Source organism: Rhinoderma darwinii, chromosome 13 (genome assembly GCF_050947455.1).
Source record: "Rhinoderma darwinii isolate aRhiDar2 chromosome 13, aRhiDar2.hap1, whole genome shotgun sequence".
Classification (NCBI taxonomy): domain Eukaryota; kingdom Metazoa; phylum Chordata; class Amphibia; order Anura; family Rhinodermatidae; genus Rhinoderma; species Rhinoderma darwinii.
This window is the reverse complement of record NC_134699.1, coordinates 40,308,588-40,421,467: the sequence shown is the minus strand read 5'-3', so window position 1 is coordinate 40,421,467 and position 112,880 is coordinate 40,308,588. Positions and strand designations below refer to the sequence as shown.

Below are 112,880 nucleotides of genomic sequence, written 5' to 3'. Positions count from 1 at the left end.
AGTCTAATCAGGAGATACAGAGGGCACATACTACCATTTTTGGTGACAGAGCGATGTGCGATTTGAAAGACAGAACGAAATTGAAAGGTTATCCTGAGGCTGCAGACTTGAGACTGGGAGAACTGTGGAGCTATTAACGGCTATTGATTATTCTGGTAAGAGGGTTGAGTAAGATGGGGAAAATATAATGAATTTAGTTTTAGGAAGCAGGAGGATAGACCGGTTATAACTCTGGAGAGCAGAGAGGTGACATCTGGACTTGAGTGCTAAATTTGTGTGTCGCTGGCATAGAAGCCGTACTGAAAGCCATGGGATTATATGAGCTGTCGCAAGCCAAAGGTGTAGATGGGGAAGAGCGAGGGCCCCATGAAAGAGCCTTGCAGGACTCCAACAAAAAGAAGTAGCACAGACTAATGTCTTGAGAGTAACAGTTAAAAGATCATTCGTCACTTTGGTTAGGGCCATTTCAGTAGAGTCGCAAATGAGAAGATTTTGTATCGTAAAGTGAAGACGTGGTAGAGAGTGTTAGAAGAGAGTCAGAGTGTACGAATAACAAGAGATTAAAGAATCCTACAAGGGGGGGGTGCAGTTGAAGAGAAAAGGGTTAATATTGTTAGTAGGGTTGCACGATGCATGGAAACTTCGATACGGTTTCGATACCGTGCACCCTGAAACGGTTCAATACCGTTAATTCACGTATTTCGATACTAAGCTGTGCGGCCGCCAACTAAGTATAGTAACACATGAATGTAGTCAGAGCGGGGCTGCGGTTCTGTAATGCAGCCATTGCCCCGCTCCCGAGTCCTGACAAATGTGCGCACGTTCAGCATGATGTGATGCGTCCAGCGCTTGTTCAGATACAAAAGGTCTGGTAGTAATCATACCTGGGGTGACTAGTGCAAGTACATCAACAAATGGGTTTAAGGTCAACTGGTTGATTTAATAGCTTAAGAATCTATTCACACTGTGTGGTTTTGCGTCATTTTTTTTATCGTGCGGCCGAAAACCGCACCTGTGCATTTTTTACAGCGATTTTCAAAATTGCGGCAAATCACGATAATGCATTTTTTATGCTGTTTTTCGAAAAAACCGCACCATGTGAATACACCTGAAGGGGGGAATGACTGATGTGCATAAGGCCAGGAAAGACTGATCTGCATTTTTCCTTCAATAATTGAAGTTATTTTAAAACAGCATTTTGTATTTTTAGTTTGGTTACTTTACAGTTTAATATTAAAAGTAGTTTGATCTGAAATATTCAAGCGTGACAAATATTTGGAAATTAGAAAGGGGGCCAAAAGATTTTCCATGGCATTGTATGTGCGTTCATGAGTAATAATACTTTCTGCCCATTATACAAGTCAGGGGGCATGTGCTCCGTGTGCAATTAGGAGGGAAGGTGGGGGGACGCCAACGCTCTGGCTGGGTATTTGCTCCTAGAGGGAGATTCTGATGTCCCTGTCTATATATGGACAGGGACATCAGGGGCTCCTCCTGGAAGAATCACTGGCCAGAGCATTGCCGACACTTCGGCCGGGGATTCCGGTCCTGGAGAAGCACCGGACGTCACTATCCCTATATGGACAGTGACGTCAGGGGCTCCTCCAGGAGTGGAATCACTGGCCAGAAGGTCGCAAACGCTCTGGCTGGGAATTCCACAAATAGAGGGAACCCTAATGGCGCTATCTATCGTTATACATTCTGTTTTAGTCAGGCACACGGACCTCTATTTATTTTCTGGTTAACTACCTTAAATAACTATATTGCTTGAAAAACACACAAAGTTGTTTTATGCTAGTTACATTAAAAAAAAAGTGAAAAAAAAAAAGTTACAACTCATTGATTGGTAGAGAAAGCAACCATGGCGAGGGGGAAGGAAATCTCGTGAAAGACATTCGGGGGCAAACGAAATCTTAGCCCTGGGTGCAGGAGAACCTAGCAACACCTCTGTATAAGTTGGGGGGGGGGGGTGTGTTTGTGTGTGTCCACTTTTATCTTCTCATTTTTTCCTGTCCAAGAGGTGCTGTCATGGGTGAGGGGTAAAATACAGGATACATAATGTGCTGCGCCCAAAAAAACAGAACATTTCAGTAGGAGTGACATCTCATTTTATCTTTAAAACAGACACAACTTTGCTATTGCGGTTTCACACTGGACATGCCCTAAAGTTCCTCACAAACTAAATGTTGTGTGTCACCTTATCAGCTGGACACACTTGCGCATTAGTCTCTTTTCACAAACGGATGAAGATCCAATTCCTTTAGGTTTTTATAATCTGCCCTCCGCTATATCCTGTTTCCCAGCTGCTTAGTGCATTAAATTTAAAAAAGACAAAAGATTTTCCAGGCACAGACCCAAAGCACATCTAATGGCCTAACAAGGAAGGCAAATGCCTGAGAACAAAGTCGTAGAAAGATATTATGGGATGTGATGAACATTATATATTGTACCAAAGATTAGTATCTGAATGACAATTCTCATGCTAAGAAGAGGTTATACAAAATATGCTTTATTTATTTTGGGACTGGCCAATATGAATCTCTACCATATATACATATCTGCTAGTACTTTTAGATACTACACCTGCCGACAAGGGGAGATGAGGTTACTTGATTACCCCATGCCATCTGAGTAAACGCAGGTCGGAATTTTTGAAAAAGAGAAAAAAGTGGTGGATATACAGTACTGTGCAAAAGTTTTAGGCAGTTGTGTAAAAATGCTGCAAAGTAAGAATGCTTTCAAAACTAGAAGTGTTAAGGTTTGTTTTTTTATCAATTAACAAAATGCAAAATGAATAAAACAGAAGAGAAATCTAAATCAAATCAATATTTGGTGTGACCACCCTTTGCCTTCGAAACAGCATTCCACGAAAACGTATACAATCTTATACATAGTGCAGGACCTAAAAGAGCAGTGCATAGTGATTTTTACATTTTGCCTGGAATATCCTTTTAAGATAAAACAAAAACCAAGACTACCAGCAGATGCAAAAACACCCTAAATACAGTCTTTGTACAAACCTTGGTCTCTGAGGAAATACCTTGTAAGGCCCTGTTTACATCACAGTTTTTGGCAACACCAGGTGAATAATTTGATATGCAAGTTAAAAACATAATAAAAATCTACGGTATATGTTTTTGTACCTTTCTTGGCCCCCGCAGAGATAGGCAAGTAATAGGGTGACATCTTTATTTATTTCTAAGTAAGGAATTAAAAATATGTATATATATATATATATATATATATATATATATATATATATATATATATATATATATATATATATATACACACACACACACACATATATATATTCTGACGCAAAAGGATGTCAAATATATTCCAAAGGATACCCCTTTGGCATACGTTTGACAAATTATGGTCTATAGATACGTCTAGGCATACGTTTTAATACTTTACATATTCGGAAATATACGCTCAGCGTATGCCAGAAACGTGATGTGAACATGGCCTAACCAAAACATTTATTTTTAGTACATAATTTTCATTAAACCTTGAGAATAAGGCAAAATAAAGGCTTCAAAAATGGCTGTGATATATCAGGTAAAATGACAGTAAGAACATAGAAGATGTTACTGCTAAATATATGCAAGTATAATTATCACATTTTTAAAAATATCTTAAGTTGGCCATAGATATCAGATTGCAACAGGATGTACCTGATAGACGACCCTTTGAAAGCTGTTGTCCAAGGATCCATGTAGATTTTCATATCCAATCCATGCCTGACATGCTGCAAGGAGTGCTACTCCATCTGTGACATACTTGAATTCATTGTGCATGGTTTCCCCAGATGAGAAGGCACAGATGAATTTGACAAAAATTCATATTACCCGCTCACTTAACCGAGAAGCAGGAGATCCTGTACTACAAAACGCATCTAAAAGGCGGGATTCACACGCGGCAGATTTTGTCGCAGAAATTTCTGAAAAGGAAAATCCGTCCCATTTATCTAAATGAAACTAATAGAATTCCATGTGCTCGCCGAAGAATGATACTGCACATATTTCTGCAACAAAATAGGTCACGTGTGAATACAGCCTAATAGTCTATTGATGTATGCAGCCACCTGGCTGACCACTTATTTTTATCTTATAGGAGAGACAAACCCTTTTTATAAATTTTGGAACCGTCAGAGACCTAAAATTGAAGCTCATGTCCCCAATGCCAAATCTGTAACAGGGTCCCCCCACCTACCTAGGGCCATATAAAATACCGGGGTCTTTGGGCCCAGATGTCAGAACTACCTGTTCCACTCCCATAGCTATGCCCCCAAAACCTGTGAAAAAGGCAGCGCTTATATATTGGGCAATTGGTCTGTAAATACAATAGGGTACATTTATTAAAAACAGTACAAAAGGGAGAATTGTGGGGTTAGGTTACCCTTCACAACCAACATTTTCTAACAAACCCAAAAATAATAGCATCTGATATTAAAAAAAATTAATTATTATTATGGTCAACACCAATTTATTTATTTTCACTGGACAGATTAAATATTGATCAGTGTGGTAGTATTAGGGTCGGTTCACACGGAGTTTTGAGACACGTTTTTTGACGCGGAAACCTCGTCGAACACGTGCCAAAAAAACGTCCGAAAATGCCTCCCATTGATTTCAAAGAAGCGACATGCCCTATCTTCGGGCGTCTACGTCTCTGACCCCCCAATGACATCAATGGGAGGCAGAGAAAGCGTATTTCGCAGAGTTAATTTCCTGCGGCGAATAGTCACGGGCCAAAAACACCGCAAAAATCGATGTGCAGGCAGAGCAAAATCTGCCTCAAAATTCCAAACTGAATTTTGAGGCAGATTTTTTGCCTGCAAAAAACTCAGTGTGAACCCAGCCTTAAAGTGAATCTTTATCATCATATAGTTTTCAGGTCCAAAATACTGAGATGATTAAAATCTTTATTCAAGATCTTTTGGTCTATTCGATGTGGAGTCACACACAGACACATACGCACAGGCTTTCTCAAGGCCCTTAAAATAGAACATACTGGCTGTCTGTAGCTGCCACTGGAGGGGACTTATTGTATATTGCATTACTGAGTTCAATGTATATACATTGGGAGGGATTATTTATGCGGTTTAACCCCTTATTGACCGCCTATTTTAGGCCTTAAAGGGACTCTGTCCCCAGTTTATCAATTCCCTACCTCCTAACTAATCTAATAGGCGCTTTGCCTTTGATAACTACAGTGTGATGTGTTTTGAAAACCGTTTATTATTTCCAAAGTTATGAGCATTTTTCTAAATCTGCTAATGTGGCTCTAATAGCCAAATGGGAGGTGCCTCTTTCTTTTCACTCTGGGCGGTGTAATGTTTACTGTATGACGCTGTCCAATCAGCATACAGCTTCTCCCCCTTCCCTGCCCAGCAACACAGTGTGATCATATAGTATACAGCTTCCATTACCGACTGTGTATTCAACTGGTGATATCTCCGGTTGTGTCACAGCTAGAACTGCGATCTGGTGTCATTTGGAAGATTAGAATCTTCTTTTTCATGACACCAGAACCGCTGTTCTGGGTGGTCCACAGCCGGAGATACGGCTATTTGAAGTGATCCCCCTTCCCTCCATCTCAGTCTCTCACACTGTGTGAAGCAGCTTCATGCTGATAGGACAGAATCGCTCCTGTAGACTCCCAGTTGTCGAAAAGGCTCATTTACATATTTAGAAAAAAAAGCTCATAACTTAATATAATAAACGTTTTGGGACACCATTTTCACCAGTATTATTATCAGTGTGACGGCGCCTATCAGATTAGCTAGGAGATAGGGCATTACTAAACTAGTGACAGATCCTCTTTAATGACAAGCAATTTTTTTGGATTTTCCAACGTCGCATTCAAGGAGCCTTTTGATTTATTTTTTTTACTTTTTTATCCTTCCGTCGACATAGCCGTATGAGGACTTGTTTTTTACGGGATGAGTTGTAGAAAAAAAAAAAAAAGAACAAACTGCCCCTGGCACTGTCTAATAGGCATATAGCCATAGCAACCCATCGGCAGCCCGCAATGGCATTTACGAGTCACCGATGGGTGACAGAGGGAGTCCCCACCCTGTGTAAACCACTTAGATGCCGTGATGGCTATTGGGGTTAAACAGTCTAAGGGATTAAACGTTTGTGACCCAAGTAAACTTCGATCGCAACCGTTAGAGCAGGAGCTTGGCTGTTATTGGACAGCCAAGCACCCGCTCCTGCCTGCAAAGGACACCTGTGCAGGACTTGGGTTAGGCCGCTGCCTTTTCACGGTAGCCTAATCGAAGGCCCTAAGTGGCCTGCAAAGGACACCTGTGCAGGACTTGGGCTAGGCCGCTGCCTTTTCACGGTAGCCTAATCGAAGGCCCTAAGTGACCTCTGTGAAAAGGCATATTGGTGGTCACTAACAGGTTAAACAGCATGCAGTAAACTCCTTAGCTCCCTCTAGTGGTGGCCCAAAGCAGTCAGCATGTTATCTTTTAAATCTAGTTCTATGCAGGGGATATGGAGCTCAGTATAAAAAAACAGAGCTCCGACCACCATAAAGATATATTAGGAGATTCAACGCACAAATTTGAACCTATTTTGTTAAAAAAAAAAAAAAAAAAAAATTGTATTCAAGGGCGAACATTCACTTTAAGCAGGCCATACACAATGTGTTTTGGTGCCCAATATGGTAATCCGTTTGAGAATGACACCACTTATGGGGACATCAAGCACTTCTGACTGTCAGAAGGACTCTATAGCACACACAGATTTAGTGATCATGTGATCGTTTCCCATAGCCACACCTCTTGTTCCTGCCATACCCAGTTGCGGCACAGTGGCATGTTTGGGAACAGGAAGCTTTCTAACGAACTATAGGTGTTGGTAAGACCCCCCCCCATCCTCCTTTTCCATGAATGGCCAACTAAATTCCCTCATGTATGTATCACGTTGCCCAGATTAGATTGGTATTGAGGCACCAATGAATAGTGTTAATCTTGCACTCTGGGTGATAAAGTGGATATTTTGTTCTTCTATATGTATATGATCTGTATTTTTCCGTGGACTCCATATAGCACCATCAGATCGAGATCCAATATATAAGCCCCTAACATGGCATATAAATAAATGTTTGAGGTTTATTCATAGATTCAACACCATTAAGTGAGATTTCCTCCACATTGTAGTTTGCTCTCATATTCCAGTGCATGGTGTGATATATTCCACACTAACCTCGAGTGGCTTAAAAAATTATACGTCCCACGTTACCCACCACTATACACTTCATCAGAAGACATCTTTGTAAAAATATTATCTTGTTCAAGTAAAAAGTCCATATATTTCTCAAAATCTGACAAACCAGTCATTATAAAAGATAGAATGATGCAGCCAGTGTGCAGTAATTTCTAAAAACTTGTGTGAATATTGTGTTTGCATCTAGAAACAAGTTGGATGAAGATTGACTACACTTCTCCACAATCTCATAATATTCATATGAAGTGCCAAAGTCCAAGACATGCACCGAAATACTTTACATGGATGGAACAAGGTTAAGATAAAATTTTGCTCTCTGGCTAAGAAAATTGTGGTTCAAAATTGGACTTTTTGAACCTGAAAGTCATTATATTAACCATGTAAGTCCGGCATACAACATGGAGCAGCTCTCTAGTTTAAGTACCCACTAAAGACCACCCAATATCTTGGCACACCAGATGAACAGGAGTATGATCTGAGAGTGTGGTTGACTGAAGTGAAACCCAAATATCCAAGTGTTGCCCTGTGAAAGGGTTGCCTAGTCTTATATAAATAGTGTTTAATAATTTTATAATGAGAATTTTGCAACTTTTTAATATACTTTGTGTTTCAATTTCTTCCCAATATCTCTGTTTGTTGTCAGCAATTGGAAACATTCTTGTGTATCCTTCAAAGGCTACGAAAAAACAAGAAAAAAAAAAGAAAAAAAAGAACACCCCTGACAATTCTATTTAGATAACGGAGAGTGTGTTACAATGTATTAGTCTTACTACACTCTAAACTTTGGCCCCTAACGGAGCCTCTAACTCAGGTGTGAACCAGCCCTTAGTCAAGAGGGACTCAATGTTCTGATTGTAAGCAATAATGTTTGATTTTGCATTCTACGTGTTCATTTAAGAGATAAGTCACTTCCAACGACTTGTGTCGCACCAGAACAAAGGATCAGGTATGGTGTAATCCAGCATGCCCGATCTCCTCCTCCAACATCCGCCATCAGCTTAACAGTCGGGAGGGTCCCATACTCATTAGGCTGTTAGCGGATCCCACTGAAATCGGTAGGATCCACCAACATTTACCTAATGTGTATTGGCAGCTTAAAGAGGATCTGTTTAGGGATGTCTGTTTTAGTAAATACTTGTATTCCCAAAGGAATAACAATTCTGGACCATATCTGCTTAGGACTCTGCATTGTGCCATTCCTGTTATTCCTCCTAGAAATGTATGAATAAATTAACAACTTGGTGTTAGTATTTCCCGCGTCAAAGGGGCGTGTCCCTACACTGTCCAATCAGTGCTGACAGAGCGAGTGAACACCCACAAGTGGTAACACCCAGTTGTTAATTAATTCATAAATTCCAAGGAGAAATACCGTAAGGGCAGAAACGATGCTCAAGAATTGTGATTTCATGGCGTATACAATTATTTCCTGAAACAGACACGTCAGCGGAGACGACGGGTCCTCTTTAAGACGCGCAACAATTTACATAAGACTGGACAACCCTTTAGCTTCCTTAACAGATTAACGATGACCCACAATGGTAAATTTGCACAAAACCTTTCCACACAATTATTAGGACACAATAGTTTCTGAAATTACACACACTATATTGTGTATTCCTCCTGTCCAGCAGCAAATTACAGAATCACTAACCATGCTGCCTCTGAACACAAATAATTCCCCAATGTTTTCAATGGACACGAAAGATAAAGCTGCCAGAGAAAGCTGATAAAGAAGCCTAATCTGTGCACACGCTCCGTAAACAAGTCTTTCTATTTAAAAAAAAAATCACAGGGGAAGATGATGAACCCCCAGCAACTGTCTTCTTGGCTCTGTCCATCATCAGCAGACACTACATAGGAATCAGGAACATGAGGGGACTAGGCTGCCTTTGCGAATAAACTGCTATCTTGGTGTCTGATGTTAACTCATTACATCTTGCACACGAAGGATAAAGTTCCAGTCTCTCTGAACTATGGTGCTCTCCACGCCTTCTCCTATGCTGGTGACTACTGAAGACGTAAGTGGACAAAGGAGTGTCCCAAATAGGCGTTTCGCCTAATCGGTGGAGAAGAGATCGCCAGCGGAAGGAAGAGGTGCGAGCCCCCCTGTGACATTGGGAAGTAGCGAGAGGTCAGGCAGACTCTGTATGTGGGACTTCAGCTCCTTCCGTACCTGCGTTACACGGGCCAGCTTCAGCTTGTATTCCTGCAGAAACATGAAACCAGAGAGAATGATCAAAGCTGTGGAAAAAAAATAATAATAAAAAATGAACTTTCCTGACTTGGTTAGGTACAAATTCACGTTTCTTTAATTTGCTATGGCTTTTAAACAGATCAAATTTCAATTAGGCTGCAACGGTTCCCTTGGTATTTAGAAAATGCCATCTTAGAATGTTCTGGCATAGTGTTAGCATATACCATAACAAGATTGGTGGGGATCTGACCGCTGCAAACAGTTTATACATTGAACACAGTAATAAAACCGTATGCAGCAAGCACTAGAGTTGGGAGGCAGCAGTTATCAAGGCATTTATTATTTAAAGGGTTTTTCCATTCTTTAAAAAAGGTGTGAAGATGGTTTAGGAGGTAAGATTTGTCTGTTACTAATGTACTATCTGCAGCCGAGATATGTCTGTAAGCTAGTCTCCCGTGTAGAAACATTACCTCCCTTCTGGTGTTTATCCCCCACTTGTGTGATGTTCCGTGAACGGAACACGTAATCTCTCCTCTCACCCCTCCCTGTAGTACGGGACATCACAGGTGTATTATCTCCACTGCTCCCTGCTCTCCCCTGACTCTGGAGGGATGGTGTTTCACATGCGGACCACATATAGCGCAGGCTACAACAGAGTTTTGACAGCACTGCCTTACACCTTGTAACAGAGCGGCATGCAAGCAGCTGCAAATATAGGCAGTCTCTGAAAGGAATCATGGGAACTATAGTTCTTTACATGGTAATCTTGTCCACAGCAAGCCCTAGCAAAATGAAAACAACAGTGCTGAAAGGAGCGGCGCAACAAAATGAAAACAACAACTGCTTCGGAGCCATTCCGGAATCATCTGCTGAGAATTCAGACACGTATAGATGCTTTTCTGTGGTTTTTATAAGCTGGGGGAAAAAAAGGTTTAAAAGCATACCAAATTATCACTGACGTGCAAAAGATCCAGCCGTTTGCTCAACTAAAGATGGATCCTTTCAGGTCTCACTCATGACCGGTACCCAGAAACAGAAAACCCCTTTCTTTAGAACATGCACATAAAGAAAACGCCCCATAATCACTCAAATTGTGATCTAAAGGCCAAAACTTTCCAAGTGTGAACATGTAGTCATGAAGTATCCTCATTTAATCCCCCTTAACCTTTAGCAGATAACTAAGCCACTCATCTGAACTTCAAATAACCTTCAAGAACGTCCCAAAACGAAATATCTGACTGAGAATTTTTATTTTTTTAACCAGCAAATATACAAAGTTTCCAATGCTGATCAAATGGGGAGAATTCTTGAGGTCTAGATATTTTTATGGCAGCGGAAGAGAAATTATAATGACAGTACTCGATTACAGGTGAAATGCTGATGGATGAAACGCAGATGGAACGCCTCAGGTCTGCTATGCCTGTGTGGCTGCCAATAAACCAAGGCATGAGCTACGGTAGCACAATGTGTGCCTGGCCGGGCTACAGATGGAAGGAGTTTAATCAGAGTTCATCGTACATGAACAGATCTGATGACATAATATATAGAATGTAATATAAAATGAATATAAAGAGAAGAGGGAGAGGTGGAATGTGGACAGTAACGAATACTGGAAGGTGAGATAGGAACGTTTCCTTTCTATATCTGAAGAACATGAAAACTCCCAAAATGAAAGGACAGTGGAGAAAATGTATCAAAACTAGTAAAAAGAAAAGTAGAGTAGTTACCCATGGCAACGAATAGGGTTGCTTCTTACAATTTTCAAAAGGCCTCTAGAAATAAAAAAGGGTTGAATCTTATAGGTTGCTACAGACAACTAATCCACTTTTACTTTGGACCAGTTTTGATAAATTCACCCAAATGTTTCTGTACATGCGTCCTTGAAACTTGGACCTTACTACTATATCATTAAAGCAAACATGTATTGCATCGGACCAAACAGCTTCCAAAAACCTCCTCCAAAACCTTCCATTATCTGGTGATTACTGGAACATAATTTTTTCCAGATACTCTCATTATTGGAAAGTTACGATATATGAATAATTGTGGTATCTTGTGAAATACTCGAACCCTTAAACAGTAGTCAGCGAAGGGTTAATGGGACTCCTTAGAATACACTGGGTGCTCTGTGATGTCTGGTTTATTAGTCAGACCCGCACAAACAAACCTCAAGCCTCCCTCCACATTCCCACCACTTGTCATCTCATCAAATGTGGTAGTGGTCTGCTGGGAACAGAATATACAGACTCCGCTGAGCCGTGTGTCCCCGGGGAAGGGCAATGATCCAGAACTCCTCACATACTCGTGTTCTTCACAGCCATTCAGCTCCATGTAAACAAACCTATTGCTGGTATTATTAATTGGTATTGGTACTATTATTAAAGGTAAATGCTACAACTGAAGTGTTTAATCCTCTGCTGGTTGGCTTTGTTTTACGAGGGGGCGATGACCGCTACGGCATATACATTTACAAATAGATACCGTCAACTCCTAACAAACTCCACTGACTTATAATGGGGTCCTTCCATTTCTGTGCGGCTTCTGGTATTTTTGATGGCAAGTAAAATTCTGCAGACCGCGCTATTCTTGCGGTAGCAGTAGTACACGGATTACATAGAGAACCGCGGAGCTGGTCACATGACTAGGAGTCGTGTTGTCATGAAGAAAGGCTGTGCCACTAGACTTCCGGTCTCCTAATCAACGCGACGGGGGACCAGAATGTATATTAGCGAGTGTACGCACATACTGCTAATAATTTTCGGTCCCACATAACCCTTTAGGGAGATAATTCACCTGGAAAAGTAGTGCACACAGGTGCGTCCTTACCTCCAGCTTCTTTTCCTTGTTAGTCAGAGCCTCTTTTTGGCTCTGTGTGTATTCCATTAGCATCCGCGCCAGCTGCCTTCGATCATCTAGTTCTGCCGCCAACCGTCCATTATACTCTGCCAGCAGGAGACAGGCCTCATCTACTGTCTTAGAAAGACGCTCTGCTGCCTCTTTATCTGAAAAATACAGAACAATTTACCGGGACGTTTGTAATCTTTGGGTTACAATACAAGAAAATCTGGAGACGACATCACTGTATCCGTGGTCTGGTGCTGGCACCGTGGTCTGGTGCGCCTACATCATAAAAGTCAGACATCTGCATAAAATATTTGATGAATCATTTTGAAAGCCACTTGCTGTCGTCAAGCATGCTCAGAAAGATCCGGGGTTGCATACGGATGGTCATACCTGTGATCTTCTCCAGTAAGGACACATCCTGAACTTCCTGTGGAAGGGACGCAATTTTCTGCCTAACCGTGGCATCTCCTGAAGCGGCATTCTCCAGATCCTGCAGTGCTTTAATGAGATCATCAGTCTACGAGAGACAAAAAATGCGCGCTGGATGAAAGATATGAAAAGGAAGGCTAGGTATCTAGGCTTCCAAACGACTTATTAAAAAAAAAACACAACTATAATAAATTGCATGTTAAATCTGGCTAAAATTTACTGCCTGAAACAGAGCGTCTAATGAGGTCTATGCTTACTAGGCTGAAAGCCGTGATGTATTATTGAAGCAGTAAAACTATTTTATCTCTGGCAAAACTTGCATTTTATCTTCCTATGGATCATTTACATTTGCAAGTAATTTCTCCAACACTTCCATCAACACATTTTAGATGAGACGAGAAACCTTACACTGCAAACGCATCATCTGTTTGACACAAATTCCTCTGTCAGAAGTTATAATTGGCGCCTGGAAAAATTTACTGGAATTAGAGCGTTGTGTGAACTACGAAACATGTACATATGTATTTCTGTGTAAATGGGGCAGGGTGCTTGAGATATTAAACCATCTGTGGTAAACCCATGGCCTGGATCTACGGTTTAAAGAGCAAGGCTTTCAATTATTTCAAAAAAATTGGATACGTAAGAAAGAAGACAAGAACCCAGATTTCTCAGACAAATCACAACTATAATTTTATTTAGAAAAAAAAAAAAGCTTTCAAAAAGTACATTGGAATTTGTGGTGAAGGTATGACTAAGCATTGTAGGGTCAGTTAGGGGAACAGATCTATTGAGGGGCTTGATAACACGAGAGCTACTTGAAAACTTTGGATTTACTCAAGTGAACACAAAAAATTCTAGACCAACATGAAATTCAACATTTAAATTGGTCTGGACTATTTTTTGTGAGTTCCCAACCATTGGGATTTCCAGACCAATTTGTGTTAACAAGGAATTTTGATGGGAAATATTAAGAAGCTCAAGAACATACTTGAGGGAACTAAACATTTTTACCGTGATATTCTATTCCCACACGCACTACCGGGTTAGGGAAGATTTCTAAAGCGGATATAGCCAAGTATAAAGCAGGTCGCACACAGCCAGACCATTAAAGAGGCTCTGTCACCAGATTTTGCAACCCCTATCTGCTATTGCAGCAGATCGGCGCTGCAATGTAGATTACAGTAACGTTTTTATTTTTAAAAAACGAGCATTTTTGGCCAAGTTGTGACCATTTTCGTATTTATGCAAATGAGGCTGGCAAAAGTACAACTGGGCGTGTTGAAAAGTAAAAGTACAACTGGGCGTGTATTATGTGCGTACATCGGGGCGTGTTTACTACTTTTACTAGCTGGGCTTTCTGATGAGAAGTATCATCCACTTCTCTTCAGAACGCCCAGCTTCTGGCAGTGCAGATCTGTGACGTCACTCACAGGTCCTGCATCGTGTCGGCACCAGAGGCTACAGTTGATTCTGCAGCAGCATCAGCGTTTGCAGGTAAGTAGCTACATCGACTTACCTGCAAACGCCGATGCTGCTGCAGAATCATCTGTAGCCTCTGGTGCCGACACGATGCAGGACCTGTGAGTGACGTCACAGCGTGATCTCTGGAGAACACGGCTGTGTCTGCACTGCCAGAAGCTGGGCGTTGTGAAGAGAAGTGGATGACACTTCTATACACAACGCCCAGCTAGTAAAAGTAGTAAACACGCCCCGATGTACGCACATAATACACGCCCAGTTGTACTTTTCAACACGCCCAGTTGTACTTTTGCAAGCCTCATTTGCATAAATACGAAAATGGTCATAACTTGGCCAAAAATGCTCGTTTTTTAAAAATAAAAACGTTACTGTAATCTACATTGCAGCGCCTATCTGCTGCAATAGCAGATAGGGGCTGCAAAATCTGGTGACAGAGCCTCTTGCACCAAAAAAAGGGGAAGATGTCAAGATTAAATGAGATCCAGCCACCGGCGCCAAGAAGGTGGATGACATTTGACGTCACAGCTCATCTGTGGTGATCTTCTAACCACATGGTCAGGCAAGCCGCTTTAAAAAAAAAAAAAAAAAAAGGTTTGCTTGATGACAAGTGATCCAAATCTCATGAACTGTACTCAATATCAATGGACACTCTAAAATACTAGGCCAGCTGCTTCATATTCGCTGCCCCATAAACAACCTCCTTAGTGAAGAGTCTTGGAAACAGTTAAATGAAAAAAACGCGATTTGTTTGAGTGGTGAATTCATACACTAGGGGAGAGTAAGAAAATAGCCACTAACATAACCAAATGGAATTCTTCACAGGTCGAAAAAGGCTTTAAGTGGGACTGGTTGTCAAAGGTGAATTAAAGCAAAAGAAATCCACAACGTATCAAATAAGCGACCAGATAAACGGCTTTAGATCAAGTGTCTACCAATAAAAGTTGTAGCTACATCACATTAAAAGGCCCGGTCATCCTAGTCTTCTGTTAAGAATGGGAATAAACGACACAACATAATAGTAAAAACAACGTAGTGGAGTTAATAAAAGAAAGGAGACTTGTAAGCCACTACCGCAGTGTCTACAGGGTCAGTACCGAACGGAGAACAGGACCCGGCTGCTTTGTGTTCCATGCAGCATGCACTCATTTTTATTTCATTGTTTGACAGGTAATTAATCTTACTTTATTAGTCCCAATATACTCCACAAATCATCATCAGCTCAGGCATTCGGATGTCTATGTCTGACATGGAGCTGCAAATCCTGAACAAACCCACCATCCTATGTGTCTAAGGATCCCGGAGACCTCATTGAGATGGGAGTCTTAAACCATTGAATTTTAGAGACTGTCACTCTATAGCGGTAAGGTCTTCAACAGTCTAAAAACGTCTGCCTCCACTATGCACACACGCACCATGTGAAATACATTACATTTTATGTTCACTTTTAGCTTCCCTACCAAATTCTTCTATCGGTGCTTCCAAAAGCCGAGTGCTGACATTTGTAGATACAACCAATGTACGGCCTATCGCTCCATGCTGTTGCTGCTTTTTTGCATGATCGTTAAAAGTGCTTCATCCAATAAAAGCACTGCAGTCTATGTTATTTATTCCCAGTATTATTCCGCTGCATCAACTGAATGTCTCTGATGTCGTTCCAGCATAGTCCTAGTTTATGATTGTAGCCATTAGAAGTCTTCACTCTTACAAAGTTCTATTCACTCCATTCCCGCTCCATAAACTCCATCTGTTATTTCCCACTAAAGCGCTACATTCTCGCTCTGGAGTAACACACTCCTGCCTCCTGATCTTCTGTGGGCTGTTTTCCTTCTATTTTTGCACCCCCTGACTTTCTCTAAATAATAGGTCTTCATTTTTCCTTCCACGGGTCCAGTAACTGAAAGAGTTCATCCTTCTCCACTTTATCTTTAGACTCATTGGTGCACAGCAAGAACAGTAAAAATAAAATGGAGACATTGCCCATAGAACAAAATACACTGGCTGATTCCATTTTCATGGCTGGTATCGGATTGCTAAGAGTTAAGGCCTAATGCACACGATCGTAGCAATGTGCACGGCCGTGATTTTCAGGTCGGCCAGCCACGGAGTGTCAGCCACGAGCCGCCCGCAAATTGCGGGCTGGGCACATGGCTGCGGCCATTATTTTCAATGAGGTCCGGTCCGGGCTCCAGGGCCATGCACGGACCGTGGAAACCAGTCATTTGCATGGCCCCATAGGAATGAATGGGGTCGCAATTCTCCCGTGGATTTTCGGGGGAATTGCGGCCGCAAAAGCACGTTCGTGTGCATGGGGCCTTACAGTACTACTGCATTATAGTTGGCAAATCTTATGTCATTGCTTGCTTTTCCTACAGAAAGCATGGCAGGATGCCCATTAAAATGGTGTGTGCAATCTTCCATATTAAAAAGCAACACTTGGGCTCCACCCTTATATTAGCCCAGCGAGCACTATTCGGGTATATAAAAAAAATGGTATCTCAACGGACCAAACAAGTGTGGTGAACTGAAGGAAACTTTTTTACTATTATAGTTATCACTTCCTGATAACATGTAGGGCAGGGGCTTGTGCACACTTTACCATAAGCAGAATACAAGCTGCTAAACAGCCTATATTCTGCTCATAGAAATGTAGGTAAAGAGTGGGGATTTCCATGCAATTGCACAGCTGTCAGATTGCCACGGACTATAAAAGTTATGATGATCATAATACATAATTATTTTTTTATTATTGATATCCCGTTACCTATATAACGCAGTGCAGAGATGGTCACCATTCTCATTAGTCCGGTTCCCAATTTGGACAATCTATATTCCTATCTCAGACACACATTTTTTGTAGGAAGCCAGCCAATCAGTATGGAATATAAACCGACACAAACACAGGGAGAACATGTGGATGTTGCTCATCTCTGGATTCGGATCCAGGACCTCAGTGCTGCAAGGCAATAGTGCTAACCACTGAGCCACCATGGCAATCCCATACACTTTAAACTTTGCAACATAAAAGTCAACCGCTATCCTCCCTCCTTACTCCAGTTACACTGCCCGAAACCTTTTCTCCTAACCCTCACCTTCCATCTCCCCACGGCTCCCGGTTTCTTCCTTTATACAAAATAATTTCCTGCATGCTGAAAATGATCACTGCATGACAAGCTATGCGCTTAATCCAAAAGGTTTATCTGGGAGCTGCATGAAGAGACAGGACAGGCTTTGACGCAGGAGTGATGGAGTACAGCCGTCCGACCTACACCGACACGCTGCTTTATCTCATTATGAACCAAAATCTAACATGACAGCCTGTCTGCGTGGCCGGCGAGCACTAAGAAGGCTCTTCACATTGTTTACACCATAAGGAATGCTGACTAAAAGGGCCAAAATACATATTTAGATTATTGGCACAAGGTCTTATGCCTGAAATGGTTTTGTATAAACCGCTAATTATCGAGATCTTGTTTTCAGTAAGTGAAAGTCTTGCCATGTGAAATACGCATACGCGGGTCATAAGAGTTTGTGTATACAGAACAGACACTAAAGTATAGGAAGAAATATATTATAAAAATGTTGAGAGTATGTAGGTTAAAATGCAAATATAACAAAAGTTAAAGAGGTTATCCTAAGTATAGGCCATCAATTTTAAAAACCAGGATAACCCCCTATAAAGGCAAGTGACATAGAATACTAAAACCCTACTGACCCGCTGAGTCTTGTACTGTACAGTCCAATCAAAAAACTATTTCATAAAAAACCATTTTAAAAAATAGTCAATTGGAAATGATATCCCTTCTGGCTAAAGCTAATTGGCTCGTCTGATCGCATACCGGATCAAGTTGATAAATTTCTACACATTAATACTCTACGTTGGGACTCATTTAAGGCATATATCCAAGGCGGTTTAAAGCCAACCATATCTTTTATTAAAAAAAACTTCCACTCAATTACAACGAGAATTGGAGGACCAGGTGTTCGAAGCAGAAAAACAATATATCGCTGACCCCACTGATGACCATAAAACGAACTGACTGAGTTTAACTCAACTATATAAAAGACCGCTTCATTTTAGGACTAAACGCAAGTTATTTTTTACACGTCAATATTATTTTGAGATGGGTAATCAATCTAGCCTAATTAAGCAAGCAAACGGTAGTAACTCAGTTTTAGGAATTCGGGACTCTGATGGAAGCTGAGAGTATCACGTCTGGATTAAAAAATTATTATGCTGTGTTATGTAGCTCCTCTAACGCTTATTCTGTGGCTGACGTATTAACTCATGTACAGGATCTCACGTTCTCGACTCTCTCGACTAAACAAATCTCCCAGTTAGATAACCCATTTACACTTGAAGAGATAAAAGATGCTATACGACATATGGCCTAAAAGGGAACCGGTCACCAGCATTTCACCTATTAAACTAGCAATACCTGGTGGTAGTGGATTTAAAATCATTTTTATATAACCTATAATTGTCTTCTTAGTCGGCTCTGTACCTTTATTATTCAGTTTTTTAGTGTTCCAGCAACGTATGCTAATGAGCATAAAAGAGCCATATCTTCAGTCGAAAAGAGTCATATCTTCATTCCTCAGGCCTTTCCGAGTTGACCCCGCCTTTCTATTGATTGACATGTCCTCGCCTACCCAGCACACACAAAATTCCACGCTTGCGCATCGATGTCCAATGGCACATGCGCAGTAACTAGACTTGAGGCCCGGACAAAACAGGTAAGGGTGTCAGACCATACACAACAGGCGCATGCACGCTATGTAGGACGAGATTCAGTCATTTCGGGCGGGCCAGTTTTCGGAGGTGGGCGGGCATAAGAAGAGGAATGAACGATACTGACTGATTATTGCCATTAAATCGCAAAAAGTTTGCAGACCGTTACTTATGGTCGGAGGAGTTTAGGAGAGGGGGTTAAGGGAAATTAACTTTTGACAGCAGCGGCCAGCAAGGGGTGAGTAGAGTACAATAGGTGAAGTGCTGGTGACAGGTTCCCATGAAATAAATCCCCTGGTCCCGATGGCCCCCCGGTAGAAATCTATAGAAGATATATAGATAACATAGCCCCACTCCTACTTAAAGAGGCTCTGTCACCAGATTTTGCAGCCCCTATCTGCTATTGCAGCAGATCGGCGCTGCAATGTAGATTACAGTAACGTTTTTATTTTTAAAAAACGAGCATTTTTGGCCAAGTTATGGCCATTTTTGTATTTATGCAAATGAGGCTTGCAAAAGTACAACTGGGCGTGTTGAAAAGTAAAAGTACAACTGGGCGTGTATTATGTGCGTACATCGGGGCGTTTTTACTACTTTTACTAGCTGGGCTTTCTGACGAGAAGTATCATCCACTTCTCTTCAGAACGCCCAGCTTCTGGCAGTGCAGACACACAGCGTGTTCTCGAGAGATCACGCTGTGTCGTCACTCACAGGTCCTGCATCGTGTCAGACGAGCCGGCACCAGAGGCTACAGATGATTCTGCAGCAGCATCGGCGTTTGCAGGTAAATCGATGTAGCTACTTAACTGCAAACGCTGATGCTGCTGCAGAATCAACTGTAGCCTCTGGTGCCGATGTGGCCGACACGATGCAGGACCTGTGAGTGACGTCACAGATCTGCACTGCCAGAAGCTGGGCGTTCTGAAGAGAAGTGGATGATACTTCTCATCAGAACGCCCAGCTAGTAAAAGTAGTAAACACGCCCCGATGTACGCACATAATACACGCCCAGTTGTACTTTTACTTTTCAACACGCCCAGTTGTACTTTTGCAAGCCTCATTTGCATAAATACGAAAATGGTCATATCTTGGCCAAAAATGCTCGTTTTTTAAAAATAAAAACGTTACTGTAATCTACATTGCAGCGCCGATCTGCTGCAATAGCAGATAGGGGTTGCAAAATCTGGTGACAGAGCCTCTTTAATACCCTTAATCAAGCTTCTCATTTACATTCTCTTCCTTCTACATTTTATGATGCTACCATTATAGTGTTACTAAAACCTGACAAAGATCCCCTTGATTGTGGTTCATATAGACCCATATTGTTGGTCAACGTGGATTATAAGATATTGACAAAAATAGTAGCCAAGAAACTGAATGAGGTCACCCCTTCTATAATCCATTCGGATCAGACTGGGTTTATGCCAGGGAAATCTACTACTATAAATATCAGGAAGGTTCAAACTATGATACAATTGGGCAGTGCACATATGCCATGGGCGATTGCCTCTTTAGACACAATGACAGCCTTTGACTCCGTAGAGTGGTCATTTTTGTGGGCCTGTTTAGAACACTTTGGCTTTGGTCCTCAATTTCAACAGTGGATTCGACTAATCTAGGAGTCCCTTAAAGCCCATGTGGTGTTTAACAATATTCTCTCTCTTCCTTTCCCACGGCACAAGACAGGGATGTCCATTATCACCAAATTTATTTGCCATTGAGGCGATAGCGATCAGACTCCGAACCTCCCCAGCAATCACTGGCATACAATGGAAAGATAAAACGTCTGTAGTAGGCCTATACGCGGATGATATGGTCCATTTAAAAAAAAAAGAAGAAAGAAACATCAACGTCGTTCCATATAGTAAGCGGTTACTTTATAATTTCTCACAATATTCGGGACTAAAGGTTAATTGGCAAAAATCAGCTATACTATACACGGCCAGGAACCCCACTCCTGATCCACTGATGTTGCAGTATGGTCTTGGCACGTTTTACGTTTCAAATATCTTGGAATTAATATGGTTCTAGATCATGAACATGCCCGTGCAGTCTCTATTGTTCCATTATTAGGACAGATAGGCGATAAATTTAGGTCTTGGTCCAAACTACTACTGTCTGTGGCAGGTTACATCAACTTGGTCAAAATGGTCATACAACCTCAATGTACATATAGATTGCAACATATGCCTGTCACAGTACCTATGTCCTTCTTTCGATCCCTTAATTATATGGGGTTCTGCCAGGTCAAAACTCAAGCTAACCACCTTACAACGCCCTAAAATTGATGGGGGGGGGGGGTGGCTCTGTCAGACTTTCATTTGTATTACCTGGCAGGTCAGTTCCGTAACATACGAGACTGGGTGCGGGTTTCTTAGAATACCCCCAGATTTACTAAACGTAAGGCTTTACTCCTTATACATTCTGTGGCTCCAGCAGTCTGGCGTACATCGAAAAGCATACTTACTTACAAAGATACAGTTCCGGAATTCCCTTTATGGCATAACCCTACCTTACCATACATTCAAACATCGGCAGACTCTCAGATATTGCAGGACCTGGGCATTACCCGACTTGGGAGATGTATACGACAATGGTTTATTTCTTACATTCATACAGATGCAAGACACATACCACATCCCGGGGGTTACAGTAGTATAAATACCTACAGCTTCGCCATGCCCTACAGGCACATTTCCCACCTAACACTTCGACCATTTCCATGTACCCTATTATTGGAATACTGAAATCTCAGGGCCCCAAACTGCCTTTTTTCGGCTCTATATACCCATTTGCTTTCATTCAAAATCAATTCTGCTCCACTTCCAGTGTTTGATAAATGGAAAACACGAATACCAGACCTTTCTCCTGTAGAAACGGTTGATATTTTATGCTCGCACTGGTTAATATCCCCAGAAGTCAACAATAAACTAATTCAGTTATATATCGTACACCAGACTATACGATTACATCGAATGGGAAGAATTCCCACATCAGCTTGCCATAGAGATTATCAACCAGAGGCAGACTTTTGGCACCTCATTTGGGAATGTTCACTTGTTTTGGACTTTTGGAAACGGGTATATGACACTAGTACACCACTGCTACCATCTCCTCCATCATATACCCCAAAAATTACCTTATTGGGTCACATAGACGAGGAACAATAGACACATCACACCTGTATTTTTTTAATTTTTATAATCTATTTCTGGCCAGGAAAATTATACCGATGCATTGGATGGCGGATACTGCTACGAGCAACTAGTATACCACCACCGATGCTGCCCTGACAAATTTCATAAGATCTGGGGTCAATGATTAACTACCTTTGATGTATCGAGTGATGAATCGCTCCCTGTAATTCAACTTTAATTCCTTGACTTCTCGATGACCTGAGATATGTCCACTTCAACTGTTTTAAAATGCGACATAGGCGATTTGTTTTGTTAACTTGTTTACTTTTAACTTCTAAGTAATTACTTCCATGTAACCTTGCATTTCATTTGTAGGATTTGGCGATTGGATAAACTGCACTTACTAGAGATATATATATATATATATATATATATATACATACATACAAACAAACACATACATACACACTCTTGCTGATTTTTATCTTTATATAATGTTATTATGATCTATTATCCGATTGCCATGAATACTTTGTTTGCAATATTTAGAATAAAACGAATTAAAAAATAAAAATGGTCAATGATTGGGTAAGCAAGCCCATAATGTATAGGATGTTACTCGGTGGCTGTTTGAATGATGATGAGGACTTGGACAACTTCTCTAGAAAATAATACTGACTCTCACTGCAATGGAAATCCATTAATAATATTACAAATGGGTCCAACTTCCTTAAAGTGTAACTGTAGTTTCAGAGGACTTTTCAGAATAAGGTGTGTGCACATGAAGAATATCACTTTAAGGCCTTTACATTGCGTCTTAGCCGTACGTCTAGGTTGTACGTCGGGAGATTTCACGTTAAACCTGTCCTTAGGGCTCCATTATCCCAACAGAGGCCAAAGGAGTGTCCTTTTAGGCTGGTATAGTTTTTTATTTTGGTGGCTAGAATAATGTGCTAGGCTACACTAATCCATCCCAAGGGAACCCGCAAAAAAAGTGTAACACGTTATGAAGGTTTTTTTTTTTTTAAAGTGGGAATCTGCGTGACGGATGCCACTGCATGGCATGTGTCACAGATATTCATTAAATGCATACCTCGTGGAGCTTCCCTAGGACCAAAATCCCTGGGAAAACCATCTTGTTATGTTAAAAGAAAAGAAGAAGAAGCAGCAGCAGCATGGAGGGCAATATACAGCAGTACTGAGTAGTATAGCTGAGAATCCAGCTCTGGGGTAATAACACTTACTAGAGGCATTCCACCCACCCGCCCTTGGATCTCAGTTGAAAAACTCCTGACCCTTCGTGTATATGATTCTTAAGCACGACTCAATGCAACCGTGATACTGGCCATGCAAAGAACCATTAGACACTCTCATAGCCGTGACAGACAACCTTGAATGCAACACTCATACTGTAGTGTAGCTTAAATTGAGGGAAAGACGCATCACATGATTCATGTGTTGCAGCCCCTCCGCATCCAAGATCACAAAACTGAAGTCTAAGTGTAGTCCTGGCCTTAAGGATACAGTAGGTTGAGTAATATTGCGATGGATTATGAAATTAACAATGCAGGAAAACAGACGTCCTATAGTATCTGGTGCTTTGGCTGCCATTAAGGAAAAGATCTGGGCAAAACTGATACACTATGGGGCAAATTTACGAAGACTGGTGTCCCTTCAGGCTCCCTCAGCATGCTGCGGATAATACATCATCCTGATGCCAAGCAGCGTCTTGGCCTTATATGCGACCCAGCACTCATCATCATCAGTGCTGCATCACATACAACTCCCGGCCGCTGCCCGGCATCAGGCCCTTGTATGAGCCTGAGGGGAGAAGAGCAGCGGTGAGCATTTTTATAGAGAAATTTGTATTATTCAATTGAACTGTCTTAAGTAATGTAGTTTGATTGGGGGGATGGGGACAAAGCCCGACACAGGCCTCTACCTTGCTATGCCCCACAGAGTAAAATCTATGCCTGCTTGATTTCCACTATAATTTACTTCATTGGCGTAAATTATAATAAATTTGTTTGCCCATGGTGGCACCACACCCCTTTCCACAAAAGTGGCGTAAAAGGGGCAAAAGTCTTGTGCCCTTTTGTGACTCTTTTACACCTGAAACTAGCGTAGAAAGAAAATAAAAAATGCTAGTGCAGAGCCCGCGGAGGGGTGGGGAGAATTATTGACTCTGGGATTCTCGGTTTGTTGTTTTTGAAGCCCTGTTTTAGACAGCATCCTCTCAGGGCCTGCACTAGGGATAATGTAGCGGTCAGTTTTGACCAGAGTTTTCCTTTAAACTGTGTTCACACTGCATATTGGTGCAGTTTTTGCTTGAACTTTTTTTCTTTAACAGCCAAAGTGGTAATGAATTTAAAAAAGAAGAGAGAAGTATACTGAGTTATGTAACTAAATATATTTATACTTTTAGCAACAAAAAAAACCAAAAAAAACACAAAAAAAACTGCATTAAAATGCAAAGACTGAACACAGCCTTACAGTCAGGATGAAATTTAGCACACTGACCTTAAGTCATCACAGCCTGTTTTTCATTTATTTATAATGAATTAACTAGACTGAGACTTTGTTCTCCTATTTAGGGCAGAGGTGAAAATTGTCCTTGTACGGCCAGAGCAGCGGCATAGAAGAAACACTTGGCAGATATACGAATGTCTATGCTGACAGAGCAGACTGCAATATGTAGGAGCAAATGGGGTTAATGAGCCCAAACTTTTTTTTTTTTAAATTCTCGACAGGGATGTGGCAGATATAGGAGTACATACCAGTAGAGGACCAGTAGAAGGGTCCCTCGGGGAGTAGCTTCCGGGATAATCATCTTCCTCCTCTTGGATCTGCTGAAAACTGCGTTTCAATGACACCTTCTCTTCAGCCACTATGAAAAATAAAATGAGGACAGTGTCAGATTTTATATATATATATATATATATATATATATATATATATATATAAAATGTGTGTGTATTTATATAGTTCATATCAGCCAAAAATGAGATGTCGCAACACACAACAAGGACACGTTTCTAAGAAATATTCACATAATATAATTTTATATATCCTATATATGTTTGAAGCCATAATTATTATAGAACAGAATGCTTCGGGGAAGAATGCCACATGGATGATTGCCACATCACTGTCCGTCAACTGGGAGCAAGACACACACGTTACAACCATAACACACAATCCATAAAATGAACAGTTGTGTAGAGCATTAAACACAAAGAGTAAAATAGTCGTGAATTCCACCTAAAAGTAGGAGTAAACCCTACGTAAGGGGTCTAGTCATCTAAAGAGAAGGATCCACCACAAGGAAAGTTGGGCGTCACTAAAGGACCATATAGTCAAGAGGACACGGGAGGAACGGAGAATCATCAAATGAGGGGTAGCAAGAGAGAAAATGGTACGGGGGTGGGGGGTGAGTATAGTCATTTGTCCCACATCTAGTGATATGGTAACTTCATTATTTTCATGTTTAAATACCCACTTTTTCAAAAGGCAAAGAAGCAGTAATGGAGCGTATTCAGTCACTGACATCAGGGGGAGTGGAAGCCGTCCAGAATTTAGCAACCAATTTTGAAGCACGATATAGCGTCTCAGAGAGAAAAATTTGATCAGCCACAGAAGGAAAAGACTCTGTATCTATAGCTATACATAAGAGACAAACCTTGGGGTCATCCGGGACCGTGACACCCATCGCGTCATGAAGAAACTTGCGGATTTGCTCTCCGAGCCCCCTGAGAACAGGACAGGACCACAATAAGTAAAAGTAGAAGCCAGAGTTCTGCCTACACTTTGGGCACATGTCTGGGGAAACCTGGCTGAAATTTGCTGAGCCTGCTAGTCGTCATGTAGGCCCTATGCAAAAAAATATAATCGGCGAGATACACTCGCTGTAATTTGGGAAGCTAAAGCCAGGGACCATTTCTCATCTGTGAAGTCCCCCACATTCGTCTCCCGGCAAGAAGGGGATTTGCTTAAAGCAAAATGATAATAAACTTCCGTATTGGATAGAAATTGCATTCTATTTATGGTAGAGGAGAGGTTTTGGTTGCTTAGTTTCCACAGGCGATTGATCAGACGGATTACAGTCGGTCATTATCTTACGTGTATGGATGGCAGAAGGTTCATGAAAGAAAGGACTTTCTGACAAAGAACTACAAGCCAACGGAGATCACCTTTTATAAACCTCCTCGCATAAAATAAAAAATAAGATAAATAGTAGCTTAGTTTATGTTGGAATTTAATTTTGGGCATGCGCTCTATAGGTTATCTACATTTTCACACTTTTCTATGGCCGTCCAACATTTAATCGTCTGACACTTTTGCGGTCCCCGATTTGAGGAATGGGACGTGATTTATTAGTAAGTGTGAGCAGCATCCAATAAACCCATTCCATCTGTTTTGTCTCAGTGTGAATCTTCCCCTAGACGTGCAGCTAAATCAGAATTGCTCATTATTTTCACACCAACACAATGTTGACATTTCCCCATGAAAATACAAATGAATAATTACCAGTCATTACTTTCACACCAGTAACATTGACATTAGCCATGGAGACTGCTGAATAGTCTGGCACGTCTCACACATTCAAAAGGCAGAGTCCAAACACGGAGCCAGTCACATATCAAAAAATGGGAGCACCCTTATACCCATAGCTACCGGAGTCCATGTTGTTTACTTTTATATATGTGGCTCAGAAAGTAAAACTGGCATCCGATTGGTTGCTATGGGCAAACCTAAAAGTTCCTTTAATACAGCATAAATGGGACTAGATAGGTGCCGGATTATCTGATATTTTGGATTACTGGACATTTATAGAAAAGCATATAAAACGCCCTTGTTCACAAGAAAATTTAAAACAAGCTATTAATACAAAGTATGCAAATACATATTCAACATTATCTCATAATACGTTCCCTCTGCTCAGTCTTCTGTTTCTAGCCTTGCGAAATGTCACATTTTATTGCAGATCTATGGTGGGAACAAATGTCAGATTATCAGACTCTCTCAGGATTCTTGGATGCCGGATTAAAAGGGGTTCTCCGGAATTTATATAGGAAAGGTCATCAATATAAGATCGCGGGGGTTTGACTAGTGGGAATTCCCACTAATCAGCTGACTGACGCGGTCTGCGGTGACGAATATCACGGCCTCTTCAATATTTACCAACACAGTGCCATACACATCTGTAGCGGCTCTTTTTTCTGCCAAGAGCCATTTGTATATTTATAACATCATTCGAGGGCCGTACAAAATTATCAACTCAAAAATTACCCTGCTATATTTGGTCAAACATTTAATTAATTCACCTCTAATGTGATGGCTGGAACGGCTTCTCTTTGGTGAGGCGCGTGATGTTAGCCGGTATTGATGATGTTGCTACTGCGGTCAGTCTGGAGCGCAGTCGGCACTTTGGTAAGTTTTGAAAAGAACTCTCAGCAGTAAGTGGTTCTGACTTAAAGGGGTTTTCCCATCATGGAAATTTATGAGCTATCCACAGGATAGGTCATAAATGTCAAATAGGTGCGGGTCCCACCTCTGGGACCCGCATCTATGTCTAGAACGGGGCCCCCTAAGCTCCATTCTACCTCTGTGTGTTCCGGCTGATTTCCGACCATGAAGAAGAAACCAGCGCAGCTTGCGGAGCTGCGCTGTTTCCGTAACTACCATAGTGGGGAGTGCCAGTTACGGAAGCAGTGTAGCATGAGAGTTACGCGGTTTCCATAATTACTATTCAATTCTATGGGACTTACGGAAACAGCGTAGCTCAACAAGTTACACGGTTTTCTTCTTCATGGTGGGAAATCGCAAGCTTTAGCGCCATTTTACCACAAAAAGGTAAAATGGGATTTTGGGGGCCCCGTTCTAGAGATAGATCTGGGACCCAGAGGTGAGACCCGCATCTGACATTTATGACATATCCTGTGGATATATCATAAATGCCCTTGATGAAAATAAAAAACATTTGTGTCATCTGACCTCACTTCGAGTGAGTAGGGTGGGCGGATGGAGCCAAGGAGAGAAAGACACGGCGGCAGCGGCGCTCAGACTGATGTTTGGGTGTGCTGTGACTGGAGTGGACCAGTCCAGTCATCTGACCTCACGTGACCGGACTGGTTCACTCTTGGGTCGGCACGCAATTACCTCACTCAGACCGCCGCCGCCATACTTGGCTCCATCTGCCCTTCTCCTGCTCCTAAATGCGAGTGAGTAGGGCGGACAGAGTCAAGAAGCGAATGACGTGGCAGTTAAGAGTGAGGTCAGGCTGGACCAAATGATCTCGCGGGCCGGACGTTCCCCACCCCTGACTAAAGGGATCACTTAAATTGAATCTCAATGAACATAAGATTCAGTAGTGTGTATCGCCCCCACGGGCCTGCATGCATTCTTGACAACATCTGGGCATGCTTATGATGAGACAACAGATGGTGTCCTGGGAGGGGGGGAGGGGGTCTACTCCCAGACCTGGATCAAGGCATCTGTGAGCCTTGTGAACAGTCTGTGGTACTACTTGGCAGTGTCGGATGCACTGATTTATAATGTCCCATAGGTTATAAAATTCCCCGGACATCGATTCAGGTCTGGGGAACGTAAACGCAATAGCTCTGAGCATTTAATTCCAGAACCGAACAGTGGTCATAGTACCGTTGGCTATTATGTATAGGTTTGTGCAACCCTCCTAGGATATGCCTCCCAGACCATCGCCGTTGCAAAAAGGGATGAATATTGGCTTTTGGGCCAAGGGTGGCAGTATTTCTCAAACAGCGAAGTTTGTGAACTGTTCGCGTGCTGCTATGGTGAAAGTGTATCGTGAGTGGACAAATGGCACCATTGGGAATAACGGACGTGGAAACTGCAGAGCACCACATCCCGCTGTGAGAGGTGACGACACGCTACAGTGGAGCAGCTCACCATGAAAATCAACCAGGGGCCTACCAGACGTGTGTCTAAAACAGTTCAGCAAACCCTACTGCGTATGGGGCTCCAAAGCAGACAGGTGGTCACTGCTCCTATTCTAACAAAGGAGCATCGGAAAAAAAAACGCTTCAATTTGCACGGCAGTATCGAAATCGGACCACTAATGATTGGCAAAGGGTTGCCTTCTCTGACGAGTCATGTTTTCTGCTTCATCGAACGGATGGACGTTGACGTGTGACGCGAGAAACATCAGAGAAGAAACACCCTGCAACCATTGCTGGAAGAACATATGCTGGTGGTGGCAGCGTTATAGTCTGGGGAATTTTTTCATGCCATTCTCTGGGCCCAGTCATCCATGTGGAAGGCACTCTGAACAGATTTGGGTAAGAATCCATCGTTGCAGATCATGTCCACCCATACATGCGGTTTGTCTTCCCTGGCGCAGATGAGACGCGTCACACGGTTAGAAATGTCCGACAGTGGGTTGAAGAGCATGACCAAGACTTCCAAGTACTTCCCTGGCCCCCTAATTCACCAGACGTGAATCCAATAGAACATCTGTGGGACCACCTTGATCGTCTTATTCTCTATGGATCCTCTACGACTTACCCTCCACTAAATGTGGGATGGACTGCAGTCAGCATGGCTCCAGATACCCGATACAACCTACCAGCAACTTATCAAGTGACTCCCAGCCAGTCTAGCTCCTGTCCATGCTGCACACGGCGGTTACTTTGGATATTAGCTGCTGACCATAATAATGTGACTCGACTATACGTACATACCTACGTATGACCAGTCCTTCTCAAGGAATTAGAATATCAAAGTTAATTTCAGTAATTCAGTTCAAAAAGTGAAACTCTTATTATATAGATTCATTACTTACACACACACACACACACACACACACACACACACACACACACACACACACACACACACACACAGTGATCTATTTCCAGCATTTTTGTATTTAATGTTGATGATTATGTTAACAGTTAATGAAAACCCAAAATTTAGTCTCTCAGAAAATTAGACTATTATATAAGCCCAATTTCAAAAGAATTCTTAATACCGAAATGTTGGCCAACTGTATGTACAGTATTTGCACTCAATACTTGGTCGGGGCTCCTTTTGCATGAATTACTGCATCATTGCGGCGTGGCATGGAGGTGATCAGCCTGTGGCACTGCTGAGGTGTTATGGAAGCCCAGGTTGCTTTGATAGCGGCCTTCAGCAGATCTTCCTCTTGACAATACCCCATAGATTATCTACGGGGTTTAGGTCAAGCGAGTTTGCTGGCCAATCAAGCAGTGATACTGTGGTTATTACACCAGGTATTGGTACTTTTGTCAGTGTGGGCAGGTGCCAAGTCTTGTTGGAATATGAAATCAGCATCTCCATAAAGCTTGTCAGCAGAGGGAAGCATGAAGTGCTCGAAAATTTCCTGCTAGACGGCTGCATTGACTCTGGACTTGATATAACACAGTGGACCAACACCAACAGATGACATGGCTCACCAAATCATCACTGACTTTGGAAACTTCACACTGGTCCGCAAGCAACTTGGATTGATGCCTCGCCACTCTTCCTCCAGACTCTGGGACCGAGATTTCCCAATGAAATGCAAAATTTACTTTCATCTGAAAACAGGACTTTGGACCACTGAGCAACAGACCAGTCAGTTTTCTCCTTAGCCCAGGTAAGACGCTTCGGATGTGGTCTCTGGGTCATGAGTGGCTTGACACAAGGAATGCGACAGTTGTAGCCCATGTCCTAGATACGTCTGTGTGTGGTGGCTCTTGAAGCACTGACTCCAGCCGCAGTCCACTCCTTGTGAATCTCCCCCAGATTGTTGAAAGGGCTTTTCTTGACAATCCTGTCAAGGCTGCGGTTATCCCTGTTGCTTGTGCACCTTTTTGTACCACACTTTTTTTCCTTCCTCTCAACTTTCCATTAATATACTTGGATACAGCACTCTGTGATCAGCCAGCTTCTTTAGCAATGTCCTTTTGTGACTTACCCTCCTTGTGGAGGGTGTCAATGACTGTCTTCTGGACAACTGTCAAGTCAGCAGCCTTCCCCATGATTGTGTAGCCTACTGAACCAGACTGTTAAAGGCTTAGGAAACCTTTGCATGTGTTTTGTGTTGATTAGCCGATTAGAGTGTGACACCATGAGACGACAATCTTGAACTTTTACCCAATATTCAAATTTTCGGAGACTAAATTTTGGGTTTTCATTAACTGTTAGCCATAATCTTCAACATTAAAAGAAAAAAAATGCTGGAAATAGATTACTGTGTGTAAACAATCTATATAATATATGAGTTTCACTTTTTGAATTGAATTACTGAAATAAAATTTTTGATGATATTCTAATTAATTGAGAAGGACCTGTATGTATGTATGTATGTATGTATGTATTGTAACTATCCATTTACTTGATCTATTTGATTTATATATCATAGCTTTATGATTTTTATTGATCACATATCATAGATTATTAATGTGCGTTTTATACATATAAATGCTGCTATATTACAGTGATCTGTGGAAACAATCCAATTTTATTATCTCCATTGTATTTTTCCACAATTCTGAATATTAAATTACCCATCCATCTTTATATTGCCTTTATTAAAAATGATAATTTCCCAATACAAAAGTATAATTAAAAAAATCAGTCAGCAGAATGATATCATGGGCAGAGGCCCGGGTTGTAGAGGAGATTAAATCCACATTAACCTGTCCCTGGAGAGCCAAGTGAAATGCTTCCTAATATGAAGATATTCCTAGAAGAAATGGATTCTGAGACGCTAATTTCCCTGTGCATCTTTAAGCTCATTTGCAGGAATAAAGAGGGGGAGCCCCCATTAATCTCCCCAGCAGTCATTCTGCACCCGTCATTATGGGACAGCGCAAGATCAGCTGCTAAAAGCATCCCAGAGCTGTGCGTCCTTTAGATATATATAACAGCAGGAAGACGCTGCGCGCTCTCCATCACCGGGGCCTACCTGAACGATGAAGCTGCTAATTATACAAGCTATAAAATAACTGCAGGGAACAGAATGTGTGACTAACCCCCGAGTCACTGCCTTTATACACACTGTGGCGGTGAACGCATTTATTTTTTTTGTCCTGTGGGTACAACCTGACAGAAGCCTGCTGCAAGAGATTAAGCCGATGCCGGTGTAAATCTGAGGACATGAACGTCTTTCCTTAAAGTGCAGATCAGATCTGAATAGGGATTTCGGAACGGATACAATAGCAGCCTGCCCATTTTCAAAAAATGGAAGCGAGCGATTAAAGTGGACGCCTCACCGTGAATGACCATTTTCTGTTTTGGGTTGAATATAGAAAATTACCTGTGTGCCATTCAGGCACCTTAATTCAAAAATGCTTTTTAATCAGTTTTCTTTTCAACTCAGCGGGAAATGCTAGTGGTAATGAAGGAAAGGAGGAGGTAGGTGGGAGATCCGTGAAGTTTAAAGAACGTATAATGTGTGCTTCCTCAGAGAATGTGAATTCGAATCTTAAAGTAAAAAATTAAACTAAAGCCTTTGTAAGGGAAAACGACCTGCCAACCTATATTCTCAAATGAATCTACTTAAGGGATGTCTACAAAGAAATGTAACGTTTGACGTTACAGGCCGAAAGCCTAAGGCTTCATTCACATCTGCGTTAGGGTCCCGTTCTGATGTTCCATCTGAGTTTTCTGTCAGAAACAGAAGCGGTTTCCGTTTTAATCACTATTGATTTCGGTGGATCATGGATGCGGTGCCAATGGTTTCCGTTTGTCTCAGTTGTGAAAAGGTTCCGTCGTTTTGACGGAAGCAATACCGTAGTCCACCGATCTATTGATGCCGGAAAAATGACGGAACCCTTGCACAACGGAGACAAACGGAAACCATTGGCACCGGATCAGTCACCACTAAAATCAATGGTGATCGAAACCTATGGTTTCCGTTTGTGTCAGTCACGAAACTGAGCCCTAACGCAGCTGTGAGCAAAGACTTAGGCTGCACTACCAAGAGATTTTGTTGACATTTTCGGTTCTGATTTCTGTACAGTTCAACCTTTGCACGTCACGGATTATGGGAAAAAAAAAGTAAAAACAGCAAACTTTATTAAGAAAGGTAAAGTGTACTATGGGTTAATAAAGTGAAAAACACACAATCATGTAAAAAATAGAAGTATTAGTGGGTAAGTGAAGCTAAAAATCGCTACACACTACATACGAGTTATTAAGTAGAACTAGTGTATGGTCTATAACATGTGGTGTGCCTTATTCACGCCAACAACTAGGTTTAAAAAGGGGTTATCCGGGTTCTTAAAATTGATTGCCATATAGTGACCATGTTGCCCATAGCAAACACAGTTCAGCTTCCATACCATTACGCTGGAAAAATTAAGGCTGGGTTCACACAGAGTTTTTTGCAGGAGGAAAATCTGCAGATTTTCCTCTGCCTGCACGCCGATTTGGTCAGAGGCGTAAACGCCCAAAGATAGGGCATGTCCCTTCTTTCTTCCGCGAGCCGGTTTTTCCGCTTGCGGGAAAAAAAACGTCTCTGCCTCCCATTGAAATCAATGAGAGGCATTTTCGGCCGTATTCAGACGCGGTTTCCGCATCAAAAAAACTCTGTGTGAACTGGCCCTAAAAGAGAATTGCGATTGGTTGGTATGGACAAGAAGGGCACTATTTCCCTGAAACATCTATAAGGTTCGCAGTGTAGTGAGTCGGTGCGCCAGGAACTTTGCATAGATCAATACAAATAGGAATTTACAGCTCATCAGCGAGAACTGAACCCGTAAGCGCCATGTCAATTTGTCACTGTATTTGAACTTAGCATATGGTGGATTGGGAACATCACTCATGCCAGACCACTTGTCCAAACAGCTGTATTCCTAGCCGGACATGCAGGGGAGTGAGCGGGGGTAGTGACAAGCTGCTAAATTTAGACATGATAGAACATTCCTCCAAAGTACATTCAGATACCAGAAATAAATATACTGGTCAGGCGGCTCCCCCACACTATGAGAAAGATGGGAGGGGGGGGGGGGGCGGATAACTCTTTGTGGTTCCTAATTTACCAGAAGAATCTAATAAGGCTTATTGCAGAAAACTGTAGGTCTTAAAGGAGATCCCCAATAATTTTTTTCCTCCATACTATACATCCTTAAGCACTGGCATCCCGGTGACCACATCATTGGTCACTGTTACTGCCTTTTTATACACTGTGCTTATGGAGCGTCAGGTTTACGGTAAAATGCACAATGACGTGTGTTTAAGGACCAGCTCTGCCTCTCATAACTTTTTGGTAAGTAGACCTTTAATAGTTAAATGAATCATCATATATTCTCTACATCTGTGGTCTGCTTCAAGCTATGGGTTAGAACTAAAAATCTAAATATTTCTTGGCAACAGTCAATGCGACCTAGTTTAGAACTCCCTATATTTTCAATCCCATTTTTCTCATTTTGTTGGAAAACCTTATTACATATACTATATAGATCATTTCAACTGACAAAATGACTCAAAAAGAGGAGATGGAAATTTGGCTGTGACACAATGCGACACTGTAGCGCTGCATCAATGCCCTATGGGATTATGGGACAAGCAAAGCAATTAGAAGGTTATCACGCTAGTACAGCAGCATACTGCATATCCTACAGGCAACATACACCGTATAGCCATAGCAGTAAAATGGTACAACGGCACCTTTCTGGGGGTTGGGATATATTATGCAGAAAGTGATTAGTCAGTTCTTGAAGTTGATGTGTTGGAAGCAAGAAAAATGGGAAAATGTAAGGATCTGAGCAACTTTAACCCCTTCCCGCATCATCACGCACATGTACGTCATAGAAGCTGTGTCCATGCAATCACCGCAGGCGCACAGCTGTGACTGGGATTGGAGGAACCTCCGGTCCAGGCAGTGTAGTCCCATAAATGCCACAGCCAATGGTGACTGCTGCATTTAAGTGGTTTGACAGAGGAGAGAGGCTGCAGATGGGTTTCCAAAAAACAATGCCGGAATAGCTGTTTTTATCAATCCTCCCCCACCCAAAAAAAAAGCTAATCAATATATTATATATACCCAAAAACGGAGTCAATAAAAATACAACTTTTCCTACAAAAAACAAGCCAGACGAAAAAAAATTAACGCAACGATGAAAAAACAAGAATAATTGATCATTAAGGCCAAAATAACCTCGTTCAGAGGTCAAAAACGGCCAAATTGTGATAGACAACTGAGTAAAGGCTTCTCAAAAATGGCAGGTCATTTAGGGAGTTCAAGGTATGCAGTGGTTAGTTCCTAACAAAAAATGGTCAATGTAGGGACAAACTAGCAACAGGGTCAGGGGTGCCCCAGGCTCATTGATGCACATGGTGAACGTAGGCTAGCCCATCTGGTCCGATCCCACAGAAGAACTACTGCAGCATAAACCGATAATAAAAAGTTACAGGCTATCAAGAAGAGGTGTTCAGAACACACAGTGCATCGTAGATTGCTGCATTTGGAGCTGGGTAGCCACAGAACCATCAGAGTGCCCATGCGGACCCCTGTCCACCGCCAAAAGTGCCTACAATTGGCACATGAGTATTGAAACTAGACCATAAATCACGGAAGAAGGCAAGCCAGAGGAGGCAGTGTGATGCTCTGCTGGAAAAACATCCTGGCATTAACGTGGATGTTACTTTGACACATACATAAACATTGTTGCAGACCAAGTACACCCCTTCATGGCATAAGTATTCCCTAAGGGCAGTGGCCTCTTTCAGCAGTACAATGCGCACAGCCACACTGCAAAAACTGTTCAGGAATGGTTTGAGGAATATAAGAGATCAAAGTGTTGACTTGGTCTGATCCATGGAGACCCCACCTCACAACTTACAAGACTTAAGGGATCTGCCGCTAGCATCTTGGTTCCAGATACCACAGGACCCCTTGTGTGACTTGTGGAGTCCAGGCCTCAACTGTCAAAGCGGTTTTGGAAGCACAATTGTTTTTTAATGTTACGTCTGAACGGTGTACATTTCGATGTAGCTCTTGTTTACATGATACTTGTGCTATTATATCAAGACCTTATTTCTTCCCATCCGCTGGATCTATGCCAAGCACTAAGAGATAATAGAGGACATAAAATTGTGGATTATACATTATGATTCCACCTGCCACATCTCCTTGGGACATGCCTTGTACATATCGGTCCTAGACTTAAAGGGTAAATCACCTATCCACCGTATAGGTGAGAATTGTCTGATGGCAGGGGGCCCCATTGCTGGGACCACCATCAATCATGAGAACAGGGGTCCGAACCCCCTGTTCCTCGTCATTGCTCAACCACTGGGAGGACGACATCGAATGGAGCGGCGGTTGAGCATATGCGTTGCCTCTCCATTCACAGTCTACAGAATGACGTCACAGCAGAGTACAGCGCTCAGCTGTTTCCATCAGTCCCATAGACATTGAATGAGGCAGTGGGTGCACAATATAATAATCTTTTTTATGTAGCACTTTTTTACGCAGCACTTTACAATTTAGTGGGAACCTGAACAGACAATATCAGACATTACATCGTGACAAAGTTAATTTACAATTCAAACAAGGGGAGGACCCTGCTCGCAAGAGCTTACAATCTATGAGGAAATAGGGGTGACACAAAATGTAAAAAATGCTTGTTCAATACAATGGTCCAGCCATCTTTTATACATATGGGGTAGTACACATAAAGCTGCATGAGCCGTCACCAGCCAGTGTCTGTGTATGACGGACATGAAATGCATTAGGGTGCAAGGAGTGTGGGGGATACTGCGGAATGAGGGGGTCAAGTTCTCATGACTAATGTAAAAGGGAAGGGAAAGGAGTCAGATTAGGGAATGTTATAGGCAGGTCTAAAAAGATGTGTTTTCAGGGCACGTTTAAAACGGTGGATGTTGGGAACTGATCTGATTGTCTGGGGTAGCGCATTCCAGAGGACGGGTGCAGCACGAGAAAAATCTTGGAGATGGGAGTGGGAGGTTCGGATTATGAAGGATGCTAATGTAAGGTCATTGGCAGAACGTAGAGCACGGGTAGGGTGGTAGACAGAGATGAGGGAGGAGATGTAAGGAGGTGCAGCACTGTGGTGAGAGTAATAAGTTTGAATTTCATTTTGAATGGCGTGGGCAACCAGTGCAGTGACTGGCACAGATTAGAGTCGTTGGTGTAGTGGTTGGTCAGAAAGATGAGCCTGGCTGCTGCATTGGGAGAGATTGGAGAGGGGAGAGTTTGGTGAGGGGAAAACCGACTAATATTGAGTTACAGTAGTCAAGACGAGAGTGAATCAGAGCAACAATTAGAGTTTTGGCTGTTTCCTCTGTAAGGGTATGTTCACACGGCCTATTTACGGACGTAAATCGGGCGTTTTTGCCCCGAATTACGCCCGAAAATAGCGCCTCAATAGCGCTGACAAACATCTGCCCATTGAAAGCAATGGGCAGACGTTTGTCTGTTCACACGAGGCGTATATTTACGCGCCGCTGTCAAATGACGGCGCGTAAATAGACGCCCGCGTAGAAGAAGTGACCTGTCACTTCTTTGGCCGTAATTGGAGCCGCTATTCATTGACTCCAATGAATAGCAGCGCTAATTACGGCCGTAATTGACGCGGCGTTCAAGCGCCTGCACATGCCGGTACGGCTGAAATTACGGGGATGTTTTCAGGCTGAAACATCCCCGTAATTTCAGCCGTTACGGACCCCCGCCGTGTGAACATACCCTAAGAAAACGGTGGATTCTGGAAATGTTTTTGAAGTAAAAGTGACAGGAGCGTGAAGTGATTGAATGTGAGGAGTAAGGGAAAGATCTGAGTCAAAAATAACCCCAGACACACCTAGGAGTTATGGCTCATTTACACTAGCGTGAATCTCGTCCGTGTGCTGTGCGTTGAAATGCACAGCACACGGCCCCATTGATTTCAACGGGGCTATTCACACATGTGTCAGTTTTCACGCAGAGAGTGTCCGTTACGTGAAAATCACTGCATGTCCTCTATTGGTGCGTTTACACGCAACTAGTCGCCCATAGAAGTCAATGAGTACGTGAAAACCACGGAAAGCACATGGATGCACATGCGTGTGCTGTCTGTGTTTTACGCATCAATTACATTTAAAAAAAAGTGTTTGCGAGTGTGTGAAAAACACGTCACACGCAGAGCACACGGATTCATAACGCAAAAGGACAGATTTAAGGCACGTTTTTTACGCGCGTTTATCTGTCACGCTCATGTGCATGTAGCCTTATGGTAGTACCACTCACTGAGATGAAGACATCAGGTTTAGGTAGGTTAGGTTGCAGTGAGGAGGATCTAGGGGATAGGACCCTCGTTCTTGAGATCGGTGGGGGTCTCAGCGATCAGACAAATATCACCTATCCTGTCAATAGGTGATAATTGTCGATTCTAGGAGAACCCCTTCAATGCTCTTAATTTTATATGATATATAAAACGAACATACAACCCAGTTTTATAAACCGTTACACATAGTATTCCATAAATATTTGGGTTTTATTTGTAAAATTTGTAGGAATGTGAGGTGTTTTTACAACTACAGTGATATTTCTATGCCATTAGTTAAAACGTGGCCATCACTCCTGAAGAAAATACAAAGCTTTCTACTTAATGCAAGACGCTCGTTCTCCAAAGACCCACGCGTTTTAATATATGCTTGCCTCAATATCCTTCAGTTTGCATCAAAAAGCACAACAACAGGATCACATTTGTAATACTCCCTCCAAACGCCCCGGAGGCGACCATACTCTGCGTCTGTCTGACCTCTTATAAATAAAATCACTGAAGGCATGTGTTTGGAATCAGCATGTCAGGGATGGAGGAGAACACAATGCTAGGATTACAAATAGTTTATGCATACAGAGGAATTTATAGAACGGTTTATGTCAGCTAAGATGCACAAAGGAACAACGCCAATAAATGGGTTGGCTTCTCGAGGAGGTGGCGGACTTCTGAAAGATGATCAGGAAGCTGGAGAGTGAGAAGGCACAAAATAAACGGTTATTAACCCCTTAATGACCGGGCCCGAAAAGGCCTTAATGACCAGCTTAATTTTTTTGTTTTTGCCTATCTGCATTTCAGCAGCCATAACTTTTTTATTTTTTCATTGACGCAGCTGTATGTGGCCTTGTTTTATGCAGCAGAAATAGTATTTTTTATTTTTTGCAGTTTGGGGGTAGAAAAAAAAAAATATTTTTACAGCGTGAATAGAGAAAAAAAAAAGCGATTCTCGGCATAGTTTTTCTTGTTCATTTTTTATCTCGTTAACGTTTCACACTAAATAACCCGTCTAATTTTTCAGGTTATTATGGTCGTGTAGCTACCGAATATGTGAAGGTTTTTTGTTTTGAAGAGCAATAAAATATATTTTATGTAAAACAATGACACTTTTTTGGGACTTTTTTTATTTATTTACTTTTTTTTGTTACTTTTTCTTTTTTAATCCCATTAAGGGAGAACTTTACTTACAACTTTATTTTTTACTTGTGATGTATTAGCATACTCCTGTAAGCTAATACATTACACGGTGTCACTTTGACACAGGCTTCTGTTAGGGCAGCACATAGTGTGCCCTAACAGCAGGCAAACTGAACAGACAGCCCTGGGGTCCTCTCTAGGCAGAGGGATTCCCTTGTATTCGATCACGCAAACAAGAAAAATTCCACAGCACCAGACCACAAGTGGGTGCACGCCTCAATAGGACCAGGTCCACGGACCTCAATACTGGGCAATCGAAAAATAGACAGGTAGGCAGCACTTCCAAAAAACAGACAGCTTCAATCACCCGTGCAACGTTTCAGTACAACAGTACCTTTCTCAAGCATGCTTGAGAAAGGTACTGTTGTACTGAAACGTTGCACGGGTGATTAAAGCGGTCTGGTTTTTTTAAATGCTGCCTACCTGTCTATTTTTCGATTGCCTGGTATTTAATCACGTCACTGGGTTACCAGTGACACGATAAAAGAGGCGAGTTCCCTTTGATCATGCCACAGTTACGGCCACGGCGATAAAAGAGTTAAACAGCTGGGGTTGGAATGTTTTCCAATTCCAGCTGTATTCAGGAGGCTTCTCTAATATCAGGAGCTGTAAAAGGAGCGCTCAGCAGCCTCTTCTACAGCGACGCGAAAAGACGTTACTGAAGTGTCTTGACAGTAAATAGACATCACCTCCAGCCAGGACGGGATGTCTATTCACAATCCCGACACTTCGGTAACGTTTGTGTGGGACTTACAGCACAGCAAGCGTAATCTCGCGAGATCACGCTGTAAATGACAGCACAGCGTGATCTTGATGTTCTGTGCTGTAAGTCCCACACAAACGTTACCGAAGTTTCGGGATTTGAATAGACATCCCGTCCTGGCAGGAGGTGATGTCTATTCACTGTCGAGACACTTCAGTAACGTCTTTTGGCGTCGCTGTAGAAGAGGCTGATGAGCGCTTTAAAGTTACAGTACAGAGTAGCGGTGGCCTGGGCTAGTGCCAATTGTCTGCATGAGTGTATATTCCGGTCACCATTTGCCTCCTTTTAGTTGCCCCATGGAGCCCTAAAATACAAAAATAAACACAAAACCTGGCTCTAGGTATCAGTCACACTAGAGTAAAGCCCTTTGGCGTTGTCACCCACTTCCTCCTGTGCTTGTTGTATCATCCTAATGAGCCACTTCACCTACAACCCACCAAAGGGCTAAAGGACAGCCAGAAACCAGTATGACGGATGACAATGAGCATGAGCGGCTAACATAACACGATTCCTAGGGATATCTAATGCTGGCAACGAGGAGCGGAGTCAATATACCAATATCTGCTATTGACCCCCTACCACCGCTGAACACCTCTTCAATGGGCGTCTTTTCACACGGACTTCAAAGAGCCAAAAGGAAAATGGTCAGTGGCTTACAAGGTACAAATGTGAGGTGGAGAACCTTCTTTAACAAGGCCTCAGAGCTGTAACTGTAGGTTGCTTAAGACACAAAGGCAACCACCTGTTTCACCTATGTGGATGCAAACAGGCCAAGATATTCGTGTTGGCCACACGCACAAATATAATCAGTATAGGACAAATGGACATTTATCACAACACGTGCAATCTCAAAAGAACCCCCAGCACCACAACCAACGACTAAAAATAGTTGGTCATTATGGGAAACACTACTGAAGGAAAACCAAAAAGATGACAACGTTCAACTGCACAACCAGTACACCACGAAAACAGAACTGCTGCCCAACCAAAGTGCCAAGAAGCTTTCATGGGATCAGACGCCATTGTGATATGAATAATAAAATGACACAAAACAATACTATTTGGATAAATAAGGCTGCAGTATTTATTAAGGGGTGACCATACATATTAAAATTTCAATAAATAAATCCCTAAATAATTAATTAATAAAAACCAATGACCGTAACAAGGCTTAGTCCTAAAGACTCAAGCCTAGGAATCCAAATTTAAACTGAACCATCAAAGACCTGGTCCACCCATATTTTATTGGGCGACAATCCCCACTAAGGAATACCGCGACTTCAGGGAGGACGGGCGATGTTCAAAGCTTCTTCTTCCACAAGGCCCAGCGGATGTTCCAGCACTGGAATAAATAGAGACTGAAGATTCCCGCCAAAACACCGCTGGCCAATCAGCTGGATCCACGACATCCTTCCAGATGTTTCCAACACATTCCAGAACCTGCTCGTGACTAACACAGCTGACCTTCAAGTGAACTCAAAAAGGTAAGTACCAACTCCCACCATATAGAGGGGGAGGGAGACCATTTATGATTAAATAGGAAAAACTAAACCCACAGGCGACTTGACCTAATGCGTCACTGTTGCTAAGGGCATCCTGGCCTTCCATTTTATTTGGTCAAACTGGGATCTCTTTCCGTAGCTTTGTGATCAGTCCAACTAGCAGGAGCTGACCTTACATAGTTCTGAACAGCTGTGAATTCTAGAAAAAAAAACTAAATTAACAAGAAAAAATAAATTCCTTTAATTTTTTTTTAATTTGTGGTGTATATATATTCTGCTTCAACTTCCCAACACAAACTTCCCGAGTAAAGATTGCACTCAGCAATTTCACAATCTCCAGCCAAGAGGGAACATTGCTGATCTAAGCAAACACCCTAAAACCTTCATTATAGTGAGGCAAAACACCTGGACTTACAAAAAATATGACGACGTTTACTGAAACCGCAGCCCTTCGCTGGTCAGAAGATTCCCGTTAGTCAGTATTCCTATTCCCATAAAATCCTACACATTCTTAGAGGACAATGTTGTATCAGAAAAGCCAACGGAAGAATGTGCTTCTCACTATTGGTGGGCTCGGCATATCTTTAACAAACACACTGAATGTCTGCCAAGAATTTTCCTACAATGTAAAAAACGCCAACGATAAGAAGAACTTGTCCTTGTGAGACTCACTTCAACAACTCCTGTGGCAACTCTACAGGCCCTTTTAGGGCTCATTCAGACGAGCGTGGTTCTCGTTCGTCTGTTGTGCGTTGAAACATGAACGCTCGTTCCAGATCATTGCCCTGTGTAAACAAGGCAACGTTCAGCCGATGAACGAGCAAACGCGAGGTTGTATAGTTTATTCAACAATAAATAATATAGTTGTCGGCAGCACAACTCCCAGACATTTTTCCGGTTTTGTTTTTCACTCCCCGCGTTCCAAGAGCCATAACTTTTTATTTTTCCGTCAATAGAGCGGTGTGAGGGCTTATTGTTTGCGGGAGGAGTTATAGTTTCTAATGGTGCCATTTAAAGTCCCATATAATGTACTGCAATACTGGAAAAAAATTATTTGCGGGCTGAAATTGGGAAACACTGCGATTCCCACATTCTTTTTTTCGCTTTCATTTTTAAGGCTTTCACCATGCGGTAAAAACGACAACTTAAGTTGATTCTGCGGCTCAATACGATTACGGTGATAACAAATTTATACAGGATTTTTATATATTATTACTTGAAAAAAAAAAAAAATATTTCACCAAATTCAGAGCCAGAACGTTTTTATTTTGAAGACTTATTTTTTGCAGGACAAGCTGTTGTTTTTATTGGTACGTACAACTTTTTCATCAGTTTGTATTAATTTTTTTTTTGCAAGCTAAGTTGATCAAAGAACAGTGATTTTGGAATTTTACATTTTTTGTTTTTTACTGCGTTCACTGTTAAATGACGGTATATTGTAATAGATTAGACTTTTACGGACGCAGCGATACTAAAATTTTGTTTCTTTTTTACATTACTTCAGAGGAAAAATGGGAGAAGGGGGTTTTTTGAACATTTAATATATTTTTTTTTCACTACGAATAACTTTATGAAACTTTTTTTTTTTTACACCTTTTTTGTGTCCCCCTGGGGGACTTGAACCAGCAATCATTAGATCGCTGGTACAATTTTCTGCAATACTAATGTATTGCAGTATACCGTAATTTGTGACAGAGATACAGCTTAACAGAGGCAGACAAAAGGCAGACCTGGAGGCCTTCATTAGGCCCCAGGGCTGCCATGACAACCACCGCTTCACACCCATCGCGGTGTGCGGGTGCCAACGAGCTGTCAGAGGGGGCCGCCCCACCCTTTTCAATGCTTTAGAGGCTGCGGTCACAATTGACCGCAGCATTTGTGGGGTTAAATAGCCGTTAGTCTAGGCTGTAAAACACAGCTGACATACGCAGGGTATGGAGGGCACTCAGCCCGTGAGCGCCCTCCATGCTTCCCTATGACACTTATCACATACATGTACGTGATAATGCGTCAAGGGGTTAAGAGATGTTGCGAGGAGTGAGTGCTTATCCGGTTTATTTTATTTTGGGTTTTTTTGTGGGGGGAATAACTATATGGTGCACGGTGCACAGTGCACGCCTAGGCATATGTCTATTTTTTCAGGTGCCAAATTGCCTCCATAATAGAGAAAATCCCATTGCCCTCTTACAGACTAAGCAATGCCCCTAAAAACCTGCACCAGTGCCCCCATAACAAAGTCAGGTAGCAAAAGTGTCTCCCACTAAATAGGCAACCAGCAACAGTGGAAAAGGTAAGAAGAACAGTAGGTGAAAAAAAGCATGACCTCTAGAACTGTGTCGCTCACCACCAAGGGAACGTACCAAGAAACTATGCTATAGAGTAACCAATCCCTTTTGGTGCAAATTTTAGATTTCTGTCATTTTATATTTCAGACATAACGTCCATAATGATCACCATCAGTGTTCTGTGCAGATATACATAACTGGAAATCTGACACCGGTTACAACAGAGTAAAGGTCCTTTTACACTGGCCAATTATCGGGCAAACGAGCGTTCATAGAAAGCTCGTTCATCTGCTGATCGTTTAGTTTTAAATGTGAAACATATTATTGTTGTCGGCAGCACATCTCTCTGTGTAAACAGGGAGACGCGCTGCCGACATGATAATAATGTATGGGGACGAGCGATCGGAGTAACGACCGCTCGTCCCCATACTAGCTACTTGTGGAAGGAGCAAACGAGAGCCGATCCACAAGCATTCTCGTTGATCGGCGCTCGTTGCACCGGCCAAAATGGGCTGGTATAAAAGTACCTTAAGAGTTCTATGAGATTTCCCGAGAAGAGAATCTTTAAGTAGCGCCAACACCCCCTTCGTTAGGAGCTGCGTGCGAGTCGTAGCTCACAAACCCCCGCCAATGTCATTCTCTGACATGTAAGAAATGTAATTTAGCAACAACCAATCTGCAAAATGAGACAAGTATTACGTGATTATGGGAGAAAAAGAAACAAAATTCCCAAGCTATCCCCGCATTTAAGTTTGTTAAACTCTAAAAATATCAAATGTCACCAGTGAGAGTCACATATATATATATATATATATATAGTCACAAAGCAGGAGACTAAAAGAACTAGCCATTGACCAAATAGACAAAGATGACAGACGGCTGCCAATATAAGGCTTTCACAAGGTGGCCGATATGAGAACAAAAGACAAAATTATAGCGCAAAGTATTTACAGAAGTGTTTGTGGACAAATACATATTAATAGTATCAGGCAAAACGGTGACAAAATCACTTCAATGACTATGTGATATCAATAGGAATGTGATGCGGGCACCTGTGAATGAGGAGGGGTTAATAAGAGGTGCTCCTTAGAAAGCAGTGCCGCTCACATCCATGTCTCAAGCAAAGCAGGGAGGACCAATGTCACATGGGGTCCCTCAGAGGCGGTGTACCTGGAGGTTCCCTGGGGCTGTCATCTCCATCCATCGCCAGTCTGATCTGCTTGATGAAGTCCGAGGTGTAGACGCCGCGCTCCTGCCAGATGGTAAGCAGCCGCCCCAAAGGCTTCTGGCAGCCATCGTCTGCTTCACTGCATCATAATGGAGGAAAAAAACATATATATTACAAATAGTAAAGTAAAAAAAAAATAAACAACTAAAACGATAATACATGGGAAGACACGTTTATGTATAAAGAGTAAAGGTGGCCACAGACCATGATCAGATAACCACCTAACACATTGTGACAGATTCTCTGCTCACTCCAGTTGGAGAATACAGACAGTAAACTGCGCCTGTACTATTCACAGTAATGATGCCCTGCTCTACCATCAAACCACCTGCTAGGAATTGTACTAATTACAGTATATATATATATATATATATATATATATATATATATATATATATATATATATATAATTAATCTTTTTTTACAGAATTGCATCTACATAAAGACCTGACTGATTGGGAGACAGACTAGTTGCTAGGGCCACGCTGCCAGAAAACTCGGGCTCTGGTTGTTAGGCACTGTAACCCTAGCAACCAGACATGACTCAATTTCAAAGCAGGATTGGCACTTTTTATATGAAAACCTAAAAAATTTCAGTTTTCACACGGCTTACAGACCCTCACAATAGGCTGAAATGTCCCGTTTTGAAAAGATCACTTTTTAGCAAAGGATAGTCAACAGGTTGTTTTTGGACAGGTTTCTTAGGTCCATGTGGCTGCTGTAAAGCAAGTCTCTAAAGTTCCGGCCACCGTTCCGAGCAGCAGCACAGCCCCATAATCATGTACATAACATTAAAAAAAATAAAAAAATCAGGAAATGAAAAAAACATTAAAAAAAGGGCATGGGTTTCAGTCTATCGTTTTAATTAGAAAAATATAGGTATGTAAATCAATGACAGAACATGGGCTGGGAAGTTATAAAAAGAGCGGAATGGACGTGCATTTAACTTTTGAAAATAGGTGTAAAGAACGCCACAAAACAAGCGTTGTCTGAATATCGAAATGGAATGAAAGGGTTAACACTATTTCCCTTATATATTAACTTCTAGCAGAACGCTCCGGCCGAGCAGATATATGGCCTTGAATATAAGCCTTGCCTGCCGAAACCTGGATCTCGTGATTTATGGGAAAGTTTTAGCTGCCAAATGCTGTTGGCAATATATTATCTGGCACTTTCTACTCCATTCCAAGTGTGTGATCTCCACATCATAATCCAGCATAAAAATCTCATTTAATATCACGGAGCGGACAGATATACGGTACGGTGGAGGCCGGGTGTCTAGTGCAGACTTTTTCCCCATTTAATAGTGGCTGGTACATGAGATGCATCAGTCAGTCCGTTATGCACAAAATACATTTCAAAGGAAATTTGGAGGGAAATTTATTTATGCATTTATTTTTGTTGGCGCTTTGATGGATAGAAAGGATTTAATGTGTTCTAGGAAATGTATCACTTTTTTCAATAATTGAAATACATACTAAATATGTTTTTATATTTTGATTGGATATATTTTTATTCTATATTTTCTTTACAGGATTATGTGGCGGCCATCTTGCCTGAGGTGCTGCTCTGAACTGCGACGAGCAGTTGTAGAGATTTGCTAAACAGTAGCCACGTGGGCAGTCAGGAAATGACTCATTGATTTTTATGGGGGAGTGTTGTGGGCATGCTTTGTGACCGGTATAGAGGTGTGCACCATCTTACTGATCCACCATCTATCATCGATGGTCTGATCCTGTTTTAGCTGTACCCAGCTTTATAATAGAGGAAGAGTGAGCCAATTAGAGTTCAGCGGCCAGTGTGAAAACTGAGATCTCTCTAGATCTACTTTTAGTTTAAAAAAAAATAAAAAATCTGAAATGTTCAAATAAGAACCATAAACAGTAAGACCCCATGCACACGAACGTGTTTTTGCGGCCGCAATTCACCCGCAAGTCCCATTCATTTCTATGGGCCCAGGCACAGTCCGTGCATTGCCTGGGAGCCCAGTCCGCAAAAAGATCGGACATGTCTTATTACGGCCGTATTTTGCGGTCCAGGCTTATTGAAAATAAATACACATGGCCACGTGCATGGCCCGCGAATTGCAGGCGGCCTGTGGGCCCTCTGAGCCGCAAATAACGGCCGTGCACACCACTACGGTCGTGTGCATGAGGCCTAAATTTTCTTGTTGCGTGTTTAATATACAAAAAGACTGTCATGCGACATTCTGCTAAACTACCCCCGACTCCATGCATACAGTACAAGCTCTGGTCTAGAGAGTTGCTTGAAGAGCAATCCTTTGCTACAGTGTTTTTATCAGAATTTCTCTAGAGGTCGTTACGGCTTCCATGCAAACCGTGATTGACCAAATATTGTAAATTTAAGAAGCTAGTTAACCTTTTCCAGGAGTCAATTTGATGTTTTCAGGGGCCACCATATAAGCCTTTCAAATACTTATAGAGGCTCTGTCACCAGATTATAAGTGCCCTATCTCCTACATAATCTGATTGGCGCTGTAATGTAGAGATAGTTTTTCAAAATAAAAAGCACTATCATTTTTGAGCAAGTTCTGAGCAATTTTAGATTTATGCTAATTAGTTTCATAAAGACCAACTGGGTGTGTTTTTACTTTTGACCAAGTGGGTGTTGTAAAGAGAAGTGTATGAGGCTGACCAATCAGTGACCAATCAGCGTCATACACTTCTCATTGTTAGAGCCCAGCTTCTTTCACTGCACAATCACACTGTCCTGCTGGGCTGGAACAATGAGAAGTGTATGACGCTGATTGGTCACGGTCATACACTTCTTCACAACACCCACTTTTTCAAAAGTAAAAACACACCCAGTTTGTCTTTAAGAAACTCATTAGCATAAATCTAAACAAGCTCATAACTTGCTAAAAAATTATCGTTTTTCAAAATAAAAACCACTGCTGTTATCTACATTACAGCGCCGATCAGATTATGTAGGAGACAGGGCACTGATAATCTGGTGACAGAGCCTCTTTAAAATAGAATACCCAGTTAGGGGGTTTTCTAGGAGTTGATGAACTATCCTTAAAATAGGCCATCAGTGAGTGATCAGTGGGGGCTCGAGCACTGTTAATCCCATTGGTCAGCAGAAAGACGGGACCATATCACCCCCTAAACTCCTTGGGCCATTTATTACAGTACACAAAACAGTGTCATTCAAGATTTTGTGGTGGTGCCTGGTACTGCAACTCATACCCATTCAAGTGAACAGTGTGGCATGGGGAAAGAGGGTTGGACCCCCAACTATCTCACAATTATGTGTGATTCTAAGGAAAAGTGATCAATGTAAAAACCTATGAAACCCCAGGAGCAGGTTTATAGGCACTTTGTCTTCCTGGCTCCTGTGATTTGTTTAGCCTTGCAAGCCATCTCTACAAGATACAACTGCAATAGCACTATATAGTCTGCAGTACATTTTGACTGATTCCAATAACAACAATATTAGGGAAGTCCGACTTAGGCAATTCCCAGTACATTAAAAAAAGAAGCTCTTAAAACAGAGCATATTTTCAATAATTAGAAAAAGATGGCGGTTTTCTTTCAGAAACAGTGCCACCCATGTCCATGGGTTGTGTCTGGTATTGCAGTTCAGCTTTAATGAAGTGAATGGGGATGAGCTGCATTACCACACCTGACCTGTGGACAGGTGTGGCACTGTTTCTTGGAGAAAGCAGCCATGTTTAATTGCTCTTGATCCAAAAGGCTGAAGGTTAAAGACATTTTAAAAAAATCAGACCACTAGCCCAATAAGAATTGTAATTTCCAGCACCCAACACCTCTGTACCTGGACACATGAGAAAAGGCTTCCAGCAGAACATTCTCAAATTCACGTGTGAACTCCGGTCCCTTGCGTTTACTGTTCTGAATGACATCATTGGCCAAATAGAGGAACGTTAGCTTTCGACTTGACTTTGCTGAAAAATGAAGGGTTAATAAACTCAGTGAACGATCAAGCACAATCATGTAAAATAGTCAAACACCCGCTCCTGTTGATAGCACTATATATATATATATATATATATATATACACATTCCATAAAGTACAATATACTCTTCAGGATTCTAGGACACGGTAATAGCTCCCCCTACATGATACTTTTGGAAATACATTTGCTTATAGAGCCAGCAATATATTTTTTCCTACATTGCACAGCAGTAATAATTTTCTGGATAAAGCATTATTGTAGTGAATGTGCTGTAGCGGAAAAGCAACATGGATGCCAATGCAATAAGAGATGTTCTGGAACAAAAAAAGGAAAATTTCCATTACGAATTGAGCGATAGACACAAGACATACTGTAAAATATAATAAACTGGCTCGTTCCGACTCTGGCAGGGAAAAAACAAGGTACGTGAGCCGCTCTAGCGGCGCCATGGATTGGACGAAAGCCACGGTCTAACAGAGGACTAACCAAGCAGATTACAGCTCCCCAGGACCAGGGGTCTGTGTGGTGGGAGCGCTTCTAACTATTAGACATCTTCTGGATGTCCACTCTAACATCTCTGCATGCGGTAGGTCTGATCCCTTTTTCTGCAGCACTGATTAGGGGTGGATTCACACACGGCAGATTTTGATGCAGAAATTTTATGCAACTGATAATCTGTTCTATTGATCTGAATGGGGCTGTTTCTGCAATGAGTACATGGATTTCTGCACGTTTCATTCGGATGAATGGAACGGATTTTCAGTCGTAGAAAATTTCTGCAACAAAATCTGCCGCGTGTGAATTTACCCTAAGGCCCGTAATCATGGTCAGTGATTACGTCATGGCAGTCGTCCGCATTTGCGGGTCGTGCTCCCGTTATAAATTATGGGAGTACGGTCCGTAAAATGAAAAAACAGGACATTTCCTATTTTTTACGGAAGGTTCTACGACACTGACACCTTCACGTGAATATACGGGAAGGTGTCCGTCAGCCATAGAAAGGAACGGGTCCGTCATTACGGTCCATAATTACAGACAAATTTTACGGTCTTGTGCATGGGGCCCAACAGACCCCCTTAAATTGCATAAAAAGAAACATACAATTTATTTTTTTTGACCATCCACTTTTAAATTCATCCAGTTTATAATTTAGGTTGCCTAGTAAACATTATGGGACGCGCTTCATATTTACAACTCCTCACTGCATCTTTAAAGGAGCTGTTCACATGTCCAATTGGTATATGGATGGGGATCATAGAAGAGGGTCCACCACTCTGGATCCTCCTCCTTTTAGGAAATAGTGGATTTATTTTTTTTAATTCTAGTTATCATGGCCAAAAGTCTGCATGTATATTGGTATAGCTAATACAGACCAGAGGAAAATGATTTTTTTATATGGGTGGATAATACACATATACACACAAACACGTTCCTGGACGTAACCATGGAAACAATAATGAAATCATCTATTGTTGACATTGCTGGCTACATTCAGAGACTTGAAGAATGATGAACAATGGAAAGAAGGTTTAGATTAGTTACTTGTATTCTTGTTTTATGACTCACCAGCTTCATCTATAGGAAAGATTTAGAGCCCCTTTAACATGCATGTGTTTCAGATGAGAACTATTAAATCTGAAAATGCAATTCAGTTCTCAAAGGCATCGGAGCTCTTTGACTGCGATTAGCTCTACGTTTGTATTGTATTATACCGGATACAGCCATTTACAGAGATAGAGTCCAAGTGTCACGGATGGTACTTGATTCATCAAACATTACAGAATGATTGGAGCGCTTGTATTACCAAGGCAACCTCCAGCAAATTACCCAACTGAGTGACATTAAGGGCCATTAGAATGAAAAATTATGTGTATTGAAGATCATACATATAATAGGCACTGTTTGGCGCATTCATTGTCTGAGCGGTCACTGAATACCTAAGTGTATTGAGGTTTATTGTGCATTCGTCTAGAAGGGTCGGGATGGCGGATTAAGAAAAAGTATTTCCAAAGCATTATGATTTATTTACCAATTCTCACATAAAGATGGGAGGTCTTCAAAGAAGAAGAAAAACTTTATTCCCAATACTGACCTTGAGTTATGTCATAAAACAATTGTGATGTGTTCCGTACTTGATTAAAAAGCTGCCAAAAAATTTGGGCAATTGGGACAGCGGTTATCTTTTTATAGTCGGGCGTATTTACACATGCAGGTTTTTTAGTGCAGTTTTCAAAGCTAAAACCAGGAATGGATTTGTCCTTTATACTTTCTGCCCCTTTAGGCTATGTTCACACGGGGTCTTTTGCCGAGTTTTTTGACGCGGAAACCGCGTCGCAAAACTCGGCAGAAACGGCCCGAGAACGCCTCCCATTGATTTCAATGGGAGGCGTCGGCGTCTTTTTCCCGCGAGCAGTAAAACTGCCTCGCGGGAAAAAGAAGCGACATGCCCTATCTTCGGGCGCTTCGGCCTCCGACCTCCCATTGACTTCAATGGGAGGCAGGAGAAAGCGTGTTTTATGCCCGCGGCGCTCAATGGCCGCGGGCGAAAAACGGCGCGGTAATTGCTGTTCACACGGAGTATTTTGGGGGAGGAATATCTGCCTCAAAATTCCGTTTGGAACTTTGAGGCAGATATTCCTCCCCCAAAATACTCCGTGTGAACATAGCCTTATGCTCCACAATTGGTTTTGGCTTCAAAAACTGCATAGAAAAACCTGAGCAAAACATGCAAGTATAAATCCACCCCTCCTCACACTGGTAGCTTGGCCTGCACAGGGGGAGCGGTGTTGATAGTCTAGCCTGGTGTTTTATAAACGGCGGGTCGCAACCCCCTGGGATGTTTTGTGAAGACCTCCGGGGGGGTCGCAAAAGCCACTCACCAATGTCCCAGTTTCAACTGTATCTGTGTCCTGCGTTAAATCCAATGCTGGAGCAGGGTGCTGACGGCTCCTTGCTCCAGCATTCACTATGTAGTGCTAGCCATGAACGGCTCGGTGCAGACATGCGTGATGTAGTGACATCATCGCACTTGTCTGTACCAAGCCACACAATGAACAGACGGAGGAGTAGAGGGATCTCCTCCACTCGTCATGGGAACAGGGAATTTTTTCTTATCAGACACTATGTGGACATTACACTGGGTATGGGGGGGGGCCGCTGTGGATCTATATACTGTATAGGGGCAGCTGCGAGGGCATTAAACTGTGGGAGGTGCTATGGGGACATTACACTGTGTGGGTGAAGCTATGGGGTCATTATAATGTGTGGGGGAAGCTTTGGGGGCATTATAATGTGTGGGGGAAGCTTTGGGGGCATTATACAGTGTGGGGGAAGCTTTGGGGGCATTATAATGTATGGGGGAAGCTTTGGGGGCATTATACAGAGTGGGGGAAGCTTTGGGGGCATTATACAGTGTGGGGGAAGCTTTGGGGGCATTATATTGTGTAGTGAGGCACTATAGAAGCAGAAGGATCTCCTCCACTAGTCGTGAGAACAGGGATAGGTGAGTAATTATTTTTTTATTCTGCACTATGGGACATTATACGGGGTATGGGGGGCCCCTGTGGGTCAATATACTGTATGGGGCAGCTAGAGTGAAATTATACTGTGTGAGCGTAGCTATAGGTACATTATACTGTATGGGTCAGCTATAGGGGCATTACACTGTATAATGGCAGCTATAGGGGCATTATGCAGTGTGAGCTATAGGGGCATTATATAGAGAGTGTGTGTGTGTGTGTGTGTGTGTGTGTGTGTGTGTGTGTGTGTGTGTGTGTGAGCTATAGGGGCATTATACTGTGTGTATGGGAGGGGCAGCTATAGGGGCATTATACTGTGTGTATGTGGAGCATCTATAGGGGCATTATAGTGTGGTGTGTGTGGGGGGCAGCTGTAGGAGCATTATTGTGTGTAGGGGCAGCCATAGGGGCATTATTCTGTGAGTGGGCAGCTATAACAGCATTATACTGTGTGGGGGGCCCACTCAGATGTGTTTCACCCCCTGTGCTGAACCCATAGCTACACCTCTGATGGTCAGGTAACATGACCCACATCAGCGGCAATAGTCGGGCCTCAGCAACGCACAGCAGCAGGATACCTTGAGCCCCCCTCCCCCACAATTATTGCTGTTTTTGATGTTTCAGGGACTTATTTTTTGAATGAAGTACCGGCATCTAGCTACGAATGATGTTGACATACGTCAGACAAAATGGGGCTACGTACAGGGACCCAAACAAAAGTCTCGGCCAAAAGAGGGTCCCGGCCTCAGAAAGTTTGGGAACCACTGGTCTAGATAGAGGGTATGCGGTGTTATACACAGAAAGACCCATGTTATATAATGTGCCAAAGGCATTTATTTTTTTGCAGCATGTGGGTGAGACTCATTCACTTTGCTGCTACTGTATTTCGCCGCAGATTTTCCGCCAGCAAATCCTGACAAAAAATGTGCAGCAATTTAGCTACGTGTGAGCGAACGTACATTAGGCCTCACGCATGTGGCTGCGTTACGGCTCCGTACAAGCCTTGTGTAATAAGTCTATAGGAGTCCTAGTATACCTCTAATGTCATACAGAATTTAATGCTTCCAGCGGACAATGTCTCCGTAATATGGTGGCGGTGCCATACAGAGGCACCATATGGCGGCGCACAGATTGCCTGCAGCTCCATAGTACAGAGCTGGAGGGATGCCATGTGCTGCCACACAGGCTCCGTGCACACAACCCTGCCATATGTATGAGCCCTAACATGAAATGATTGTCAGTAACCAATCACAGATTAGACAATGTTAATAAGAGGAATGTTGGTGCGTGAGAGTTCACATTTTTATGATGCATCAATGCTTTTAACAATTACATTTTCGCTTATTTACACTGGATCTATAAATACACTATACAGTAGAACATTACAAACTCAAGCAGATTTGAACAATTAGTTTTTTTTATATATGGGCCTTAACTTAAAGGGGTGTCGATGGTTTTTATGGCAGCCAGGGGCCTAACAGAAGGCACCCAGGTCTGCCTGTCAGTTTTACACGGATAGGCAATAATACACTGCAATATAGAAGTATTGCAGTGTATTATAAAAGCAATCAAATGATCGCAAAGTGAAGTCCCCTAGTGGGACCAAAAAAAAAAAAAGTTTAATAAATAAAATCCCCAAGTAAAGAAATATGAAAAACCCACTAAGAAAAAAAACAAGAAAAAAAGTTAAAAAAAGATACACATATTTGGTATTGCCACGTCCGTAACGACCCAAACTATAAAACTATTACATTATTTAATCCGTACGGTGACAGCCGTAAAAAATAAAATAAGACCCAATGGCAGAACTGCTGTTTTCTGTTCATCCTGCATTCAAAAAAATTTGATAAAAAGTGATCAAAAAGTCGTATGTACTTCAAAATGGTACCAATAAAAACTACAAGTCGCCCCGCCCAAAAAATCCCTCATACAATTATGTCAGCAGAAAAATAAAAAATAAAGTTATGGTTCTTGAAATATGGCGATACAAAAATAAATAATTTTGAAAAAAGTGTTATCGTGTAAAAGTATTAAAACATTTTAAAAAAAATAGATAAATTTGGTATCGCTGCAATCGTAACGACCCGCTGAATGAAGTTATTGTTATTTATACCACACTGTAAACGTTGTCAATTTAAAGACGCAAAAAAGAATGTCAAAATTGCTTGTTTTTTTTCTTTCCCCCAAAAAAGTTAATCAATAAATTATACGTACCCCAAAACCGTGCTATTAAAAAAAAAAAAAAAACTTGTCATGTCCCGCCCACCCGAAAAATAAAAAAAAGTCTTTATACAGATAGGTCGACGGAAAAATAAAAATGTTATAGCGCTTTGAATGAGACGATGGAAAAAATGTAAAAAATTGATTTGGCACGAAGGCCTAAAATTAGCTGGTCACTAAGGGGTTAAATGCCTACATATACTTTCTACCAGACATCGCCTATTTAATAAGAGAAATCTAATGAGCGCATATTTCCTCAGTGGAAGGAATTAATGAACTCCTCTGCATGTAAACACAAACCGCTCTGTGTAATTAGGGATTGTGATCTGACAATAGGATTTTGCGATACGGACAGCACCGTGTAGACACGAATATCCCACGGGTTTTTCATTAACCTTTTCCCATGTAACGTTATCACAACACTACTATTATATTATTGTTGTTTCGTGGCCATTTTACACAGGCCAATGATCGGACGAATGAGCGTTCATGGGAAATAGGCCAGCGATCAGTCGACGAACGACGATCAGTCGACGATCAATGACTGATCGGATCTTTTATGAGAAAAAAAAATGGTCGCTAGTCGGCAGCACATCTCCCTGTGTAAACCAGGGATGTGCTGCGACAAGACGTAAAACGTATGGGGATGAACGACTGTATTAAATAGTTCGTCCCCATACATTGCGATCATTGCTCCTTGTAAATAGCGCCAATCGACGTGCTGTATCGCCACTTGTTTACCAGCCAGGAAATTCGGCGGTGTAAAAGCACCATTACTCTTGGTGTCAACGTGTGCCTTTAAGAAACAAATTCAAGTTCAAAAGCAGATATAAACATTTATTTCATGTTGGATGTGTTTTTACTGCAAATGTGGTTGGATCATGAAGACAACCCCAATGCATATGGGTGGACCCAGCCCACCCATGTTTTACGTGGTCGTCCATTAAAATGAATGGTTGGCAGGTAATACTGTATCTCCCCAGCAGGTGCTGCTGGTATTGCTGGCTGCAGCTTCTTCAAGCGATGACTGATCTGATCACCGGGAGCTTCTAAAGCCTCACACAAGTGGGATTCAGTGGCGATTCTTGAGACTACCCCTTTAAGTTTACCTAGGGAGCCACAGCCTTCCAAAATGTAGGCTGCAGGGTGCCGCCACACCAACCGGCTAGCTCTGCATCAATAAGAGAAGACAGGCATCACAACTATGTCTGTATATTATACGAGGTCCTTGGCTGAATACCCAACAAAAGAACCAGAATCAAAGGAAAAAAGCAAAAGGGAATGGTGTATATACTGTACACAGCCGCACAACGCAACAGTAAGAAAAATAGCAAAATCTTTATTAATATTAACAAAAGTAGCGAGACCAGATAAATACACTAAGGCTATATTCACACAACAGTAAGAAAACCCCAAAAAACAGCCGTTAAGAACGGATCAAATTGTTCTATTTTCACGCGGATGGCTTTCTGAAAAACATCTGTTAAAGAACAGATTTACTGACTTGCATGGGGGCCGTGAAAACGCCCAAAAAGGAACATGTTCTATTTTTTGACGACCAGTATTGATGGCCCCTTAAAAAAACTGCCTGTGTGCTATCCGTAAATGATTTATGCCAGTATATTAAAGTTTAAAAATAAAAAACATAAAGTAATATTACATAAAATAAAATATACACATTTTTTTAAATAATCATTAAATAAGTCTCAATATATAAAACATACACATATTCGGTATTGGCGCGGCCGTAATAACCTGCACAACAATTTTTCTGCGTCATTTCTGATGTGTACGCTGTAAAAAAAATAAAAAAAACGTCTTTCTATCACTTATTGTGAGGCACGAGGTGCGATGATGAATTAAACCTCCATGTTCCTCACATTAATAGTAATTAACCCCATCATGTACCTCGCACATTAACCCAATATGAATGAGAAATGCTGGGGTTAATTACTTTTAATGTGAGGCGCGTTCAAAATTCATCACACGTCGCGCCTCACCTCAGAAAACGGAATAACTTATTTTTTTTATTGTTGGCAAAGATGAAGAGACAGAGAGGAATTCTCACCTAAAAGGATTGCTTCAAAGGAAGAATACCTCCAAATGGGGCAGTACGGAGGCACCACACACTGGCACACGAGTGCTTACAGCTCTGTTGTGTACATAAGACCTCAATCTAGGAATTGGTATCTCTAGTATGTATAGTCATACAAACATATATATATACCCTCTGGATATAAATAAGAATATTTTCATTCACTGAAAGCAAGCAGATATTAAAAAATTTTTTTGAAAAGTTGCCAGTGGTCGGCTTTCATATATGAAAATAGTGCAGCCCCTATGAAGTAGCGCTAAGGCCCCATGCACACGACCACAGTTTTTATCCGCAATTGCGGATAAGATACGCACATTCATTTTTATCGGCCACAGACGCCTTCCTGTACATTTACATGTCCTATTTTTCGCATTTACGGACCATGCTTCTATACTTATTACCGTAAGCACTGTACGCAGATGCGGATGGCACTCCGCGGCTCGTTCGTGCCGTATTTACGGACTGTAAATACTGCACGGATGTGTGAATGGGGACTTAGAGCTGCAAAGGACACTCCAGGTAGGAGGGAGTACGCACCTAGGACTGTACAGTTTGAGAATATGGGTGCTGTCATTTTACTGACTAGATGGCATGTAAAGCAGACGGGGTACCCGTTGGCAATGATGCACTTCATAAAAAGTCTGTCGTGTAACCCAATGAGTAGGGGGTGAAAGAACAATAAGGAGAATGTGCAAAGCATCAAGGAGGTCGACCCATCACAGCATAAGAACTTTGCGGGTACGGCCATGTTTACATCTGCGTTACAGGCCATCATAGGAGCCCCTACTGCAGACTCCATCATATTTGACTGGAAAAATACTGCTGCACGCCATTCTATTTTTCCTATCAAATCAATGGAAACCACAACAGACCCGATTAAAAGTCAATGTGGTACGTTGGGCACCGGCGGTACAATAAGTCAAGGACTATGAATGAAAACAAGAATGTGATGTGAACAGAGCCCAGAATTCTGTTCAAACTGGAATGAAGGCATCTTATTCTAAAAGATTTGTTTTTAGCAGATCATAAGGGAAAGCATAACCAATTCTAACCAATGCCAATGGTCCTTTATACCGGGTAGAATAATGTATTACACTACGCTAACCTCCGCTATGTGACTAGTGCCATGTGCTTGCCACACACAAGACAGAGAAGCACATACTGACCTCTACAGCCTTCAGCTAGGACACAACTTTCCCCATATAGTCCTGCCATCCAAGAAGATGGTAGATGCTACAAGTCAGTTTTGTGGATTACCTGTGGCGTTACCCAACATTTCCAAGGTGCATTGTTGGTGACGGTGAATAGGCCCCATGCCCTTAAGGCTCTATAACACTGGCAAATTTTGGCAGATGCAACGAGCGCCGATCAACGAGACAGCTGATCAGCGGTCATTTGCTCCTGTCACAAGTATGGGGAGGAGTGGTCGTTACTCCGATCGCTCGTCCCCATACATTATCAGGTCGGCCACGCATCTCCCTGTTTACACAATAACATTTCCGCTTTTTAAAACGATACGATCAGCAGATGAACAAGCGTTTGCTGGTTCATCTGCTGATCGTTCCCCTGTTTACACAGGACCATTATCGGCAACGAGCATTATACGAACGCCCGTCTGCCCGATAATCGTCCAGTGTAAAACCCCCTTTAGTCCTTATTAATATATATATTTTTTTTAATCAGTGGCAATTGTTTTGCTATGGTGATAGTAAAAAGCAGTCTCCTGACTGAGATCAACTTCCATTACCTTATGTCAAAAGTTCTGTCTAGAACAGCCAGAGGTGGACTGAATTTATAGGGTGCCTGATCGAGGAGAGCGGCGGCCAGCAGCGATCACCTGCCTGCACGGAGCCCAGCTGTCACCCAGCAGATCGTCCAGTCTGTCCTCCTATTACTAGATTTTAGTTTTTCCCCTAATCACAGATGTCTGGAGTGATCATAACACTCAAATCCCACACTATATAATCTTACCAAAAATAGTGGCATTCACCCTCAGAAACATGGCTGTAAATGGGGCAAGATCATTCTTCCCCTCCTTTAGATCAAATGGGTTTTGGGTTGATCTGGATGTGGACAGGATTAAAAACTATGCAGACTGACTCGGACATCTAGATAGTACATGTTGCAACACTGCTCTGCAATCTATGACTGTGCAGCTGCTGTGAAACTACAAGTCCCAGCGTGCCCTGACTTGGACAGCCACAGGTTGCAGATCACTGAGTTGAAATGCAACTTGGTCTAAACCCTGCAACTGTTTACGTGAAAAGCATATATGACTGATGTTGCATCATCTGCAGCCACCATGCCCCTCTTTACCAGTATATACGATCATGCCACCTGTTCGCCACGCGGAAGGTAAAGGTCAGTACTAATGCCCACTCAAAGCACACCCGGACACATAATACGGACAGATGGATACCTCGCTTGAGCTCCCGCTGCCACACAGTGACTATGGAGGCCGCGTGTTTCCGATGATGGATCAACCACAGGGACAAGGTCTGCACGCTCTGCTGCGAGTTGCTTAACTCCGAGAGTTTCTTCTCCAGGGCTGGTTCGGTAAATGACGCCATGACTATCCGTTGGGGGCCCCCCTGGCCCAGCTCAAGATGGCCGCCTGACCTCTCACCCCTTAGCGAGTCACGTGTCTCAAAACGGAGGGACGCGTTTCCTTGACTACTGCGTTCAATGCCAGGAGCGCGGCGCACGATTTATGACGTCACTTCCGACATGTGAAACCGCCCTATCTACTGCACCATGGGTTAAGGTGAGTGTTAGCATGTTGTGTGAGTCTAACCATGGAGTTGTGCGTGGTTTTCCGGGACGCAGGACAGCAGAGTGATAAGTGGATTAATATAAAACAGCGTAATACTACACTTAACCTATTAGTAGTAATGCAGCTGCTAGGGAACTTTAAGGGATCAGAATCAAAATAACAGTGTTGCACCGACTTCAGACAAGTTTTGTCCATAGGAACACAATGAGATATAAAATGTGTGTGTGCCAATGTAGTCCTGATACGACAGTCGCACGTCAATAAGTTTGAATGGTAAATGGTTCACAACCTTTATGTTGACTCCTATGGGGGATGTTATTTAAAGGGCAACCCCAGTTAAAACCGTAGGGTCTTGTTAGAATTATTAATAAGTAATTAAGTTCAATGTTACATTTCCAGTTGCTAGTCAGGGGTCCAAACGCATGTGATCTGTCGCATAGCAACAAAAGAAGCAGAAAGTGGGTGACAATCCTGATCCCCCATGGAGAGCGGAACGTGTCGTTTACTAGAAGCACTGGCAGCTCGTATTGATGGGCTTCTTCCCTGGCACTAGAGAGGGAGTAAAATGACTGGGTGGAGTATAACAAGGTGCTTGCTTGTGAAGTTAGATTTGGAGCTGGCTGTCAGGTGGCGATTACATGTCTCCCTGAGTTACTTGTTCCCATATTTCCTTGTACGTAGGACTCGTTCACACATAGGGGCATATCTATCAATGCAATACCCCAGCTTTCTGCATGAAGTGGTGGTAAATGACATAAGGTATAACCTGGCGTAGTTGTGGCGTATTCTTCATTTGTCGTGAAATAACCTGCACCCTATACTATAATAATAATCCAGTCTGGCTCAGGGGAAGGGGGGGCTAATATGTGGGACAGCCCCTTTAAAAAGTTTGTTTCTTATGACAGGACCTCTAAGTATTTGTCACAACTTTACTTTTGATTATTGGGTCTTTCTGTTTATATTGCATGCCTATAACTATATATGCTCTAACCCCCCTAGGCATTATTATACTTGCTTGGAACAAGAGAGAAGCCTAAGACCGCAAAGAAGCCATGGCATCCAAGACTTATCCACAAAGTGCATTTGAAGGTCTACGTCCGTTTTGCGTTCAGCTGACAATGGAGCAGACCGTGCAAAACGTAAAGAACTTGCGAACGCAGATCTCTTCAACCGATGTCTCTTCCCTTCAAGATCTTCTGGACTATGTTCTCTTCCCTTTGCGTTTCTCCCTGAAGACACCTGGCCCAAAAATGCCTGGATTGGTGCAAGCTGTACTTGAATGTATTATCTATATTCTCTCCATCACCTATTTAAAAAGCCCTATCTCTTTACAGGAGATGTTTAGTGAGTTATGCAGTTGTCTTCCTCCAGACCCACTTACGCCAGTGGCTGAGGAGCTGAAATTGGCAGTGGTATTAGCGGTGCAATCTCTTCTCCGATCATCTGGTGCTGATGTACTATATGTGCTGTACAAGCCGCCCATGCTGCCTGAGATGGGATTCACCATTACTCTACTGCTAAGGTTTGCAGAACAAGAGAAGTCACGGGAGATCCGACTGGAAGCTTTGAATTGTTTGGAGAGATTGCTGATGCCGGAACTCAAGCAGGACACCTCTCTGGGCAATCTATTTGCTTCCTTCCTTCCTGGAGTGTGTACAGTATTAACAAGGATAATCTGCGGGGACCCTAAACAAGGATACAGGATAACAACTGGTGCCATCAGGCTGTGGGCTGGGGCAGTCAATTCGGTAATGTCTGATGAAAGTCTAGCACAAGTATCCGAAAAGAAACCTGTATACCCCGGATTGTCTGGACGTGTGGCAGAACTTATGGTGCACAGAGACAGGACTTGGGTGAAACACTCTGCTAGCCGTTTATTGATACATCTACAAAAAATCACAGAGCGTTGCTCCGCCGACCCGCACTGGAAAGTGCGACTGGCTCTTGTGAACTTGGCTCAACTCTTGCATGCTCATTGCTGGAATTCATTAGGAGAGGCAGCAGGGACTCTCTTACAAATACTGGTAGGACATATGAGTGATGATAGACCTGAGGTCAAGGCCAGGGCCCGTGAGTTTCTGCTCAAGATTTCACAGGAAGGGCCAGCATCCAGGACACTGGGAGAGGTGCTGTCCGAGAGCCTCCATTCATTAGCCGTGACTCTTCCTAGACTGCTGAGTTCTCAGGATGACCAAGGCAAGCTACACACTTTGGCACTTCTTCTAGGATACCTGCAGCTTCTTGGGCCGAGACTTCGATTTACTCTGCATTCTCCTGCTCACCTTCAGCGCCTTTCATCTGCTCTACTGCAGACACTAGAGTTAGACTTATGCTCCGTTAAGGTAGTGGAAGAAAGACTTCCCTCTTCTGTTGCCACCCTCAAGCAGCAAGATATAGCACATACTGGAGTCCACCAGAAAACATTCCGCTTTTTTAGGGACCCAAATATTCTCTCCTATATTCAAAGTGTCTGTAGGCTCCTGGGTTATTACGGAGATTTCTATTTATTAACAGACCACTTCTTGGGGCTATATCGGGCACAGAGGCTGCCTGCTGTGATTGTGCTGAATCAGTTAGTACTAGGGGCAGCAGGGATTGATATCGAATCACTTAATGGAGGTATCCAGGCACTGGAAGTCAGTGAACTCTTGGATGCTATACGCCCTCTTTTGGAAGAGTACACAGACCCCACCAACTGGCATCTTCTTACCTGTCAGGACAGTGATGAACTTGTAGACCGGTTGGCATTGCTTCGTGTTGGTGGTCCATCAAAGCCAGCGATTAGTGAAATGACTGCTAATGCTTGGAAGCTTTGTCTGCAATTGGAGGGCATAGCTTGCTTTGCCCAGGCCCTTGGCTCCAGTTTCCACCCACTTCTTATATCTGCTCTATACCCACTGCTTGAAAAAGCTGGAGATCCTTCCTTGATGGTCAGTGGGGCAGCAATGGTGGCTTTAGACCACGTCAGCCAAGAATGTGGATACAAAAATATCAACCGGTTGATCGAACTCAATGCAGATTATTTAGCAAGTGAAGTTTCTGTTGGTCTCCGACGCCTTCGACATCGCCATGGGGGTGCTGCACGGGTATTACATGCTATGTTAGAGAATTGTGGGCCTAGTCTCCTGCCGCTGTTGTATGAACTTGTCCAAGATCTCCTTCCAGCAATAGACCATTCGCAGAATGAAGGAGCCAAGATCCTGTTTCCTGTGCTTAATTCTCTTGTCACAAGATTAGGTAAATTAGAGGTCCAGTTCTAATAGAATTCTGTTATATCGATCTTCAGGAAAAAATGCGATGTGAGGGACGATCTACCTTTACCATTCCATAACATATAAAAGTTTTGCCTCCGATGTGTAATAATGTTGGTGATTGTCCCTTTATAGTGGTCTTTGTAGCAGCTGGATAGAAATTCTTTTTTCTTTTTTTTCTTTTTCTTTTCTTCTAATGTTAACATGTTGCACTTTTGTTATCAGTGCAGAATCAGCACATTGGGAGCAAGCTATAGAGTATGGTTGGGCACCGAATTAGTGTATGGGAGGGTACTCCATTGGGGGCAAGAACCAGTGTGGGAAAGTCAATGCAGTGTAGGAGGCGGCCATGAACTTTGGGCAAAGAACATTGGAGATGTCAATACAAGGCAAGGAACACAGTGAGAGGACGACGCGCATTTGGGGCAAGAAATCGATAGGAGAGCGCGATGTACTGGGGGCAACAAATGTTGTAGGAGAAAGCAACTGATTGGTGGTAAGAAATATCTCTAAAAGGTGGGATACAGAGACTAAAAAAAAATCATACAGGAAATTTAACACTAAATATATATGCTTTTCAATGATCACCAATAGCAACTTAAAATCAACAAGACAAACAGGGACGTTTTTGAGCACAACGTCGCAATATGGTTGTTTGGGTAAATTGAAAGTCCACTAGTAGTGCTAAGGTGCCTATCAAACCCTACTTTACTAGTGGAAGCTTGCATCTAACAGTAGTGTCTCAAGTAGAGTGACCGCGTACAGCGTCAAGGACAGCCCTAGTCCTGCTAAACTGTCCCTATGGTGGCCTTCAATTTCCTACACGTCAGGGAGAATAGCAGAGCGGCATTCTTTCAAGAAACGGTTTAAAAATGGGGACCTTCTTGGGGCAGGTGCTCCACTTCAGACACTACTCTTAGGGACAAACTTCCATGAGATACTAGTAAAACAGAGTTTTATACATGCCTTAGTCCTACTAGTGGACTTTCAAGCTACCCAAACTACCGAATGACGTTGTGCTCGAACACAAATCGCTGTCCTACTTATTGATTTTAGGTTGCTATTGGTCACCAAGAGAGCGCATATATATTTTGTGTTAAATTGCCAGTATATGATTTCTATTAAAAAAAATATATATATAATTTTTATTTTTTATTTTTTTAAATATAGAAATATAATAAAGTTTTGGAACCCCTGAAAAGATTCATATGCTAGTTTTACATTTCAGTCATGATCTGATGGATCTTCCATGCAGATCCAGGTAATCCGTAGAGCTCCTGATATTGGGGAATGCAGCCGCCATATAAAATGTTAATATAAGATATATATTGTTATGATGCATTTAGCAAGACAGATTTCCCTCTAGTGGTCTTATGTGTGGTTTTTTTTTTCAGGTAAATGGTTTCCTTTAGCGGACATCACTGCCCAAGTACCCAATGCATCCATTCCGCAGCAGATGCATGATGGGAGCGTAGCAGAGGAGATGACACGGTTTCTGCAGGATCATATAGAGCAACATTATTTAGCAAAGGGAGACGTTGAAGAAGAAGAGTTTGCAGGTGATATATTGTATCCCCCTCTTAAGCGAATCTTCCTGTCCTTTATGGAAAGAATACTGTCAATTCTGTGTTGCTCATATCCAAATACAAATAATACAATTATGAATACAGTTTACTTCTCCACCTCAGAGGGGTTTGGTTTAATAAGCTCATGTTAAAAAAAAAACGCTGTTAGGTTATTTTGAGTTAATAGAAGTGGGTGCTCTGTTCTGGACCCTCATCTTTCAGCCGGAACAAACCCTGGTTACCATGAGCATTTCTCACTCTGGAGGACCCCGCATGATTGTGCGTTACACACACACAGCCGGTTTCAAAGGGCACTGTGTAATACTTAGTTTCCCCTGCAGGGGTGCTACGTAGAAATTGAAGTTTGTAAACCACAGAAGTTTGAGAATGTTCTGGGTGGCGTTTTCCTTTAAATATACATACAAACAATACTGTACAGTGTTAGAGGTTACATTTTATTCAAAGCTTCACCCAAACCAACTACAACAGTAGTCTAGACAAGATTGAGGCAGTTATAGCGCTGCATGAGTTTTTAGCAGTCCGTGGCTACTAAGTAAAATATTTGTGCTTGGTAAACTGTTGCTGCACTGAAATAACAATTACATGGCGTTCGCTTTTTTGAGGTACCGATTCAAAACCAGCGACACACCAATATAAACTATAATAAATGTGTTAATACACGCAGGTTCTGCTCTGATCGAGGCAGAATGTTTTTTTAAAGAAGTAGAACTAGGACGTGTCGATTAAAAGGAGTCTGTCAAGAGATTTTAGGCTGACCCCGCTAGTTAGCGATAGGGCAAAGGAGTAGGATTATACCCGTGTTGAGGATCTTAGGGCTTGCATCTGGGTAAAAAGGAGAACGCGTTGTAGTGCGTGACCCTTATACTGTATCATACGGCTGATACTGTACATGAAACACTGGTGCCAAACCGCAGTAAAAATACTAAATGCGACTGTCCCTATGTCACCAATGTCCAGGTAAGATAAAAAAGATAATAATTTTTTTTAAAGTCAAAGATTAATTTGTTTACCTTTTTTATTGCTTTAGATGTGTTGCCCCCTTCAGAAGAAGATAATGATAACCAGAAGCCTTCAATTCCCACCCATGTCCAGATCACCAAAGAGGTGGCAGAAAAATGTACGCACTTCCTGTCACATAGTGACGCACAGCTTCGCATTCAGGTACAGAAGCGCAAATTAGTGCACTGAGACTGATCCATGGGTGAGGGGGAGAAAATGGGAAATTACTCAGTAGTAGACACAAAACAGGACAACGGGACATATGCTGCAACCTTGTATCAACAAGCACATGCAGGGTCACATGGTATTGGCAAATTTACCTTGCCCTGTTGGTCACATGACGATTATAAAGTGGTCTTGTACTTTTTAATATTTAAAAGTTCCTCAGTTGGTCTTGTCATCAGCAATAATGTATAAATTAGATAATCTATTTACCTTTTGAGAGTTTGTTCATGACCTAAGCTGCAACTGCTTTTCTCAGCCTTTGGGAGGGTGAGATTACATGACTACCTGTTTCTAACCCTGCACAAGTTTTCATGTAATGTTAAAAGGATCTTCTCACTCGCAGACTATCCTTGTGCTCCCTTTAATACAGGGTTTAAAAATGTCCTACTTCTTTAATGAGTGAATAAAGCAGCATGCAGTACCGGCAGGTCCTGTAACAGGCACTACACTCCTGCTGCAATATGATTGGCTAATACAGCATAAGTGACAAGGGAGAAGAAAGAAACGATAGTTATGCACTGAGCTTGGGTCACAAGGGGGTGGAGCATGACCAAGTATACCGGTGAATAATCTAGTCATGGACAAGGTACACAGATCTCTATAGGCCACTATGTGCTTGTAATTTCATACGGGGGGCACATTTTTTTTTATGTCGTGTGCATAAGGCCTTACAGCAATAAGGAGTAGATCTAATGGGCACTGTTTATTTGAGTTTTTATTTGTTTTGCCTGGAATATGCCTATTCATATACATAAGGAAAAAGTAGATCTTCATCAGCGGTCTCAAACTCGGCCGGGTAAATGGGCCGCACATAGAAAAAAATGTGGAGTTTACAGGCCGCATTACTTTCAAATTACTAGAACACTACTACATTACTATAATAATACTACATTATTAGAACAATACTACATTACTAGTACAATACTACATTACTGTAATAACAATACTACATTAATATAATAATACCGCTAGGTGTAAACTTAATGTAAATTTGCGAGTTTACTCCAGGTGCTTATTTTAACAATCCAATTTAAGTGTCGCTAAATTCAGTCGGGCTACTCAGTTGGCAGCGTTTGGTAGACACAAGAATATGAAGATAGGGCAGCCCCTTTTTAGATAGTGCCCTCTGTAGATACTGCCACCCACCAGTAGATAATGCCACAGTGCCCTCTGTAGATACTGCCGTTCTGCCTGGGACTCCATCTCTGCTCATGACATCACTGTCCATAAATGGACAGTGATGTCAGGGGCTTCCTCAGAGCAGGAGTCCCGGAGCAAAGCACAAGTATAAGCTCTGCTCTGGGACTCCGGCTCTGTGGAAGTCCCTGACATCACTGTCCATATATGGACAGTGACGTCAGGGGCTTCGTCATGCGCCAGCGCACTCCTCCTTCAGTCTGCTCTCTCCCTAGGTGGCCCGCGGGCAGCAGATGACAGCCTCAGGGGGCACATGCGGCCTGCGAGACTCGTGTTTCAGACCCCTGATCTACATAGTCCATTTGTAATGATGGGGGTAGGGAAACGGACAAGTGAGCCCTAATCTACCCGCCACTCTGTCCCTGCCTACTTGCAACGACCCGCCCTAGGCGACAGGGTACAACTGGGCGGCGGTCCCTACGCTCAGTAAGTGCACGAGACAAACAGACAAGGGTACACAAAGCTAAGGGAACTGGGGCAGTTGCCCACGGCAACACCGTGAGCAACAAGAGTGGTGAACGAGCCGAGTCAAACCAGGAGTGCACGAGGTACCAAACGCAGAGCAGGAGAGTAGTCAGTAAGCCAGGGTCAGTATGGAGCAGGATCAAATAATTAGAAGCTGTAGCTGGGCCAGGAAACCACACGAGAAGAATCACAAGCAAAGGAGGAACAGGAAAGGCAGGTATAAATAGACAGAGGGCGGGAGCTAGCTCCGTCTGGCCAGGCTGCGATAGGCTCTCCCACTCCTAAGCCTGCCAGCCTGAGTGGTGGAAGATGGAGTCAGTCTCAGAGACATAGACTCAGGTGCAGACTGATTACCTATGGGCGTATACACAGAAGTTGTGCCTGGCAGATCCTTTACACCATTGTTTCTGATCAACTAACTTGACACTTATAGGAGATTTCTTCCTTTATCCGCAGGCACTGGACACTTTGCGTCTCTCTTTAATACCGCTTCATTCTCAAGAAGATATTCTTCTGCCACTGGCTCATAAAATCTGGCCATGCCTTGTGAAAAGACTTTTACAGGATGAACCACTAGTTCTTCTGCGAGCCTTTCAGGTATATCTATCACACCTTTTTCTTTTTGCTGCCCACCTACAGTATATCTTAGGTAGTTTTCTGTTTCGCTGAAGTTTTGTCTTTAGTCACCCGTTAGTCTTGGAAATTATCATATTAAACGCTCATGTGTGTCCAATTTTACAAACGGTCCCCTTTTTTTCAGATGCTTGTGTCACTTGCTGCATCATGCAAAGATTTCATGCGGCAACGTGTGTGTAAAGATGCTCTTCCTGCCTTCCTTACATCTCTTCGCTCTCAGGCTCTTGTTAGCTGTCACGCTGGACCTGTATACAGCCACACTCTCGGCTTCAAGTTGCAGAAAGCTATATTGGATGGTTCAGGGACACTCTGTGTGGATTTGGCGTTGGGTGAGTCGCTGAGGGCAGAAGTTACAGTTTATATATGGATATAATTTGCATAAAAAGTTGAGTAACTTTGTAAATACAATGCATTTTCTAACTTGTACAGTCCCTGAATTACAGCCTGTACTTTAGTCCCCAGCTGCATTAACAAGAGGCTACTGCATACACGAAGGGTTGTTTTTGTAGCTGAAAACGTTTTTTGGAGCGGTTTTTCCATTGACACAATGAAAGACCGCTCCAAAAACGGCTCAAGAAGTCACATGCTCCTTTTGTTTTAAAAAAAAAACGCCCGTCTGAACTAAACGCTGTTTTTCCCATTGAATTCAATGGGCAGATGTTTGTAGGCGTTTAGCGTATTTCGAGGCGTTTACGCCCCGAAATACGCCTGAAAAGTCTGTGTAAATATACCCTAACACTTGTCAGATGGAAATCACGAGTGCAGACACTGAGCCAGCAAGGAATGCTGGGAGATGTGAACTGAAGCCTGCAGAATAGTTAATGCAACTCTGTAGTCTAATATTCTCATATTTTACATGCAGATCGTGTATTGATTAGGTCCTGGTGTACTTTACAGCCTAGGTTCTCAATGTGTGGTACATGTGCCCCCAGGGAGTACATGCCATGCCTCTAGGGGGTACTTGCTCTACCCTCATGCTGTGCTTTTAATTGGTGCAGCACATTGTATGGGTATAGTTTTGGGATACTTGGCTTAGAAACATTGAGCAACACCGCTATGGAGCATCTAGTAATGCTTTAATGTACAAAGTCTGACTTGTTAACAACTCCCTTTTAATCCGTTCCCCACTTAACAATCATTTACCAGTAGAATAAAAAAATCGTTCCCGAGTTGTTCTCCTTCATCAAGTTGTCAAACATGTAATTCCGCAAATTTTTAATTCTCTGTGTCTTCGGAGAAGCTCGGCGACAACTAATATGGCTACTGTTATGGCTCCCACAGGGTTTTTGAGACGGTTTACTGGCACTTTTGCACGGTTATGCCGTGATACTGGAGCGAGGAATGTATCCCAACAAGGGATAGACTGGGTGACCACCTTTATTGGAGCAGTGAGGCCCACTCTATTTTCACAGAAGCATATATAACTAAGAAATGGTTCACCCAGGCAGAAACCACATGCTTATATTGGGTTTCAGTTTCCATACAACTGGAAATCCAGAGCTGGTGATGAATTAGACCAATGCAGGACCCATTCACCAGGTTTTTATTACGGAATTGTATCCTACTTTCTTCTAAGATGGTTAACATGTTTCTCTAGTAAGGCAGATTGACCCTTGGGTTTCACAAAGCGGTATTCCTAAATCCAACTAGATTTCAGGAACTAGAATCCAGAGTGAATGTACTTCTTTGAAATGTGTGGTTCTGTATGTGACACTGGACAAGCGTGAGGTTTATGAGGAAGTGGTATGTAAATATGTCAAATTGAGATGACATAAAATCTATCAAGAAGTGGCTTTAGGACACCCTGAGAAGTGCAGAAATGGTCTTGTCATGCTATGACTACATGGGGATGTGGTGAAGGCTATGACGAGCTTGAGATTCTTGCTTTGGCCCATCAACTAATGAACACATTGTATTTTGCTGTAGGTGACAGTGATTTGTTGGAGGTAATCGATTCCTGCATGCTCTACCTTAGTGCAAGACAGCCCAAGCAGCTCCAGGAGGCTGCAACCAGGTGAGACGCCAAGCGCTAACACCTACAGTGCCAACTAATCTGCTGTAACCTGTGATTATCCATCTGATATCATTATGTGTCTCTTTAGTACTTTGGATGAAATAGTTTTATGGGTGGCAGTAGCTGTGTCTGTAATGACGGGGGTGGGGAGACAGACAAGTGAGCCCTAATCTACCCGCCACTCAGTCCCTGCCTACTTGCAACGACCCGCCCTATGCGACGGGTTACAAGAGAAGTGAACAAGCCGAGTCAAACCAGGAGAGTACGAGGTGCCAAACACAGAGCAGGAGAGTAGTCCGTAAGCCAGGGTCAATATGAAGCAAGGACAATAGTTCAAGAAGCTGCAGCAGGGCCAGGAAACCAAACGAGAAGAATCACAAGCAAAGGAGGAACAGGAAAGGCAGGTATAAATAGACAGAGGGCGGGAGCTAGCTCCGTCTGGCCAGGCTGTGATAGGTTCTCCCACTCCTAAGCCTGCCACCCTGAGTGGTGGAAGATGGAGTCAGTCTCACAGACATAGAAGCAGGTGCAGACTGATTATCTATGGGCGTTAACCCCGAAGCTGTGCCTGCCAGATCCTTTACAGTGTCTTTCCGTTATGCAGCCACAGTGCCATCCCCAACCAACTATATCCTCTAGTGGTTACATGTGAGCAGCCAGTTGCTCATATGTAACGTCCTCTTTGTGTGCAGGAGGCTGGCATGGGGGGGGGGGGCTGCTTTAGGCAGGAGAAATCTGTCACATTGATATTTTGCACCTATGCAGCTTCACACCTCCCTGTAAAACTGGCATTTCCGGATGTGCCCATATAAATATACTATGGGGGTGAAATTGATTGAACACCGAAATTCCAGTCCTACCATGCTTTAAAGAGGCTCTGTCACCAGATTATTAGCGCCCTATCTCCTACATAATCTGATCGGCGCTGTAACAGCGGATTTTATTTTGAAAAACCATTTTTTAGCAAGTTATGAGCAATTTTAGATTTATGCGAATTAGTTTCTTAATGACCAACTGGGCGTGCTTTTCCTTTTTACCAACTGGCGGGCGTTGTACAGAGGAGTGTGTGACGCTGACCAATCAGTGACCAATCAGTGACCAATCGGCGGCATACCCTTCTCATTGTTCCAGCCCAGCTTCTTTCACTGCACAATCACACTGTTAAAATGTGCTGGAACAATGAGAAGTGCAGGTCACTGATTAGTCACTGATTGGTCAGCCTCATACACTCCTCTCCACAATGCCCAGTTGGTGAAAAGTAAAAACACGCCCAGTTGTCTATTAAGAAACTAATTAGCAGAAATCTAAACTTTGTTCATTACTCGCTCAAAAATGATAGTTTTTCAAAATAAAAACCACTGCTGTTATCTACATTACAGTGCCGATCAGATTATGTAGGAGATAGAGCACTTATAATCTGGTGACAGAGCCTCTATAACTATGGGCACATTAATAAGCAATCTCCATAGAAAGATGATACATTCAGTAGCAGTTTAGATCCAGAATTTTGAAGAAATTAGATAACAAATGTGAACATGTACCAAAGATAGGATTGTTTTTTTGAGACTTATTTTAACAATTCTCTCCTGTACCTGAGATGTGGATATGGGCATGTGTAGATTCTTACAGGTTCTGTGGGCGTCGGGAAAACCAAATCTAGATCTTTTCCTGCGAAAATATTGCCTAGTGCTAATTTCAAATGAGCGTGCCGGAACTCATTATTTCATTTCTTGAAATGATGAGATCCAATTAAACCCAAATTTTCTACAAGCTTGATACCATTATTTTTAGGATTATAACTAGTCTTTTTGTGTGATTTTCTCATGCAGGACATTACTTAGTCTTTCACAGCTGGATCCAGACATTGTTTGGTTGCATCTATGTGACTGGCAAAGCCCGCCAGAAGTCCCCCACTCCTGTCTTGTCCCACTTTCTTGGACGCCTAGACCCCATGATGAATATACTCAGAATGTCTGCAACGTATTACAAAAGCTGCAAGGACTTTAGGCAGTAGCAACAAAGACCTGGCTCCGTAGGTTTTAGCGCCCCCTCCATGTCCTAATAAGTACTACCTAGATGTGGCGGTGCCTTGATCCTCCTGTAGCAGATTCTGGATTCTTCAAGCTTTAACCCCTTCCGTGCCTCATTGTTAAGATACATATGTTTCTTATAATGCATCAGGAATTTTCTACCCATGGGGGGGGGGACGGGGGGGGACCACCGTATGGGATAATTCACTCCTAAACATCTTCAACTGTGAGTTGCTGCATTTAATAAATTCATTTTAATATGATAGGAGGTGGTGTAAGCTGTATAATCGAATAAAAAATATCTCCTAATTGGCAACTGCAAATAAAAAAAATAGTCTAAATCGCAGGAAAATGGATCGGACATAAGATATTTTTTACAGCTTTCGTCCATTCACTATTCGCTGTTCTTGGACTTGTTGGCCAATGACAAAAGTCATGAAAATTCACTTTTTTATAATGGAAGGAGAGTCTCAAAGGCAGCCCATCATTTTTGGAAGATATGATATAAATCTAATACATAAATTTAATGGCCAATAAATCCGGTCTGTTGTTGGGGTTGTCTTCTTCTCAAAAATCACTCGTCCATGAGGTAATCAACAAAACTGTTACATCTATGACCTGCTCTGACACAGTTTTCATTACCCTATTAGCTCGGATCACCTATAACTCGGAAAAATAAACCGTTTACTACAGAAAAGTCTCGAGGCAATACGGTCTCGTCAGTCACTTCCCGTATTTTAGTATTATATTGTGTCAAGTGGGCTATGAATCCTTTATACTGCCCCGACTTTAAACTGCGCCGCTTACTAAGAGGTCAGCAGACGTTTGCTTCAGGAAAACCCAAAAAGATGGCAGAGGTCTTGTAGCGCCAGCAATATCTCAAATCCTTGCATGTTATGATGTGCCAGTCATTGCTGTCTGGCCATGTTGGGTTCATAATGAATTGGTGAGTTTCAATCTCATGTTAAACGACCACATCCCCCATACGTGTGATCGTTCTACAATATGAAGTAGCAGCTTACTAGAGCAGATGTATTGTATGGTCTCCAGAAGTTCCAGATCTTCACTGCGAGTCCCACTGTTGTCTACAGGAAATATGTCTATATTTTCAATATTTAAAAGCACTTTTGTAATAAAAAATTTAATTGTGTAACTTGTGAATCTCTTCTTCAAATCCACATACTGGATCCTTATTTTAATGCATGAACAAAGATTCAACTATTGGCTCTTGGGATAACCATAAACTTTATTTACATCCAGAGAGGAGTCACATGTTATGGAGGGCGCCATATTGCCAAACCAGAACCACTCCCATCTCCCGAGCGGAGAACATGACAGCCCTCCCCAATACTGAATTATCTCACAGTCACACCTAAACAAAACTGCATTGAAAAAGTCTTACCATGTGTGTAACCTGGAAGCAGCAGTTTAAGCACCCACGTAGTAAATAGACTCCATGGTGCGAGTTACAGCAGCATATAAATAATATCGTGTAGCACATCTATACAGCCTGTATTATACAATGCCAAAAAAAGCTTCTCGTTGCACAGCTATTCCCTCCAATCCCGTGATAAATCATATTGCTCGGTGGCCTCCAGAATATCATTTGCAGCTCTTAAGATTGTTTGCCTGAAGTATTTTTTTTTCCAAGTAAATCGGAAATTGGCAATCCAAGTTTTATGCTTGAATAAAGGGATGGATGGTACGGATTTTCACTTTGGCCATACTATTTGGAGTGGTTGTTCACTTAGTTCTCTCTCTCAAAGCAACCTTTGTGAATCTTGTCCAAATGACGAACGGAATATATAAACGCTTGGTAGGGTTTTTCGAATTATGCCCACCTAATGAGAGCTGCAAATCGTGGCTGTTGGCATGGCATGGGGAACCAGCATCATACAAGATTACATGGCCGATGCTATTCCTATGAACTGCCATAAGTGAAACTTAACTAAAGAATATAAGGCTTCTTAAAAATAATTCTACCTTTCACAGATGTGCTGTAATAGGACTCTAGCCGTATCGGAAAAAAATATTAAATTTTAAATTGCTTATCTCATTTGAAATGCTTAAACCAACTGGTATTCAGATAGGGCATGTTCACACGTACAAAAAGAAGTGGCTGAAAGTTGCAGAGCTGTTTTTATGGGAGAAACACATCTGATTTCAAGGTGTTTTATTTTTAAGCTGAAAATGAAGCTTTTTTTTTTCTTTTTAAATTTGAGGCATTTTTCAGTGTCAATGGAAAATCTGCTCCAAAATCGCCTCAAGTAGTCACATGCGTTTCTATACAGGTTAACAATTATCACATGGTTTCACAGGTCCACCCTCAAAATTACCGTATGTTTTTTAGAGGCACCCAAAATATTGTATTAAAATGAAAGGGTTTCCATGAATAATACAATTGATACTCTAGTTCCTTATGGGTTTTTCCATGAAGGAACAGTAAAGGATGCCCGTCGTAGACCTGAATGGTTTGTTATCCTACTTACTACTCCACTACCATAATCTTGGTACTCTTTACCCATCTTGCCTTCTACAAACATGTGAGAGAAGCGAGAAACAGTACATTCAGTAGATCTAAAATTCTTCCCGGACATTGAATGTTTCAGGAGATACAGCAAAGTATTCTAAAATAGAGATGATAAAATTAACCTCCGCATCACATGAATCACTCTACATGTGCATGAGCATTACATATATTACTGTTTTAGTGGTAGATTTTCATCACTGGATCATCACATCCAAGCTAAAGTGAGCTTATTATATAAAAAGGCAACACATTGGAGATGGTTATGCCGCACATGGAGAATAAGAGCAATGATGCCATTTTTAGCATCTATATTCTTTGAGAATAACTGGAAAGGAAACACTTGGTTAGATATTATTAGCAATTTGACCATCACAGAATGTTGGTGACTCTTAAAAAGTATTACATTAAAAAGCGGAGCAGTCAATGAGAGGCCTTTTCGAATAAGGCTATTTCACTTTTACACCCTTCCTATTTATTTTGAGATCATCTACTCATAGGCATCCTGTGAACGTTATACTTCTCATCATGCCAATGGTTTGTATGAACTCAAACAACTTGTACAGTCTAAGAAATAAAATGGCAGGGTGTAGAGTTATGATTGGTGGACGATGGCAGAGGAAGCTCCATTTTTGTCCACATTGATAACAGTCTGAGCACCTTCAATGCCCTTCACCAAGAAACAAAATAAGTCACATGATGGGTTAAAGTATACAAGTCACTGTTCTCCTCTGGCCACTGCTGCTTGGAAGTAGATGACTATTTTCAGATGGAGAAGGGTGGGAAGCCTCTCATGCACTCCTCTGTACATCGGTGTTTGGGAAAGTTACCTACAGTCCATCTACACCTGGCACTGGTCACAGGGCTCTGCCGCTCGCTTTTTCAGCTCTTTGACTTGAAAGTGACGGTGGGTGCTGGTGTCCTGTTGGCGGTGGGGAACCGTACCGCGGCGACCTAACTCTGCCTCCACGCGAAGGAAAGCCTTGACCCGATGTTGTCTTCCTTTTCCATCACTGTAATCCAGTACACGACATTCATAGGTTCCTTCATCCGAGATCTTCACGTGAGACAAGCGCAGTTTGTGGGAAATGTTGCTGCCAAAGACCTTTACCACCTACGTAGAAAGGACAGGGTTTAAGTAATAAGCGAAGCCAATGAGAAAAAGAGTACCTTCTAGGGCCTCGGAAAGTAATGTACACGTGAACGTGTGTGGAATCCTGACTGACTCTAAAGCTGCCAAGAGAGCAAAGACAAATATGTTATTTCCATGGTGGGAGTAAGATAAGCAGCTGCCAGACACCTCTAGCACAGCTTATCCTAGGCAAAATAGGCTGAGATCCAACCTCTTCTATTATGGTTTCCCCCAATGGGAGATGTAAGAAAGCTAGACCGTCCCCACAAAAACTAGATTGTCAGTGAGTCCTGAATATAAATAAAGATCTGTTAAACATTATTTAAAAGGATCTAGTAAGGCCCTATAAGACTGGACAATTTTGGCCGGTGCAACGAGCACCGATCAATCAAGTCCTTTTATTTTGTAAGGTCATCTCGTGGCTGTTCCTGGTTTCGAGGTAATGAATACAGTCATATGGGGGTCAACTCCCATGTCCATTAGGGATGGGCCAGGCTAAAAGTGGAAGATCTTGATCCGTGCCAGACCTACATGGCATTTGGAGAAGGGAGAAATGACCGAATTACTTACGGTGTATGAACTTACCCCCTCTACCCCCATATTTAGCAACCCTACCTGTTACCATATTTTAGTATACTATTCTAGTCTGTCAAAAGAAATGTAATAGTTATCCACTAAACATTAATGTCGGAAATTTTGTGCAGGTGGAACAGTAAATACGAGAAGAACATAAGTCTGGATATCAACACCTAGAGTGTATTAGCGTGTGCATCAGAGTGGATCTAATAGATTATTCCTCAATTTAGATAATTGTTTGCAGTCCCCAGTGGTCAATCTCAAACCCCCTGTTGTCCATCTCAAACAACGTACAAGGCGTACTACCTTATTTCAGGGTATGATGGTCTCTTTTTACCACAAAGTTATTTAAGGAGCACTACCTAGAAATAGGAGTTGTTTTCTTGCCTTTTAATCTTCAACTTTGCTATTTCCAAACGATTTTAGTCTCCCGCGCAGGTTTTATATTCTAAATGGCAACTACTAATGGCATCAGTAGGGGTTGTCATGGCATAAAAATCTTCAGGTGTGAACTACCCATTTACTATTTTGGATTTCAGTCTTTATGTTAGTTCTAGTTTTCTAAAATCCGGATGGTTCTCTCTTCAATAATAATCAACCGACTTGTCTGATCAGCTACTACTATCGGTGTTTGCTCCCGATGCCAAAATGGACCATATTGTCCACTAATAATACATGAATTCTAGTTTAATTTTATGGAACAGCCCTCAAATATAGCAATAGAATAATTCTAAATGGTGGAGAATATATAACAAACACTCTTAATTTCAGCACGCTAATGGTTGTTATGTTTACTTAAGCCACCTTAATGCTACCTACTAAATGAATTTATATATACCCCCAATAGGACAACTCTTCAGTCGAACTCTCCCATCCCTGCCAAGTACAGCTCTCTCTCCCCTACATAACAAGATCAATAGAAAAATCTCTGCGGCTAATTAGCTTTCCTTCCAAATTGATCTGCTCATGGTATTTGGCATTCTGTGAAATGTAAAGCTTAACCCGTCTGGAAGAAGAGAATTGTAAATCAGATTAATGTTCCGCTCCTGCCGCACGAGCTAGATCCCCATTAGTGTTCTTCAAGACGCTTGAGGGCAAAGGGCCAGGTATTTTGTAGTGCATAGAAAAAGGGTAAAATCACCTTCCCACGAAGGACTGATACTCTATCGGGGGGGATTTATGAACTTTTCGATGGCAGAAAAGTTGCGATTTGCGGAAAATGTTGCAACATTTGTGTAATTTCATGCCACTTTTAAAAACAATGGATGGGGCTTAGTGTTATGTGCGGAAATCAACACCAGCTCCTAGCTGTCGCAGATTTTAATGTCTGGCGCACACAGTCAGAGACATGCGCAATTTTTAAAGACACGTGCGCCTCTTAATAAATTATGTGCATTACTTCAACTTTCTTTTTATGAAAAGTGGCGTATAAAACGCCAGTCTTAATAAACTCTCCCCTCGGTGTTTAGTGTACACCTAGTGACTTTCTTGTTATTCTGGATGAATCTTTTCAGTACTATATTAACTACTATATTGTGTTATTGAATACATTTGTCATTTCGTATAAAACCATGTTTGATCCTGACTTTTTGACACTCACACTTATCTTAGTGGCGACTTTTTCAGGAGTCCCCGGGAGAGATTTCAACTGCAAGATAAAATGAATACATGACGTTAGACACCGGAATCTCAGTATACAATGCCACATCACAACTTTACCACTGACACCTTAGTTACCTGCTATGACTTATAACATTAGAAAGTCTGATAATGGAGCAGGGAAAATCATATTCCCCACGGTTGATACCAGCTGTTTTATGACAGCCTGTGACGGATCCACCACATAGAAATCTGCTGAGAGACTAATTCTTTAGCAAATGCTGTAAATGTACATCCCTAAAAAACAAACATGTTAAACCACAGACAGCTACTATTGATATACAACAACACACTGAGTTTTTTGGCGAGTTTTTTGATGAGGAAACCGCGCCAAAAAACGGCCAAAAATGTATTTCAATGGGAGGCAGAGGTGTTTTTTTCCAGCGAGCGGAAAAACCGGCTCTTAGGAAAAAGAAGGGACATGCCCTATCTTCGGACGTTTATGCCTCTGACCTCCCATTGGCATCAATGGGAGGCAGAGAAAGCATATTTTGCGGCGTTTTATGCCCGCAGTGCTCAAACCGCCACAGAAAACGCAGCAAAAAACGAAAACTAAAAGTGTTAGGGTCCTCATAGATGATGTGGGCCGCGTAAACGAGTGTCGATCAACGAGACACCTCGTTGATCGGCGATCGTTTGCTCCTTCTAAAGGGGGTTTTACACTGAACGATTATCAGGCGGATGAGCGTTCATAGAACGCTTGTTGCCAATAATTGCCCTGTGTAAACGGGAACGATCAGCAGATGAACGACCAAACGCCGATCATCTTTAAAAAAGTTAAATATTATCGTTGTCGGCAGCACATCGCCCTGTGTAAACTGACATGATAATAATGGATGGGGATGAGCGATCGGAGTAACGACCGCTCGTCCCCATCCATAGCTTCGTGTGACAGGAGCAAACGAGCACCAATCAACGATGTCTCGTTGATCGGCGCCAGCGTCACCGGCCAGTGTAAAAGGCCCTTTACACCGAACGCTCGTCCCCATACATTTCTATTATGTCGGCAGCACGGAGATTTGCTGCCAACAACGATGATATTTTAGGCTGCAGAAACAATAGGATCTCTTAATACGATCAGATCGTTGCCTTGTTTACACAGGGCGATAATTGGTCCGTGTAATAGGGCCTTTAGTGCCAACTATCCCTGCATCAACTGTGGGCAGTCACATCAAGACAAACCTTTTCAGATTGAAGCCAGCATGGCAACCAACTGTGGGTGAAGCAGGAAAAAGATTACCGTATTTCACACCGGCCATTTAAATAAATGGTTGTCCATGTAATACAGGGTCAGGCTGGGTCTGTCAGAGAAGCTTTCTAATCTTGCTTATAGGGGGGGATCCCGGCAAACCACAGTCTATGGCTCCCTAATGTCCTAACAGGGCAGACGTACAACACAGTCTAACTATTATAGCCTATTATGAAATTCTACATTGATATAGTTGTCAAGTTCCTACTATCTTATATACATACCATTTAAGGAATATTGTTTTCGTAAGTAAAATGGCACAGGCCGTCAAGATAAAAAAAAATTCTAGCAGTATACCCAGTATATATTTCTTTAATGCAGTTTTTCAGAAGTGAATAAAATGAATGGGATTGTATATACAGAGCTTATATATAGCAAAACCCACAGCATAGCAAGAACACAGCGCACATTGAAGGTCACCAGGTGGATAAAACAACATCACAAAGCACTTATCTGCTGCTGAGCGGATCCTCATTCACCCCATTATCGGATTATTACTTACAAAGAATCTCTAGATTTGTTGTTCATATTTTGGTAAACTGTGCACGGTTTTTTACCTTGTGTTTCTTGTGGTGGTGCCCACATACAATACAATCTTGATGGATAATTAGATTATGGACATAATTTCGCTAAAATTCCTATGAGTGCTCGATGTATAGACCGACATATGACGTAATAAAATGGTTCTGATCGCAGCAAAATACCATTGCATTAATATACGTTATAGCAATAAGTATACAAGGTCTCAGAGAGTACATATGAACAAAATGTTTACATCTATCATAACATAGTAACAGTTTATAACGCCAAAGAAAAGTCCATTCAGTTCATCCTCTTTTCCTGCAATGTTGATCCAGAGGAAGACAAAACCCCTTAACACAAAACAACAATTTTCCTCATCATAGGGAATAATTCCTTCCCGACCCCAGAGTAAATCCCTGGATCAATAACCCATCTACATTAATCTAGTACCCGTAACATCCAGGTCCCTTTTGAACTCTTTTAGTGAATTCACCATAACAACTTCTTCTGGCATTAAGTTCCAAAGTGTCACTGCTCTTACAGTAAAGAATCCTCTTCTTTGTTGGTATATAAACCTTGTTTTCCCTAGACATTGAGGATGCCCTCCTATAGTTACAGTCCTGGGTATAAATAGATCAGGAGAGCGATTTCTGTATTGATCTTAGATATATTTGAAGGGTTTTCCACGTTCTGACAACTGATGACCTATCCACCGTATAGGTCATCAGTATATGATCGGAGCGTGTCCTACACCCGCAAAGCTGTGGTCGGAGCCATCAGCTTCCGGCTCCAACTACTGCAAACCGTTCAAAACATCGGTAAACTAGAGGCAGCCCGAGTGGCGGATCGGTGCCGGGTCCAGGTGTCGTACACACACCGATCATATACTGATGACCTATCCGGTGGACAGGTCATCGGTTGTCAGAACATGGAAAACCCCTTTAAACATATTTATTGGGCCATACCTCAGATGTCTTTTTTTTTAAACTTAATAACACTAATTTGGATATTCCCTATAATAAATGATTTTAGTGGGTGTGTGCGAATATGTATATTGGCACCAAATTATTATTCATCCATGAATCCACCATTGTTAATAATATGGGCAAAATACATTATTTATAAATAATTATTTTCATCCATAAAATAGCAAGTCCTGTACACAAATCATCTGGCATCTACAGAAGATGCCAGACGAGTTTCATGTTGGGCAGAGATTGGCTATGGGGGGGATGGCTTTGCTGGCCTAAGCAATTGAGCAGTCTAAGCATAGCCGTTTTATCTTTTTACATGTATTGAAAAATCAAAGAGCTTGACCTGTCTGTATTGAAAAAGGGAAAAAAAACAGCAAACCTCTAGTCGTCTCTTGCCACTACCCTTTCTAGTTGTGACTCATTTACTACAACAACCTTTGGCAGCTTGCCCCGATTGCTCAGTGCTCTACGCTATGCTCAGTAGGCATTAACATTGTGGTTGGTATTTCGAACACTAAACGGCCTTATTCATTTCTGTTAAAATACTCTGAATTACCAGTTCCAGTATTTTTCGAGGAATCCTCATGGGGCATGAAAAAAATAACTGATGACAAAAAAATGCATTGGCATGCAGTTCTACCCAATTTAAATTGCTTAGGCTACCATGTGAACAAGGTCTAATCTCTAAAATTAGCACAAGCAGATACGGTTTGGAAAAGATGTTCTAGTCTGCCTAGTATGTGAATGATGTTAACCCCAGGTCATGCTCACAGGGATATAGGAAGCGGAGATATGAGAGTTGTATGGAAAGGTTTTACACTGGTCTAGATGCGGATTTTCCCTGTGAACTACAACTCCCCTTATCTCATCCTCTTAGACCTCTGCGTGACCTGGGGGGGAGTTATTAAAGCTGCACACACACACAATTTTCAGGTTTTCAGCAGTTGTATACTCGGTTTAAAGATGAATTGACCAACATCCTAACTGTTACTGTAACCGCACATACGGAGACCAAAAGAATTATCCCTCACCAGATACTCAACGCCATTCTTACTTCAATAGAAAAACGCCTTGCGCCCTTTTTTTGGGCAATATGCCTAAGATTGAGCACCACTATAATGAGTGATCAGCTCCTGTCAGAAGTTATGTACTTTATTCTAGTGATGTTTGATTCCCAGCAGATTCTATGTACATTGCAGGTAAATTAATGGAAAGCCCACCAGGAGAATTTGCATTTTTCTATGCAAATAAGGATAGGTTTTTATTGTACTATGTAAAAAGTGGTATTATAGTTTAGGCCCTATATGTTGTTATGGTTCATAGAACTTCATTTTTGGCCGATTTGGATATATAATTTATGGAAATTTTGAACCACGTTCCTAATTTGGACCTTATATAAGTTTGTTTATATAATAAACTATGGCCTAGTGCAATGGTATATACCCATCATTAAAAAGGACATAAATGGTGCTATGGCTGAGCAATCTCTCCAGAGTGCATTGGAAAGCACTCTTTGTCCGGCTCATATTGGCTTGTTATCATCTTTTGATGCTCCCTCTATCCTTCTGAGATTAATTGCAGTTTGTGTTAATGAATTGTGTCTGGACTCTGCTCAGACAGCGGCCCTCATTAAAATCCCCAGAACATTTTTCACGTTACTGCCTCTCATCTAGGCACATGGCTACAAGGAAGGATTGTTAGAGTCAGGAGAGGGAGGGGGACTGAGCTGTAAGAAGATTAGAAAAATTTATATTTATGGCTAACGGGATATCAACAGTAAAACTGTGGCTTTGTGAGCATACGCCATAACCATCAACCTTTCTACGGCAGTTTTCTGTTGTAGAAAAGTCACAAAAGGGCCCTCCGCACTTTTGTGGAAAGGGAGCGTGACTTCTTTAAAGGGGACCGAGCCCCAGCGCCCCAACAAATGTAATATAATTTACGCTATAATTTATACCCCGCTATCAAACAATTAAATAAATAAAATAATTTTAATTATGCACACCTCACTGCTCCTCCTCTCCCCCCTGGATCCCCTCAGCCTCCCTCAGTGCCGCGGCTCATACAATGTACTGACGCCAGCAGTGCTAGGATGTTGTATGTGACGTAGCCCTGTTGACCTTGACTGCCGCGTTGCATATAAGGCCCTGATGCTGCACATTGTTAGGACCTTGTATAAGCCGCCGCACACGCCTGAGGGGACATGGAGAGGAGAACAGGAGTGGTGAGGTGAGGTGGGTATGCTTTTTTAATTTTATCACCGGTGGGAAGGGGGAATGGATGTCACACGTCCGCTGTCTTTGCACCATAATTGTGGAGCATGATCCGCCGAAAGCTGCGAACACCTTTATATCGCATTCTACTCCAACATTCTTTCTATTAAGACTGGAGCAGGAAACGTCAGTCTTAATAATTTCCCCCCTTAGAGTATTTTTATTCAAGATACAGATATTGCAACCAGAACTTTATTATTGTATGTTTGGTTATTTAGCTTAACCCATTAACGACACGGCCAATCTTCTTTTTTTAATAAAAAAAATATCCTCCCCGCCTTCCAAAAGCCAAAACTTTTTTATTTTTTCATCGATATAGCCGTATTTTGTCGTTTTTCATGGCAGCATTTATTGTACAGCGTAATGTACTGAGAAGCAGAAAAAAAATTATGTATGGGGTGAAATGGGCAAAAAACATAGATTACGCCATTTTGGGGGGGGGTTTTGTTTTTACTGTATTGTTTTACCACTTTTAGAAAAAAAAATATTTGCTAAAAAAAAAAAATGTTTTGTGTCGCCATATTCTGAGAGCCATAACTTTATTATTTTTCCGTCAATTGAGCGATGTGAGGGCTTATTTTTTGGGGTACATGCGACTTTTTGATCAGTTTTTATTTCATTTTTATTTTTGAGAACTAAGGTGACCAAAAAACAGCAATTTGCGTGTTTTATAAATATATATTTTTTTACGGCATTCACTGAGCAGGTTAAACAACGCTATACTCTGATAGTTCGGACGTTTAGGAATGCAGCAATACCAGTTATGTTAACTTTTATTTTTTTGAAACATTGCCATAGTTTTTTTTTTAACTCTTAATATAATTTCTTCCTTGGAACATTAAAAAACAAAACAAAAAACTTTATTTTACTGTTTTTCCACTTTTTTTTTATTAGTCCCCTGAAGCAACAATCGTTGGATCGCTTGCATGATATACTGCAATACTAATGTATTGCAGTATATCACTATACTAACAATCTCCTTTGAAGCACTGCCGCAGGAAGGGCTTCAAAAAGAGTGCAAAGCTGGCAGACCTGGGGGCCTTCATTATGCCCCCAGGCTGCCATGACGACCATCAGCGCCCACAAGCACGTCGTGGGGTGGGGCGATGGCACGTCCCCCTGATTCTAACGCTTTAAATGCCGCTGTCGCGATAGACCTTGGCACTTAAGGTGTTAAACGGGCAGAATCAAAGTGATCTTTGATTCTGCCCGTTGCAGTGAGGTGTCGGCTGTATTACACAGCCGTCAACTCCTAAGTATGGAGCGCACTCAGCCCGTGTGCCCACTCCATAGTTCCCCTTAACGGCGGCCCCGTACATGTATGTGACATGTCGCCAAGGGATTAAAGAGGACCGGTCACCTCTCCTGACATGTCTGTTTTAGTAAATACTTGCATTCCCCATGATATTACAATGCTGGAGCATCCCTACATTGAGGCTTTTTCTCTATTATTCCTCCTGGAAATGTATGAATAAATTGACAAGTTGTGTCTCTACACAGCCGGACACTGGTAATATTTCTCTTTCAATATGTCAACGTTTATGGAGTTTCACAAAAAGAATAGGCAAATATTTTCCATCTTTTACTCACAGCAATCATGTCTTTTATTCGTTAATTGATAAACAAGATTTGGGTTTGCAGTGTAAACCTATGAAGCAAAGCCTTGTAATATTTGATATATAACCTCAAAGAAAAAATATGGATATTCACTATTTACCGGAGGTTTGACGGTATCTCAAAGATTCTTCCTGCCTATGTTTTCAATTGGAGACACTCTGCTAGATAGAACATCTAGATCCAGAATAGGGAGCCTTTCTTAGGGTTTCTAGCACACGACCGTGGTTTTATGTCTGTGTGCTATCCCCAGTTTTGCAGACAGCACATTGACCCATTCATTTATTTTGCCCCATGAACACGACCATGATGTTCATGGATTTGTGTGGGAGCCGCAATTCTGTGCCGCAAAAATCACAGGATATGCCATTTTACTCTCCATATATGCGGCCCGGACTTGTTCAAAGAAGTCTATGGGACCGTGAAAATTGTGGACCGCATACGAGTTGCTGTCCGTGTGTCATCCGCAATTGTGGATATGTTGCCAAGCGACGCCAAGGAATTTGTGTGATTCAGCGATCATGAGACCTACACAGGGAGTTGGGACAAACTGTTGACATGAATTCCAGCCTGCCTTTTTTTTACGGATCCGTCCATACTGATGACACACGGATGCACTATAGAAGGTTTTTTTTGCGGACAAATGGACCGCAAATACAGACAGCAGATCTGTGGTTTTGCGGAAAGCAAAATCACTACGGTCATGTGCGTTAGGCCTCAACACAGATATCTATGCAGTAATGGCAAATTCAATGCCAACCCAGGCAGAAATTTCTTTAACTTTGCAAATCATTGCTTCTCAACTAGAAGGTGGACTTCACTGGTGAGGCGCCCCCCCCCCCCCAGTTGTTGAGCCACTGGGGAGGCCGTTTGTTTAAGAAGCCCTGATTTAAATTATTCATTTCCAGAGCTCTTCTAAAAAAGAGATTTGTTAAGTTCAGAGACAGAGTGGAACAGTTGTTATTTTATCTTCATTTTCAGAGCATCAGTTCCTCAGCCCCTCCACCACAAATATTATTTTAACACCACATTACCTGGTTGTCTGCCCATGTTTCCTTGTTGGCCCAGTCTTTGTGGGTACGGATATACCACCACTGGATTTCCAGTGAATAGGGGATGTCGCCACTGCCACGGAAGGAACATGCCATCTCCACATCTTCTCCAGGGTGTGCGCTAATATCATGTGGGATTTCCGTAAACAAAGCTGAAATATGAAAGAAATGCTGGAATGATTTCAACCATATGTAAAAATGAAATACATGACACTAGACTTCCACAAAAGGTTAAATAAAGCAAACCCTGATCCATATCTAATAATGTGCGGTTTACTTGAAGTATCTATACAAAACTATAGAAGAATATCTCATCTACATTACATCATAAGAGTTTAAGGCACATCAAGAATCCAAAGAGTTCCATTGTACAGATGCGCGTACCAAGAGAGATACAGTCCGTTCCCTTGATAGAAAAGCCAGACAATAGATAGAAGAAAGTACAGTCTATTTATAACGCAGGCAAGGCTTAGGTACAGAATATATGCACTTGATAGGGATTATATGTAGTAGTGGGTGAATCAGGACCGAATATTGAGAGGATCCTGTGCCACCCTCTCATGTGAGAAATAGGTGGAGAGACAATTTGGCTGGTTCCCCCTCCCATATTTGCTGAAGTGCTTACAAAGAGGTGGAGAACAGCTAAGGCTCACAAATCCCAAGGGGAATGTAAATGCCATGTGACCCATAAAACATTCATGGGAGCTGCCTCTATGGTACATGGTCCCATGGGATCAATACAAATCGTGACACTGGTGATCGGTCTTCAAAAGTGATATGAACATTTAAAGACAGAGCTCTCCAGAGTCAATGGGAACAGAGTTGGCACTAAGTAAAGACGGTCTTTAATTTGATTGATGTCTATGACAAATTCTTTAAAATATATCTCATAAGCGTCTCTTATTCTGCAGATGGTGATGTAACTATAGGTTGAGGCAAACAAATTTACATCAGTCGTATAATAAGCATGAAACCACCTTTGGTTTAGAGAACTTTGTCCTGTATTTGTAAAAAATTCTCAATAAAAATGTAAAGATTAAAAAAATAAGCATGAAACCAAAATACAAGTTGAGTACTATAACAAGATATTTCATAAGTGTAAAGTAGGCCATTATCATCCGATTTCTGTGCACAGATTCTATGGATTCCAGTAGCATCCGCCAACAGTCTAATAAAACGGATGGCAAAAACAGCACTTTGACATTTTTTTCCCCTGTCTTATCCTATTGTAATGACTCCGGAGGTGTCGGCCGGATGCTTATATCCCCATTTGAACTTCTGGTTTATTGAAGGAGTTGGGGCTGAACATACATAATCCTAACATGTATTTGTAGAGTCGGAAAGGAAAAAAAGTCAACTTGAGGTACATTAAACATAAGGGCCCTTTACATCGGCCAAGACATCGTTGATCGGCGCTCGTTTGCTCCTGTCACACGGAGCTATGGATGGGGACGAGCGGTCGTTACTCCGATCGCTCGTCCCCATACATTATTATCATGTCGGCAGCGCGTCTCTCTGTTTAAGGCTTCGGTCACATCTGCGTTGGGGTCTCGTTCTGACGTTCCCTCAGAGCTTTCCGTCAGAACGGGACCCTGAACAGACACAGAGGTTTCCATTTCCATCACCATTGATTTCAATGGTGACAGATCCGGTGCCCATGGTTTCACTTTGTCTCTGTTGTGCACCGGATCCGTAGTTTTGACGGAAGCAATAGCGTAGTCGACAGAACGGGACCCCAACGCAGATGTGAACAAAGCCTAAACAGGGAGATGTGCAGCCGACAACGATAATATTTTACTTTTTTAAAACATTACGATCATCAGATGATCGGCGTTTGCTAGTTCATCTGCTGATCGTTCCCGTTAACACAGGCCACTTATCGGCAACGAGCGTTATATGAACGCTCGTCTGCCCGATAATCGTCCAGTGTAAAAACCCCCATACTGGTTGTATGTGTATTTGTTAATTTGAAATGATCGTAGATTGACCAACAAAATACTGGATCATTTACATCAAGCTAACATAAAACCGGCTTTAGGCTGGGTACACAACAAGATTTCCTATAAACCTTAATGGCCACTTATTATATTTAGTAAGTAGATGGCTGGCATAGTGTTTGTGCTGATAGAGTATAAGTTTTACTGCTGCAATAAGCATATCATTACTGCTATACTAATTTTACATTTGCTGCGGCATACCATCCTGCTCTACTGCATTCACGGTAAGCACAGATTCACCATGCATGAATAGATGGCGTGCTAAAAAGAATCGTGTTCGCCAGAACCATATCTTAATATCAGATTTTCGCAGAATATATTGATTTAATTAAAATGGATGATGCGGTTTATTCATTAGGGTCAACCATTAAACATATTGTTGTTTAGCCCCTATTTTTCCTACACAACTGTTCCCACCTTTCTTCTGCAACATCCTTCTCTCTCTCCCTCCCATCTCCCATTTTCTCCTCTCCCCCCTGTCTCTGGCTCCTTAGTATTTAGTTTCCCTTCAAGGGCCGCAGCGCACCATCTGTCAACAGAGCCGTAAAAAGCTGATACATGCAGAGGGGGGAATAGCCTGCAGCAAGGGGAGAAGGGGGAGAGCGATAGATGGAGAGAGCGATAGAGAGAGAGCGAGAGTGATGGAAAGGAAAGTATAACTGTCTGCAGAGCAGTAAAGCAACAGATCAAACATTATACCCTGCAATGCCACAAGTAGAGGATGATGTGGCCGCGGTAGATTTATAGCTTGCAGCATGGAGGGAAAAGGTGAAGGTAAAGAATAGGGGGAACGGAGTTTGCAGAAAGTGGATGTAATGGAAAGTAGATGAAACAATGTAGTCTTGTAATGCTGGGCCCTGGGTACAAATCCAATCAGGGCACCATCTGGATATTCGCTCTCTGGTTTCCCCCAAAAAACATACTAATGATCAGGACACAATGTGAACTGCATAAGAACAAAGAGGCACAAGTTATGCACAGGACAATGATACAAAGAATAATGGAGTATAATGGAGACACAGTTCAGTGCAGGTTCAATTTTGAAGAGCTGTACCGGACCCCCATATCGGCACCCAAAACTTATGGTCTACATTCATATCCTATCCACTTCTATCTTTAGCTGAACCAAGCAGTTAAACAAGAATGCAATGATCCATACCATATTTTCCTTGGGTCAAAAAATTTCTTTAAAAAACACTCGAAAGTCACAGTAATACAAATTGCTCATTCCTCGAACACCGCCGAAAACCCTGAATGAGCATTTTGCATATCTATACCCAACTTGATTTCCACACTTCCAGACCTGAAACTTGAAAACCCTCCCTCATTTCAACCCTTACCCATGCTGAAAATTAGGCAACCCTCAGCTACTCCAACCAATGTAAAACTACCCTGCGGCAATGATGTAACTATAGTCAGAGTAGCAATAAATATAACAATATAATAACATAAAAGAACTGTGACTACATATTGAAATATGTGCGCAATATGCAGGAGCTTATGAAATCTCAAGGAAGAATTTGTTTTTACCTTAGGAGCCATTTAATCATTGTGCCTAGAAAATTGCTGCCGGCGCTTTTGTTTTCGGGTTGGTTTTCTATGTCTATAGAAGATCTTATTATCTTATCCAACTTGCCCCTGGGGTGATCTGACTGGTTAAAGACATGACACGAATGTTGGCCGAAACTGAAATTTTGATAGTGGTTTCAGATTGTTGGTCTTCAATTGGTCACATTGTTTTATGCAAATGACCGATGACTGACAATCTACTGAAATTGTGGTTTAGATATTGGATTATTTTGTCAGATAGTCGGCTATAATCTGAAGTTTATGGTATGATTAGCCGATTAATAGCTTTATAAAAGGGATTTTTTTTTTCCATCTGCTGCCTTTGATGTTTCTTGTCTTTGTATGATGTAAATGTTTGTGATACTTTCAGCCAAAGGTACAGTTCAACAACCAATTATCATGCTAACTGGTTTAAATTTCATGTCTATTGCCCGCTCTAAAGTGTGAAGTACTTTATCCTTTCCTGCCTTAGGGCCCTTTTACATGGGCCAATTATGGGGCAAACAAGCGTTCCCGAGCTGTCTCGTTGATCGGTGTGGGCCGCGTAAAAGTACCCTTAACCCCCGTCCCGACGTCCGCTGTATATAAATGGCGAAGGTCGGGTGGGGGAGTATGGAGCGGGCTGAGCCTGCTCCATAGAACAAGCACGTCAGCTGTATGTTACAGCAGACACTTCAGAGTGACGTACAGGATCATGCTCATTTAACCCCTTAGATGTTGCAATTAATAGCGACCGCGGCATCTAAGCCGTTAGAAAGAGGGGTTGGCCCCCTCTGACATTCCATAGCACCCCTGACACGGTTGTCATGGCTGTCGATTTTACAAATGTTAAAATGCAAGAATCATTGTTTTTTTGGTCACCTCATCTCACACAAAAAAATGGAATTAAAAGTGATCAAAAAGTCTCGTACCCCAAAATGGTACCCATAGAAACTACAACTCGCCCCACAAAAAATTAGCCATCACACTGCTCAATCGACAGAAAAATAAAAAAAGTTATAGCTCTCAAATTTTATTTTTAACAATTCGTTTTTTACTTGTATAAGTAGTAAAACAAAAATCTATATAAATTTGGTATCGTAGTAATCGTATTGACCCGCAGACCACGTGACCACATGGTGAACGCTGTAAAAAATGAAACCCATAAAACAATCAAGGAATCGCAGCTTTTTTCTCACTCCACAAAGACATTTTTCCAGGTTAGCAGTAAATTCTATGGTACAATAAGTGGTGCCGTGAAAAACTACAACTTGCCCTGAAAAAAAAACAATCCCTCATACGGCTATATCAACGAAAAAACTAAAAAGTTATGGTTTTTAAAATGTGGGGAGGAAAAAGCGAAAATGAAAATCTGAAAAAATGGCTGTGGAGGGAAGAGGTTGTCCACTTTATAAAATCCCTATTTGTCAGAGCAGATCACAGTGTGAGCCCCAGTGATTAGCTGTAATCTGTGCAGGAACCCAACAGCAGCTGTTAAATTCCCCTGCAGCGCCACCTCTGGAAACATGAAACATTACACAGTTCTTATGGAAACCAAAGGTCTGTCTTTGAAATGCACAGGTATGCCAAGTACTCTAATAAAAGCCACTCCATGTAGCTACTCTACGTTCTGACTAATAGATAAGGGTCCTGAACGGGAGACCTCCCTCAATTAATTCAGAACAGAGTTTTTTTTCTAAACCAGACAACTTCTTTAAAGGGCTGATAAACATCTTAGAGGTTCTCCATAAGTACAAAACTATACCTCGAGATGAAGAAAAAAAAAATGGAGCAGTAGTCAAGAGCTAATTTCCTAAAATAGGCTTGGTTACTGGTCAGTGCTTGAGCACTTGATCTTGAGGACCATTGCTAAGAGAGCCATGTTGACATAGCTCCTTCCTGTAGGAAAATAAATGGCCATAGATCCTGAATTCATGAACAAGTAAAAAGAGAAAACAGTTGCCACATTTGCTCTCCTGCCACCACACTTTTCACGAGAACAGCGCTTGAGAATATATAGAGCCCATCTAGCGTTCAGCTATTTCCACTATATTTATGCTCCCTGGAGAACCAAGCGTTCATGGCATTGGAGCAAGATTTGTATGTAATGCTTTCCAAGATGAATTTGTTTCTTGTATTCACAATGTAACATGGTAACTGGTAGCAGGCAGTGGCCGATTATACAAAAGGTCTCGTCCAGGGTCTGCCGCCTCAGTCCTTCTTTTAATAACTTGAGTCTGCAGCCAGTGGCCATTGATGTATTACCGAATGAAAACGGATGTGATTGTTTCCTGATCTGTACTTTAGTGCCAGTGCGTCCCAGATAAAGGTGCATTGCATCATGAAAAGTAAAAGAAAAATGGAAATATACCTAAAATCTTCCAAGTAGATGAAAAAAAACATAGAAATAGGAAAAATAAAGAAATTTAGAGAATTACTATGACGTGTCAAAACAGGCAAAGAACAGTTTGATAAAAAAAATAGCAAATAAGCCACGAAAAAAACAACAAAAAAAAACCATAATGAGCAGAAGAGAATGGCAGAGGTTAAGGGGTGAAGGTATTGTGAGGCAGATGGAGAAGAAGATGAAGTAAGGAGGGGAAGCAGTAAAGGTTAGTGAGGTAGAGGGGAGATTAAGGAAGGTAGACAGGAGAAAAGAGAGAGAAGGAAGGTGAAGGAGAGGGGAGCGCAGTCTTCAGAGCAGCAGCTGGAAGATTGGAAGAGACAGCTACGGAATTACATATCCAGGGAGATTTAGAGGAAAAAAACAATGTGACAGGAGAACAGAGACAGAAGCGGGTCCATGCAGGGACTTCAAAACCTATTACTGAGAGGGACCGCTCATGAGAGGAAGGGATGGAATGAGAAAAAGGAGCGATGAAGAAAATGATATAACACAAGAACAAGGGAAGGAGAAATACAAAAGATAGACAATGTAATTAGTCTGAAGGAGGACTGAGAAAATGTAATTCATGTCAGTGTAGGTCACAGTCGTAGAGGCATAGACTTCAATAAACTGCCTTGCCTCATATATCCAGGTCCTAATTCTATTTATATATCATCTACACCAATAATGGCTTAAGGGTTTATTCTTTGGGTACCCAAAGATGTAAATCTTTATGAACCGTATTTAGTGCGGATATTTTTTTTATTTCAGACGCCTACAGTGGCAAGGACAAAAAAAGAGAAAACATATCGTTTGTGGTCAGGACAGAAGCAACGCAGATGTGGTAGAAGAAATTGAGGGTTAAAGCTTAGGCAGGTGTATTGTAAACTATAAAAACTTTGCATTATTTTTTTTACTAGCAGGCAAATATTTTATCGTTTAACATGAGTGAGGGAGTGGCCTAATTAATGGGTGGAGTCTACGGTACCAGATATTCTGTGCCTACAGGCTCCGGAGATGTAAAGCTGGTACTGTATATATCCAAAATATCAAGTGATCTAAGACACAGAAGACATAAAAAGTCAGAATTATACTGAAGTACATGTACCACTAGGTGGTGGATACTATGTCTGTAGGAGCATGTTATTTCTTTTTTATGCGTCATCTATAGGAAAAATATAAAGGAGACCCCCAGATTTACAGAACATAAATAAGGCACAGAATGTCCATTTAGTCCACGTGCCGTCATATAAACTCATTCACGCCAGGAGTAGAATAAGAGAGATGAATGTACCATAGTAAATTTGGGGCATTCCATAGTAGAACGACTAATATTTCATAGCGCCATCACTTTTTTACATGAGTTATATTATGTGTATGTACAGAGGTCGCACGCATTACTGCAGTTAAATGATGTACAATTACTAATATATGTCTTCTAAAAAACTACAATGTATAAAACAAAGAAATGTCATGAAAACCCAGAAGTAGGACGAGTATTTAATATAGCGGTGCATTTGTTAACACAGCCTTTGTGAATACATTTTATGCCATCTTTAAGTCTGTGATCTGATCTGTTCTGCTTGAGGACTCTGCTCCTACTGGCTGAACCTGGCTGCTTGCCTCTATTCTCTTGTTCATATCGCGATATCACTAGCGTCAGAATAGCTTGTCTTCACTCACAGAAAGACAAACTGTTTACACACAGCTCACAGGGTCGGAGGGAAACATAAGTAACATATATATGGCCAACAAGTCCTTACCTTACCAGTAATCACAAAGACATATGTGGAGATCCAAACTGGTGAGAATAAGGGGGACCAAACAGTATTGGTTCTCTGTACAAAGAAATGTTGGAAGACCATACGGGTGACTTGGAAGACCATACAGGTGACTTGGCTAGTCATGCTGGCCATTTGCTTATATAGTCTCCTGGGTGTAAACCGGTTAGGAAAATGAAATCCACGTAATAGGAATAGTTAAGCAGGGCACCAAGCCCCATCAAACATGGCCCACAGTGAAGGCATTTGGCCTCATAGTAGGCATGCCACTAGCAGCCTGATTTTCTTAGTTCAACAATCGGGTAACAATTGGGCTTCATTAGGGGGAGCTCAATGCTTTTGATGCTGGAAACCCTCAGTATAAACACACAGATTTTCCATAAGCATTTATTCCAATACTTCCTACCATACTAGTACTGTATTAACTCTTTACAAATATTTATATTTTATGGTTAAATGATTTGATCTACAATCTAGCATAATTTGCACATTCACCTAGATACCAACGAATATAAGAAAAACAAATAAAATAGATTTAAATCTTTGTAAAAAGAAGAATAAGTCTCGGAGGAAAACCAGTTTTAGAAACAGAGTGATAAAGAATCATTGTGCTGACTAAATGTGCCATAATGGAGCTTGGAGCCAACGCTGCCCTTATAGGAGATGGATTTTCTGTGCCACATGCAGGGTCTCAGTGACTAGTAAGTAATTAACATAATACTGGAATCCACACACATTATCAACACCTTCTATATACCCAAAAGCAACGGACATGGAGGGAGGTGGATGGCGCATGATTGATGATGGTCATACAGACGGGGAAGAAGCAGAGACAGGAGAAGAAAAGAATGAGGAATAAATGTTGAGACAGACATAATGAGACAACCCTCATGCTCTTCATCGCAAACATGACTCATATCAGAAGTCAAGAGCCGGTCGCGGAAATTGTGTTTTATCTGTCACCAATGTCCACCAGTTATGACCCCCGTGTTAGGGCATTATCTTCAAGACACCTTATAATGAGTCCCCCCATGAGTGATACAAAACCCCCTACAGGAACTTGACTCTGATAGCCCTCCTATCAGTGCTCGGCAAATGAGCCATCACAAGTTCATTAGGTTGCAGCGTCTCCTTAATAGCCTGCTAATTAATATTTAGCCGTCTAATTAGCTTGCAGCGCCCAGATGTGAGTATTTTATAGAGACAGCCTGGACTTACCATTCCAAATTAACCCCAACTGTGCTAAATTCTACTATGCCCCCCACAAAGGATAGATAGATAGATAGATAGATAGATAGATAGATAGATAGATAGATAGATAGGATCTAGCATTTCATATTATCCTTGCTCTATTGTATAAATCGAAATTCCCTTACTAGATTTTTGCAATGTTTGTTTCACTTCATTATTTTTAAATGGAAAAAATAATAGGGAACGGAATATATAAACTAATTTTTTAATTTGTTTTACTGATTGTTACTTTACACTCTTTAAATACAATTTCTCATTCTATTTACGCTCATATGGTGCACCATTAATAAATCCACCGACTGTAAATTGAAAAAAAGTAATACTAAATGCCATTATGAACAAGCCTTTGGGGAATTTCCAATGAATAGGAGTGAGCTGACTACTTGGGCAATCAGAAAGCTCCTAATCACCCATAGCCACAGGGGCACGCAGCACGATGGTCAGATCCAGCCCTAGTAAGAGTTAAAATTTAAGGACAGGCCAGAGCCTAAGTTTAATACAGATTACTCTCCACCCCACTGCCCACCTTAACCAGACTTTTTAGTCTGTCAGCTGCTTGACCACTGTAAATGACATGTCACTATCATAGAGCATTGGGTATGGGGGTACTGTGGTGGGTACTGTTGAAGGTCATTTAATTTTTATGGTATACTGTAATGGGTACTGTGGCTGGCAATTTTATGGGGACCATATGGTTGACAGTGTGCCCTGGAACTGTACTATGACTGTCTGTGTTATGGGAACACTGGTAGGTGGTGTCACTGGCACTGTTATGGGGACAAGGTGGTGGGCACTGTAGCAGGCACTGTTTTATGGGGACACTGTTCAGTTTAAGAAGTCTTTGACTTTTACTGCTCGGGGGCCTAGAGTTGTCGTAGTCCGCCCATGCTGACCAAGCTAAACTTTAATAACTTGGAGCATTTTTTATTTTAACATATGCAGTAATAGTTAATAAGTGGGATAGGAGGAGGGTACAGTTTCTTCACTGCACTTGTCCCACTACTGTTGGCATATGGGATGTATGGTTTCAGAAAACAGATAGTAAGAAGGTAAATTATATACTGGGCAGACCAAAGTGGATATGAAACCATTACTGCAGAAAGCCTATAAACCTAGTAAAGAAGCTACAGAAATATGAGGTGATGACACAGTCCTGGGAGTCAATCATATTCTATGGGCTGCACATAAAACATAGCATTACAGAAAATAATCTTCGAATACAGGTTACTGTGCTAGGAAATGTATCAACCAGGGGTGGGAACGTGTGGAAAAGGGTCCTGTAGGTAAAAATTACCCCTTGGGTTTATTTTGCTATTTTACTTTAAAATGTCTGTAAAGGTCAACTTATCCTTTAAGTGACATTTTCAAGTTTTCATTAAGAGTTGGCTTGTCTAGAAGCCGCCTTGTTCTTACAGCAGAATTGATTTTTATTTTTATTGAAGACAGACTAGTGACAAGGCTTGGCACACAAGGTACTCCGGATGTGGGCTCAATTTACACAACAGTGTGTCCGTCGTCTTCCATCCATTTGCATTCCTTCAAGGATCACTTTACAAAATTAACTCCAACTAAGAATATAAATGGTCAGGAATGTTAAAGATTATATTTTGTCAACTTAAATGGAAACTGCCATCAGCACCGACAGACATCAAAGCTTAAAATTTTTAATCAAACCTTAGGATAGCATTGGGGGGCAATCTGGAGAATTAGGGGGCTGAGGCACTTCAGTTTGAGTTGGTAGGAAGAAACTGCAGACAGAGCCGCCCCTACAGACGAGTCACAGTGCCCTCGTAAACAATGGAAGAAGAGTGCTGCGGCCTCTTCATTCTGCTGATCGGAGGGAGATGGTTCCCCAATGATCAATATTGAAAGGGCTTCTCCATGACTATAACATTGATTGCCGATCAGCCATGTGGCTCCTGGATGTCGGACCCCCACAAACAAATATTGATGGTCTAGGCTATAATGTTACAGTCCCAGAAAGCCTTTTTAAAAGTCTACCTCAACATACAGAAATAAAAAGAACATATTGTGCAGAACTTATTGTTACTTTGCTGTTTGTAATATCCTTGATAACCCATTACGCAGTGTATCCTAGATACTGCGGCACGCACTGGACCCTATTCCTGCTGTGCACTGTTCATAAAGTACAGAAATGAGAATAAGCCCCGGGCTCTGTCTCCTAGGCTTCTGTAGTAAGTAAGGAACCTTGCTGTGATGCTCCCATTATAAAAATAGGAACTTGTGGCAGAGGCTCCGTACTGCAAATCTTCTAGTAACAATATGTTTTTATTTGTAACTTGAGGTAAACTTTAACTAGTGGATGCAGTTAAACCCAACTAAATAGCCCGCTGAAGTGCTAGTGAGCCAAATAGTAAGGCCCGTCCTCAACTCCTTTATGGCAACAGAAGAAAGTAGTCACGCTGGACCCAATGAGTGTGTAACCAGGAGGAATCAGGACTATCAGAAAGCAAATCGTGGAGAAAAATATGCATTTGTGTTCATTGTTCTGATTATATAAGCACAAGGTCACCATGAAGACTGAGTATGGAGTGATGATTTTCATTATTTCTATTACTGCGAGAATAGAATTAGTATAAACTATAAGAAAAAGACTATCGGTAAATGCCACCTTGGTACCTTCATTGATATTTTTCCCAGAAGTCATAGAACTAATTAGGTCCTCTCAATGAGACCCAAAATAAGACTTACCAAGACCCTCTGTGATACTATCGAATAACTACCAATAACATTAGATTCGAAAATTATTACACCAGTCGTTGCCCCTCTATCGATTACAGCCTGACAGTTAATAATATTCCTTCGTGTAGACATGTCACATTAAATACTTGACCCTTTGTTTGGGATTTTTCTATCTGTTAGAACGTTTTATCTCGTAACATCCAAAGAAATTGGTATATTTATAAAGATTTAGATAATCATTGGTGCTATAAGACTCACATTTGTGATATTTTTGTATGTATGAATTTCATTTGTTGCAATGGTACACTGGAAACCCAGGGAGAGAAGAGGTTAAGCATGTAAGGCACAACTGAGGCATGGCATATTGGTGCCCATCAGTGCGTGTATATGCCCTTCCTTAGCTCACATTACATGCTGACGATCCCATAGATTACACTGTAATGTGAGCTGCAGGTATAGGTTGTGGGACACGCTCGGAAGGTTTTAATGTCAGAGAGGAGAGATTTACGATGGTGGATGACTTCTCCCCTGTGATGGTCGGACCAATGCCTGCTTTATAGAGCATAGGCAAGAAACCAACACTTGGAAACTCTAAAGCGAAGGAGAATTCCAGCATAGTCACAACAGCTGGTTCACAGTGTGTTTCTTTCTGCACATCATTAAAATGTATTATTAATTATTATCACTATTATTGAATACTGGTTATGCCATCAAAAATAAATGATGGGGGTACTTAAGAAAGTACTCTCTTAATACATACCTTATAATGGTGGTCCTCATTTTGTTAGGACTGTCCCATCTTCAGGAACTCGAATGTACACATGCTTATCTTAAACTAGGCAGGACTTGGTCTAGAAATGTGTTATGACTTGGTGTGACTTATCGATATTATAGAAAGCTAATGTTATGTATCATAATTCTTTCCCATTGCTTATATAGCACCAACACATTCCGCAGAACTGTATAGATATTGTCACATCCACAGGAGTCCTTGTCCCCATTGGGGTAGACCATCTAATCTTCCTATTCCACATACACACACTTTGGGACAACTTCCTAGAAAGACAATTATCAGATCATATTTTAGAGAGTGTGGGGGGACACCAAACCCCATGCAGATGTTGCCCTTGGTTGGATTTGAATCCAAGACCCCAGTGCTACAAGACAACAGTCCTAAACATTGAGCCATTCTGAAAAACTGTGAAAATTGAAAAAGGGACCCTACTGTATACTCTGATAGAATAGTCAACCAGAGGCTGGAATCAGGACTGGATCAACTCTTGAATATGCACCTGCCCCCTCTTTCCTAGGCCCTATGTTCTCCAGATTTGAGACAGTTGCACCAGGTCTTAGTTCTAGTTAGAAGACTATTTCATTTTACTGCAGGATAAGGCTGGATTCACACGAGCATGTTACGTAAAGGACGGAACATATTTCGGCCGCAAGTCCCAGACCGAACACACTGCAGGGAGCCGGGCTCCTAGTATCATAGTTATGTACGATGCTAGGAGTCCCTGCCTCTCCGTGGAACTACTGTCCCGTACTGAAAACATGATTACAGTACGGGACAGTAGTTCCACGGAGAGACAGGGACTCCTAGCGTCGTAAATAACTATGATACTAGGAGCCCGGCTCCCTGCACTGAGTTCGGTCCAGGACTTGCGGCCGAAATACGTTCCGTCCTTTACGGACCGAACGTGCCCGTGTGAATCCAGCCTTATAATGCGCGGTCTCTGTCAATGTATAGGAAACTTTACATATGAATATTAATATCTCCTGAATGCCAGATCATTTGTGTTCTAGGATTAGTGACTCCTTAATCCAAACAATAAGGTTTATAAAATGAATGAAGCCGCATGACATAGGATTGTATAAGAGGAATTTCTATCTAGGTAAATTTTGTATGTTACTGAATTTGTTTTATGAGTCGTGACGCTTAACAGGAGGCTAGCGGAGCACTTTATTGGCATTGTTAATGAGGTGGTACTTTGATGGCATTGTTAAGGGCACATTCTAATGGATCTAAGGGGGTGAACTCTGATAGCACTGTTAAAGGGGCACACTGATAACATTATAAAAAAATAAAGTTCAAAGGTAACTATAACAAGGGTGCTGAAATCTCCAGAACTTCCCATATTATTGCAGCAGATCTACACATCACCAATGTTGCCTACCTATGATATTCACCAATACATATGATATTAAACAGTGTCTAGATATGTCTTGTTGTATTTGTATACCAAGATATGGGAGAAATCATCAATATCTGTAGCGTAACTGTAACTTCCAATACGATATGCCAGGTAATAGCATGATGACATAGTGTGGCTGAAAATATATATATACTTACTTGATAGTTCTAATCAGGTTATGATACCTGCCATGTACTATGTTCGAGTACACGTGTTCTGAGAATTTAAAAATTCTTATTTTGTTTCCTCCTCAGATACATCTGTCACCTGCTCCATTATATCACATTACATCCTCTATAGACAACAAGCCTTTGTGTTAAACTTACACGCTCTGCTCAGGTAGTCTGTATATGAAATTTTCATGAGCATTTTTATCCAGAGAAGTCAGAGGATGCACAGCTTGTATATTGTGCAAATAATTCCCCCCCACCTATATCCTCTCCTTTCCCCCACCTGCCTGTCCATTGTCTGTACACAGTTGCAAATTCTGGGTAATAAAATATTAATAGGGGATTTTCAGTACACAGAGTGTCTACTTCTCCCGGCAGAGCCAGATCCTTCTTACAATAAACGCAAACCCCACAGAGGGTCTGATTAACATGCTGGCGGCATTACAGGAACCCATACAGGCATCTGATTATGAGTGCAGATCAGATGTAGATAGGAGAAAACCGCACTGCCTTCCTTTAACCCACTCGCCTCCAAAAGTGCTACACCCTGAATAGAATCGGAGCCTGTCCTGATAATCTACATTGAGGAGCTTACTTATATTACATTATATAGAAACCCAGCACTATCTCATCCTAATTGATAATCTTCAATCAGGAGATCACTGCACATTATATAGGAACCCAGCACTGTCTGATCCTGTCCTGATAATCTGCAGTCAGGAGATCACTGGACATTATATAGAAACCCAGCTCTGTCTGATCCTGTCCTAATAATCTATAGTCAGGAGATCACTGGACATTATATAGAAACCCAGCACTGCCTGATCCTGTCCTGATAATCTGCAGTCAGGAGATCACTGGACATTATATAGAAACCAGCACTGTCTGATCCTGTCCTGATAATCTGCAGTCAGGAGATCACTGGACATTATATAGAAACCCAGCTCTGTCTGATCCTGTCCTGATAATCTGCAGTCAGGAGATCACTGGACATTATATAGAAACCCAGCAATGTCTGATCCTGTCCTGATAATCTATAGTCAGGAGATCACTGGACATTATATAGAAACCCAGCACTGTCTGATCCTGTCCTGATAATCTGCAGTCAGGAGATCACTGGACATTATATAGAAACCCAGCAATGTCTGATCCTGTCCTGATAATCTGCAGTCAGGAGATCACTGGACATTATATAGAAACCCAGCACTGTCTGATCCTGTCCTGATAATCTACAGTCAAGAGATTACAGGACATTATATAGAAACCCAGCACAGTCTGATTATGTCCTGATAATCTATAGTCAGGAGATTACTGGACATTATATAGAAACCCAGCACTGCCTGATCCTGTTCTGATAATCTGCAGTCAGGAGATCACTGGACATTATATAGAAACCCAGAACTGTCTGATCCTGTTCTGATAATCTGCAGTCAGGAGATCACTGGACATTATATAGAAACCCAGCACTGTCTCATCCTGTCCTGATAATCTGCAGTCAGGAGATCACTGGACATTATATAGAAACCGAGCATTGTCCGATCCTGTCCTGATAATCTGCAGTCAGGAGATCACTGGACATTATATAGAAACCCAGCACTGTTCTGATCCTATAATGATAATCTGCAGTCAGGAGATCACTGGACATTATATAGAAACCCAGCACTGTCTGATCCTGTCCTGATAATCTGCAGTCAGGAGATCACTGGACATTATATAGAAACCCAGCACTGTCTGATCCTGTCCTGATAATCTGCAGTCAGGAGATCACTGGACATTATATAGAAACCCAGCAATGTCTGATCCTGTCCTGATAATCTGCAGTCAGGAGATCACTGGACATTATATAGAAACCCAGCAATGTCTGATCCTGTCCTGATAATCTGCAGTCAGGAGATTATTAAATATTAGATAGCACTGACGTGATTATCTGCAGTCTGCTGGACATCACACAAAACCAGGCAGCATATGAACCTACGTCTTATATTCACAAATATATGACTTCTGCACAGCCAAGTGCGACAGAAATATTTCTAGCTCATTCATCACTTCCAAGTTGACACCATGCAAAAGGGCTTTTAAAGATGACACGATTAGGATTGCCATACAATAAGAGGTAATGTGATCTGATCATTTTTGGAACAATTAAACGGGCCATCAGAGCAGAAACTAGAAGTTACTGGGTCTTGTAGCTAAACCCAGGCATTGACTTTTCAAAGACACTGTATGGCTGCGTTCCAGATCACCTTTGAGTTTCTACAGGCTTTAGACACTCATTCAACTGTGTGTAAGTATATACACCGTATTCAAATAAATAACAGGTCACAAAGCCGATTTGAGTGTAGAGCAAGTGATTTAAAAGTATGTCACCAAACACACCCTTTCATTTCTAGCATTCATAAGATGCCCTAATGAAGGGAGGTTAGTGGGTGCACAAACGTTCCCCAATTGTCTAAAAGATTGGATCAGATGACAGAGACCGTTTAAGTAGACAGACTTTATAACATGGCGTAACCAAACCTGTGAATTTAAAGGGACCAATGGCAAGAGCCACATATGCTTCCATTATAATCTACATAAGGTGGAGCTGATGTTACAATAGAGGCAAATGCAAGGGTCCCCAGCGAGACCAGTATGCTACCCAAGCTAAACACTACTTTCTTATTTCTTAATTTTGTCACTGGAACAACTGAACAATTACAATGGCATTGTGCAACTAAAATATCTGTAATCTAGATCAGTCAAGATTTTTCACTACGGATCAAAGGCCATAAACTGTACTACCATTAAGGCCATGACTGTTCTAGACTCTCTCACCCCCGTAATTATGAAATCTGATTATTAGTACATCGGGACTGAATATGGAGACCAAAGGGATATTGAAAATTTGCTGGATAGGTTAGCCAGACCCTAAGACCTCTATCAAAGGATGATACTGATCACTACTGATCACAACTGATCGGCCATGAAGAATTCTTTCAGTGCGATCAACAGTCATCTCTGAACGGTCAAGCAGGAGTATAATCTACCCTAATAATGTCTGTAAGACAGATATGTCATAGATACGTAGCGTGCCATAAATTAGGAAGGCCATTTTTTCCCCCTACGCCAATAGTAACTAACACTCCACTACTCGACTTAGGGCTCTTTCACATCAGCGTTCGCTTTCCGTTGATGGGTTCCGTCTGAGCTTTCTGTCGGAGGAACCCATCATCGGAAAGGCAAACGGAAACCATAGCTTCCGTTTGCATTAACATTGATTTCAATGGTAATGCTTCCATTGCTAATGGTTTCCGTTTGTCTCTGTTCCGTAACGGTTCCGTTGTTTTGACAGAATCAATAGTGCAGTCGACTGCAGTCAAAACAACGGAATCCTTATGGAACCGAACGCTGATGTGAACAGGCCCTTATCCTCTAACAAATACATCAATACATTCCTCAAAAGATTGCCCTTTTAGAAAAACATTTTCACTTCAGAAGGACTTTTCAAGCTTAATTATCTTTTGAATACGGATTTATGGAAATAGGCAATTAGGGAATATTCCATTATAGTTGTAGTTTCTTAGCTCGCAGCATATACAACAAATTATTGCCCAATGTGACACATCATCATGATACTGTAGATCCCAGTCAGCAAAACGGGAGATTACGAAACTGGAGAATAATGTAAATGAGTGTATGTTACCAATGTATTCATTAATGCAATGTAAAAAGACCACAGGAACCAATTGTTAGACAATAGCAACGTTATTTCAGCACTTTGTGATCATTATTCATGGTCCTTAACTAATTTATTGTCTACATAGACAAAACTAGAGAGATCTGTATTTCATAGGGATGAATGGATGTGGCACTATAGCCTACATATACCAATATGAAGAGAAAACCACCATCAGGGTAGTACAGATGGTACTGCTGTCAGAGACCCCAAAAAATAAGGGGCCTAAATTTACCTGTGGCCTACCACTCACCCGTTACCCACCAGTCATTGCATGGGAGCTGTAAGATTTCACTCATAAAATAAAAGAGCCCCGCATAGACATCATGCTAGTCGACTTGATCTTAAAATCAGTGAATCAATGTGATCGAGAAGCAAAGCAACCTCTCTCAGATGCCCACCAAATGTAAGAGGGACATATGACTATTTTCCAGTATGGGAACAAGATATTTTGGTAATGGCGGTCTTGCCCATTAGTAGAAGCAGGAACATCTCATCCTAAATACCAAAAAAATAAAATAATCACCCTGCAACGTGTCCCAATTGGTAAAAGTGACTGCAGAATACAAAACCGTACATTTTTACAGGAATCATGACGGATCCATTATGAAACCATCATGATAACAGTGCAGTAACCCTTATATACTTTTCCATATACCCTATTGGTGCACATGGACGTCATAGAGGGGGGGTTTCTTGCTCGGGATGCCCTTCTATTAGCCGTAACAGAGAGCCGCTCTGTAACAACAGTTATGTCATACAACATATAGAAATGTATGGCCAGTCACAGCTTTTCCTGGTGCTTACCGACGGGCCGCTTCAATTTAAAAAAGGGCCATTGACAAATTTCCCAATTTTATAAACAATCTCATGGTTGGCTAATGACAGCGCTGCTCAGTTCTCATAATGTCATGACCAGCTCAAGCTTCAGCTGCGGCCTTGAAGAGGACAACAGATCTCCAGAGCAGAACTCTTCAGATAATGACACTTCGGGGGCTAGTAAAGCTCAATGACTCTGGCCAAATGCAAATTTTTTATTTTTTTTTACCAAGAGTTAGCTTTTCCTATGTCCTATTAGGGCATATGAATGTAATAGAGTGTGACCCCCCCTCCCCCCACTCACAATCCATCTCTATTACATAGAGCAGAGAGCAGCTGCAAAGGGCAAAACTCCTTCTGGAGGTGCGAGTGCATCTGTGGATTACATCTGATATTCTGGGGACATGTCATGCAAGAACTAGTTGTCCAAAGTGGAAAACTTAATGAAGACGGATGCCCTAATAGAGCTGTATTAAATGTTTCTCCCTTCAATTCACCAATTTCTCCTCTTGCCGCAGACTAGGCGGAAGGAATCATGTGACTTGCACAGGACCTCAAAGAAGGAAGCAGCCTCTTTGAAGCCGGTTGAGTCACATGACCCTTCTTGGCCAGTCAGCAAACCCCAAAAGGGATCAGATGTTATTTAAAGAGCTCTGTCCTAGTAAAAAGCCCCTTTAATAAGAAATCAGTCATTTATTTATTTTTGTGTAAATAATCCCTGACGTACCCAAGACATTTATTAGTTGTTTGCTACTATTAGACATCTTTTTTGCACCTTTTTTAGTGTAGGAACCTGACTGTCGCATTACACTGTGCCCATTACTTGCTGTATGTACTTTCTCTCTTACTTCTCTCACCTTAAAGAAACCATTTGCCTAATTTAGATATGAAGTGATTCTCTAGTTTGGAGACTACACTAGAATACATAAGGGAACTAAATCGTGAGCAATTCCCTAATACATTTTCATATCGGAATCGCTCCATTTATAGATGACAGAGATATTAATAAGAACCGTGCGGGGCATTCGATATTCTCTGCTATGGCACCGTCAGTACGATACAGGCGCTCTACAGCTTTATATCCATTCTGTGCATGAACCAAATATTGTAGCTATGAACTTGTAAAGGAAATGATTCCATATAGGATGCAACTTCATTTTAGAATATTCTAAAGGAGTGAATGTACAGAATCAGTAGGTTTCCATGGTTTCTACATATGTTACGTATTTGTTTTCTCTGTGACATAATTATATATAAGTAATGAAAAGATATTTCCATATTAATGTAAGGAGAAGGTTACCGTATATACAGTATAACAGAAAATCCAACTATGAGGCAGCACTCCGGTAATAGTGAAAAAGGAAAGGATCGATTTATTCACCAAACGCAACGTTTCAACCCTTCTCGATGGGTCCTTTCTCAAGTCTTCAGAAAGGATCCATTGAGTAGGGCCGGAACATTGTATTTGGTGAATAAATAGATCCTTTACTTTTTTCACTATTACCGGAGTGCTGCCTCATAGTTGGATTTTTCTGCTGTTACTCAGGGCACTGGTCGGGTGTCTGGTGAGGAGGTACACCCTATACTTTACTGGGCACCCCTGCTTTCCTATACACACACAATATATATATATTCATTCTCCTTACATAAATATGGAATGCTATGCACCCCTTTCTCTCTTATACAATTTATCTTTTGCACAATTACTTCAATTACACCCACAGAGTCACTTCATGCAAATTGCAATCGTGTGCAGTAATCCATTTGCACTTATGCAGCGAATAGCAACTCAAGAGCGTATGTGTAGAAAGATAAGAATAGATAGACGGACATGACACAAATAAACAGAAAGATAGATTTGATAGAACAATAGACAGACAGAAGGATAGATAGACAGAAGGATAGACATTAGATAGATAGATAGATAGATAGATAGATAGATAGATAGATAGATAGACAGAAGGATAGACATTAGATAGATAGATAGATAGATAGATAGATATTAGAGAGATAGATATTAGATAGATAGATAGATAGATAGATATGAGATAGATAGATAGATAGATAGATAGATAGATAGATAGATAGATATGAGATAGATAGATAGATAGATATGAGATAGATAGATAGATAGATATGAGATAGATAGATAGATATGAGATAGATAGATATGAGATAGATAGATATGAGAGATAGATAGATAGATAGATAGATAGATAGATAGATAGATAGATAGATAGATAGATAGATCATATCTGTAATTGCCTATCATTGAGATACATAATTCCAGTGGTGATCTCTTAGACCATATCATTCTTTTCACACTCAGTATATGGCTCGCTACACTTTTCCCCACACCAGCAGCATTAATCTTCCTCACCCCAAACTACAATACTACTACAACTAGGATTGTCCTCATTACATAAGTGGCATCTATCACTGCCAGTGTCAATCACCACCATTCTCCACATTAAAAGCTAATATGCTGATCTCCTTAACACTAAGCATCAGTCCCTGGAAACTGTATCACACCACTAATACCTACTACAGGCGTCTGTGCCCATTACACCAGATCCCCGTGCCCACACAAATCAGTGCACATTGAAGTAACATAGCATCTTCATTTACCACTTCCCATTTGTGTGGCAGTATCAGCAAAGCAAACATTGACCATTCACCCATGTCAATGTCAGATCATGCCACCAATCCCAATCAGAGTTAAAACGTTAGGACGAATATGCCAAACTTCTCGGTTTATAAATCAATAATCCTATTTCCTAATCTAACAAACTCTGGAGCAGGAATGTACAGAACAGACACAATGTAGTTTGTGTATAACAATGTAAAGTATATTAGTGACAATTTTTTGCTTCTAGCAGTTGGAGAATGTGGTGTAGTAAGGGATGTTTATATCTATTTTATATCTGCCCCAATATGGAACAACTAACCCCACTATTACTACAATGCCCATCATCAGATGCATTACTCATACGAGGATTACATCTCCAACACACAAAACCCCAAATAAAAAATGTGCTATTGAAATAATATATTTTCTTGACAAGCAATAGTCAATGTGATACAGCAACAGATATGGCAACAGAATTACAATTCTGACATTAACCCTATACCGTCCACCAAAAATAAGATTAGCATCAGCCATGTAACTCCCCTGTAATCTGTCATTTTAAATGGCCATGTTACAGATCACACTATTAATCCCTATTCCAACACTATACAGAACACTCCCAAACTAAAAAATTAGAAATGATTAAATTAACATTGCCCATTTATAATGAAGCCCCCACAAAACCCACCTAGAACCCTTATAAGCAGAGTCCTATAAAGAGCATAAAACCTAGGACAATCATGTAGCGTGGTATAGATGTCGCCTATAATAAATAGTCTTCATTCACATTATATACCACTCATTCACAGACAGCAGAGAGACCCCCAAAAGTCAAAGCCCCCCTCCCCCCGATGCATATCCAGCCAGACCCATCACTAATAATACCATCAGCTGTGTTGTGCTGGTCTCCGACGCTCAGATGAATGTAGACCCCCAGGCAGTGCAGGACCCCCAGGCTCAGTCCCCAGGCTCCCATGGTGCTGTCACCCGGGGGGCTCCGACCGCTCTCCCACTGCAGGATGCGATCGCTGCGGAGGGATACTCTGGTGCTGTGATGTGACGCTGGCGGAGGGATCAGATTCAGCACGGAAAAATCTGTTTTTTTAAAGAGACCGCACGACCTGATTTTCTTTCCAGCGATTATCGGTGTGAATGCGCTGTGAACAGAGCCGTTTATCCGCCCCTAAATGAAGCTTTTCGGTGGCAGAATCCTACAGAGAAAAGGACAGACGAGCTTGAACTTTGCCTCCTGAAAGTGCTGCTGATAGAGTCTCATGCATTGCCAGGCTGCTGCCCTGTTCTAGACATCTCATAGGTTTTGGTCTTCAGCACAGTGATTCGTGCTTCCAAAGCTAATTTACCACTGATGTATCAATTAACGATATATCAATAAACAATGTATTAACGATGTATCAATGAACAATGTATCAGTATCAATGAACAATGTATCAATGCATCAATTAACGATGTATCAATAAACAATGTATTAACGATGTATCAATGGACAATGTATCAGTATCAATGAACAATGTATCAATTAACGATGTATCAATAAACAATGTATTAATTAACGATGTATCAATAAACAATGTATTACCGATGTATCAATGAACAATGTATCAGTATCAATGAACAATGTATCGAACAATGCATCAATTAACGATGTATCAATTAACGATGTATCAATCAACGCTGTATCAATCAACGATGTATCAATTAACGATGTATCAATCAACGATGTATCAATCAACGATGTATCAATCAACGATGTATCAATCAACGATGTATCAATGAACAATGTATTACCGATGTATCAATGAACAATGTATCAGTATCAATGAACAATGCATCAATTAACGATGTATCAATTAACGATGTATCAATCAACGATGTATCAATCAACGATGTATCAATCAACGATGTATCAATTAAAGATGTATCAATGAACAATGTATCAATTCTGTCACTGGTACATTGATTAAAATGGTCTTTGACTGTGTCGATCTGTGCGCTGGATCCCTGGAAATGTCATGACGCTACGTATTTTAAGGACTTTCTAATATGAAGCAATCTTATAGGGTCTAACTGACCACTTTTGTGCGCCGGTGGTAAAATTGCGCATCTCTATGATATATTTATTCCAGTATAATCTACAATATAACCACTTCCCGTTCTAATGACGAAAAAATGTTGGAGATGTTAGTAGGTGTCCCAGAAAATGGTCCAATCCCTCCATATGTATGGAGAAGTTTTTTTTATGATGAAATTGCTATTTTATGTAGCCAGGGTCTGAACAAGGGGTTGGCGGAGTGCCTAGCGTGCCATGGGGGAGGGAACACAGCTTTTTTCTGAAACAGTACTACTACCAACCCAGTGATGAGTCGGAATTGCAACACAGCCCATTCACTTGAATAATGTTACAATTCCTGGCATGACACTAAGAGCATGGCATCATTCTTGGCATTAGATGGGTCCCAGCATATGCACCCACACTGGCTAGACATTAATAGAGCATCTATACAATATCAATTCTTATGGAGGGAAAAAGCTTTTAAAGAGGACCTTTCAGCTCTCCCGACATGTCTGATTTAAGTAAATACTTGTATTCCCCATGAAATAACAATAGAGCTCTGCACTGTGCCATTCCTCTGTTATTCCTCATGGAAATTAATAAATTGACAACTGGGTTCTACTTCTCAAAGGGGTGTGTCCCTGCACAGTCTAAGACTGAGAACACTGATTGGACAGCGTGACACTTGGTAGGGACATATCCCCAACTAGTAATGCCCAGTTGTCAATTTATTCCTAAATTTCTAGGTGGAAAAACAGAAGAACGGCAGAATGCAGAGTTCTAGGAAAATATGTTCCAGGATTGTTATATTAGGAGGAATACAAGTATTAACTAAAACAGACATGTTGGGAGAGCTGACCGGTCCAGGAGGATTTAGGCCGCCAAAGCGTTTGATTGACGTCCCACAGGCCAGTATACGTCATTACAGCCCACCTCACTTCTCATGCGCCAGATCCTGACTTGTGATGACGTATCTCCGCCTAAGGGACGGGCCAGTTTGACTCTTCAGTGCAGCGGCAACACCTTATGACTCTACAGGTCATTTGCAAATAGCGCCCCCTGTTTTCAAACGTCTTTTTCTACATTATGCTGCATCAGCTATAATATAAAAGAGCATCATTGTCAACCCATTACCGTCCTGAAAAAAACAGGCTGGTGGCAATTTGAGGGCCTAAATTCTCCTGACAGGTTCCACTCTAAGTAAAAAAAAAACCCTTATAAGCAGAGTCCTAAAAAAAATACTGTTAGCTCACAGTTGCCAAATATAGTGTAACCTGGATTATCAAACAGTCAGGGAAAAGTGAATAACATTTTACACTGGCCAATATGGGCCGTAAAAATTTGCCGTGATTGTTTCATAATTGGTTATTTTAGTTCCTCCTGTTTTGGATCTTGTAAAATTACAGATTACCATCTGTGGTCCAGTGCTGTGGAATTCTTCTCTTTTGGACTGTACTATAGACAGCAATTCATATTTATACAAAGTAAGGCACTAGCATTAATGGGGTTCACTGTGGTTTCCTGTATTTCAACTGCATGAAGAGTGCAGTCTGCAGCACTTTCTTCCCATTCAAAATGCTAGAGTTCTGATTTAAACCTGATGGACCCCAATTAAAAGCTTTGTTCACCTTCGCAAACCATAATTGTTCCAATTCACCTAAAATAAGAGATAAAGCAACTTTACAGTAGACCTTAATTTAAAAAATCCTATTGTTTTGTGTGTACAGCTCAATGCAGACTATGTGTCAACAAACAACCTCTGTAATCTGTAAACTGTGTAATCTGAAGCCTGCAGTCATACTTCATACCTTCCATTTGGCCCTTGCTTTATTCTAACATACTAGTATATACAGCCCAATTTTGCGCAAATGCCTTCTGGTAGTTTTTAATCGACAATAGTTGCCGCCCTAGGCTTGGGATGTGACGTCCAAGTTCTTCACTTGCAGTACAGAATGGATCACTACGTGCCATTCTTCCAATCAGAAGATCCATCCGTGCAGAGGTTCGTTTCTGCGCACCTCTCGCTGTCATTCCCGTTCGTTGTTGTTCTCCCAACCTCCGGGACATGCCTAGTTGAACAGTGTCAACATCTCAGCCTTGGTACGCAGCGATCTTCTTGAGTGATAATCCAAGATCATGTATTCTGTCCCTCTCAGTCTGCGACAAGTGGCGATAACTGGCATGTCGACGAACAGGAGGCATCACACAATCAGCCCACACCACTTGATCCTATTTTTTAGGTTTCATGTGGTTGAAAAAACTTTGCTATCAATCTGGCTTTTATGCCCGTCCTACATGCCACAGATTGGCGCTAGGTGCTTGAAAATGAAATCATTTGCAGATCTTGGCGACACCGGCTACTTCCTCGATTTGCATAACCTTACGGCTTGCCCTTCTTGCTGTTTCAATGTTGAGGAGTGAGTAGATATGGAAGTACCTTTCTGTCTTTCCCTCCAAAAGATCCATGTATTATGCACCTGTTGTGCAGGAGTGGAATATGTGCACTAAATTGTGTATTTGCCACCATGATTTATCTATCTCTTTTATATAGACCTTTATTGCTGGAATTTATTCCATACCAGAAAGCATCAACGCATTTATACCATGGCTAATAATGGATGATGTTGTATTTCAGCGGGGACACAGTCCCAAATAGCTCAGTTCCACTCCGTGCTGACATTTGTCCTCATTAGAGAACTCAATACATGTTAACAGCTCAATACAAGATCAGCAGACCAGCCAATTCTTTGTAATGTGGTGCAGTGGAATGTGACAGTCCCCAGAGGCTGATCTATCCCAAAAAAAACATACCGTATAACCAAACCCCTTCCCGGCCACCTCCTCTTATCTACCATACTTATTAGTTATTCTCTACCACAGTGACCAGAGTTATAATATCTCCATTCATTCTACATATATCAAGTTTAAAATAATAATTTCCACCCTATCTTATCATGGTGGAAACTATTGTTCCCTGTGAGCAGTCATTTTAGGCTTGGAAGAGGCGGATTGTACTGTACTACCGAAAAACATACTTACCCAAGAATAATTAGGGACTGTGTTAATCCTCAAATTGCAGCCTGGAGTGTACACCATAATGGTCTCCTCTGGTAACTCCTATAGGTTAAGGCCTATTTCCTAGGAAACACTTTCTGAAGTCCTCAGAGCAGTTGATCATGGTGTACAGCAGCAATTTGAAGTAGACGGGGCCGGGACAAGGGGTAGCCCATGAGACCATTGGGGGAGGAAGGGGGACACACAAAAAAGAAACTTTGCCATTTCTTTATACAACCATTAGGAAGTTGTGCCTGAGTCGCTGGTAATGCTGTAGGTTTTGGGGTCCAATGAACGTTTCCCTTTAGTTCATTCAATTTTTTTTTTCCATCTGACAGCTGTCATGCTGAGGGTGCATTCTATTACCTGGGCACCAAGAGAGGTCGCCTCGCTCTTAGTTGTCTTTACCCCATTATCACCATATTACCTAATACATCACCAATTCTGATAATCCGGGGAAATATTTACACGTGTATTTGAGAATTATTTTAGTCGGCTTCAGGTCCCATCTCTGCCAAAGCTATTGGCCCATGTATTGCAACAGGTAGGGAGACCCAGCAAGTTTTCTAACCATCTGAAACGTAAATGCCCATTGGCTTCGATGTGTATTTAGCGAAAGCTAAAAAAAAAAATCAGAATCTCATGATCTAAAAATGCAAGAAAACTGTTAAATGTCGACCCATTTGCTGTACTGTGTTTTCTCAGTCCCGTCCGTCCGTCCCCCCCCCCCCCCCCCCCCCC

At 41.7% G+C, this 112,880-nt stretch overlaps 3 protein-coding genes across 5 annotated transcripts; 1 reads left to right on the top strand and 2 right to left on the bottom strand.

Annotated features, from left to right (window-relative positions):
- Positions 1 to 7,111: 7,111 nt before the first annotated feature.
- On the bottom strand, positions 7,112 to 59,720 carry RPRD1B (regulation of nuclear pre-mRNA domain containing 1B). Its single transcript, XM_075845885.1, has 7 exons — positions 59,489 to 59,720; positions 49,095 to 49,224; positions 45,239 to 45,375; positions 24,834 to 24,943; positions 12,673 to 12,799; positions 12,265 to 12,440; positions 7,112 to 9,450 (listed from the first exon to the last, which is right to left on the bottom strand). The coding sequence occupies exons 1-7, from the start codon at positions 59,637 to 59,639 to the stop codon at positions 9,301 to 9,303; spliced, it is 981 nt and encodes a 326-aa protein (XP_075702000.1). The 5' UTR covers positions 59,640 to 59,720; the 3' UTR covers positions 7,112 to 9,300.
- Positions 59,308 to 73,398, top strand: TTI1 (TELO2 interacting protein 1). Of its 3 annotated transcripts, none has more exons than XM_075845882.1 (8): positions 59,310 to 59,833; positions 60,842 to 63,079; positions 64,488 to 64,652; positions 65,707 to 65,840; positions 68,022 to 68,162; positions 68,326 to 68,530; positions 70,128 to 70,215; positions 72,045 to 73,398. In XM_075845882.1, exons 2-8 carry the CDS (start codon positions 60,895 to 60,897, stop codon positions 72,220 to 72,222), a joined length of 3,096 nt encoding a protein of 1,031 aa, XP_075701997.1. In that variant the 5' UTR covers positions 59,310 to 59,833; positions 60,842 to 60,894; the 3' UTR covers positions 72,223 to 73,398. The 3 variants fall into 3 exon arrangements, with proteins under 3 accessions (XP_075701999.1, XP_075701997.1, XP_075701998.1); XM_075845883.1 differs by lacking the exon at positions 59,310 to 59,833 and adding an exon at positions 59,864 to 59,931; XM_075845884.1 differs by lacking the exon at positions 72,045 to 73,398 and having other exon boundaries at positions 59,308 to 59,833; positions 70,128 to 70,219.
- A 73-nt stretch (positions 73,399 to 73,471) lies between these two features.
- VSTM2L (V-set and transmembrane domain containing 2 like) lies at positions 73,472 to 108,275 on the bottom strand. The gene is made up of 4 exons (XM_075845130.1): positions 107,900 to 108,275; positions 85,806 to 85,975; positions 78,081 to 78,128; positions 73,472 to 75,886 (listed from the first exon to the last, which is right to left on the bottom strand). The coding sequence occupies exons 1-4, from the start codon at positions 107,988 to 107,990 to the stop codon at positions 75,614 to 75,616; spliced, it is 582 nt and encodes a 193-aa protein (XP_075701245.1). The 5' UTR covers positions 107,991 to 108,275; the 3' UTR covers positions 73,472 to 75,613.
- Between the last annotated feature and the right edge of the window lie 4,605 nt (positions 108,276 to 112,880).

Bases quoted from the DNA above. Each gene is read 5' to 3' on its own strand.
- VSTM2L (XM_075845130.1), bottom strand. From the start codon at position 107,990: ATGGGAGCCTGGGGACTGAGCCTGGGGGTCCTGCACTGCCTGGGGGTC. The intron at 85,976-107,899 runs GTATTATTAGTG...TTCATATTTCAG, and splicing joins CCAGCACAACACAGCTGATG to CTTTGTTTACGGAAATCCCA. The intron at 78,129-85,805 runs GTAATGTGGTGT...TTTATCTTGCAG, and splicing joins AAACATGGGCAGACAACCAG to TTGAAATCTCTCCCGGGGAC.
- TTI1 (XM_075845882.1), top strand. From the start codon at position 60,895: ATGGCATCCAAGACTTATCCACAAAGTGCATTTGAAGGTCTACGTCCG. The intron at 63,080-64,487 runs GTAAATTAGAGG...TTTTTTTTTCAG, and splicing joins TTCTCTTGTCACAAGATTAG to GTAAATGGTTTCCTTTAGCG. The intron at 70,216-72,044 runs GTGAGACGCCAA...TTTCTCATGCAG, and splicing joins CTCCAGGAGGCTGCAACCAG to GACATTACTTAGTCTTTCAC.
- RPRD1B (XM_075845885.1), bottom strand. From the start codon at position 59,639: ATGGCGTCATTTACCGAACCAGCCCTGGAGAAGAAACTCTCGGAGTTA. The intron at 12,800-24,833 runs GTATGTACTCCT...TGTCTCTCGTAG, and splicing joins CTTCTACTGGTCCTCTACTG to ACTGATGATCTCATTAAAGC. The intron at 12,441-12,672 runs GTATGACCATCC...TGTATTTTTCAG, and splicing joins CTTACTGGAGAAGATCACAG to ATAAAGAGGCAGCAGAGCGT.